This window comes from Hibiscus syriacus, unplaced genomic scaffold (assembly GCF_006381635.1).
Source record: "Hibiscus syriacus cultivar Baekdansim isolate YM2019G1 unplaced genomic scaffold, ASM638163v2 tig00111166_pilon, whole genome shotgun sequence".
Taxonomy (NCBI): domain Eukaryota; kingdom Viridiplantae; phylum Streptophyta; class Magnoliopsida; order Malvales; family Malvaceae; genus Hibiscus; species Hibiscus syriacus.
In genome coordinates this window covers 490,821-610,937 of record NW_024063008.1, presented here as the reverse complement: position 1 = coordinate 610,937, position 120,117 = coordinate 490,821, and the positions used below count along the sequence as shown (strand labels likewise).

Here is a 120,117-nt window from a genome sequence, read left to right as displayed (position 1 = left end):
TAAAAACACTCTTTACATATTAGTACTTATTTACTGATTCTCAAGAATGCTGCATCAGTTATTGAAAATCAAGTCACCTATAGCAGACTAAGAAAGAAAAAAAAATCATTCAAGAAACAATATGAATCTGGTCAAGTATAGTAGACTAAGAGCTCCCTCCCTGACTGAAACATGAAAGAAGAAAAAGGTATACGGCCTCAGTAGCTCGTTACCAATCCATTTATGGCGAGCGACCCACATTTACAGCTGCATGATGCCAGTGGGAAATGCTTGCAATTTGACTCTCATCAACCAAATCCAAGAGGAACATCAGGGTCATCATCATTGACATCACATGGCTGCTTCTGGTCGACTTCTTAAGAAAAGCCAGGTGACACTCCAACATCAACATCATCTTCTTCCTGCCCTACCTGTGAGTGACTGGATTGTGCCTCACAGTTTTCCACAGCTCCATCATAAGGCCTAGGGAGGTGCTGCTTTGCCTTGTGTTACTGTTGACGGTGGTTGCTGTGACAATTATTTGACAGAGAGAAACCTGGTGGTTCTTTTGGGTCACCATCAGATAATGTCTCATCAACTCTTATAGCTGTAGCCTTAAAGGTACCATTATTCTCAGATTCCTTTCCAACACGTACTATTTCATGTATGGATGATTCACCCTTCTCTTTCCTGTGAGGATTAGCTAATTTACTGTAAACAGACTGTATTGTTTCTGTAATTTGGCTTCTGATCGCGCCACCTTCTGATCTTTTTATTTCCCATTGGCCATCCGAAACATTAGAAGTATCAAATTAACAATGACGATTTTGCATAAATGATAAATGGTAATCAACTGACAAAAACTTATAAAAGCTGGTGAAGTATAATTGAATAGCAAAGAGAATTCTGAGTTAATATTCTTCCTGTGAGGATTAGCAGCTTCTTTTACACAAATTAAAATGTTAATGACGATTTTGTAAAGAAAAGAAAAAGAAAAATTATAATAATTAAAAAAGGGTAAATTACAAATATAGTAACTTAACTTTACACTCTCTCATATTTTACTCACTAAACTTCAAAAGATTGCAATTTAATAATTAAACTTTATATATTGATTTTTTAATCACTCTGCTGTTAAAATATTTTACTCACTAATTTTAAAAGTTTTCAATTCAATAATTAAACTTTATACATTAATTTTTTTAATCACTCCGCCCATTAACCTTTTAACAGTGGCTTAGCTTCACCATCCAAGCAAAAAAAAAATGTTTATTTCCGGCATCTTATGATCTCCCTCTTGTTAGCTCAACAACAAACTTACCTCTTTCGTTTCTGTCTCAACGCCATAGTTTTTCCACCAAACGCCACTTACGGAGCAAATCTCCGAGACTGAAGAAAAAGAAAATGATGGAAAAGCACGTTGTCGTTAGCTGGGGCCACCACCACCACTTACATACCACTGGCTTTTGGCTCTTCTCTCAGTGCTTTATGTTTCAACGATTTTTGCCTTCTCCATGAGAGCCACCTTCGACTCGTGTGATCGAAACATTTCTGTTGAGAAACGAACTCCGCAGATCGCTGCTGCGAAGCCGAGTCCGCTCAGTTTCATGAAGTCGAAAGTCGTTCTGCTGGTGTCGCATGAGCTCTCGCTTTCTGGTACTCTCCTTGTTTTTATTTCTGTTAATAGCTCTCAATCTTCCATTTTTTAGGCGAAGGGGGACATAAATGCCTTGATCCAAAGAATGATGCAAGGTCTTACTTATTAAATGGAATCAGCCTCAGACCAACCTGCCTCCTACGAAAGTGATCGGATCGAACTGCTTGTGTTGTTTGAATTCTTGGTGATTGACCAAGCACTTGGGAGGACGGACTTTGTATTTGGTTTGGTGTTGGCAACAGAAGTACACTGCTTTCTCCTAAAGCTATCCATCTTGCTTCTTTCTTTGATGAAAACTCGATCGGATCAACCGCGCAACCAAGAAAGATCAAATCGGAAAGGAACCTGAATCAAACACTATCACTATGAGAAAAGCTCTTCTAATAATAAACTACACCATCCTTTCTATAGGCAAATGTGCGGGTCCACTTATGATGCGCCTCTACTTCATCCATGATGGGAAACGAGTTTGGTTCTCAAGCCGGCTTGAGACTGGTGCTTGGCCCATCATCATTCTCCCAGTCGCTTATGCTGACTTTCACCGTTCTAGGACACAATTCAGTTCCCAAAACAAGCTTTTCTTCATGAAACCCTACCTGTTCCTTGCTGTCGCCATTATTAGAATAATGAAAACAAGCTTATAGACTTAACGACTATAAGACCTTACAACTTTATGTCTTATTGCATGGAGCAGGGATTGGCATCATAAATGAAATTTTATTACTTCTATTTTTTTGGCTACATCCCAATAGACATCCTAAAACACTTCTTAATTAACATATTTGGATAATGAAAACAAGATTGACATGCATGCGATGAAAATGTTGGAAAATTTAATGAGACTAATTAATTATAAGTCATGTCACTTGGTGAATAAACTTAATTTTTGGTTTAAGGTTGCATCCATTAAGTCATACCTACTCAACAATTCTCTTCATAAAAAAATTAAATCATTTTATAAAAAGGTTAAGCCATTTCAACAAAAGGAGAAGTCTTTTAATAAAAAGGTTAAGTCTTTTCATCGAAATGTCTTAACCTTTCAATCAATTTCCTTTCCCTATATACAGGCTAGTTGAGGCACAATGAGACACAAGTTACACAAGTTTAGAACTTCGGAATAGGAAAAACACTTAGAACATTCCTTACAAATTCGTTCTTTACGGCGATAGAGAAATGCAAGATTGTGTTCGAATGATCACTACGGTTGTGATCGTTTGTTGTTGTATCTTGGGAGACCGACGTCCAACGTTACTCAAAGCACATAGGAGATGACGAATCTGTCTGAAGGAAACTGTTCATACATGCCTCAACAAAAATCATTATTCGGTTTATCTTACTCTACTCATCTGATTACGTGTCTACACATGAGTAACAAGTTTCATTCTTATATTTTAATTCTTTATAATTATTTTGTTTCTTTCGATTATATAATAACAATATTATTATTATTTTTATCTCGGATTAACCATTTTGTCTAACAATCTTAAGACATACTTTGATAAAAAAAATTAATCCGAGACGAACGAGCAAATTATTTTTGAGTTTAAGATCAAACAGATTACAGATAGATACGAGACAATCAAATTATTAAGATGAGCGAAGTGGAATCAAGTTCACAATCACTATGGACGGTAGAATTTACGATTCATCTGAAATAGTTTGGAAACACAATTTCAGTAGAGGATTTTGTACGGTGATTCAGTCCTACTTACAGACATTCATGTAATGCTTGCCATGATATGATGCCTTGGTGTCTAAGACAAGAATGTGGTTCCACGGTGTTTGCTGCTTTAGAATCTTGAGAATTGACAATTCATTTCAAAGACATAATTCATTCAAATTGTTTTCTTTAGTCTACAAGGCAAATTACTGGAACAAGCATTAAGGTACCTAGAATATTATATTCTTTGGAAACTTTTAGTTTGTGTGGTTTGATAATTTGCAGGACCGTCACTTGTTTCTTATTTGGACCTTCACAAACGTAGTTTGGTTGTGGCAATTTGGTTATCAACGTGCCTTGGAAGTTACCAAGTGGGTATTGTTGTGATGCGGTTCGGTTCAAAGCATATTTACCCGAAAAGATTCTAGTCCAAGGAAATGGTCATGTCGATTCAAAAAAATTTACAGGCATGATTATAATTATGAAACATTTCTAATGTTTAGTGTAAGTGCCAACCTTCAATGTTAGGCATGAGCACACTGCACCTTAACCCTCAACTTGTTGGTTCAAGTTTGATTGACAACGAAGATAATAAGGGATCCAAGTATTCCAATGACGAGGAAGTTCCCCATAAATTTTAAAATCTATTTGCATATTAAACGTTCCAAAACCAATTTGCAGGTTTGAAGACAAGAAATTCAATAATTAAGGCATATGTGGTCATGCCCACTAACCTTTGTGAAGTGAAGAGACATTGGTTTGAGTTTGCAGGTTGCATGTCAAAGCAAATTCCAAAAGTAATTTGCAGGTTCAAAGCAATTTGCATTCAATGCAAATTTGTCTGTATTTACATGCAATCCTTGGCAAAGAGATTATGTTGTACTGTGATAAGGTACGTCTGCAAGAAAAAGAAAAAGTTTTCTTGTAACCAATAGTGATTCGATGAATCAAGAAATCAATTAAAATTTTAATGTTGAATCGATAGACCACTGCACCAATGCATTATTTCTCTTTGTAAAACTAGTGTGTTAGTTGTTTGCTATCGGTGATGAGATTATATGTATAAGGCTACTTGTTGGATTAAATCTCTTCAAATTCAAGTTATGCCTTATCCTTTGTGGTTGCGTTGACCCAAAGATCAATGAATAAAGTCTAGTTGACAGCGATGAAATTAATATAAAAAATTCAAGAAAAATGTTGATTTCTACTCAAGCTTTGCATAAAGTTCAACCGTGTCAGTGGTTGTGAGCCACAACGAGAAGCATGTAAAATTCATGGATAGAATTTCAAGACATAACGACATAAGATGTTATATTTAATCATGCTGAATATGGTCAAATATAGGATGATCCTCCTATTCATAGAGAGGATGAGATAGACATTGTTGTCATTAAAGCTTAAAAGCATTCTAAGTTTCTATGTCGGAATTATATCTTGAATGGATTGTCAGATACACCATATGAAGTGTATAATATCCATAAGATTGCCTAAGAATTATGAATGACATTTGGTCATGTCATGAGTTGTCACAGAACATGTGGATGAAGCTATTTTATTAGCAAATTACCTTTAAATAAGGTAACTTACAAGAAAATATGTGAAACACCATATGAGTTATGGAAATGTAGAAAATTTTCCTACAACTACATCAAAGTGTGGGGGGTGCCTTGTATAAGTATAATTGTAAGACGAGACACATAGGTCATCGATATAATATTATTAAACAATTGATCTCGACTAGAGTTATCTATACTGATTTTGTAAGATCAAAAGATAACATTGTGGATTCGCTAAACAACAAGTTGAATCGAGATCATGTTGATAAATGTCGAAAGGAATGTGACTAAAGCCCATAAATATCTAAGGTGCTATATGAAGGAAAACCCAACCTAGTTGATTGGAGATCCCATGATCTAGGTTCAATGGGACAACCTACTTGCATAGACCTTGTGAGGTCACTGTAGGGGTCCTTATCCCAAGTTCATTCCTATGATGAAAATTATGACTACAATGAGGAAAAGGTTAAGCAATGCTTTTAATGACCACTATGTGTTTCGGTGAGTCGAACAACATAAGTCACCTATGTGAGAGTGAAGTGGAGTCGCTTCAAAGAGACTATTGGGGCATAGGTCTCTAAACTCTTGCAGAACCAGGAGATGTCCACGGCTATATGGACATAACCATGAGAACAAAATTATTGTCAATGAGATATTTGTGTGAGGTATGTCATCACTTACACTAACGATAGGACAGTTCAAGGACATCACGTCTATTGGACAACCAGTAAGGTAAACATATTTTCACAAGGGAAAGTTCAAAGGGGGACGCCTACCTATCATATGCAAATATCGAACGTAAAATCTATCACCATATCGAGTCGGTGTTTGAATCATCAGGTTCATTCATGTGGGGGATTGTTGGAAAAAATGAATGAATTGATGCTATTTATAACTAATTAATTATAAGTCATTGTCACTTGGTGAATAAACTTAATTTTTGGTTTAAAGTTGCATCCATTCAATCATATCTATTCAACAATTCTCTTCATGAAAAGATTAAATCCTTTTATGAAAAGGTTAAGCCCTTTCATCAAAAGGAGAAGTCTTTTAATCAAAAGGTTAAGTCCTTTCATTGAAAGGTCTTAACCTTTCAATCAATTTCCTCTCCCTATATATAGGCTAGTTTAGGCACAATGAGACACAAGTTAAACAAGCTTAGAACTTTGGAATAGGAAAAAACTTAGAAAATTCATTCCAAATTCGTTATTTCCGGTGATAGAGAAAGACAAGATTGTGTTTGAATGATCACTACTGTTGTGCTTAATGTTGTGATAATTTGTTGTTATATATTGGGAGACCGACGTCCAATGCTGCTCAAATCACCTAAGAGAAGATGAATATGTCTTAAGGAAACTGTTCATACAAGCCTCAAGAAAAATCCTTCTTCGCTTTATCTTACTCCACTCATCTGATTCTGTGTCTACACATGAGTAACAAGTTTCATTCTTCTATTTTAATTCTTTATAATTATTTTGTTTCGTTCGATTATATAATAATATTATTATTATTATCTCGAATTAACCATTTTGTCTAATTAAAAAAAACCCATATCTTTTTATGTGAGAAGGAAAAACTTTTTCCTTTAAATTGTGTTTTTACGAGTGGTGACCATCCCATGAGGATTTGTCGAGGTAGTACATGCAAGGGAAGCATCCATAGAACGCAAAGAAAGAAAAGGTTCGGGCCTTGCAAAACTATTATGGGCGGTACGAACGGTTTCACTGTTATTTATAGCAATACACTTAGGGTGTGTTTGGTTTACGGAATGTAAGATTATCAGTGAGAATGTAAGATTACCAGGGAATACGATTACTGAGAATATTGTATTTTTTTGTTTGGTTGGTTTAGCAGGAATGTAAGATTACCGTGTTTGGTTAAAAGAATAAAATATTATTGAAATGTATATTTGATCAAATTGTCCTTATTATATATTTATTTTTTTAACAAGTTGAAAAATATTTATATATTTTCTTTAAAAAATTTAAATTCATAAAATTTATATATATATATATTTTACAAAATTAAAAATATAAAAAGGTTGAATGAAAGGGTAAAATTTTATTTTAACACATGAACTTCATATAAAATTTTAATTATAAACTTTTTTTTTGTAAATCTAAAATATTTTAAGGATAAATTTGTAATTTAACATTCGTAGAATTTTTATTATTCAATAACAGAATAATGATATTTTTGAAGAAGAAAAAATTTAAGGGCATTTTAGTCCAAAACGTCGGTAATCTAACAATACCTAAGGAAAGAGATGTAAATAACATTTCCGGTAATATACTCTAAAAAATTCACTATTAGTAATATAAGATTACCACTATTGGTAATGTAAAATTACCGAAAATAACATTTCCAGCCAACTAAACGAAAGAATGTGGATCTCATTCTTATGAGAATCTCACATTCTCCTAACTAAACACACCCTTAAATTCGGAATGGAAGCATCAAACTTTGTCTGTGGGGGACCTACGAAATTTTCAGTGTTAACTGTTCCATTCCCATAAGAAAAATGAGTAGGAAAAACAAGAGAGAGAAAGACAAGGTTGACTTATCAACCCAAAATTCTGAAGGTCTTAAAAGATGACTGATTTTAATATTAAAATAAGCCAGGTAATAAAGCCGTAACTCTGACTAAAAAAACTAATGTATTATTAAAACAATGTCGAGACTGGGCCATTTGACAGAATAGCAGCTCTGCACCATTTTAATCGAAGTCCAAACAATGATGATAAGAATTATGTGTGCCTCTGTTTTGTGATAAACAAACCTGGAATTATGGATTCTCAACAAAATCTCTCCAAAACTCTGCCTCTTCTTCTTGTCTTTCGCTCACCTTCTATGCCTCCTTTCTTCTTCAAATCCCAGTTACAAGCTCATTTCCATCTCCTCGACCCGCTCGACTCCTCCGAACCATATCATTCTTTCCTCACCCGGCATGCTCCTTCCGTGCTTGCCCTTCTCTGCGTGGGAAATACTCCAGTCTCCTCAGAAACCCTTTCCCTTCTTCCTTCTTTGAAGCTCGTTGTCGGTTCAAGTGCTGGACTTGACCACATCGACTTGCACGAATGCCGCCGCCGAGGCATTGCCGTCACAGACGCTGGTCAAGCATTTTCCGAGGATGTTGCAGACTTTGCTGTTGGGCTTCTAATCGATGTTTTCATACGAATGTCAGCCGGTGATCGGTATGTTCGGTCCGGGTCGTGGGTCACAAAGGGAACATACCGACTTGGTGGCAAGGTAATTATTACGTAAACTGCAATTTCAAACGACTGCGACATTATCGTATAATAGGGGCTTAATACAAAAATAATGCCTAAATTTTATTAAAAAAATAATTTGATATTTAAAGAAAATTTTATTAAAAATAAGTGTTTAACGGTTTTTTAATTACACTTTTAAGGTTTATTGTTATTTTTTTTAATATTTTAATAATAAAAAATTAATTTAAAATAAAAAATTAATTTATTTATAAAAAAATCTCAAAGTTTTAATGAAATTATATAAAAAAATTCTAGAAAACTAAAATATCTCTTTCAACCCCACTACCAACCGTCGTTGGCTATCTCTAGCCATCATTATTGTCGAACACTTGGGTTTTTGACCAAAATTGCATGGTGATTTGAATGTTGGTGGCGGTGTGACTTATGGACGTCGGGATCGATTTAAATTGATGAAAAACAGTGACAATGGCTTAAAATCTAACAAAGCTTTGAACGCTTCTCCACGACAAACGATGTCCATTTACGATGAAACGCCAACGGGAATTTAATCAGGGGTCGACGCCAATGCTGATTAAAGTGGTGGTGACGGTCACGGCTAACCGGCCGATGGAGGGGGAGGGGATGAACTTTTTGGGTTTTTTTAATAAAAAATATAATAAAGAAATATTTTTGTTTTTTAAGTTCTAAAATAAATTTTCAAAATTACCAGAACGTGACACATGTCATTTAACAATCAAATTTAACGGCCATTACGGTTCAGACACTTAAAAGTGTTTCGATGAAAATGTTAGGAACCTATTTTTAGAGAAAAATTCTTTAGGCACTTATTTTTTACGAAAAATTGTTTAGGCACTAAAACGTTTCGAGGAATAGTTTAGGCACTTATTTTGTATTAAGCCTATAATAGGGTAAATTGTCAAAATGATCTCATTTGTATCATTTTTGTTTACTTTTAGTCATTGATTTTAAAAAATTAATGTTTCGATCACTTACGTTATTAATTTACAATATTTTGGTAATTGGGGTGTTAAATGCCGTTTAGCTTGATGATATTACAAGGATTAATTTTTGAAATAACTCTTAAATTTTAGATAAAATACAAATTTAACCCTTAAACTTTAGATAGAAAATTAATCTAATCTTATCTTTTAACTTTAGTAATAAGGACAATAAAAATATAGACCCGTTTGTGATTACTATAACATAAATATAGATTTCTAGTATTTTTTTTCCAAAGAATATTAATGATGAATTTATTATTATGATTAAATTTGAATGAAGTCAAGGATTCTAAGTTAGATTTAAAGATTCCAATATATTTTTTTTGATGAATCAAGCATTTAACTCGTATTCATGAGGTCAAAAGTAGGGAATCAAATTTTTTTGTCCATCGATCGTTGACGATGACAGTTGATAGGACTGATGGCGGGGGACTTTGGTCGGATTAAAGGGTTAAATTGATATTTCACCAAAAGTTTAAAGGTAAAATTAATATTTTATCTAAATTTTAATGGTCAAATTAGTATTTTATTTAAAATTTAAAGAACAACTCAAAAATTAACCTCTTTTATTAATATATTACGTCATCAAACTAACCTCATTTAATGTCTCAAAAATCAAAATGTTATAAATCTATAACATAAATAATTAAAAAGTTATTTTTCAAGGCTTAATTAAAAAATAAGTGTCTAAACTATGTCTCGAAAAATATTTTAGTGCCTAAATTTTTTTCACTAAAACTAGGTGCCTAGCATTTTCATCAAAGCGCTTTTAGGTGTCTGGATCGTAACAACTGTTAATTTTGGTTGTTAAGTGACACGTGTCATATTCTGGTAATTTTGAAAATTTATTTAAAAAAATAAATAAATTTTTTTTATTATTACAAAAGAAACCAAACAACATATTGTGTCCCCCTCTCCTCCCCTTGCCTCTTCCCCTTCCATAGTCATCGGTAGGTCAGTTGCGACCGTCATTACCACCTTTAGCAGTACCGACGTCGACCCCAATTAGACCATCGATCAAACCTCCGTTGGATTTTTGTCGTAAACTGTCACCGTTTGCTGTGGAAAAATGTTCAAAGGTTCGTTGGATTTTAAGTCACCGTCTCTGTTTTCATTGATTTAAGCTGATCCCGATGTTTATAAGCCAGACCGCCACCACTATTTGAACCACCGTGTAATTCCGATCAAAACCCAAGTGTTCGGCGACGGTTGGTAATAGGGGTTGAAATGAGATATTTTATTTTTAGAGTTTTTAATAATTTCATTAAAATTTTGGGGTTTTTTTTATAAATAAGGTAAGTTTTTTTTTTAATTTTTTTAAAAAAATATTTTTATTATTAAAAAAATAAAAATATAATTGTAGACACCTAAAAGTGTAATTGAGAAAACGTTAGACAACTATTTTTAACAAAAATTTCTTTAGACACCAAATCATTTTTTTGGATAAAATTTAGACACTTACTTTTGTTTTAAGCCTTCTTTATAAAGCAATGGTTTGATAGTTTATCCCTAATATTATGAAAAGCATAAGGCCAACCATTGTATATTGTGGGTTTTACGAATTCAATTAATGATCGATAAGTCTTAAAGCTAGATATGTAATCTTTGATTCATAGTTGCAGTTGAGTGGAAAGCGAAATGGAATTGTGGGGCTTGGAAGAATCGGGTCCGAGGTTGCAAAAAGGCTGGTAGCATTTGGTTGCAGCATTGCCTACTGCTCTAGAAAGGAGAAGCCATTAGTCCCTTACGCTTACTATTCCACCGTCAATGACCTTGCAAAGAACAGCGATGGTCTCATTCTTTGTTTTTCTTTGACAAAAGAAACTCACCACATGATCGACAGTGGCGTCATGGAAGCGTTAGGGAAGGAAGGAGTGGTCATTAACATTGGAAGAGGGGCTTTGATCGATGAGAAGGAACTGGTGAAGTCTTTGGTGCAAGGGCGAATCGGTGGAGCCAGTCTCGATGTTTATGAAGACGAACCCTCTGTGCCGCAAGAGCTGTTTGCGATGGAGAATGTTGTGTTGGCCAGGGATTCAAATAGCGGAACGCAAACACTATTGCGGCCGCTATTTCGCGATAACGCCACCGTCCGAAATTGATATTAATGAATTTCGCGGTGGGTAGCGGATTCACGTTGATAGTGCTCTATCTGAAATCTAATGGGTAACGGTGGATATCGTTGATAATGGAACGCTATTAACGCTATTCCACCGTTACTGCCAAAATAATAAGAAAACCTAAATTTACACCTAAAAAATCAAGAGTGAAAGCATATTAATTATCAAGAATTCAAAATCAACTCACCAAAGAGGCAAAGATTAAAAAGGAGAGGGGACAAACAGGCAAAGACAGTTATTTTGGAAGAAAATCTTGCATCTGTTATGTTTTGCCGCCGATGAAGAAGAGGAGAAACAGAACGAGCTTCCATTGAAGGTAAAAAATTAAAAGCTTTAAAGATTTGTGAGTCAAAAAAGTTGAGAGAATTGGAATGAGATTCGAGAGAGTTGAGAGTTGAGAGAGCTGTGAGTAGAAAATAAAAGAATAAAGGTTTTGAAATTTTCCTCACTCCTGAAGCCTTAAAAGATTTTTTTGCCCGTTCTACTCTCACCCTCATATTTTTATTTTTAAATTAATTCTAAAATTTAATGATATGTTTATTTGCCATCACTTCCTCCAATCTTTTAAAATCTAAAATTTAGTCTTTAGTTTAGATTATAAACTTTAGATTTTATTTAATTTAGCCCTAATTTCAGTAATATAAATTTCTACAGTTTAAATTTTATACTTTTATTTTAATTCTATTTGATTTAGTAATCTTATCCTATCATCGGATTTTTAAAGTCTTTTATTTGATTAATATATATATATATATATATATGTCAATTTTGCTTAAAAAACATTTTAAAAATCTTTAAAATGATTCATTATAATTATAATTATTTTTTATTATGTTTTAAGATAAATTGTCCAAAATTTAAAAAATTCACGACCGCGACACCCGCAGTGAACGCGATGGCATCCGTTATGTTCGCAACCGCGATAAACGCGACGCGACCGAAAACGTGACCGCGAACGCTATTTAAAACCCTGGTGTTGGCTCCTCATGCTTCTGTTTACACTCCAGAATCATCTGCGGCATTGCAAGAGCTGGTTATAGGGAATTTGAAGGCATTTTTTTCTAATGAGCCTTTGCTTTCACTAGCTCCACTTGAATGAAGTTCTTATGTAGAAATGATGAATCATAGCCATCAATAATCCCATGTCTTTCTCTTCATCTTCTTCCACAAGGGTTCTATCCAATGGAGAGCAGCTTTGTTTTGGACGCAGATTGTTCTTACTTTCCATTAAGGCTAGTCTTTGTTCAACAATTATATTTAAGATTCAACAAGTCTGATTCATACATTAGATGACCAATTAACTCAAAAGCTTATGCTTAACTTGGTAGGAAAGGACTCAACCATTATATTTAAGATTCGACAAGTCTGATTCATAGTCATTTGATCATCATTCTTCTCATAGGTGTACAGTGACCTACCGTAGACTATTTGAAGATGTTTAAGTTCGAACTCTTTGTTCACTTCAATTGCGGAACCCCATTGGAGTATTATTCGAAAACTTGGTTGATTACAATGCTAGAGGGAAGTCAAGCTTGATTTGGAGGTATATACCATGTCCACCCTTGAATCCCTCCTTGGAAAGCTTAAAAATATCAGATAGTATACCTAAAAGGCTCACCTAAAATGAATAAGTTCACATAATTTCAAACAAACATATGATCTACAGTCTTCCCTGTCTGCTTAATTGCAAATTGAAATTCTTGTAAACTTTCTGTCCCCTGCCTGGCCGGTGCTTTCAAGTAACCTTCTGACAGAGAAATGACAGTAGTAGTTTACTTTGCAACTCTTTTAACGGACTATGTAATTCCCAGTTTTTAACCGGCTACGGATGCTGGACAATTTACTTCCAGGGATCCACATCAAGATAGCTACTAGCCTACTAACTCATTAAGTTGGAGTGAAGAGTATCATGCATGTTCTAAACATGTTGGGTCAAATTTGCAGCACAGGAGTAGGTTTCGATATGTGCTTCATTGCAGAATGTATATATGTTTATGTAATGTAATATACTTTATAATTATACCTACAACAGGCAATGTTGACAGAAAGTGAAGTGAACAAGCTGTAAGTCTCTGATCCAATATATATTATATTCCATGCCTAACACAAGGTATATTATAATCCATGGCCAGCTAATAGGAGATTTGAGAACCAGAGATTTGTTGAGGTGGGGAACATGTTGAAACCACAAAATTTGATTACTGACGACTGAGCCATAATGCTCCCAAAGGGGAAATATGCCCTCATTTCAACCCCTTGAGCAGCACGCCAGACTATGAAGGGTCATCATCAACCCACTCCCCAAATCATTTCTCCCATCCTTGCACCTCAAAGCTTCTTTACATGACATAAAGCAAAAGGCCTCATGTTTTTGGAAGCTTTTACCAAAATTTCAAGTGAATTTATTAATATATTAGATGGATTTTAGCTGAACTGTTATAACCATCTCAATGGATCAAGTATATTAATTCTACTTGGGACACCATATAATGAAAAGGACACTGAGAACTTTCATTTTTCCTCTCTTCAATCCCTCTTTGCAAAACTTGTTCTAGCCATTCCTCTCATGGAGTCATGGGGTCTCTTTTCTCTCTAACATTGATATTACTTTCATGGGTATCATTGCTCTCGACGGAAGCTGAAGCCGAGGGGATCAAATCAGCTTCTCTTCTAGATCTTCTCATTAGGGACTACATAGTGAAGTCCTTTGACAGGCATTTGAAAACATGCATTGAACAAACTATAAATCTACCTGCGAATTTCTCCGGCATCGAAATCGATACAACAAGGTTTAGATGTGGAAGCCTTCACAGATATGGTGCACAAGTTAAGGAATTTTATCTGGGGAGAGGCGTGAATGTGCATCCCTGTACAGAGAGAGTCGTGGTAGTTAGACAAAACTTGGGTTCTAATCGGTCATCCATCTACTATAACTATGATATTTCAGGTTACTAGCTTGTGTCACCAATATTAGGCCTCCTCGCTTATAATGCCGGCACAGATGCAAGTTCCGGCAGCCCTTTTTGTTGCGGAAGATGGCTATCGGATAGAGAAAAATCGTAACTGATAATTTGAGAAAATAAAAATGAAGATAAAAGAGACACAAAATTTACGTATAAAACTCCTAAAAAATATAGGGTAAAAACCACGGGCAACGGTAGAAAAATTTCACTATGAGAAAATAGGAATTACAACCTCTCTCGATCTACCAAGGAGAAAATAATGATAATTCTCTCTAGATAAAAAGGAGAAAACAACTCTCAAGAAACTCTCTAAAATCTCTCTAGTATTGGAAGAAAGCTAGAATGCTTTGGGATGGTTTTGAAGCTAAATGAGCTAGGGTATTTATAGTTGAAGCTTTAAGGACTAATTTATAAATACCCTAAATTACAATGACTAATTGCATAGTTTTACCATCCAAAATTTTCAACAATTTGGTGGCCAAATTTGACTAATTTTGCCACCCCATTAATGCCACCAAATTGTCACCCATAATGTTGACAATTGATGCAATTTGGTGTGCCAATTTTCAACAATCTCCCACTTGAAGATTTGATTGGAACAATCATATCTTCACACCATTCTTTCTACCTTGTACCTTTCATGTTGCTTACATTTCTGACAGGCCACAGGAGGATCGACACCAGGTAAATTTATCAGCATTGATTGCCTTCGTCATAAAATCTGCTATGTTGTCTTTGGTATGGATCTTCTGCATATCTACCGTTCTTTCTTCCACCTTTTCACGAATGAAATGTTACTGAACTCGTATGTGCTTAGTCCTTGAATGAAATGCTGCGCTTTGACTGTCACAAAATAGAGAGACATACTCTTGATTGTGCCCAAGCTCCTCCAATAGCATCTTCAACCAAATTGCTTCTTTACTGGCTTGTGTAGCTGCTACATATTATGCCTCTGTTGTGGACGTAGCCACAACTGACTGCAATTTTGAAACCCAGCTTACAACTCCACCAGTAACTTTGAACACATATCCTGTAGTAGATTTGCTTTTATCCAAATCCCCTGCATAGTCAGAATCTACATACCCATTGATTAGTAAGTTTGATCCTCCGTAACATAATGCAACATTTGAGGTCCCTTTGATGTATCTTAGGATCCTCTTTACAATATTCCAATTCTCTTTGCCTGGATTCGCTGTAACATCCGCAATACCGGGTTAGTGACCAAATTGTAAAGTTTCAGAATTTGGTGACTAAAGTAGAAGAATGAAGGAATTCAATGATTATTTGAATATATATTGAAGGTTATTTGGTAATTATTAAAGGAAATTAAGGGTATTATGGTCATTTGACCAGAAGGATTTTTATATTTTTTTTAAGGTAATATAAACGTGGGATATGTGAGAACCATCCAGAGTGCTCTTCTCCTTTCTTCTTCTCATACGTGGGAGAGCAAGGCAAAGGTAAGTTTAATTTCAGTTGGTTAATTCTTGAGTTTTAAGCTTAGTTTTGATTCTTTGGGTATTAAATAAGCTTAAGGAAAGCTTATATGAGATTTAAACAATAAGATAAAGGAATTATGAAGGAATTTGCCATATGAGTTTTAAGATGAAATTTTGATATGGTATGGTTGTTGAAGTTTTATGGATGAATTTGACTTGTCATCAATCTAATTAAGAAGTATGAAGTGTTAGAATGGGAATTAGAACACATTGAAAATTTGGTATGATTTTTGAATCTTATATGGATAATATGATTTTGATGTTTAAGATGAAACAAATGAATATAGATTGGTTTAAGTATGTGTACTAGAGTTAAGAATGAAAAGGGGATGATATATGAAGTGTTTGAGTGGAAATGAAGTAATTTTCGGGTTGAAAATATGATTTCTGGGCAAGGGGAATCGGTACCCATTCAAGGGGAACCGATACCCCTTCAAACGAACAACATTTCCAGAATGTCATGAGGGAATCGATACCCCCATAGTAGGGAACCGATTCCCCCTAAAGGAAAATGTGAATATTGGTTTAATAAGTTCGTTTAAATTGCTAGTATCCAATTACAAGGTGTAGGTATCTAATGATTGCCTCAAAATGTACATGTATGTAGATTCTATGCATAAAGCAACTCCGGAACGTTTGGCAAGTAAGATCGATCAAGGAAAGATAACAGATCGATATTGACTAGTGAGGCCAGGTGAGTGCGTACTATTAGAATATACGTATTGTGTATGGAAATTTGACTTGCGACAAGTCTGTTTCCAATATGTTGAATATGATTGTATGATTATGTTTATATTACATGAATATGTTTAGTTGTATTACATGTTAGGTGGTATGAATTTATATGATATGTGTTATATGACAATGATTTATATGATAATAAGAGAAAGGATATAAATTACATGAGTTAGATATATATATATATATATATATATAGGAATTGTATAATCAACTTATGAGATTAAATGAAAAGTGAGATAAGTTAAATAACATTGATTTATAGGGCAATATAAGAATGATATATAAATGAGGAGACATTGACAGAAGTGATTATATGAATATGTAAATAAGTTATATAGAGAGGATATATGAGCGGAAATGAACATATAATACATGAGTCATATGGTAAAGATTTATGAATCTATAGGAAAATGTTATGGGAACTATGTGATGATAAGTTATGAGAAAATATTTATATAGGTAACAAGCTATGTGATATACTTGGTGTATGAGAATCATACAAGAATAAGAGATGACAATGAGTTACATGCCAGATGAACACAAGAGAAGTGTTATAAGCTACGTGACAGATGATTATGAAATCATACGAAAAGTGAAATGTACATGTGAATACATGTTAGTGAAATAAGCTATGTGAACTAGTATAAATATATGTGATTACATAAGTTATGATATAAACATGTGATATAAGATATAAGCTAAAGAATTATAGGATATGAGATAAGACAGACATATGTGGTTATAAGAGACATGATATGAAAAATAGAGAAAAGGAAAATGTGATATGTGAAAGTGAACTATATATATGAATATGAGAAATGATATAAGCCATGTGACATGATCTATATGATTACATGAATATGCAATATGATACATGTGATATGATATGAAGTATATGGTTACACCTACATGTGGTATGTGACAGAAGAGAAAGAACAAGTGATATGAAATGTTTAAATGATAATGCCCATGTTATGTGATATGAGAGCTAGGGGTATAGTTGGCATGCCAAGAGTCGAGGGTTTACCTATGTTCTACGGAACATATGGACAGTTTTACCTATGTCTTTCGAGACATATGGACAGTATACCTATGTTCTAAGGAACATATGGACAGTTTACCGAGGATCTTTATGACCTCTGGACAGTTACCGAGGATCTTTATGACCTCTGGATAGTTACCGGGGTCTGTGTGACCTCTGGATAGGTCCTTCGGGACATTTATATGAGCTGTGGTGACAGCATATTGGTGCACAACCTCAATAGACTCACATATCTACAGTTCTCACAGGTGCACATGGCTAATAAGAGATAACATGGAATGTAATGTATAAGATATATGTAATGTATATACTTATGGTGATATGTCATGTGTTGCTTGAATTATAATGATGTTGATAAAGATAATATACATGGGCAATGCAATTGGAAGACAAATGAAAAGTGAAGTAATACAAGAAGATATGTTGCGTGTGTGTATGACATGATATATATTGTTATCATGCAATAGATACATGCATATTGAAATGTCATGATTCAATGGTATGAATGCACGTTCATGAATTTATTGTTATATGTTTAATTATTGCCTCACTAATTCAACGACTTAGCGTGTGATTGTTTCACACGTAGGTTTCGAGAAGAATAAAGAGTAATGCGGAGCAAGACAGGCCAGTTCTCCTTACCAAATGTCAGATCAGAAAATGTATGTACTGTTTACAGAGTGTAGTTGGCATGTAGTCTAAAGATATAAATGGTATGAACTCTGATATCTGTTGTAAACGTTTTGAATAATTTAAATGTTATCAAAGTTTTTAAATTACCCACTATTTTATACGAATAAATGTTTGAAAAGTCAATGTGACACTTCGGACTCGTATCCGGATCGGATACGGGTTGGGGGTGTTACATTTAATGGTATCAGAGCTAAGGTTTAGCCGATTCTCGGCATAAACCGAAGTCCAAAGTGTCATAAAAGGTGTACATGCCAACATAGATTGAAAAAAAAAATTCTGATCTGATTGTGTAAGGAGTATGTTGTCTTGCTAATAGAATAAGAATAGTTTAATACAGTAGAAATCCGATCGTGATAATTTCGAAGTAAGTGAAAGGTGATATTCCTGATTGTGATAGCTATTCACTTGCCCTGGCCAGGCAGGATGAAGAGCGGACACCTCAGGAAATGCCTAGTAAGATCAAAAGTTGATTTCAGAAAGCTGAAATCATATCTGAATATGATAGAAAGTTTTCATCGTTTGGAATCGGAAAAACGATATAGAGTTATTATGTGGATAAGATAGAATATGGTGAACCGGTGTCACCATAAGAATGTTAAAAAGATCTAAGGACGTGATGAGTACGTATAGAAGAACTCAAGGATAAGTGCATCAGTGACAAGTGTATAAGATGTATAAAGTCAGAGCTTATGAGTTTGAAACGAAGTGATAGTATTGCGCATAAACAAGAGTATGTTTATGATAAGGGTTTGCAGTTAAGATGAAAAGAGTTAGTATGGCTAACTAGAGTATGTGATAAAAATGTACTGGAATTATAAGATTATAAGATATTGTCAGGATATGATAACCAGATCTACAATGGATCTGGATACAGTTGCATATTTGGATCATAATAATGTGGTATAGTAAAGGAAAAGGAAGTAAGAATTTGTATATTTAAGTAAAGCTGAGGATTGATAAGAAGAGTTTGAGAATGTGTATATCGATGATCAGATTATAGGACACAGGAAGTCAGAATGTTGAGTTGAAGCAAAAGAAATTTCAGGATGTATGAGAATAGAGGTGAAATTGATAAGTTGAGTAAGCGAATGTTGAGATAATTTCTATTTGAAAGGATGTATGTGTTTGGTTGATTAGGGTTTGTACCCTAGATTAAACATATGTTATTGACTAGCTGTCAGAGTAAATGTGATAGAGTTATAAGATTGAAGGAAAAGATAAAGTGTAGTTAATTGATTATGATGTGAATTTGAATATGGTTGTATATTCTGAGCAGATAACTATGATGTAGAAACTGAGATAAGTATTTTCATGGAACCTTTAGGAAGAAAAATACAAGTATAAGAGTGATAAGAATGAAGTTATGTATAAGAATGGGTTATTAGAGTAATGAGGATGCGATGAAGATTGGTACATAAAGATGAGTATAAGTGATAAGACAAGAGTATGTGAACATGAAAGGAAATATATGATTTATGTATAAGGAATAAGGAATAAAGAAATGAAAGGTATTGATTTAAAGGATCAGATACGATAAATATGGAAGTACAGAGGACAATTTTGATATAGAAATAAGACAAGTGTGCAAGGTGATGTGAAAATATTGTTTGACTCCTTAAAGTATATGTTTACTCACATTGTAGAAGATTTAAAGTTGTGTTTTGGTTAAATGATGACGAAATACAAGTTTGGTATGGTTATAAGGTAATTAGGAAGTTATGAAGAAATAAATGGATTTATGATATAGAGATGGATGTTACTGTCAACATGATGAGTGACATTATATTGAATTTTAGAAAGGTCAAAGGAAAGATGCATAATCGAATGAGAGAAAAGACAACCATGGATTGGTATTACTGGTTATTGTTGATATGATAAGCAACAGAGGATGAATGTATAAACGAAAAAGATAGTCGGAAAACTAAAGGATTGAAAAGTAAGTTTCTGATGATGACAAGAAAGAATAAGTCAGGGAAGCAACATAAGAACATTAGAAGATATGTTCTTATTAAGATGTGCAGTGAAAATTCGAGGACGAATTTTCTTAAAAGGAGGGGAGATTTGTAACATCCGCAATACCGGGTTAGTGACCAAATTGTAAAGTTTCAGAATTTGGTGACTAAAGTAGAAGAATGAAGGAATTCAATGATTATTTGAATATATATTGAAGGTTATTTGGTAATTATTAAAGGAAATTAAGGGTATTATGGTCATTTGACCAGAAGGATTTTTATATATTTTTTAAGGTAATATAACGGGGATATGTGAGAACCATCCAGAGTGCTCTTCTCCTTTCTTCTTCTTCATACGTGGGAAAGCAAGGCAAAGGTAAGTTTAATTTCAGTTGGTTAATTCTTGAGTTTTAAGCTTAGTTTTGATTCTTTGGGTATTAAATAAGCTTAAGGAAAGCTTATATGAGATTTAAACAATAAGATAAAGGAATTATGAAGGAATTTGCCATATGAGTTTTAAGATGAAATTTTGATATGGTATGGTTGTTGAAGTTTTATGGATGAATTTGACTTGTCATCAATCTAATTAAGAAGTATGAAGTGTTAGAATGGGAATTAGAACACATTGAAAATTTGGTATGATTTTTGAATCTTATATGGATAATAGGATTTTGATGTTTAAGATGAAATAAATGAATATAGATTGGTTTAAGTATGTGTACTAGAGTTAAGAATGAAAAGAGGATGATATATGAAGTGTTTGAGTGGAAATGAAGTAATTTTCGGGTTGAAAATATGATTTCTGGGCAAGGGGAATCGGTACCCATTCAAGGGGAACCGATACCCCTTCAAACGAACAACATTTCCAGAATGTCATGAGGGAATCGATACCCCCATAGTAGGGAACCGATTCCCCCTAAAGGAAAATGTGAATATTGGTTTAATAAGTTCGTTTAAATTGCTAGTATCCAATTACAAGGTGTAGGTATCTAATGATTGCCTCAAAATGTACATGTATGTAGATTCTACGCATAAAGCAACTCCGGAACGTTTGGCAAGTAAGATCGATCAAGGAAAGATAACAGATCGATATTGACTAGTGAGGCCAGGTGAGTGCGTACTATTAGAATATACGTATTGTGTATGGAAATTTGACTTGCGACAAGTCTGTTTCCAATATGTTGAATATATGATTGTATGATTATGTTTATATTACATGAATATGTTTAGTTGTATTACATGTTAGGTGGTATGAATTTATATGATATGTGTTATATGGCAATGATTTATATGATAACAAGAGAAAGGATATAATTACATGAGTTAGATATATATATATATATATATATATAGGAATTGTATAATCACTTATGAGATTAAATGAAAGTGAGATAAGTTAAATAACATTGATTTATAGGGCAATATAAGAATGATATATAAATGAGGAGACATTGACAGAAGTGATTATGAATATGTAAATAAGTTATATAGAGAGGATATATGAGCGGAAATGAACATATAATACATGAGTCATATGGTAAAGATTTATGAATCTATAGGAAAATGTTATGGGAACTATGTGATGATAAGTTATGAAAATATTTATATAGGTAACAAGCTATGTGATATACTTGGTGTATGAGAATCATACGAGAATAAGAGATGACAATGAGTTACATGCCAGATGAACACAAGAGAAGTGTTATAAGCTACGTGACAGATGATTATGAAATCATACGAAAAGTGAAATGTACATGTGAATACATGTTAGTGAAATAAGCTATGTGAACTAGTATAAATAGTATATGTGATTACATAAGTTATATGATATAAACATGTGATATAAGATATAAGCTAAGAATTATAGGATATGAGATAAGACAGACATATGTGGTTATAAGAGACATGATATGAAAATAGGAGAAAAGGAAAATGTGATATGTGAAAGTGAACTATATATATGAATATGAGAAATGATATAAGCCATGTGACATGATCTATATGATTACATGAATATGAAATATGTGATACATGTGATATGATATGAAGTATGGTTACACCTACATGTGGTATGTGACAAAAGAGAAAGAACAAGTGATATGAAATGTTATAAATGATAATGCCCATGTTATGTGATATGAGAGCTAGGGGTATAGTTGGCATGCCAAGAGTCGAGGGTTTACCTATGTTCTACGGAACATATGGACAGTTTTACCTATGTCTTTCGAGACATATGGACAGTATACCTATGTTCTAAGGAACATATGGACAGTTTACCGAGGATCTTTATGACCTCTGGACAGTTACCGAGGATCTTTATGACCTCTGGATAGTTACCGGGGTCTGTGTGACCTCTGGATAGGTCATTCGGGACATTTATATGAGCTGTGGTGACAGCATAGTGGTGCACAACCTCAATAGACTCACATATCTACAGTTCTCACAGGTGCACATGGGCTAATAAGATAACATGGAATGTAATGTATAAGATATATGTGATGTATATACTTATGGTGATATGTCATGGTTGCTTGAATTATAATGATGTTGATAAAGATAATAATATACATGGGCAATGCAATTGGAAGACAAACGAAAAGTGAAAGTAATACAAGAAGATATGTTGCGTGTGTGTATGACATGATTATATATATTGTTATCATGCAATAGATACATGCATATTGAAATGTCATGATTCAATGGTATGAATGCACGTTCATGAATTTATTGTTATATGTTTAATTATTGCCTCACTAAGTCAACGACTTAGCGTGTGATTGTTTCACACGTAGGTTTCGAGAAGAATAAAGAGTAATGCGGAGCAAGACAGGTCAGTTCTCCTTACCAAATGTCAGATCAGAAAATGTATGTACTGTTTACAGAGTGTAGTTGGCATGTAGTCTAAAGATATAAATGGTATGAACTCTGATATCTGTTGTAAACGTTTTGAAATAATTTAAATGTTATCAAAGTTTTTAAATTACTCACTATTTTATACGAATAAATGTTTGAAAAGTCAATGTGACACTTCGGACTCGTATCCGAATCGGATATGGGTTGGGGGTGTTACATTCGCCATGTACCGACTAACCACTCCCACTGCTTGTGCAATGTCTGGTCTTGTGCATATCATAGCGAACATTAAACTTCCCATTACCGATGCATACGGTACTCGAGACATCTCCATCCTCTCTTCTTCACTGCTAGAACTCATACTGGAGGATAATTTGAAGTTAATAGGAAGAGGGGTAGAAATTGGCTTACAATCTTGCATGCTAAATCGTGACAAGATTTTCTTCAAGTAATTCTTTTGTGAAAGCCAAATCTTCCTATTACTTCCGTCTCGGTGAATTTGCATCCCTAGAATCTTGTTTGCTGATCCCAAGTCCTTCATTTCAAATTCCCTAGCCAGTTGTGCCTTCAATTCTTCAATATGATCTTTGTTGGGTCCTGCAACCAACATGTCATCCACATACAACAGCAATATAACAAAATCGTTATCACCAGACCTCTTGAAATAAGCACAAGGGTCTACATTAAGTCTATTATATCCAAGGCACATAATGAAGGAATCAAATCTCTTATACCAACACCTCGGTGCCTGCTTTAGACCGTACAGAGATTTGTTCAACCTGCAAACCAAGTTATTCTTTTCGTCTTCTTCAAAACCTTCAGGCTGGAGCATATAAATCTATTCTTCATGATTTTCATAAAGAAAAGCTGTTTTAACATTTAGCTGTTCCAAATGTAAATTCAATGTAGCACACATTGCCAAGACTACTCGAACTGTTGTTAGTCGAACCACAGGAGAAAAAATTTCATTGAAATCAATACCTTCTTTCTGAGCATATCCTTTGACCACCAGTCTTGCACGATACCTCTCCACTTGATCATCACCATTTCGTTTGATTTTGAAAACCCATTTGTTACCAATTGGCTTCCTTCCTTGTGGTAGTGGCACAAGGTCTCATGTATTATTTTTATGAAGGGCTTCGATTTCTTCTTGCATCGCCATCATCCACAGTGAAGCATCTGAGCTGTTTATTGCCTCCTGGTATGTTGATGGCTCACTGTCCTCTGTTAAAAGGCAGTATGCAATGTTACCTTCTATAACATAATCTGAGTTCTAATTGGGACGTCTTCTCACATGATCTGATTGACGAGTTGTTGGAGCTTCAGAACTCTCTGGTTCTTGTTCATCATGTGCTGGTTCTGCTTCAGAAGAATCTCCTTCTTCAAACTCTTTTTCCACATGTATCTGAGTAGTCTCTGACTTTTCAGCGATATCATCGTCTTCTTTTCTTTGTAGTTTATCTTCTACAAAGATAATATCCCTGCTAATGATCACTTTGCGAGCAGTGGGATCCCACAAGAGATACCTCTTTACTCCATCAGCATACCCCAAGAATTTGCATTTCCTGGATTTTGGATCCAGCTTTGAAATTTCTTGGGCGTTGTACATCACGTACATAATATTTCCAAATACATGGAGGTTTGAATAATCAACTGGTTTACCAGTCCACATCTCCATTGGTGTCTTCAGCTCTATTGCAATTGATGGAGCTCGATTCACCAAATAACAGGCGGTATTGACTGCTTCTGCCCAGAATGATTTTTCTAGGCCTGCGTCCCTCAACATTGCTCTTGTTCTTTCTAACAAGGTTCTGTTCATCCGCTCTGCCACTCCATTTTGTTGAGGAGTGTTCGCCACTGTGAAGTGTCTTTTGATGCCTTCTTTCTTGCAAAAGTCATCAAATTCTTCGCTTATGTATTCTCCTCCATTATCTGTTCTGAAACACTTGATCTTATTTCCAGAATCAAGTTCCACCCGCGCTTTGAAGTTTTTTAAAGTTGAAAACACGTCTGACTTCTTCTTAATAGGGTGCACCCAACATCTCCTGGAGTAGTCATCAATAAATGAGACAAAGTATTTTGCTCCACCTAGGGACGTTACTGGTGCTTGCCATACGTCAGAGTGAACCAATTCTAGAACACTTTTACCTCTAGAATTTGATGTGTTGAATTTCAACCGGTGCTGCTTACTTGTTATGCAATGCTCACACAAAGGAAGTGATACCTTTGTTAAGCCTGGAAGTAGCTTTTGCTCCACAAGGAATTTAATTCCTTGTTCTGACATGTGTCCAAGTTTCTAATGCCATAGCATTGCCGAATCTGAACTACATGAGGCAACAGAGGCTTCTGCTTCTACCAAAGTCTCTCCCTTCAGCATGTACAAGTTTGCAGCTATTTTTTCGCCTTTCAGTACCACAAGTGCTCCACGGAACACTTTCATGATTCCTTTCGTGTTTCAATCTTGCTTGCATTATTATCCAACAATCCGTAGATAATAAATTTTTCTTCAGGCCTTTCACGTGCCGCACATCTCGAACAACTTTAATTATTCTGTCATACATCTTCAATTTGATAGTTCCCACGCCAACGATCTCTAAGGCATGATCATTGCAACTATAAACAGATCCTCCTGAGACAGGTTCATAATGATGGAACCATTCTCTTCTTGAGGTCATGTGATATGTTGCTCCCGAATCAATGAGCCATATATCTGCAAATCGTTTTCTTCCTTCCACGGTGGTTGACGCTTCACAGCAAAGAGCATCTCCATCATCTGAAGTGTTTGCGGTATTGCCTTGTGGATTGGAGTTTTTATTTAGACTTCAACAATCCTTCTTCAAATGACCATTCTTTCCACAGTTGTAACACTTTAAATTCTTCTTGCTCCTCGACTTCGATCTACCATGTTTGTGACTGCTGCTTTGGCCACGTTCTGTTGATCTCCCTCTCATCGTTGTCATCGTTGTCAACGCTTCTGCTTGTTGCAGATTTACTTGTCTGTCTTCCTTGTTCTTGCGCTGATTTTCTTCTTGTAGAACAGCAGCTGCAACATCATCAAAGACTAGACTAGTGACATTAATGTTTGTCAAGTTGATGATGAGTTGATCATACGAATCCGGTAGACTTTGAAGTAGAAGTTCAACACGTTATTGTTCTCCTATTTTACAACTTAAGGATGTAAGTTGAGAAAATAAAGTATTCAGTGTATTTAAGTGCCCCGTCACTGAAGTAGATTCTGGCATACGGAGAGTGTACAATTTTCTCTTAAGGAAAATTTTATTGTGTAGCGATGTGGCCTCGTACAATTTGGTGAGATGGTCTTATATCTCCTTAGCTGTCTTATTCTCCTCGATGCTTGACAATACTTCATCTGCTAATGCTAGATGAAAGTTTGCCATAGCATTCCCGTCCATTTCGATCCATTTGTTGTTATCTGTGAAATCCACTGGCCTTTCACTGATACTTGCTAGACAACCGTATTTCCTCAGGATGACCTTCATCTTCAATTTCCACAATGAGAAATTTCTCCCATTGAATTTTTTCAATATCAAATTTCATTGTCATAGCTTCTATTATTGATAGCTCCCACTATTTCACTATCGTGAATAGTTCTTTAGAACCTCAAAGAATGGGTAATACCTTCTTATTTTCTTATGTTGGAGGATCCACCTTTTGGTGGCAACTACAAATACAATAAGCAGATATTACACACTCAAATCTGGCTCGGATACTAATTGTTGCGGAAGACGGCTATCGGATAGAGCAAAATCGCAACTGATAATTTGAGAAAATAAAAATGAAGATAAAAGAGACACAAAATTTACGTGGAAAACCCCTAAAAATATAAGGTAAAAACCACGGGCAACGGTAGAAGAATTTCACTATGAGAAAATAGGAATTACAACCTTTCTCGATCTACCAAGGAGAAAACAATGATAATTCTCTCTAGATAAAAAGGAGAAAACAACTCTCAAGAAACTCTCTAAAATCTCTCTAGTATTGGAAGAAAGCTAGAATGCTTTGGGATGGTTTTGAAGCTAAATGAGCTAGGGTATTTATAGTTGAAGCTTTAAGGACTAATTTGTAAATACCCTAAATTATAATGACTAATTGCATAGTTTTACCATCCAAAATTTTCAATAATTTGGTTGTCAAATTTGACCAATTTTGTCACCCTATTAATGCCACCAAATTGCCACCCATAATGTTGACAATTGATGCAATTTGGTGTGCCAATTTTCAACACTTTTGAGGTCAGAATTCTTGCAGGGGAAAATCCGATCAAAATTAACTTCAGCAACATTACAAAGGCATCAAACACGAGAGGAATCATGGCATTGTGTGCTAGTTTTGAAGGGGATGGTAAAGTGACATTGAGAAACCAAGTGTCACCCGATGTTTGTGTTGCGACAAGGCATGGGCATTTCGGTTTGGTCGTTGAGTTACCGCCACCTATGCCGGTGAGGCAGAAGAAGATTAGCAGATGGAAATTGGCTGTCGGAAGCTCGATCGGAGCTGCATTGGGTGCTTTCCTCTTGGGCTTGCTTTTGGTGACAATGCTTGTTAAGGTAAAGAAGAAAGCGAGAATGGATGAGTTGGAGAGGAGAGCGTATGAAGAAGAAGCTCTCCAGGTTTCCATGGTTGGACATACGAGAGCTCCAATAGCATCCGGTACTCGAACAACGCCTACAATCGAACATGACTACACACCTTTTGCTTCTTGAAATCTCATCATTATTCTTTCTGTAAGATTAGTTCTGTTTGTTTTTGACATAGAAAACAATTCCAACCAAAATATTCTTATGTTCTTTATCCATAAGTTTCCAGAAAACGACCTAGCTGGTTTGTTCAGACATATTCAAAGGGCTATTCGGTTTCTTTCTTTCTGGTTTTGCATCAGTCAAAAAGCCATGAGCGTGGGATTTGAATATTCTGAAAAAATGATTGCGAACAGAAAGAAAACCCAAGTGTCCATTGACCCTTCAACGTTGACCTTATTATGATTTTATTCTCTTTATTTTATAAAAATTTGTATTTAGTCACATTACTTTAATTTAGTCTCTTTTTTCTGGTATTCCGTCACATAGTGGGTCACATGTCAACCATGTTCAACTAAAAACACAACATCTTAACCGAATGCTTAAAGTTGTATTTACTTTATAGGCACCTAACCATTGGGAACAAAGAAGAGCGGGTAGTTTTAATACAAATTTATAAAAGTATAAGAGATATATTTATATAATTTTAAAGGAAAAACAAATTATCAATAAAATATTAAAAAATCTATATTATCTGAGATTTTAAAACTTTTAGAGGGCAATCAACTCCTCTCAATCTATCCTTGATCATGTTATTGTTTATTTGCAGGGGCAAAACTGTTTATCGGGTCTATTAATAACCTTACAAAAGTGGGGATAAAATGATCTGCCCTTGTGAACATATTTAAATATAATAGAGGGACTAAAACCATACATATACCCTGTAATCATATTACCCATCCCCACATAGATGACTTTAATCAGCCAAAGACCCTTGAAAGGAAGGAGTAAATTAAGAAATACAATGATTCAATAGAGAAACGGGCAATTATTACTTTATAGTAAGATATCGCAAGCGGTTTTAGTAATTAAAGTCAATATTGTTCTTCTCAAAAAATTTAAATTTGAGTAATTGCATCTGCGAAGTGTATATAAATTATCAATAACTAAGAAAAATTATAATGTATTGTATCTTTAATCACTTCAATCGACATTCTTCCTCTCATTAATTAAATCTGCCATGATCTTGTTGCACCACTCCTCTCAAGATGTGTTAAAGGGAGTGTTATTCTTTCTAAATATTTTAAATTCAAACAATTACATCTGTAAGATATACAAGAATTATAATAATTAAGAAAAATTATAATGTATTATGTCTTTAATCACTTCATTCAGCGTTCTTCCACTCGTTAACCAAATCTACCATGATATTCTTGCTGCACCACCCCTTCCAAGCTTTGAACCCAAGAGTTTTCTAGGATTTTAGGTCTAGCCATGGTCATATCATTATATCATCATTAGGAAGACTAATAAATCAAATTAATTTATTCTATTTATAATATTAGAAATCGAATATTGAATGTTGTTTAAGGATTTAACATTTATTTTATTTTGAATATTAATTTTTATTTTTAATTATTTTATAAACAGAATTAGACGTACTTTTTAGTTAAAATTTCCACATAAATGTGATTAGTTTTGAAATAATAAAACTTCAAATTTGAAGGTCCAGGCTGTTGGCAAAAGAAGAAGAGGGGGAGAAAGAGAATGAATAAAATGAGTTGGGCCACTTTCCAATCGGCTGGCCCAATTATTAGCAGGCAGCAGATTCGAGTGTAACGGTTCAGTTCTGCTTTCGGCCGCACTAAATCCTTTCCTTTCTTTCAGTACTGACTGTTACCAGTTACCAGTTACCGGGAAAGTGAAACGCATTAACCGAACGCTGTCGAAATTCTCACTTGAAAAGATGAATATATATATATATATATATATATATATATATATATATATATATAAATTATTATTTAAACGTATTATTAATAAAAATAATTAGCAAGGGGATCTTAAATATCTTTAAATAAATTAAAATATAAAATAACGAGATATATGATATATGAATATTATTTATGAAACATCATTCAATGATAATGTACCAAATAATAATTTATTAAATATTTTGTAAATTTAATAGTTACATTTATTTAATTTATTTTAGTTTAAGAATATTTTTTAAAATATTTATTTTCACTTAAGATTTGGAGGTATTTTTATCTAATAGTGAAATAATTAGGGACATATATGAATTGGATTGAGTTTTTAGTCGATTTGAATTTGGTCTAGGTATTATACTCTTCCTTCCATCATCTGGTCTCAAATTTAAGGATGTTTTACTCGACTTTTGATTCGATTTTATTTTTTGTGTAAAAAAATACACTTGATCTAACCTAATATGTATACATATAGTTCTTATTTTTATTAGGTAAAATAGAGATTTAATTGAAAATATAAAAAAAATATGATATTGCAATTATTCTTAATTATATATAAGAGTTAATTACGTTGTTTTTTCAAGTTAATAATTTTTTATCACAAACGAACTTACCTTTCTAAATCTCAATCAAACTCAAAAATAAATTTCAAAAAGAAAATCTTTCACCCTACGTTAAATACAAGTACCGTGTTCATTCCTAAAAATAATATTAGATTAAAATAGAATTGATTTGAAATATCATATTTATATGACAATTTATATGAATTAATATAATTTCTATAAATTAATTTGAAATATCATATTTATATGAATTTTGGTATTTGAACATGTCTACATGATATATTAACTTGCTAATAATTATTATTTTTTCCGTATCTTATAAATGGTAACTTATTAAAAAATTAAGATTAATAAACCGACTCAGGTTCATCATAGATAAATATGGATTGGTCCGTAGTAGATTCCTTCCTTTCGCGCAAAAAAATATAGGAACATCCAACGATTTTTCGTCGCCAGAAAAAAGAATCTAAACGACAAAGAAAAGCTGCCCCCAAGCAATAACTCGTCTTCAACCTCTCAATTATTCTCTTTTTAGGGTTTGTCCGATTGTAATCATCCCCTCAAAACACAATTATTTATCGATGGACGACCCGGCGTTGAGTAATCAACGTAACCAATCATCTCCGGCAACTCCCCATCTCAACCTCCCGTCGAGAATGTCCGACTCTTCCCTCCATCTCGAAAACGGTCCGTCTCGGTCTTCTCGGACAATGCACATCAACCGTCTGCTGAACTACAACTACAACAGCTCTCCGTCGCGCACAATTTATTCAGATAGGTTCATTCCCAGTAGATCGGGATCCAATTTTGCCCTTTTTGACATCTCAAATTCACCGACTTCAGCTGAAGGAAAAGAAGATGGCTCTGGTACTTATCACAGCCTTTTACGTTCTGCGCTTTTTGGGCCCGATACACCAGACAAGAAAGATCCATTGGGACCTCCGGCTTGCCGTAATATTTTCCGATTCAAAACAGAAACTAAACGGCCATTACATTCGCTTTCACCTTTCGGACTTGATGAATCGGTTCCCGGAATTAGCCATAGCCCAGTTAAGGCTTCCAGGAAAGTTCCCAGGTCACCTTACAAGGTTAACATTTTTTATGGTTTTCACGGTAAATTTGGTTGATTTCCGTTTTTTTAGGAGTTAATGTTTGTTCTTCTGTTTTTTAGGTTTTGGATGCACCTGCATTACAAGATGATTTCTATTTGAATTTGGTGGATTGGTCATCAAATAATGTGTTGGCTGTGGGGTTGGGGAACTGTGTTTATTTGTGGAATGCTTGTAGTAGTAAGGTTACCAAGTTGTGTGATTTGGGGATCGATGATAGTGTGTGTTCAGTTGGTTGGGCTCAACGTGGAACTCATCTTGCGGTTGGGACTAGCAACGGAAAAGTTCAGGTTTAACTTTATTAGTATTTTGATGATAAGAACCGTTATGTTTCCAACTTGTGTAGTTTATCTATGTGTGTATGCTTGCTTTCTGATTTTGCTGTGTTACTTTTAGGCTGTCATGGTTAGATAATTTAATTATGTGATCAGAACTCGAAAGCACTAGTTCTTAACAAGTGCAGTAATGTTTTCAAAGTTGTTTCACAAACAGGGGTGGCAGAATGCATGCAAAGTTTGAAAGCTTTGCCTTCCATAGAAAAGTATTGTTGATTTGTTAAAACAATCTGGAGCTATAAGAGTAATATTTATCATCATTCATTTGATTTAGCTGGAAATTCCTAATATTTATTTTTCTATGGAATTGTTCTTGAATTTGCTTATGCTATTATATGGTGTTTTCGGTTACGGGATTATCAAGCTATCGCATGATGTCCAAATTGCAAACCAAAAATAATAGCTGGACTTTATGATGTAGCTCAGAGAACTTTAAGATTGTAGTTAACTATCGGGAGAAATAAGTAGAGAAAAGGCCTCAAATTTGGTCGGAATCTTCTTCAAAGGTCAGATTAGGCATGATCCAAAAGTGAAAGCTTCTATCCATGGTTTATGGATTCAAGAGAGAAACTTAAAAACTGTTTAATGGTCTTGTCAGATGCAAGCATGGGTACCTTTTAAAGATATGTACAAATTTGCAGGATTTCTGTGTAGTGCGAGATGTCTTCTGATAATTTGGGACTGAAACTTTCATCTATTTTATTACCACATTGAAAGCTCATCTTAACTTCCTTATGCAAGGAAAATACATTCTTTAATTGCTTCAAAGTATTTTGTTACTTGAAAATTTGAAAATTTAGGTCTGGTGTTGTGAATCTTGCCTGTCATCGTCGGCTTCCTGTTCTGATTGAAACTCATATGGCAAGCGAAAAGTCAATTCAAGATTCTCTCCCCACTGGAGTTCCTTGGTCTGTTTTTGTTGATAATCTGAGTAAAACAATCAGTAGGAGAGTGTTGTGGGAACGGTTCAAGCTTCATGGCAAGGTTGTTAAGGTATTTATTTCCATTGTCAACAAGAGACCGAAGTACAGAGATTCAACTTTTGCATTTGTCCACTTTGAGAGTCAGGAGGATCTTTTGCAAGCAGTAGCAAAGGTCGATAATGCGATGATTGATGGGAAGAGAGTTTCGATCAGGGAGGCGAAGTATCAGAGGTTGGCAAGAGGGAAGAAGCTGATTAGTTCAGAAGCTGAAGGGGCTAAGCAGAGGATTGAAACTCAAACAAAGAGTCTTGAAGGTAAAGGTACGGTGTTTAAAAAGTTTCATGATGGGAGCTCTTATCGCGATAAACTGGTGGGAAAGAAGAGGTTACCAGTAGGGACTCGCAATAGTTTGACGAGTGGCGGAGTTGCTTTGAAGAATCCCTACTATGTCTTTATCCCTGTGGATGAGCGATGTTGGTTGAAGAGGTCGCTGACTGGCATTCATAAACAATCGTATGATATGGAACTAATTTAGAAAGCTCTGCACAGTGATGGTATAAATGCAAAAGTGGCAAGCTGGGGGTACGCTAGGAATTCTTGTTTAGTCACTTTCCTGTCGGAAGAAGTGAAAGTGAAAGCTTTGAAAGAAAAAGCTTTAGAGTTAAATTTATGGTTCGATTGGTTGAGGCCAGTTTCCTCGGATGAGGGTGTTCTTTTGGCGTTTTGTGAAGTGTCGTTAATTAAAGTACCTCTTAATTATTGGAATGAAGCCTTTTTCTCCAGTCTGGCTTCAAGGTGGGGGGGAGTTTGTGGAGATCAAGATGGAAACACTGCTAAAGTTGGACTGCAGAGTAGCCCAGAAGGTTGTTAAGGCTGCTAGTCCTTTTGATTTCCCGGAATCGATCTCCATCAACACTAACAGTAGGTTGTATGTGATAAAGATTAAAGTAGAGATATCGATTGATGGTTTTCCTGAGTTATCGAATGGAGAGAGTGATGGAGAGCTTTTAGATGAATGGGAGGCGGATCATCGGAGAACTAGTCCGATGATGGAGGGGTCTTGAGGGATCGGGAAATCCAAGAGGCAGGAATGGTGTCCCTAGAAAGAGTGGATACATGGCTTCAAGAGATTTCGACAGGTGCCATAGAGGCTCTCGTTCCTGGAGTTAATGCTGCAACTGATACGAGGCTAATTAATTCGGTGGGGATTGATGAAGAGAGGTAGGTTAATTGTGTAGTTCTTATGCAGCAGATTCTGTCGTGGATTAATGAAGTGGATTATGGGTTGGCAAGGGGAATTAATAGCGGGTCAGATAGGTTCAATTCTTGTAGGGAGAACGTGGAGAATATGCAGGCTGATCCAGGAACAAGCAAAGGTGGACATTTTCAACGTGAGTCTCATAGGAGATCCAGTTCTTTGGATTCTCTAAGTAGTAATGGTAATCATATAAGGGTTCAGGCGGTCCTCAAAATAATAATATTAGAGTGGGCGAAGATTCAATTTCTTCTTGTTCTTAGAGGAAGGATCTTTCTTCAAATTGTGGTCGCACCTTAAGAAGGAGTGTGTCAATGGGTAGAACTGGGTGCAAATCATTTATTAGAGTCTATAGCAGAAGCAGAGGAAGGGGATTTTCGAGAGAGGAAAAGCATGATCGTTCTAAGTCTCCAAGACAGTGTCCGGATGTGGATGAAGAAGTCTGGGCAAGTTGGGAAGTTAGCAATGTGATGGATGTAACCTTCCGAGGAGGTAAAAAAGCCTTTATGAAAAAGGCGAATTTTGTGATAGAGGAAATGAGGAAGGGGACTGAGAATTGATCTCCTGTGGTTGTCATGTTATTTTCTTATTTCCTATGTCAAGTTTAAGTATTTTATCTTGGAATGTGACGGGTTTGGGGAGAAGAGAAAAGGCAAGGGAAGGGGTATGAGGAATTTTATTATAGGGAAGAAACCAGTGTTGACGTTTATCCAAGAATCAAAGGGGGGAGGCTGTCAGTTATTCCTTACTAACGAGATTAGGAGGGAATTTGTTGAGAGGATATGTGGCGTCTCTTGCGGTTGAATCAACAGGGGGCTTGTTAACATTATGGGACGAAAGCAAGCTGGAGGTGGAAACCGAATGTGCTCAGGAGAGGTTTATTACATTTAAAGGTAACTTAAAAGAATTGTCTGTTAAATGTTGGTTTATTAATGTGTATAGGCTATCAGTGGATTCGGAGAAAGAATCATTCTTCGAGGCGTTGTTGTCTTTTGTGCTACAACTGGATTGTCCCATTTTTTTGGGAGGTGATTTTAATGCATACCTATCACAAGAGGAGAAAATAGAGAGAAAGCAGGACATATTCTAGATGAGAGTTTTTAACGAGTTCGTGCATAGGACAAATGATCTTCCTTTGTCGGGTGATAACTTCACTTGGTGTAACAACAGGTAAATTCCTACTTTTGTTAGATTGGGACATGTTTCTAGTAGATATGAATTTCTTATCAGTGTTTCCGATGCTAAATCAAAGTCTGCTCCTGAGATCTTTATCCGATCATAATGCAATTATTATGGAAAGTAAAGGGTTGGATTGGGGCCTGAAGCCATTTAGATTGTTTAATTATTTATTAGAGGAGGAAGGTTTTAAAGAGAAAATGGTAGAGGAATTTCAAAAAGCAAGGATGAGAAGCATGAGAAAAGGGATTTCCAGTGTTCTAAATTTCTCTAAAGCGGCAATCAAAAAGTGGTCTAATGCCAGTCTTATCAATATGAAAATGTCCATATTGGAGCTGGAAAAACATATTCATGACACGGAAATTGAAATGCAGCAGGGGTCCTCTTCTTTATCTATGGAGTCTTTGGGTATGGCTAGAAAAAAGCTTTGGGATCTGAATAAAAAGAGGAGCTGGTTTGGAAGCAAAAATCATGAGTGAGATGGTGTTTAGAGGGCGATCATAACACTAGATTTTTTCATACGTGTGCTGCAAACAGAGGAAGGGTGAATGCCATTAAAGCGTTGAAAGTGGGTGGTCAATTAACGATGGATCCTGAAGTTATTAAATCAAGCATTGCAAATTTTTTCAAAGAAGCTTACAATAGGAATCCTACATTTGAGGTAGAGGCATTGGATTTCAATTTCTCCAAGATTTCAATGGAGCAAAATTTGTTCTTGGAGAGACCATTTTCGGAGGAAGAAGTTTGAGATGCAATATCGTCCTCAGATAGTAACAAGGCTCCGGGGCCGGATGGATTGACAATGGGATTCTTCAAAAAGTTTTGGCCAAATTTAAAAGTGGAAATCTTGAGTTTTTTCAGTGACCTTTATATGGGAAAAAGATGGGATAAAGGAGTAAACCACTCTTTCATTACCCTTGTTCCGAAAAAGACAAGTTCGGAAAGTATTGAGGATTTTAGATTGATTAGCCTTGTCGGAGGGCTTTATAAGATTTTGTCGAAGGTATTATCTAGGAGATTACGAAAATGTATGGATTCGGTTGTTAGCCCTTCCCAATTCGCCTTCATTCCGGGGAGGCATATTATGGACTGTTCGTTTATTGCGAACAAGGGGATTGATTGTTGGAAAAGGAAAGGCCTCGAAGGAATAGCATTCAAGGTTGACTTCAAGAAAGCGTATGACTCAATTAATTGAAGTATATTGCTGAAAATCATGGATAGTATGGGGATTGGGCAAAGGTGGAGATCTTGGATGAAAATGTGTTTGCCCACGGCTTCAATTTCGGTTTTAGTGAATGGTTCTCCTTCGAATGAGTTTTGGATTGTGAGGGGTCTTCGACAGGGTTGCTCTCTTTCTCTTCTTTTTAATTTGGTTGATGTTGTCGAAGGATGTGTCTTTAGTCTTGTTTAGAGGATTTAAGATTTGAAGTTTGGGTAATTCCTTTAAGCTCACTCACCTCCAATTTGCAGACGATCTATTAATCTTTTGCAATGCTTCGATCGGGGAGTTGAAGAATGTGAGTAAGGTGTTTTTGATCTTTGAGATGATGTCTAGTTTGCAAATTAATTTATCCAAAAGCAGCGTGAATGAAGGGGTCCTTAGTGAGTGGGCTGCTATAATAGGGTGCATAGTGGGTTCCTTCCCAACAGATTATTTGGGGTTACCTCTTGGATGAAGAAAATTCACCATCATTATGGGACCCGGTTATTCAAAAATTTTACAAGAAATTGGTTGGGTGGAAGGCAGCTTCTTTGTTTATTGCTGATAGAGTTGTGTTGATAAAATCGGTTCTTTGTTCCCTGCCAACATATTTCATGTCAATTTTTAGAATGCCAAGTTGTGTATTGAAAATTATGGCAAAATTTCTTTGGGGGGATTTGGTTTCCAAAAGCAGAATTCATTGGGTTAACTAGTCTATCGTTTGTAACCCTAAGGCTTTGGGAGGGCTTGGGGTTTCAAATTTAGAACTTATGAACAGAGCGTTATTGGGAAAATGGACATGAAAATTTGCTAATGAGAAAACTTGGTGGAAAAGGATTATTTGTTGCAATAACAAAATTGATCCTAATTCAATGAGGTTGGAAAATTCGGCCTCTTACAAAGCATCTTGGATATGGAAGGGGTTGTTAAAAATTGTTGTTCGAATGGTGAATTTGGAGTTTGTTTGCGGAATAATTTTAAAATGAAGGTGGGCAATGGGGATTCAATTTTGTTTTGGCATGACGCTTGACTTGATGGAGTTCCATTGAAAGAGCGTTTTCCAAGGTTGTTCACTCTTTCGATTAACAAGGAGGGGAAGATTGCTGATTTCAGGAAATTAAACTCCTCAGGTTGTTTTTGGGACATTCCAATGAGAAGAAATCTTGCCGATTGGGAGATGTTGCAATGAGATAAACTTATTTCATTGTTGTATAATTTTAATCCTTCGCCTATGATTGATGACAACTTTGTGTGGTTAGGAGAAGGTGATGGTCGTTTCTTAGTTAAATCTTATCTTAGAATCCTTCTCGACAATTCGGATAACAGTTTTTTGTGGTCAAGACATGTGTGGTCTGGTGCGGCTCCTCCTCGGGTTGAATCTTTTGTCTGGCAGGTGGTGCATAAGAAGGTAACAGTCAAAGTGGATTTAATTAAATGTGGGGTGCAAGGGATTAAAGATCCATCTTGTCCGTTTTGCGGGTTGGCTCAAGAAACTATTTTTCATTTGTTCGTTTCGTGTAAAGTGTCTTGGGGTTTATGAGTGAGCTTCTTGCGGCTTTGGGAGATCTCTTTTGCTATTCATGAGTGTCTTGCAACACTGATTTCCGGTTGGTTTGATCTTGTGTCTCGATCAACCATTTGGGGTTCATACCAGGAGCAATTTTGTGGTCAATTTGGAAGATGAGGAATGAGATCGTATTTAACAAAGTAAAGTTGGATTTTGCATTGTTATCCTTTCTCTCGAGGTATAGAGTAGCAGCATGGTTTACCTCAAAATTTCCAAAAGTGCCGATTTCTTTTGATAGTCTAGTGGGGATCCTTCATTAGCTGATCGTGTTTTGAATCCTGATAAGATCCCTTCAAATTTGGTGAGTTGGTCTCTGCCTCCAATCGGTTTTGTTAAAGTGGACATGGATGGTGCTATGGATAGAATGTGGTTGAAAGGTGGCATCAGAGGGTTGCTTAGAGATGAGAAAGGTGTGGTGTTGGAATCGTTCTCTGAGAGAGTTGGTTTTAGCCCTCCTATTCTGACATAACTGTTGGTAATTAAGAGAGGGTTGTTGCTTTTCTTGGAATCGGGGATGTCGGTGAATCGTAGACTTATTTTAGAATCCGATAGCGCTGTGGCTGTGGAATGGATCAAGAACTCCGTTGTTCTTGTCTATAGTTAAAGATATCGCCTCGATTGTGGTTGATAAAAGTGTTATTGTTAGGCATGTGTTGAGAGCGACAAACTGGGAAGCGGATGAATTTGCTAAATTGGGGTATTTTTGTTGCATTGAGTGTGTTGTATTTGGGGAATTTTGGTCATTTTTTATAATTGTGTTTTGCTTGCGGTTGGTCGATTGTCTTTAGGATATAGTTTTTATGAGTTCGGCTTGGTAATTGCTTTGTTTTTGTAGTTTTTTTGTAGCTCATTGTTGAGGCGGTGGTCAAGGTTATTTGGTGGTATTGTATTTTTCTTGTACTTGGATTTATGCAATAAAATTTTGAGGCAGTCTTTTCCTCCTTCCAATGTCCGTTGAGCCACTCTTGTTGCTTGACGGTTATGAAGGGGGGTTTTAATGAGGCCTTCCTTTTTATCAAAAAACTTTAGGTCTGGTCTGCTTCTACCGTGGTCATGGAAGGCAACCAAAATTTCAGCCCTGCGTTGGGCTTGAGAGAGAATTTTTTTCTCTATTATTGCCTTTGCATGAATCTTATAGTTTCTGTCTATATCCGAATTCCTGCATTTTGCTTGTAGGATTATGTAGTTAGTTAATGGCTATCACTTTGTGTGTAGATCTGGGATGCAACTCGCTGCCGGAGGGTAAGAACAATGGAGGGGCATCGGTTACGTGTTGGGGCCTTGGCGTGGAGCTCTTCTCTGTTATCTTCTGGTAGTCGTGATAAGAGCATTCTTCAAAGAGATATACGTGCTCAGGATGATTTTGCTAGTAAACTCTCCGGTCACAAGTCAGAGGTTAGACTCTTATCCCCTTTCAGTTTGATTCAACTTGATCAACTATATAACTTTTTTGGCCAAACAATTATATTTATGTATTTTACATATAAATACATTTGGTTTTTTCCCCCTAGCACTATCTTTTCTTACATGTATGTCCTTTGATTTCGTAAATGCCTCTTTTTCATGTTTTATCAAGAATTCATTCTTACATGCTGGTCATCATTATTATTTATTTTTGGAAATTGCATGTTCTACCCATCATTATTGTTTTCATTTATGGCTCTTGCTATATGCTCATGTTCTGAATTCCGAGTCTGAATGACTATTGGGCATTGAGTAGGTTTGTGGACTGAAGTGGTCTTATGATAACCGGGAACTAGCATCAGGTGGAAATGACAACAAAGTATGTAAAAACATTTCTTTTGCCTGTCGGACTTATTCGAGGCTTAATATGCATTAACTTTGAAACTGATTGAATGACAAATCTCATCCATATGCAGCTTTTCGTTTGGAATCAACATTCCACTCAGCCTGTCCTGAAATACTGTGACCATACTGCTGCTGTAAAAGCAATTGCATGGTCTCCCCATCTACATGGCCTTCTTGCATCTGGGGGTGGTACAGCTGATCGATGTATTAGATTCTGGAATACAACCACTAACACACACTTGAGCTGCATGGACACTGGAAGTCAGGTGGTTTTTTTTTTATCAAATCATGCCCCTCAACTATGTCCTTAAATTTGCATCAAGTGGACTCTTAGGTGCATAAAGTTTCTTCCTTGACTGCATTGATATAGGTGATATTTCTCCAACTAGTTTGAATTTTGAAATGATGACTGCATGGGGGTCAAATTAATTCTCTTATCAATATGCAATGCAGTAACCTTGTTGATAATGAGAGATTAGGAAAATTTTATTCTACATATCTAATTTTAAGTTCTAGTATAAGTTCTTTGAACAGATCCATGTCAAAGCTTTATTATAGAAATTAACAGAAGACAGTTACAAGTTCCTTTTTGCCCTGGCTGTGCTCCTTAAGACTAGAGTTACAAATTCTTGATGCTTATAATGTCTGCTCGATGCATGGCAGGTATGCAATCTCGTTTGGTCTAAGAATGTTAATGAACTTGTCAGCACTCATGGATACTCTCAAAACCAGATAATTGTTTGGAGATACCCTATGATGTCAAAGGTAGAAGAAGTGTATATATGATTATTACCTCTAGTCTACTTTTTGTCTTCTAAAAGTTTATTCTACTAATGCAGTTGGCTACTCTTACGGGCCACACATACAGAGTCCTTTATCTAGCCATCTCACCTGATGGACAGGTTGGTCACCTTCCAAGCTTTATATACTTGTCCTTGGTTTCTACTTCCGTATTACAATAAAATATTAACATATATGAGAAGTTCTGCAATTTTATTTTCTCATTATTTGTACATCAATGTTCTACTTGTGTTTGAAATTACCTTTTTTCTTTTTACACTTTTTGCAGACAATAGTTACTGGAGCTGGAGATGAGACGCTAAGGTTTTGGATTGTGTTCCCTTCTCAGAAATCTCAGGTAATGGCATTTGGTGGAGTCCAGGCTATCTGAAAAATTTTAGTCTTCTTTCTTCTGATCATTTAATCTGGCTTTCGTTCGAATACCAGTCTCGTAAGTTTACTTTTGTTTGTGGGGATTGTATGTTTTACTTCATAGGGAGCAAATGGAATATAAAGTAGTTTTGATTTTGTACTGTTAAATGTCTGCTTTTAATTGAAAAGTAAATGCTGAATTATTCTGTGGCTTGCCTCGAATCACATAGTTCTTTCAAGTTTTCCTCTTTCTGCCATCAATGCAAACATCTGCTATGCAAATAATGCAATGGTCTATAGAAGCAACTCATACATTTGTGGCATGATCTCTAACGCAGAACACTGATAGCGAAATAGGAGCATCATCTTTGGGGAGAACCACGATTCGCTAAGTTGAAGAAACGATGCTGTAAGCTCGGGGTTTATCAGATATTCATACGCTTGTGAGCATTCTCATGCTCTGAATTTGCAGCAGGACAGGGGCAGCAACTATTTTATTGTTAGTTTATTGATTTTGGATCCCAGTTTTCATTTTGATTAATGTAAAAGAGGGAGTTGTTGCATCAATTGTCGGTAGCCGCTCCCTCCCTCCCTTTGTAAATTAAAAAGGTCGCAGAGTTTGTCACCGTAGCACGTTTCTTTGTGTTTGTAAATAAATTCATACTAAAGGGTTTTTGTAATGCGAGTAAATTTGAATTATTATTTATTTCATAGTCTTTTTATAATTTAACAAAATATATTTTTCAATATTCTTAAATGATGAAACGAATTTTAAATTCAACCTCATTTAGCTTTAGGTTGTCTTGTTTTGGGTCATTAAAAATATTTAATTGTCACTAAATGTTTGTTGTCACTTGGATGTAGAGGTGTTTATGAGTCAGGCTAGATTTATGTTTCAGAGTTAATACATTTTATTTTTGTCTAAATTTAATTTAGCTCGAAACATAGACTTTAAATTTTGTCCAAATCCATCCATATTTGTAAATGTTAATTCGAGTATGTTTTCGGTCTATTCATAATATTATTTTACTTTTTTTTAAAAAATATTTAATTTAATTTAATTTAATGTTCAATACTTTATATAATTTCTATTTTATAAAATTTAATTCTTTTATATATGGACAACTCAACATCTTATTTAATATTTATACTAAAATATTATATTATAAATTATTTTTTGTAATATAAATATATAAAAATAACATAATATATCATAAATTTATAAAACGGGTTGAATTGATTCGATCCAATTTAATTAGGCCTGTAAATGAACAAAATGAACACGAACAGGGTATGTTCATGTTCATTTGTTTAACTTTAACCGAACAAATGAACGAACACGAACATAAACGAACAAAAATTTCTTGTTCGAGTTTGTTCGTTAAGGAATGTATCTTGTTCGTGTTCGTTTATTTAAATGACGAACGGATGTAAAAAACCATAAATGAATACAATAAACGAATGTAAACGAACATAATAAATGAACATAAATGAACGTAATAAACTAACGTAATAAATGAATATAAATGAACATAAAACACAACAATAATAGTCATATAAAATTCATTAATATAAGTTGCAACTTCATAGTTAATTTTTATTTAATTGTTAAGGGTTTTTTATTTGTATTTATAATTAATTGAATTTTAAAATATTAATGGGCATCAGATTAAAATTTATTGGCTCTTAATATTTTAAATGGATCTAAATAGATTGGGGTAAACATAAATGAACAAACATAAACGAACGAAAGTAAACGAACAAACATAAACGAACATAAATGAACATATTATTGAATGTTCATGAACGTAAATGAACGAACGAGCCCTCTGTTTGTGTTCGTTCATTTAATTAAACGAACACAAAATATTGTTCATGTTCGTTAATTTAATAAATAAACGAACACAAACAAACTTCCTGTCGAATGGTTCACGAACAGTTCGCTGAATGTTCAGTTAGTTTACATGCCTAAATTTAATAGGGACTAATATTTTTATTTAAATATTATTAAATTTAATACGGGCTACCCGCCCGTTTAGCCCGCGGGTTTTGACGGTGCAGGCTTAAACGGAGCGGTTTAAAAAACTCGCAATCATAAACGATCTTGAATTCTAAGGCCCGTGGCCCGTCCATTTAACTCGCGGGCTAAACGGGCTTACCCGTTCACTGTTCACTATTTATGTGAAAAAAGAGAGAAGTTGGGGAGATAGAGAGAAACGGCGGAGAAGGGAAACAAAAAAAAATGAGGCTATGATTCCTAAAATTTTATAACGACGTATATATAATATAAGTCACACAAAACAACGTATTTTAGGGATTTAGGGCAACCATGACAAGTTTTAATGTGCTAATCGTGTAAGGGCTCCACCCACTTTTGAATTAATGCAATATAATCCTTAAATATAGTTTTTCTTATGATTAATTTAATTATTATATTTATACATGGTTTAATACTTTGATTTGTTTTTTTTTCTATTTTTTAACGTACATGTATATAGTTTTTCTTATGATTAATTATTGTAGTATAATAAACGTTTTATGGCTTATTTATATATATATTGATGGTATTAATTATAAATGGTAGTTTTTCTTATGATTAATTATTGTAGTATAATAAACGTTTTATGGCTTATTTATATATATATTGATGGTATTAATTATAAATGGTAAATACATATATAAAAAGATGGAAACATTTTTGCTTATGTTATCATATTACGTTACCATAGGTATAATTAATACGTTTGAACTTCAAAATTGGATATCATCAAATTAAAACGTGAATTGGGCTTCAGATTTCAGTGCACATAAAACGTGAATTAGGCTATGGCTAAAATGCACATAAAACGTGAATTGGGCTAAACGTGAATTGTCTTCCGTAAAACATAAAATAAATTGAAAAAAATAATTAAATTAAGCGGGCTACCGACAGATATACCCATTAAATCCACGAATTTAACAGTCCGGACTAATAAGCCCGCAATTTAAACGAGCTTTATTTTTTAGGCCCGAAGCCCGCACGAGCCGCGGGTTATATGGGTAACCCGCGAACCTTAGCCCATATACCCAGCTCTAATGAGTCTTTAAATCATTAACAATAATATGATGTATCATTTTATTATTGACGTATATTTATTTGAAAATTAAGTTTTTATTTTTATTTGTTACATAACATAAATTATAGTCTAAATTTTACACAATATGTTTTCAAATATTTATCAAATAAAACAGATTTATTTCATGAGATATTTTTATTTATTTGAACTAATAATATCATATAATTTTATTAAATGAGGAAATCCAATGAAGTTGTAAGAATTTATAAATATTAAAATAAACTAATCATTTTAATTGATCATTTCACTTAAAACCATTAAAATACATAAATTAAAGAGTCGATATCAAATTTAATCTTAAAAAAAGAGAAAGTTTATTAATCAAATGATATAATTTTTTTAATATGCATAATCAAAGAATTAAAAAATTGAAAAAGAGAGAAAGAAAAAGGAGATAATTAGAAAAAAGAACACAATAAAGATCATAATAAAATATAGGTACCGTTGTTTCGTCAAAGATCGACGGAATCATTCTCTTAAACAAATAAATAAAAAATATTTAAAAAAAATATAAAAACAAAAGATAGAATTAAAAATAGAAAAAAAACATTATATTTTAAAAAACAAAAGAGGGAAATAGAAAAAAAAAACTTAGACAAATTCATTTTTCTTTATCTATAAAAACAAAAGATAGAGTTATATTTATGATCATATAAAACAAAATCAAAAACAAATCTTAAAAAAAATTAAAAATTTTAACAATTTCATTTCATTAAACAGTATATTCCACACCTTAAAATTCTAATATCAAACAATTAAAAATGATAAATTATTTAATTTATTTCTATCACATTTTCATATGTCTAATGATAGTATATTCTAATGATAGTTTATTTAATTTAATTCTGTCACATTTTCATGAGTCTCTTACATTCAAATTCAAATAATATGTGAACTCTCTGGTAACATGAAGGTAGATGTTGAAGCTTCATTTAAATTGAATAATCACCAATATATATTTTAAAACTAGGGCTTTTGGATATTTCTTCTCTTCGGTAGTCCTATACACAATTCCGTCGCTACCTCCGTGTTCTGAGTTTGGAGCTCATCTGACAGGCTTGTTGACGATGATTCTCGTGGTCGCAGCCCACACTATTCATTAGAATGTAATAATATGTTCCATAATGTCGTTAAAATATTAATGAAAAAATATATATAGATAAGGGATGAAATTTTAAAGTTTCTTCTTTTATAATTGTTAATTTTAGTCATTCATTTGTACTCGTCTAATAATTTAAAAAATACTTAAAATTTAAAAATTATGCATTATGTAACTGGATATATATATATATGATAAGTGGTTCAAACAAAATCATATTATCATAGAGGACGATTAGAGATCAAATACCTGTTCACGCAGATTAGCATTTTCTTCCCCAAGGCGTCTCTCCTGAATTAATGTTTAGCTTAATTAATTATTAATCCAAAATAGCATCCTTGAAATTTATGCTGTTAAGAATCATATAATATGTTAATTAGAAAGCATGCAAAATGGTTCACCTCTTCCTTTAACTTCTCAATCTGCTCCAAGAATACCTGATTCTGCAACACATTAAAATAAATGTTTTAAGATTTTATAACATTATATACATACATGCATGAAAATAGAGATTCGAAACTATATATAGATATATAGTTTATGGATTTGGATGTACCTTTCTTGCCCTAATTCTGCATAAGCTTCGTTCCAACTGGTTTTCTAACTGTTGCAGATCATCAGCAGAACATGGTTCTAGTCCATGTCCCAGCATTTTTCTGTTATGAAACATATAGAGGTTTACACATGAAGATGAAGAAAAGGGATTCCAAATATGAAGTTGAACTCAACATTAAGAACAAGTTTGAAGCTCAAGGGTTTGTTTAACCTTTTAGAATCTTCCAGGAATTCAATCTTCCTTGCCATGCTTTGAGCGTCTTCCTTTACATTCTTCACGTCCATGCAAATTCAATCATTAGATATTGACCGACAAGACTCGATGCATGTATGATCGGCCTAGTGCAGTGTATGTGTGTGCATGTAAATATATATTTATTTCTGACTTGCTAAATATGTAAATAAGACACCAAGAAGATAATATATATTAGGGTGGGGCTATACCTGCATATTTTCGTCTACTGCTTTGCTGCTGATTCCATAAGCATCCTTCTCTCTCTTTTGATATCGATCTATGGTTTTGTTCATACTGAAAGCATCTCAAAACACACACAATAAGCACTGCACTGTCCAATTTAACTCGAGACATCCTAGGCAGCTAGGCTTACAAAATAAACATGATACTACTAGTCGAGGTGCGGGATAGACACGGGCATAAAATTTTATATTGAAGTGCGTAAAAAAGTTATCAATAAAAAATATCTAAAACATATAGAAATTTGAAATTTTTATTAGGACAACTGCCCCCTTCAGCCCATCAATGGTGCGGGTGACGCAGCCCACGCTTTACGAAATTTCTCTGCTATATGATAAAGCATTGTAGCTCATCTAAATCTTAGCTAGTTTGAAACCAATTCAGATATAGAAACATGTATTTAATTTAGTTACCTTCAATCACAATTTAATATTTCAAGTTAGAATTATTCGGATTTAGGTAAGTGTTAGATACCTGTATGTATTACGAACAACACAATTTCAAGTAAGGGTGAGTATTACTGTACTGCTTGGTTCCAATTAAATGAATATATAAAAAAAAGATTTATAATTATATTTAATAGATCAAATATCATCTAAAATGATATAAAATATTATTTTTTAAAAATAGATTTTGAGGACAAAAAATTGATGAGGGTACTAGGGAGTCAATGAATTGAAAGGATGAAAGAATTTGAAAAGAGTTATAGTTGGAGGACCAAATTAAATAAAATACAAAGATGATATATTAAATTACAAAAAGAGGAGATTTATGGTTGAAAAGAGAAATTCGAGTTACATATATATTCTAAAGTGAAAGAGAAGAATATGTGTCAAATTTGATCAAAGTAGACTTAAAAGTTAAAACAAGGAAGAGATTGAAGAAATAGGAAAATTATAGACCAAATCACAAAACAATTAAATTATTTAACAAAAATCATAAAATAACGTAGTTTTTATATTAAATTCTTTGGTTATTCGAACTTTTAGAATTTATGATAGTTATGTAACAAGGTTTTCTTTAAAAGGATTCAGGCCGATAAAGATTATAAAGTAATATTTGTTCTAAGTACTCTCAATCATTTGATATGAAGATCAAATTTTTAACATTGTTACGACGAGGGTTAGTTGGTGATGTAATGGTAAATGGTTGGACTTTTTTAAATCTGTTAATGACATTGTAATATTTGTGATTAGTATTCACTAATTGCAGTTCAATCAAATGCTCCGTTATCCATTTTGGGGGATTCGAATTAGTAATCGAGTTAGATTAATTGTAATGAAGAGTGTTCTAAGGAAAGTGTGAGAAATGAGGCGTGAAGCGGTATTGGATCTAAAATGATTGCTTTTTGTTTTTTTTTTAAGTAGTAAATTCGTACTTTTTTTTAATCATTTGTATTGAACACACATCAACACAGCTGCTTAAACTCAAGAATTTAATGAAGAACAACACACTCCCTTAACCACTGAGATCACTCAATGAGTTCACCTAAAAAGATAGTTGAGGGTAGGAGTGAGCAAAACTTTACTTGACTCAAAAAATCGATATTTTTGACTCGACTCGACTCAAATTGACTTTGAGTTGTAATTTCATAAACTCAACTCGACTTGAAAAAGTTTTAAATTTGAGTCGAGTTATAAAATACAACTCGAATATTTCAAAATTTTTAGTAATTAGTGGATTGGTTTTTAAGTTTGAGTCTAGTCAATCTACTCTGTATCATTCATGTATATCACATGAAAAAAAATATGAAGAAATATATATGAAGTTATAGAAAACTATCTAAATTGGAATCAAATAGTATCATAATATTATAAATATTTACAATTAAATTTAAAATGAAACTAGAACAATTTGACTCGACTCAAATTTTATAAATTCGACTTGACTTAAAAAAAATTCAAATCAAGTTTGAATAATAAAATAGGACTCAAATAACTTGAATTTTTACTTAACTTGACTCGATCGAGCACTCACCCCTAGTTGAGGGTTAAGTTAGTGGAAGAAAATGTGTACTATAGTTATATATTTATATTGTATAAACATGATGACATATTTTAATAGAATTATATTTTTCAAAGCAAATATATATACATCAAAGTGTGTCAAAACCCACTAGAAAGAACTATCTACACCCCATAGAAAGACATTCCCTTCCCTACCATTCTTGTCATTTTCATTTTCTTGTTTGGTTTTCACCATTGATGAGTGCTTGAAACATCAAGAAAGAAAAGTTTAAATTAGCATTATTTGAAAGGCAAATTCTTAATTTGAAAGCTCATGTTGGTTACCCATGAACTTGGCCATCTTTATGTGTCGTTAGATTAGTAAATAATTGTCTAGGAATCTTTGGTTCATGAACTCCAACTCCTCATCCTTGGTTCATGCAAGAATTCAAATATGAAAATTTAGATTAATTTTCAGTATATCTTGTTTTCAATGTGTATATGGCATGTGTTGAGAAACTCAAGTTAATTATAGAGGGGATTTTTAAGAAAGAAATGAGAAATTAATCACTAAAAAGCTAAAGTGGTGTTGGTCATAAATTTCAAATTTTTCGAGTTACTATTCAAGTTGTATTTTACAACTCAATTTGAACTTGAAATTTTTTCGAGTCGAGTCGAGTTTATGAAATTACAACTCGAAGTTAATTCGAGTCGTGTCAAATCGAAAAATTTAATTTTTCAAGTCGTGTTTTGCTCACCCCTAGTAGTTTGACATGTTATGTGTAGTTCATTAAACTCTATTATGGCATCATGATACACCTTGTAAAACCATACCATGCTTTAATAATACGTGCTATGCTATGATGTATTTGTGTAAATTGTTAATTGACTTCTTTATTAAACTTCTTAAAGCTTAATTTGTCTGTTCCATTGTTTTTACAGGAATTAGATAGTTCGAATAGATGAGATTGTACTATCAGCAAATCATAAGTCATCATCTCTTGTATCGTATATATCTCTTTTGAATACTATTAGAGTCGGTGACATGTATATAATAATTATCGATATTAAGGTCTAACTATAATGATCGCTTTGCAAGTCTTTCATGTTTAGAGATGTGTATATGTTTACTTGATTCAAGTTGTGTTTTGATATATGCACAACACTTGTTATACTTGCGTGTAAATTATTATGAGTGAATTATCGAATAAATATTATAAAAGCATGCACATGAGATGATTGATAATAGCATGATATGGTACAATAAATAAGCTTGGCACATATGCATCAAATGATAAGTTTGATACTTTAGGATAAGCAATAGATTGATGGTTGTTGAATTATTTTGAGGTACAAGTATGTTTGAATAGTGTGGACGATTGAACAACACATGCTAGTATTAGCTAATTTGAGTGTTATATGATAAATGATGGTTGAGACTAGTCTAAAATTTTATAAAATAATTTTAGTATGTCTAGTAGGTTGAAGTGTATGTTTGGTGTGAGATCGAAATCTAAAAATTAAAAATTTGTATTTTAATTTTAAAATTTCGAAATTGTGTGATGTGTGTATCGATATTCTTAAAAGAAGTTTTGATACTTTCATTACATTGTATTTAAGAGTTTTGATACCCTATATCTAGTTTCAAAACTACCTTGTCTTTATTGGCAAGTTTTTTTTTTATTAACCGGGAATAAATATAAAGGGTTGTGTCTGTTTAAAATTAATTCTCAACCATACCCCTGACATTCATAGTACTTGAACTCGTGACCTCAAAGAATAATAATAAAAAAATTAGTTCGTTTTGTTAGACCTTACGATTGTTATTAATTGTATTATTTGTCTCGTGATTAATCTATTTTATAGTTTAATCTTCTCATTGCGTAAAGTCTTTGTTTTAATTTTCTATCAAATCTGATTTTACTTCAATTACCTGCCGTAGCATCTTTGATTTGATTTACGACTGAATTGGATTTGATTTGAGATGTTAAAATTTTATGCTTAAAGATCGTAACATTAAAGATTGTTGGGTGTCTTCTTCATTAAAATCCTTAGAGTCCAATGTTGACGGTTCATTTCATGGTAGGTTTGGTAAAACTAACATTGGAGGTGTTAAGAGATCATTGTGGTAGGTTTCTTGTCCGATTCTCTATGGGTACTTGACTCTAAGAGTTATCGGCCTATCAAAGATAGTGGGGTTTACCTTGAAAAAAAGGCAAATTACTTCTCCACTGTAACCTAATCCATATATGATAAAGAAGAAATCCCCAAGTACAATAACACAGAGCCCCCAACAGTAAACAGCTTCCACTTCCAATTTACTAATTTCCTTCTTTCTTTCTTTTTTAGTTAAAAAAATGGAACTCTTTTGACCTTTCTATCACTTGTGTAGTTTATGTATAGGAGATTTTAACATAAACCAAGATCTTATAGATAGAAAGAAACAAGAAATTTTCTCATAAAATCATTGCATGTAGCATACATTATATATATATATATTGCAGCTCCATGCTTATTTTTCATTAATCTTTAAAACCCTTGTAATGGTTGTTAAGTCAAGGTAAGGCTAAATGACTCAACTCCCAAGCCGTGGCGACTAATAATCTCACTATATCCTTACCCAAGACATTAAACCCTAATTAAGGACTCTCTTTCTTTTGCCTGTCTCGGGACTTATGCTAGTTGAAGAATGACAGAAATCTGCAACACATAAACAAGGAAACCCAACAGATTACGAAATCAACTCCTAAGATTTGATTCTAAAGAGATCAGAAATCAGACCCCCTTATAATAAAGCTTGCGATCATCAATGACTCCTAGTACTTACCTGCAGCTATATACAGTACATGGTAGGACAGCGGGAGGACTGTCTAGTTAAAATCCAAGTTCAATTACCGAAACTTATATCTTCCAAGATTTAATTAGCAAAAACAAAGAAATTATCAGAAACTTGCAGGAAAATTACGCACCCGGAGCTAGAAAACTCATATAACTTCCCTCTGGGAGAGAAGATGATGAGTGCAACTTCGGCATCGCAGAGAACGGATAACTCATAGGCCTTTTTAAGCAGTCCATTTCTTCTCTTTGAGAAGGTTACTTGCCTGCTTGCTGCATTTTCTATTCTCTTCATCTGGGTTTTCTGTCTCCCCATTTTCTCCTACATACACAAACCCAGAAAAATAATTTGTCTCAACTCAAAGTGATTTTTTATCAGGGAAAAAGAGATTTCTAAAAATAGTACTATGACAGAAAAATCTGCAAAAGTTGAGTTGATGTGAAGGGAAAAAGAAAAAAAATAAGAAAATTTCTCTTTGAAAACGAAAAATCTAACAGAAACCCTAGATTTTGCAGATGAGAAATGACTTGACCAATCACTCACTCAAGCTTCTCTAACCCTATATTTTAGTAGTAAATAAATATGAAAAAACAGAAGGATATCATAATAGGCAAAGTCTATGGAAGTGAAGAACCTAATCTCTTTCTTCTTTTGGTAAAATGGAAGACGACCTCCCAAAAAAAGAAAAACAGAGAATAAATGACAAAACGTGTGATTCCACAACGACGAGCAAGACGGATGCACGGAAAATGTGTGCCCACCGCCTGAACAAATGACACCTGTTGGGTTTTACCGACAACCTCCGCTTCCGGTATCCACCGAAAGGAGCAACAACCAGCCTGTGAGGTGATAGTAAAATACACGCGACAGTTCTGTCGGTTGCATGAAAATGTTGGACACTCCCCCGGACACCATTCAAAACTTCTTTCTCTCTCTCTCTACCTTGTGTCCGTACAAGGTTGAAACACGTCTGCATCCGTCCGTACTATTAAATAGGAAAATCACCAATGGGAGTTGGCCACGTTGTTCATCGGAGTGACCATTATCTGACTGGGTTTCACATGGCCAATCCATGTTTGGTTGTGGGTTTTTGGGTCTTTTTTGCCTTTTCGGAGTATTTGTTTATTATCTTCGTTTATTTATTTGTTTGGTAAAGTACATCACATGTGATGAATAAAGTATAAATGATTTTTTATATTTTTATATTTATTTTTTGATTAATTTATGATAAGTATAAGAAAATATTTGTTTAAAGGTAATCTCAACCATTTGGTTTTGAATTCTTATATTCATGATTTTTTTCATTTTTAAACTTTTAAATTTATAAAATATTATTATATTTATGAGATTGTTATAAAATTATTCTTGCAACTATATATTATTATAAGTATAATAAATTTTGAAAAATTTAATAATAATCTTATAATAATTGGATGAGATTAATCATTGTTTTATAGTAATTCGCTATATTTAATATTTATTTAATAAATTTAACGATTATTTTGTAATAATTTAATAAATTTAATGACCATTTTCTAATCATTTTGAAAGTCAAAGGATCATTTTATAATAGTTTAATAAGTTTAATAATCATTTTGTAACAATTTCATAAATTTAATTATCATTTTTATAACTATTTGAGAAATTTAATGATCATTTTGTGATACTTCGATAAATTAAATGACCATTTTGTAATCACTTGAGAAGTTTAATGACTATTTTCTAATAGCTTAATAACTTTAATAATCATTTTATAATAGTTCAATAAATTTAATGGTAATTTTATAATTACTTTAAAATTTGATAACTATTTTAAAATAATTTTATAAATTTAATGATTATTTTATAACATTTGAAAGCTTTCTGACTAAAATATTATTTGATATAGTTCAAAGATCCTTTAGTGTTTTTACCCTTATTTTTGACTTGTGAAATGAGCAAGTGGTGGCGCACTATTGGATCCTCGATTTTTTCAAAAAATAAAAGTATGTTTTTTTTAATAATGTTTTTGTTGGTCTTAACTCTCACTAACTCAGGGGACCACATTAGGGACACGTGCCCTTCTGCTTTTGAGGGTATGACGTGGACAACTAATTTAGTGATGAGAATCTACGTTTTGAGATAAAAATTTGGCATTACTTTACAATTATTTCTCCGTTAATAAATTAGTTGTTGTACTTCAAGGGGGTGTGTTTGATAATAACATGCCAGAGTCTATGATTTTGATAGAGCTTAAACAAACATGTAGAAAGCAAATCATATAATAAATTTAAGTGTGGAATTTAAACTTATAAACTTGATTAATTCAAAAATTTTCATTGAATTTGATTTAATTCGATGGAATATTTTTCTTTAATTTAGGGGTTGTTTGTTTGACTCTTAATGGAATCATTTAGCGCTGAATGTTGAATCGTTCAACATTCAACGTTTCTTTCGCATTCTAATGATTCAGTGCTGACCGATTCAGTAAAACAATATTGAATGATTCAACACAGAAGTACATTTGAATGATTCAGAGTATTATAAAACAGTATGTCACATTCAGAGCTAATTCATATAGAACCTCTAAATCATTCAATATTTGAATCATTCAGCGCTTAATCATTATGAATTGCTAGGGCTTTGATTGAGGTTGTTTAGAGGTGGCCTCTGTCTCATCTTTACTATTTCAGGAGTCCATTCTCTAAGTTTTAGATTTATAAGTGTAGAGCTCGTTGGTCCGTACGGTAATGAATCGAACTCTGCATGTTTATGGGACACCCTTCCATGTGGGAAAAGGACACATGGCATCCAGTCGTACACCAATGAACAGTGCTTCCTAGGCCCCTACGGATTAAATCTTATCAGCTTGTGGTCCATTCCTTGTAGGCAGGCCCTTTCTTAATTGACCTACTTATCCCATTTGGTCAGTTACGTCGCTTCGAAGATTTGTGTACGACTAGTAATTGCTTAATTGGTAATGGGGTACAAAAAAGTTATAATAGCAACAGTAACTTTCTCAACATTGTTAAAGTCAGGTTCAGCCTATAAATATGAAGCACCATTTTTATTTGAAATACACACTTGGCACATATCTCGAATTCGAACACACAAATGAATTCCATCTCTTTTACTTGAGAAAGATTTGTGTTGATCTCAATAAACGAAATGTACTTTGAATTACAGAAATCACGATTAAATTATTTATAAGATAATGATTCCACCACAGCACAAGTTTAATAACTTATTTATTAACATGTACTTTCCTTCGTTATTATTAAGATCATGGTTCTACCCGACATGAAAATGGAGAAGTTACAAAATTTGTGTCGTGGTAAAAGTATCGTCTTATAAACAATTTCGCCTTGATTAATATAATCTCAAATGGGGAAATCAGACAATGCTAGAATCAATGGCTAATGCATCTGTATACTCTCCATTAAAATCGAATAGTAGCAAAACAACTCAACATGACGATTATTTTTAGAAAGGTTTTCAACTGCCTGGAGAAGGGGGCTAAAAAGAGATTTTGGGAGGGAAAAAAAGGGGGACTATCATGTTCATTATCGCAGCAGCAGCATCATTCCATGATTCCATGACCTGCATTTTCAACATCAACTTCACCCATGCCTGTGTCTTCCTCTTCTTCACTATCTTCGTCGCCACTTACCTCTTCATTATCATTTCGCAACTTAGCCATGTGCTCAGCAAGCAATTTATCATCTCGTTCACTCACCTAAAATCAATCCAACATGTGAGGCACTTCGGAGAAAGACTGAAGATTTCAAATCATGAGACAAAGACTAATAGCACTAATGATTCCGTGCTAAGAATCTCCGTAGCAAGAAGATTAACACTGAATTAAAGAACAAATATGAGAGAATATGGATACTCACTGCTCTAGGTTGTTCCTTGACAACAAGTTTTCCCTTGTGATACTCTACTGCTTCGGTGCAAGCTGTAATTGCTTTAGTAAGAATGGCTATGCCTTGCTCCTGAACAGCACACAATAAAGAACTACATAATTTAGAAAGGAAAGGAAAATGTTAGACAGACATGCATGCAAATGGCAATATCAGCAGATGAATCTGGCATGGAGAAGCAAAAATGGCAACTCCAACGGCGGAAACAATGTCGGATGTGAATCAACAGGGTTAACAGAAGATAATTCACTGAAAATGCTTTCAGGTTTCAGAACTAAAAGATGTGGATTGGAATTTCAAAGACAGGTAAAATAATTCACTGCAGATGAATGAAAAGGGACATTAGGCTAACCTTGTCAACGGTTTGAGTGGTAAGAACATAAAGTGGAGGAGTAACAAGCTTGATTTTAACAGGGCAATCATCATTCCCAGCAACCTCAGCTTTACGCATGGCCTCCTGCGAATTCAAAAAAAATAAAATATGTTACCAACAAACAAAGCAGAGAGAGCATGAGAGATTCTGTGAATGATACCTTAATGTGAAGAACGCCATCAAACTGGAAACATTTCATTTCAATGTCAGCCCGAATCTTGAGAGGTCGTGGAGCCATTCTTCCCCTAATGTTTTTTATCAAAGCATCTTTGACTTCCTCAGTTACAGCTGGAATCACCTCAGTCACCTAAAGAAAGAAATGGTTAGAGACTCAAACCAACTGAAGAAATAACGACCGATGAATCTTGCAAATAAAAAGTTTACCTCCTGTCCGTCTGGCCAGGTTTTTTTACTTCGTACGTAAGGGTGTTCAAGACTGAGTCAGGGTCAGTCACAACGATTTTGAATACCTGCAAACATAAATATTAAGGCCATGATAACAGTCTGTAAAATATAGAACATTTCAAAAATGGCAGACTCCTACCTCAAAAGCATGGCCATATTTCCCGTACAGAGGCCAACCAATTTTAATGTACAACTCCTGTCACAAATAATTAGCATCAGTCAATTGTATCAGTGTATGCTGATCAGCTGATGACATAAATTACTTCCAATACTGGCAATATTTATAAATTATTGTGATAAATTGTCCATGTTTCTTAAAGAAACTGGGTAAAATGTAATCCAAAAGTGAGCAAAAATTACGACATTTTGACTAAAAGTAAAACTTTTTACAAGGACATCAGCCAATTTGCATTTTGATTATCATATTTCGGTAACAAAAACAATCATTCTCCGCGTAAGCATTAAATCATAAAACAATAGGAAAGTACCCTTATTCTCATTTAGCATCAAATCAACCCAACCAAATTTTCAAAGCAAAAAACCCATAAAACAGTGATCAAATTCCCCCAATCAATCAAGAAAACCCCAAATTTACTTCCATTTCACTATCCATAAAGCACGGCAAAAAGTATTCATCTTATCCAAATTTAGAAAACCATAAGTTTCATAAACCACCTAGAGCAAGCAAAACAGCCCTCAATTTTAAAAATGAAAAATGAAAATAGACAAATTACCTCCAAATCAATGTCCAGAGTCTCGGCCACATGTCGCATAATAGAGTGAACAAGCTTACTCTTATTATACCTTTCTTCACAAGCTTGAATATCATCTTCGCCAACTCTCCTTTTACTTAAATCAATGTAACCCTTTTCCTTATCAACACGTAGGACCATAACGGGTTCGGTTCTGTCCACCTTGATTAGACTGCTAACGCTACGAATCCGGCGGCGGGAGAGCTCCGAGAACAAGATCATGCCTTCTATGTTGTTGTACTCCAGGAGCGAAACATAGGCACCCATGTCGGCGATATTTTTCACTTGTATCATCACCGCCATATCCACCTGAGGGTACTTCGCTCGTACATGCGACATTCAAGGTTCGGCATATTCGTTCAAGTTTTAACTTCCTTTCCTTTGGGTTTGTTTATCTATTTGATTTATTTTGAGGGATTTTTTTCGTTTGGTTAGGAAGAAAGTTGGCTGAACCAGAGATACTTGAGAAAGTGGCGACAAACAAAATAAAAATGTTTTAGTAAAAACGACGTCCGCATAAAAAACAAAGAAAAAAGATTTAGACGCGCTCGAACTCACGATCATAAAGTTAAAAACTTACGTTATACCAATTGAGTTAGACAGAGATTGTTGATTAACAAGTTGGAAAAATAATAGATATAACATTGTATTATTAACAAATATGAGGAACATCAAATAGAAAAAGATATGTAACACGAACGCCTATCGTAGGGCTTGAACTACGACCACAAGGTTAAAAACCTTGTATTCTATCCAACTGAGGTAGACGGTTCTTGTTGATAAAATTTAAAATATAAAAATACCTTTTATTAATTATTTTTGTCGAAACATCGATCTACATTTTTGTCGATGACTGAATTCTGAAGAGACTGATTGCGTACATAAAACAACGAGCAGGAGTTAAAGGTTGGAGGCAAATTTTAGTATTATGCCTTTTGAGGAGTTAAAGGTTGCAAGCGATGGTAGTATTAATATGCAACATCATGCAGCGCTTAGGTGGTCTCCCATGCGAGGGCATGTTTAAAGTTAATTTTGGCGCCTCATTTCATAGTCAAACTAGAACTTCAGTTACAAGAGTATTGGCAAGAAATGATGCATAGCTTATTGTGAGAGCATGCATGAACCCGGAAAATTATGTTTTTGATCTAGGGGTGCAGAGACTTAGCATGTTTGAAGGCGATCAAGTTTTCTGCAGATTTGGGTCTCCGACAGATCATAATGGAGGGTGATTCGATGATGGTGACAAAGAAGTTACAATTTTCTGTCGGAACACAATTCATTAATTAGTGCTTCGGTGATGGAAATCAGAGTGAGAAGTAAACATTTTGAAATGGTTTCATTCCAATTCGTGCAACGCCATACGAATAATGCAACTCATGTTTTGGCTAGAGAGGGATGGGAGTACTTATCTGATATGTATTGGATTGAGGAAGCCCCATCGAATGTGGAAGTCGAAGTAGAGAAGGAGTGTTGATTGGGTCGGATTAAGCTGAGAGTAAAAGTTGAATTTTTAATTAAATCAAGATCAAGATTATATTTTGTTGTTATAATATCGGATCTGATACAAATGGTGATTAACTGATGATTAGAGTCTCAAGATTTCAACTGTTTTCTGATTAATAATTTTGTATCTCCGTGTCTCTTTCTCCAAAAAATCAGTATCCAGTAACCTGGAAACAAATGCCCAAACCTTATAAACTTCTTCAAATTTCGTCAAGAACCCAACCGCAGCAGGGACGATAGATACCCCACAATCAAGCTCATCTCTTTTCTTGCTCCGCACTGTCTCCGATGCCTTCACCTTCTCTTCTTCATGCCTATCCGAGAATCAAATGTGCTGCAAAATCCCAACGCTTAAATACCGGTGACAGATCCAAAAATTTAAGAATAGAGATCTAAAATTTTAAATTTTTTTCTTAAAAATAATGAGTATTAAAAATTATATTTTTTTTTTCTTTTTTCCTTAACACATTACGTTGAATTTAACTATTTTTCTAAAATAATGGGATGCACTTGGCCCCTATGGGGGCTTAGTGCATCCGACACAGTAAAAAATCTCGGAAAAATTAAAATTTTTATTAAAACATGTAAAATCATGAAATCAATTAATAAATACAAAAGTAAAATTTATCATTATTCAGAAATAAAACAATTTTGTAGACTTGTACATATAACAAAATACAACCTACATGCCTCCTAGCCACATGTATCGTACTCAGCAAGCAACGCCGGAGGAACTCCCTTACTGATGTCGACATCCGCATAGGTTTTATACTTTTAACCTGAAATAGTAAGTCAAAGAGTGAGCTTCGGGAAGCTTAGTAATATAATACTACCAGTTGATGCTACATGACATGCAGATAAATTGAAAGCCATAAAATTTCCTTAATGACTTAGACTTATACAGGTTTTCAGAATAATCTGCAATACTACTGATATTTCTTTGAGTAATAGGCATGAAGATTTTAGTTCATAGGAAACATTCATAATATCAAGTTTTTAAGAGATCAAATAGGATGTCTAGTGTATTCCAACCAAAACCAGTGAAAATATATAAATCTTTTAAAACAGTAATTGTTTACAACATATTTTCAAAACCATAGTGGAACCCTCCAACCAAACTCCGTTGAAACTGCATCTATAAGGGCTTACAATGGAGCCAACCTAAGGGAATACCTTGGGGCCCGAGAGTCTACCCAAGGTTCACCTTAGGTCCGCAAGGATTTACCAGCTGGATCATGATTGAACCTCCATACTCTAGAATTCTACCCATATAAATTCCAGTAAAAATCAGTTTTAATCGTAAATCATAATATCTGGATCGTGATCTAGTAAAATCTCGGAACGTAACAATGAAATAAACCATATAACTGATTTTCACCTATACACCATATGTAGTCTCATTATTAACCCAAGAGAGTGCCTTGGGGCTTAGAGCCTACCCAAATGTCACCTTAGGTCCGTAAGGATTTACCAGCTTGACCAGAGCTGAACCTTCAGTCTACACATATAATGTCCTAATAAAACAATTCAAGTATACCCAGTGAAAATAGAAAACCATAGTTCATAAACCAGTAAATTCCATGATTCCATAAATCAAGAACAATCATATTTTCAGTGAAAACCATAATCAGAAAACACATATCATGTAGCCATGGTTCATAAGTCAGTAAATCAATAATATCAATGAAACATTTTTCAAAACATATAAGCCATTCATGTAGTACGTGGGGAACACACTAGAGGACCCAAGTATTTTTTCAGAGGCACTTGGTAGTTATCAGTAATAGAAAACATGAAACTGATATAATTTAATCGGATTCCAGGAACGAGGTCCTATTAAAAGGGATCAATTACTAATGGATCTAATCAAACATTTAGAGTTGATATTTTAGAATCCTGCTATGATCTAGGTGCATTAGGAAGGTGTTCAAGAACCCATTTGGTTCAATTGGAGTGTTCATGAACCTTTTTTCGAACTTTTTGAGTCTTATATAATGTTGTCTTTATTTCAATTTACGTCTGAATCCAATGATAGTTAAATACATTTAATGGGCCATTCATTCCAATCAAGCATTTACCATCTATCCATGAGTTTCGAAAATCATACAAAATGTAGTAGAGTATTATCTCGATTTTCGTGCTATACCGATCGATCATTTAAACTCCATTCGATCGCCCTCAAACTTGAATTCAACATCCAATAATTCCTTAGATACAAAACAATTGAATTTAATTCAGAATCTGAACTTAAATGATAAACCAACTTGAATTCGAAGATAAAACATTGACAAACGGCTTATTGAGTGCGAATTTGGCAAAACATACTTCAGATTCGGACTCAGGATGTCGAAAAACATAAAATAGGGCTTTTCGGAAAATTTGACTTTTTGGTCAAAGTTAACGGTCAAAGTCAATGGGTTGACTCGGACAGATTGACTCAGACCGAGTTAACTCGGACGAGTTAACTCGGCCCGAGTTGACTCTGTGACTGAACCAGACCAGGCGGGTTGGGTTGGGTCGACCCGGTTCTGGAAAATTCTCTAGACCCAAAACAAGTCCCACGAGCGGGTGTCGGCGCGTGCGGCAGCGACAGAGGTAGGGATGGTCGGCCGAGTACTCCCTGATCAACCATTCAACAATTACAAGAATTTAACCAAAAATCGACCTGAAATCGCGTCAAAATACCAAAATTCAATTGAAACTTACCCAACGCCAGTGACGAAGAAAATGACGACGTTAGTCGGTGAACCTGGTCGGGTTTTGATCACACGAAGCTAGGGATTCTGGTTCTCGAGGAGGTGAGGCGAGCTGACGCTCGAGGTGGCCGGAATCGATGAAAATCGAGGCGATAATGGGGGTTTTCGATGAACATTCTATCGTTCGATCCCGGTGAATGGCGGCTCATCAGGAGATTTCGACGCCTGGGGTTTGGTCGGGGTAGGACATCGGCTCAATGGGACGGTCAGAATACCGCAACGGCGGTCGAAGCGAGGTGAAACGGTCGAGGAGAGCGACAACTAGGGTTGTGGTAGGGAAAATTGTGTTTTAATTTTGGGAATATTTCCCTAATCAGGGAAAGTTATTTTTCAGTTTAACAAAAAATTAGATAATTTCAGTCTGGGTCCCCGAATTTCCTGCAAATTTCTAAAACTGACTATAAGTTTCAAAAACCTATAATTTAACCCATAAATTGGGGTGTGACAGAAATGCTGTTTCTATCAGGCAGCTTTTGTACCAATGTTGGATCGATCTTCTCTCCTTTCCAATCAACACGTTAAATGCGACAGCGAGTCCTTGGTAAAAGTCAACTTTGGGGCCATAGAATCTCACAGCAACAACTCCATTTTTTGAATGTGGATAATGAAGGCTCATCAGTGCATTCACCAACCGGTTGATCAGGCTCCTTGTCCTGATCTTGATTTTTATCATGCCTAATGAGTCTACAATCCAAGCTTCTGCATTTAGGTTTTCGGTTTTTCCTGTGAAGGGTATTGCTCATGCTACCAGTTTCAAAGGATGCATCTATCACTTCTTCAATTTCAGAAAACGATATTGTCTTTTTCTTTGCCTTGGTTCCTTCAGGGTTCTGCACTTCACCACTGGTTTTAGATAAGGGGCCTGAGAATGAAGCTTGAACTGGAAATTCATCCACCTTTTTGGTTTCGGTACTGGAAATTATAGCTGGCTTTTCGAGGATTTGAGTTGGCCATGATACCGGGACCAGATTCACCATCCCCACATTTGTGCCGGTAGATGAATCCTTCAGAACCGAAGCAATGGATTTCTTGACAAAGAAGCAACAGAATCCAAAAGGGTGAGGAAATTAGAAAGTCGGGATTAAAGAGAGAAAGCCCCAAGGTGTCCATGTCGTTGGCTCCCAATGCAGTTGCATCAAGCAACACATGCCACCTATTCTCCCGAGCCAGGCTCATCCATAAATATGAATATATAGACCCTGTAACCCTTGATTGAAGCGGGAAAACGAAAAGTCCTTTCTTCTTGCGCTTGTTTTTACTAACCATCTTCTTTCTCAAAATTTCTGTGTATTTGTAGATTAGGACACGAGAAACTAGCGGACATGACATTGGTTCCTCTCTTTTTCAAGCTCTCGATCATCACCTCCATGGCCTCACTTTGATGGTCGTAAACTGTTTAAAGATTTCGACTGGATCGAAATGGATAAAACTCTGCTATTAGCTTGAAAGCAGCTGATTGATTTGCAGTGAAAACCATGTTGTAATCAGCTTCTGAGATATTCATGAATGCCATGATCCTTTTCCTGATATGGGATTGAAATTCTGACTCTTCACCACCATATTTTAGCTAAGAATTTAAGTTTACAGACATTACAAAACACAGATTCTAAGGGAAGTGAGTGCAATGGAGGCGATGAAGAAGTAACAGGAGACCCTGGACATTGATTTTCAAGCTGATAATAAGAGAAAAGGCAATGGCCAATGTAGTCAAGGAAAACATAGTTGGAGATGGGAAGATGATAGAATTCTAGAGCTCGGATTTTGTCAGCCTGATCCGTTTGGGAATATAGAGGATACACTTTGTTGAAATAAGAAAACGATTCCTCGAACGAAGGAAGTGATTCGTGATTCATGAACTTGAAATGTGGGTACAGAGAAGAAACTATGCTAACCTCGAACTCGTACCATAATGTCGCTGCTGCGGTGCTCAGAATCCCTGAAGTTGCAGCCTCAGATTTGGGAAAGCCCGGAAAACAATTCGGACAACAACCGGGACAGCAGGCTTTTGTGGCCTCTCTTATCCAAGGTGATTGCATGGTCTTCCATTATGAGGATCGGAAAGTTTTTTCACAATGGAAACTCCTATCAGCATTCAGCAAGAAGCCTACTCAATTCATCTTCTTCACTAATTAACAGACTATTGTTCTTTTATTACAACCATTTTCTTGTAGAGCTCAGATATGAAGAAGTGTTATAAGTTCAAACCGACAAAATTGGTGGATTCTTAACGTGAACTAAACTTGTTCCTTACATTTAGCTGATCAAATTGTAAAACTTAAGGAAACGGTTCCTTCTCATAGAAATTTCTTTTATGTACACACATCAAATGACCAAGAAAAGTTCCAAAACGAAACACATAATGTCATTCTTACACTGTTGAACTGAAGAACAAAACACTGAAAGCGTTATAGACAAGCCACAGCTTTCAAATCAGAAAGTGAATTTGACCATTTCCACCTTCTTTGAGAAGGTTCAGATTGAAGTTCAAATAATGTGCTTAAATTATTTTAACTCATCAGAATTCAAATATCCACACTCCATTTTTCCAACATAGAAACCAAAGAGTTCATATATAACAACAACCTCATCAATTATTTCAGGCCCCACGTCTCCTCTAACACTTCCAGTGGCATTGAGGAGTTGTAATGTTTAGGCTACAAATTTACAGGGGGAAAATCGGTCATATTAAGACATTCTTGCCAAGACTCTGATTCAATGATTTTCACTATGGTTTCAATCCCTTGAACACATCTCTGCAGGTGTAGAGGATCCAAGAAATAATTGAAGGTAACAGATGAGTTAATAATCGGATTACGGGTTGGAGCTCCAAATGGGCTGTTGAAACCGGACCCATAGTTTTTCCAAGATGGATCCACCTTGTAAAGCTGTTTGGTCAAGACTATTCATGTATTCAACAGCTTTGGCAATGGCTTCTGTGGTCCTTTGTTTAGGTGGCACCGTAGATAACTGACCAATCTGCATGGAATAATGTTATATGGTGCAAACTTGGTACCGGACATATTCGGAGCCAGTTAAGATGAGTTAAACTACTTTTTTCCACCCGGTAAAAGAGAAAGGATAGGGCATAGGACACTCAATGAAGTCCAGGTTGGCTGATTTTCCAATCCATTCTAATTTGTACATACATTTATATGGACACAAGAATTGTACGGACAAATAAGTACGGAAAGAAAGTAGGGCATGGTTTAATGCACCTTATGGAAAAAACTACTAGCTATAAATATTCATAAATTTATTAAACTAATGCATGTGCACAATTTAATTTAAAAAGTTCAATACATTCGCTCTGTATACATATCCATGTTCTACATTCACCTACTAAACCTGGATAATAAAGATAATGATGATGGAAATTAATTTGAATAGGTAAAATCTGTGAAGGATTATCATTGAATTTTGCGAGGGAGATACTGATTTCTTTTTCTTCTTATTCTTTATGGAGTTGATCAAAATAAAGAATTATAGGTACAGCATGTAGCAACGATAGAGGCAACGCATATCAGTAGTGAAGGAAGTAGAGTGATGTTCAAAAGTTGACTCTGACCAAAGAAGCCAGCTATTGTTATTGTGGCATCTGCAATCACTCGAGCAATAGTCCCGGCTTCCGTCGAGAGCAGTCCTCCATTGTAGGTTCCGCGTGACAGCCTAGACGACATTACGCGAGATAGCAGTGACAAGTTGACACCTACGGAGGTCAAGAAAATTTTGAACAACAAAGGCCCAATCAATAAACCACAGACTCGGCTGTACTCCGGTGTAATATGAACAAAATCTTCAATTCTTAGAAGCGAAAGTCCTATTTACGAAAAATCAAGTTCCCTTTGCAGGTATAAACCAAATTATATAATCTTTACCTTCGAGAACTTCAGCAGAAACAAACATGACGAGCCCTGAGCATACATACTGGGGTACGGAGTATGGTATTATTATATGGAAGCTCAGCAGTATACCTATACAAACTACAATTTCAGATACCAACAAAATTTGCCTGCAACGAACCAACGAAAATGGATGCATTAGATACACAATTCCCAAGCGAAGATCAACAACAATATGAATACCGATTTATGTTAAAAAGGTACAGGCCTTTCAAAATACCTGTCTTCAAACATGTTGCTAATGTAGCTCCCAACAACAATGTTTACAGGAAGAACTGTTAAGCCAAGACATGCAAGAAAGATGGCAACTGTGCCTGTTGACCAGTTGAAGTAGTATGAGGTGATGACACTAGACTCCGAAAGTAGAACTTCCATTGCATACTTGAGCATGAAATATATCAACAATTGAACCTGATGATATCATTAGAACTCGGGTTAGAGAACATCCAAATATATCAACAACTAAGATCATTTTCTTTGGTTAGAGCTATACACAAGTACAAACAAGTTGATGAAGATAAACATCTTGCTTGTCCACTTTTTCCCATTTAAGTATTCTAACGACTTCAATATTGCAAATACCTTCAGATGGACACTCAACTAAGCTATATAACTTTTGAAACTGAAGTCAGTAATTGTTTAACATATACCTTGACTGAGGGTGTAAGTAATCTATAGGCTGAAACCATTGATGTAGCAGGACGACGAGATTCCTCGGGATCTTCTTCACTTCCATCAGCTTCTGGGTCTTCATCATCTTCTTTCTTCTCTTCCGAAGTAATCAGCAATGGTTGTTTAAGACCCTTCTCAAGTTTACTTTTTTCTGCCTTTTCTGTATTTACATGGGAGAACATGCGCGTATCAATATTTTTAATGCATTAATAGGGATGGGTATGGGTCGGTTTCGGTCAACCCGACCCAATTTTTTGAGATAAAATCCGAAAGCCGATCCGACATGACCCGAAATAATAAAAATATTGTTTTTATTCAATAAAAATAGTGATTTAATTGAAAAAATAATATATAGAGAGGTATTATTGTAATTATTCTTAAATATATAAATAAAATTATATTTTTTCGGGTAAGGTCGAGTCGGTATTTTTCATCCTAAACCCAATCCGACCCGACCCAAACTCGAATTTTTAAAAAATACCCGACTCGATCGGGTCGGGTTGAACCGTTCCTGTAACTAAATAAAACAAAGAAGAAAATTAAAAAAGGAAGAGCTCCAAACTATCAAGCCAAACTGAGAAGAAAACATACCACCATTTGTTGCACGAGGAGAATTATTCTCTTCCATATAACGAGCTGGTTCCTTAAATGAGAACCACAACCATATCAGATATACGAGCCAAGCAACAGCCATAACCCATCCTGGCAAAGTGACTGCATTAAATGTTAACTTGTAAATTTTGAAATCTGTCTGAAGTATGCCAGCAAGAGCAGGACCACATGCCATTCCCAAAGCACTGGCACTAACAAATCCAGCAGATGCCTGCATTCGGATTTTTAGTGGTACACAATCACTGATATACCGGCGGTTAACAGCTCTTGCAGAACCGAATCTGTAATGACAAGATTAATTTTATCAAGCTACATGGAAAAGTAAAAATGATACGTACCTCCTAGTCTCTCAAATTAATAATATTCATAGGTGAGTTCAATTTGGGTCCTAAAGCCATATTTAATCTCTGATCCTATTCCTACTTATATTTCCAATAAGACTCAGGTTTGCCAAACATATGATAAAAATAACAACTATTCCAATAAGATAGAATTTGGAATAGTTAGATTAGAGTCTTTATACACTAAGAACTCCTGTGTACCAAAAAAAATACACTAAGAACTCCTACCATACTGTAATCTATATTGAAACTGCGAGCACCCCAAAAAACCCCAATGACCATGCCACCTCAATCACTATAGGTACTGTGAACTCCGATGAGAAGAAAAGAAGATAAATAGGACAAAGACGTACCCACAAAAAAGTCGACCTAGTAGAAGAACTGTTAATGAGTTCAGATCATAAGCCAACGCATACAGGGCATTTCCCATAAAAAGGACTATACTGCTAAATATGAGAGGTCTGAAGTACGATCTGTTAGACCACGCACTAAAGTACACTGAAGAAAACACCTGTGCAACAGCCATTGCCCCAATAACAATACCACAAACTGTTGCAGCAGCTCCAAGGCTTATGGAGTAGTTATCTGCTGTAGGGACAATAATATATGTATTGACCATATAAAGGAACGTGTTTGCTAAGTTCAGGAGGAGTGACATAAAATGGTATTTCTCTTCGTCAATGCGTTGGTCCACGGGAGCAGGTAGCTCTTCTTGCATAATCAGAGCATGTTGTGCCATAAAGTTTAGGAAGTTTGTTGAGTGAGTTAACCTATCAACAGCCGCTTTCATTGAATCAACCACAGGATCCTGCAGATGATCCGAGTAAGTAAAATTGCATAGCCATATCTTTATTACCATATAACAATTTTGCTGAGAAAATAAAATGAAAAATTTATAAAAAGTATATATAACAGAAACCTGGAGAGGAAGGGAGGGCGAATCATAAATTGATAAGTAGCTTCCCTGACGGTCTTGAAGTTCATGAAGATTACGAGATACTGCCCCAACAACAGCACCTAATCCCTGCAAATTATACATTTAGAAAATGATCTTATGGATACAGTTTAAACCACTTCTACATGCCAACCTGTTATATTTTCACAATCTCATCTAGAAAAGAGCTGGATGTTAAAGATAGAAATAGGATTGATTGAAAGAAAGGCAAAGTTTGCTGAGTGTGGCGCATTACCACATGTTTGAACACTTGCTGCAGCTGAGAGTAAGGATGATTAGCGCGTGTTTTAACATAGTAATCAGTGAATCTATAGCGAAAGCGTTTATCAAACTTTTTCAATATCTTTCGCAGACCAATGGCATTCATTTCAACAAAATAGAGAAGCTTCAAAAGATTGTGTCCCACTCCTCTGTAAGCTTCTCTTAGTTCAGTTATTTTGGATATTTGTGGATGCTCCTCAAGAGCGTCATTCTGTTCTCTAAGCTTTGTTAACTTGCTTGCGTATAGACCTTGTTGCTCCAATAGAAAAAGGACAATCTTCTCAATCTGAAATTTTAGTTACAACAAAGCAAGAAATACATCAGATTCAGCCTTGTAAAAGACATTTTTCATAAAGCACATAAGGTTATGGAAACTAACATTACTTCTATGATTGTTAAAAGAGGCTTTAAGATGTGATACAACAAACAGGCAGAACAAGACAGAAAAAGGTAAAGGATAAATTACAGAATTTCCCATTAATAAACTGATATCCTACCCTCTATATTTAACATACTATTTTCTCCTTAACAATCCATAAATATTAAAAAAAATGGGAAAAGGGATGACACTAAAGAAAATCTAAATGTAGTAAAAGGAGAGTATATATATTGCAAAAGGAACAAAGCATAATATCAGTATGTTCATAAAAGAGTCCCTTCTATTCAAGCTTTTGGTCTCAGTTTTCCAAGAATAACCACATGCAGATACTAGGTTCAGTTTTAGACATACTTGATTATCCAACATTCTTGAAAAATCTTTGAGAACTTGTGGACGATCTAGTGTCCCGACTTCAATTTGATGAGCGTACAGTTTGACTTTCTTCTTCATTAACTTGTAGTTTATGTAATATCTGCAAGAGAAATGAAATACGAACACATCACATGATCTTTGCCTCGCTGCTAATACCATTCAAGTTTGTTAACATGCACAACAAACTGTCTCTCTCCTCCTGTCTCACACACATATCTATGGATTGTTCTGTATTAGGAAAGATAATTTTTGAGATTATTCTTGACTAAAGACAATAAAAAAGTTGCTAAATTATATACAAAGAAACATGTAAACTCTTCATCACATAAGATAGATAGTAGCAACTAGCAAATCAAGCACCATATAATATTAAAGAAGGCGATGATAGTTAGATTAAACTGCAACTAGCAGCATGTTGCACAAGCAAAAAGCATAGTATTGGTGCAGTAGAAAAGTATATAACAAATGATAAATGGAAAATGGTTTAAGAGCAATGCACACAAAATGAGAATATATCAAACATACTCTTGCCATTCCTGAATTTGTCTTTCCTTCAAACTCTTCCCAAAGGCAACCATATCTCACTGCAAATAAATGAAATAAATATTAAAAGAATGCTGCAAGAAAAATTATAAAAATATGCAACCTTTGCATTAAAAAGTAGAGAGCAAGAGAAAAAGGTTTGAAACCAGACACTAGACAGATAAAAATTGCGTTTACGTATCATAGAACAGAATATAATTGAACTATCAATGCATCAAACTCGAGTGGAAAAGTCACGCTAATCGAATTGGCCAGTGAAATCATGTGTTTCTGGTTCTTACTTATTGCTGAATTAATTACCTGAAGGAAACTTTATAATCACTTAGTTAAAACACGAGTTTTCTAGTTGGAACAGCTATGTATAAATGCAACAATTAACAAAAGAACTCTTCCATTGATATTCTGTAATTAGAATAAAAAATGAAATCAAATGCGACGTTGAAATGATTCAGTGAAATTATAACGATTGCGAATTCTAGAGATTCATAATGATTCCTGTTTTATAACTGAGAATCCTCAAAAAAAAAAAAAGGAAAACTTATATAAACTCGAAATCGCATTGTAACGAAATGCAGGGATGCGAAACTGAAAGAAATGGAAGAATAAATCCAGCTTTGTCTTCAGTTGTTTCTTCATCTTTGTTGTTATCTTAGCAAACAAACAGAGGTAGGAGCAAACAAAAAGAAGAAGAAATAATAAACAATAAGAAAGAAAAAGCATTACCTGATAAAATAAATCAGAACCACTCTACCACGAACGAAAAAAACTATAAAAATAAATAAAACGGAAGAGGAAAAGCGCATTTCAAGAAAAAGAGAAAGTGTGGATCAAATTCAATATATGAAAGAATGTAATAGAAATATAGGTAGATCAACAGAGGTGACGAGGAGAGGCCTATAACAAATAGAGAGATATTTTCCTTTTTTAAATTTCGAAAACCCGATGTTTTATTTATCAAATAATGTGGATTTTGACGGTTTAATTTTAGTAATTAAAAGAAAAAAAATTAATGTGATTTAAAAGAAAAGGCCGAACATAATGTAGTTTTGTACTGTGTTCTCTGTATTTTTAGTGAATTTTTGCTAACCTGCTTTCGTTCCTTTTATAGAGCCAAAATTGAAGAAATGTTATATAGAGAAGTATAATGGTAAAAAATGTTATATATAATGTTAATATTTCTTTATTTTAATAAAATGGGTGATTATTATTAATTTTAAAAATAGATTTATATGTACTTCATTTCGAATGTCATTTTTATATAAATAGATTCATATATACATCACTTTAAATGTCAAATTCAAGGTAGAATTGTCCTTTTCTCAAATCTTTACAATATGAGATGATAATGGTGACAAGTTTCCAGTTCTCCTTTCTCATCTTTCCACTTGTCTTTTCTTCTTAACCTCTCCCCTTTCTCATTTGTTAAATTCTTTTAGTAGTATTTTTAAAATTTTGATTATAATTATTTCAAGTAATTAAATTTTATAAAATACATTTAACAAGTACTTGGCTTTACAGTCGAGATGGCACGGTAATAGTTAGTGATCCGATTGCCAATTTTGATTTGCTGTCAATTGAGAACATATACAACAAATGTTCATAATGTTTACTTTTTCATTTCGTCCTTTTATGGTTGGTCCATTTGTACATACCATAACGAACATGGATATTAATGTCATGTGCCAATTATTCATTTGACCAACCTAACCATTCCAACAACTTTATCTCTCCTCCATATCTTAATTTAATATTTTTAATTGTTTTCTTTTTCCAAAAAACAAATGCTCGTTCCAATTGTCAATTCTATTATTTACTTGGTATAATTTGATACAGCGAACTTAGTTTTACCAAGTTATATGAGATTGTACAGTGAAAATACTATTCTCTAGATTATATTCTAGTCCCTTTGTTAAAAATAACAAATCTGATTAATGTGTATGCATATATATAATTCACAAAACACAAAAATGTTAGATCGATAAAAGAAAATATAATCAATTGCAAGTAGAAATATGGGAACCTATCGCTTCCAATCAAGAAAATGGTTGAGTTTTTATGTGGTCGACTTCGTGACCCATCTCGCCTTGTGCAAATTAAAAGCTTGCAATTTGTAGGTGGTGGCACTCCGGTCTGTGGCTGGCCAGACAAGATAATTAATATTTGAATCCTTTAATTTCCTTTAAAAAATTAATATAATTTTTGAATTGTTTTTCATTCAATTAAATATCGCTCTCAATTTTAAAAAAATAATATAATTCTTTAACCAACAGTTTATGTTATTTACTATTATAATGATGACATAACAATTCATGTTATTAATGTAGCGGTCATAATATTAACATGACAATCTATCATTCAAATATCCAAATCACTATGAAAATTTTGAAATATTTTTATAACAAAAAACTAAATAAACTTTAAAATTTAATGCAAATAATTTTAATAAACTTTAACATTTTCGACAAATATCCAAATCACTTTCACGTGCTTAATTAAAACTATTTTTATTTAATTTAATTACACTATTTTATTTATAAACCGATAAATTGTTTTCCAAATTTAACCAATAATTATACCCAAAAAAATTGATGAGACGACTACCATGACTTCTGTATATTTATTGTTATGAAATACTGACTTATGTACAGAAATATTCTATCATAAAATTTATTCATTAAAGTTAGATGTGCGGTATGGATTAATTTAAATTAATTAAAATAAAATCTTAGAACCGAGAGGAGAATAAAAAAAACAAAAAAAACTGATTTGTCTAGAGATTTTTCCCTTTACTTGTCGAAAGTGTCATTAATTCAGACTTTAATTTAATGTTTATTTACTGAACGTTTTAACTGAATCCGCATGGCTACGCTTACCCACTGTCGTTACAAGTTAACCAATCATGTGCTATTTTTATTATAGTAAGTTTATTTAAAACAATATATTCTAAATTTCACATAAATGTAAATATAGTAGATCTAAATTTTTTATATTTCAATTAGGATGCTTTTATCTAATAAAAGTTTACAAACAAAAAGTAGTAATTTACCTTGGTAATTATGTTAGAAGTGAACAAAACTCGATTTGAAAATTTTAAATTTTTTATTTGACTCATTGTTAAAAAATTAGATTTGACTTGACTCAATTAATAATTTTATAAACTTAATTCAACTCGAAAAAATTCAAATAAAGTTTGAATTATAAAATAGAACTTAAATAGTTTAAATTTTTAATAATTAATAAATTAATTTTTAAATCTGAGTCAAATTACTCGAAAACTCAAAAAAATTTACTCGACTCGTTCAATTTTCACCTTCAATTCTCTCCCCCCATTAGCTCTAAGAGTTGGACTGTTGTGTACCAAATCTGTTGTTGGTCATTGTTGGGCTATAAAGAAAACCTGTTGGCGGTACTAGCCCAAGCAGAAAAAAATCAGAGGGCCTACATCTCTTTAGTTTTACTTTTCTAAATTCCCAATTTCTCTTTTGTTCTACTCCCTAAGAATGGGAGGTGGGATGCACGTGGTTGGGATTTTGGAAGAAAAGAAAGGTACGATTATAATTTTAGTCCATTAGCTATGTCGAAATTTGAGATCTAATCTATTTACTTTAATTTGGTATAATTTAAACATTTAATTTTATGAAGTTATTAGTCATTATGGACACTAACTAACCCTAACATGTCAATCCATCAAATGCAGCCCATTTAAACCTTTATAAATAGTTTAAAAGTGTCAATTATATTTTCTAACCTAATTCCCAAACAAATCGATTAAAAAATATTAAATGAAGACCCAAAGTGTACAGATCAAACCTAACCAACGTTGGTCCACAAAATGAACTCCATTTAAGCTTTTATATATAGTTTTAGAGAATTATACAATAAAGTGCCAATTCTCTTCTCTAACCTAATTCTCAAACTACTCAAATAAAAACACTAACAACTAACATCGCTTATCATAAAATATAGTCGTCATGTATTGTTAGAATTGGAGTGCTATTTAAAAGGTTAAGATCGTGATTAATTATTTTTAAGTTTGACATTGATAAAATTTTATATTCACTTATTGAAGATTATTTAAAAAAAATAAATTTACCAGGGATCTTTAAGAGAAATCTAAACTTGGATTATACTATATATATATATATTCTAAAGAATTTTTTAATTTTTTAATTTTTCTAGAAGTATGGCCACAGTCTCACCAATCCCTTTACAGTTGTCATTGAACTTTGACAATGTTATGAACTTGTAATCGGATACAGACAGTTTTAGTGAACCAGAGTCATAATTAAACCCATGAATCTTAATTTACATTGCTGAAAAAGATGTATCATGTAACCCACATTATTAAAAAGTCAAAGCAATTAAATTTTAATGTACAGAATAGAATCCGATTATGACAAAAAATAAAAAATGAGTGAAATTAAAGGGAAAAGAGATCAATTAACAAGTCATCCAGCAGCGAAGTGAAAAGCTCAAGTTGTAGAGCTGATCCAACCTCTTCCTTTTCTACATTAAACTTAATCCAATTTACATTCTCCTCCATTTCTTTAACATAAGCTTCTTTCCATTCTTGCGGATTCTCATTCTTCAATATGTTGACCCCAAACTCTTCCATCAGCAGTCTCTCCCTTACAAACAAATCTGGGATTTTGGGTTTCGATAGCTCAACTAGTTTCTGATGGTTTGATTCAGGTTTATCTTCTTCATCTTCATCTTCAAGCTCTGCCTCTGCCGTTGCTATCCGTTTTTCCAATTCCAGTGGCTCCAGCTGAGCCAGCCTCTCAAACCTTGTGATCTTTTGCATGAGCCTTTCTTTGGTTCCTGTTGGTCAAACCACAAATGTTAATCGCGGTTGTTAACTACTGGAGCTTGGTATTTAAGAAAGAGACGGACCTTCCACTCGGGCCAACTGATCTTCGAAAACAGAGCCGTCTTCTTCTTCTTCTCTATCGAGAGGCAATCTAGAACCGATACCGGACTCAACTGTTGCTTTGTTTCGTTGTTTGTCCAATCCTGTTCCAATTCATTCGATTATCATTTTTATTTTCTAACTATTTCAACAAAAAAAAACTAATCATTACAATTAAAAACGAAGATATTCTATTACGTTATAAGATAAACTTATAAAATTTTAAGATAAAAAATAAACAATTAATAAAAAATTTAAAAAAATTATTTAAAATATAATAACTTAAATTTTTAGAAAGACAATTAACCTCTAATCACCTTTAGATTATCTCTGATTACTATTCGAATTATCCTTTCTAACCTACTCCCAAGCTACTCACCTAAAAGCGCCAATGACCAACATTTTTAATCAAAACAATTATTATTCTTAGCGGCCCATATATAATTACAATATATAAAATTCAGAAAGCATAAGTAAACTTAAACTTATATAATAATTAATGTCAAACAAATCGATTAAAATAATTAAATGAAGACCCAAAGTGTACAGATTAAACCTAACCAACATCAGTCCACGTAATGGAATCCATTCAAGCTTATATATATATATATATATATATATATATATATAGTTTTATAGTAATGTATAATAAAGTGCCAATTCTCCTGTCTAACCTAATTCCCAAACTACTCAACTAACTCCTTTAATTTTTTTTAAAGATTCTAAACAAGGAAATTTGATGGTCTGCAGAGTTCTCTCCACTTTGGATCCCGGAAGATCACAAACAAAAACCTTGATCCGGGATGTACCTAATCCACCAAATCACTGTGTTACGACAATTATTGATATTTTTGAAATGTCAAAATTGTGATCACATGTAGATGATTTTAATAAAATTGTGAACAATTGTAGACGATTTTGGTGTCTCTTGATAGTAAAAATGAAAAGGTAAGGATTAAAATTGTGATTTAACCCATAATTCTTAATTGATATTGTACAAAAAAAAGTATTTCACACGATACTTGCATAGACATATAATAAAACAGGTAAAAACATATATAATGCAATATACATTACATATGAGGGTCATGACTCTAATTAATAAGAATATTATATTTTATATATTTTTAAAAATCAATATTCAAACAATGTGAGAATATTATAAAAAATAGTATATCCCACGTTGTTTAAATATTAATATTTTTAAATATTTAAACATATTTAAACTTTTTTTAAATGATTTGAGTCAATATCCTTACGTGTGCTTCCCATGTACAGTGTGTATTTTTTTTTATCACTGATAAATAATCACAAATTTAGCATTTCAAAAGAAAAACTATTAATTATCACAAGACACGATAATTTTATCCAAATTCAATATCAGATAACGATCATAATATTACTTTCAATATAATTTTTAACCTATTTACTTAAATAATTCTTTTACATCCCTATTTTCTTATTTTATTTTTTCGTTATTTGCCTAAATAAGCTCTTCGCCGATCCCACGCTCAACAAACTTCATAATCCCCTCACCAAATTTTATAATTTATCCCCTCTAAATACGGATAATAAGGCGACAGCCAATCAGAAAAGCCATCAACAGACAAACGGACAAAAAATTAATATTGGGAAACAAATATTGAATGAATCACCTTAGTGCAGTTGATGGAATCCTCACCACCTGTTACGCCTACCATATTGCTGACATTTTTCTTCTCCCGTAAATTTATTTTACTCGAAACAGTGTCGTCACCACCCAAGCTCTCGGAGTTACTGCTCGGAGACCGTAAAACTTTCGCTGTAAATTCACTTTCTTCCATCTGTTACTGCTTCTGCTCGTGGAGACCTTACTGGTAGTGACAACAGTGGAGGAGGTGTCGGTGGTGGTGTAACTGTTAATATTAATCTCAAGAGACTGTTGGTTTTTCTCTTCAAGAAATTTACGAAACAATTTCCAGCGTTTGATCTCACCACGGCCATGATTATCTTCCTTGTCAGCTTTTCTCCAGGATCTTCTTTTGAAGAGCTTCCTTGCAAAGCTCCTGGGTAAATCGGCTTTCCCTTTCCTCCTTCTACTGCTTTGCGTCGACGACGATGACTTGATGGATGGAAAAGGCAGTATCTTGACGGCGTTAAGTACAGCCTCCGAAGCTCTTTGCAGAGCAGAAATGGTGGTGGAAGTTGAACTTGCCTTCGATCGACTTCTTTTTAAAAGCCGTTTAGTAGAAGTTGAGTAATTACCATTAGATCTCTTCAAGTCGGTCTCGAGAAGAAACCGAACGGTGGTGCAACAGTGGCGGCGTGGAAACGATTTGAAACCACTAGAAGAGCAAGAACTCAGATCGTCTCTAAGGTAATCTTTGAGCATCAAGGGCTTTCTATCAATTGAAAGCGTTTTCCTAACCTGGATACGACCAGTGGGAATATTGATCAAAGTCATTTTTTACCAAGAAGCTCAGAAAACAAAACTGGGTCAAAAGAATTCAGGGAGTTAATGAAAGAAGAGTGTGTAGACTGTGGAGTTAGTTGTTACAGCTGTGGTAATGATAATGGTGAGTATGGAAACCTGAAGGAGATAAGAGAGCATTTAAAATAAGACTCTGAATCATCAGTAGATAAATGTTTTAGCTGAAAGAGTAGCAGCTTTTTGCACAACAAGGAAACACATGAAGAAGAGAAAAATAAAACCGAGGTTTATAGGGGAAAGAAAGTGTTAAGGTAGTGATGAAGATTTCCAGGAGTTAGGGAAGCTTGGATGCTTCTTCTTCTTCTTATAATTATTGTTGATATTTGGTTTTTGAATCTTAGCTCTGAATATTTTAGTGGGTGAATTGAATGCATGTAAAAGTTTCTGGATAAATTACACTATAAGTCACTAACTTATGCTCAAATGAACATTTGGATTAACAAATTTTCAAAGGTAATAAAATAATAATTAAATTTATCGAACCATTTCAAAATGATCAATGTTATGTTATAATAAATGTAAAATTTTGATCAATTTAATTATTATTTTATAATAGTTTGACAAAATTTAATGATTACTTTATAAAAGTTTGATAAATTTAATGATGGTTTAATAACTTTTGAAAGTTTTGTAACCAAACCTATATTTGAGAATAGATGACCTCTAATGTATTTTACCCAACCTTTTTATTTATAATTACTATACAGTAAATGATGGAGATAGATAGATTATAGAGGGAAGAGATGGTGTGAGAGACCAGTGGTTGACCTTAGACAAATCTGGGACTCCATGCAAGCAGGGGAGAGCGATAAGGGAGAACCCTGCCCAGGCCTTCCATCACGCGCTTAGCCACGTTTGCCTGTCGCTTTACAATTTCATTGCAAACGAATCTTATAATAATAATAGTATTAAACATTTTTGGTCAAAAGAAATTGTAGGATTAACTATTAAGCATGTAATTGGATTCTCTTTCTTTAATTACAAATTAGTTGCCGTCAAGATTGAGTTTGAAAAAATATATGAAAAAGTTTGAAAATCAAGATAATAAACTAAATATTAACATCTCATAATATAGTAGCAGTAATAATAACACTATACCATTTTCAAAATGATAATAATAATAATAATAGTATCGATACTCTACAAGAATGTAAAATAATTCAATAACAAACACGTTAATGCTAATCTATAACACATTATGTTGCAATAAGTCTACAATTAGTGTCTTTGATGCTGATTATTGGTTTGATTAGAAGCTTAACTAGCAGAAGAGGTAGGTATGGTTGGTGTAATTATTTGTGTCTGGGGCGCATGCCAGAATCAATTAATTTCATGCCCTGATCCAGGCTTTTTCAGTGTTCAAACAGTGAGTGATGAATCCCAACTTGCAAACTAAAGAGGAAACAATTTAAAAGTAGCTAAGGCTACAGATTTTGAAGTCACCAAAAAGAAAGCTTACAGAAATGTAGAAAAAGGTTTAATTCAACAAAGAATGTACCCCTGCGGTGTCATTGGGTCTCGGACCACGCCCTGATTCGAGCCTTGCACCCACTACCAACATATGAGTCTCCCCTGCGAACTGCAAAAAGGACCAGAGTCCAAAAACACAATTTCTCTTATTTTATTTAACTCGGGGCATTATCTGAAAGAGTTACTGGCCTTGCTACTGATGAGTAAAGCCTTTAATTTATCATTTCCACCACCTCACACTAATACTATAAAAAAATTAATGTACGTTTATGAATATTGGTGTGGGATGTGGAATTTAACATGGTCAACGTCCGACCACCATTTCCTTTTCAGGTTTGCGCGTTGCTGGCTTCATTTCATTATCTAATGCACCTGGACTGTCTTATGTGGTTAACTGCCTTTGATTTATGTACAGATTTTCTTCAATCTTATTTAGTTACAGTTAACAAATAACGGAATCAACATGGGTCTAAGTGGTAAAATGGAAAATTATTTTCCTTACAAGTTTTGAGTTGGAGCAATTATTTTATAGGATGACATGCATTATTAGTAACGGAAGAAAATTCTAAATACATATTACCTTATAATCATTATAAATTAAAAAAATAATTAACAAAAGGCGAGGACATATAAGATTTTGAAATGACGTTTAAAAAAAACACAATGGGCCTATCGTCGCACTCTGTTATATGAAAGGAGAATGTCAATTGGGCCTCATCTTTGTCAGGCATGGACCTGAAGGGGATTGCATGTACTAAATGCAGACACGTGGCTTCCCATACATTTGCTCGGTGCCCACTTCCTTGATATAGCAGCCGACATGTTAATTAACTTGCGGCCCTTTACTATTTCAATAATACCAGTCACCGTCACCATGAAAAAATAACATCAAAAATTGATGTTGGGGGCTTATGTTTTTGTGGGCGGCAAAATTAATGCAAGAAACCTAAACAGTTTGAGTTATTGTTTCCAAGCTTATGTACTTTAAGTACGCGTTAACGTACAATTATCTTGGAAACAAGTCCATATTTAGATATAGTGTTATTGTTCATTGCCGGAAACGACATGCTACTAATGGGTCATTTGTAGCGTTAAGGTAGAGTTGAGATTGTGTCCGAAAAGTGCTGGAAGCTGACTTTTGGAGTATCCTTGAAGATTTCAAAATCACGTGACAATATAGTTTTGAACAAGTTATTATTTAGACCGACAGTTGCGAGGCTGTTTCATCTACTCTTCCCTCCGTCTATGGATAGTCCTTTTGCACTAATGAGAGCAGTCGCAAATCTGTACAGCAAAACATGGTTCATAGGTTTCAAGAATATCTATCGAGAAGCAAACGTAGCGACTGATTTCATCACTATGATAGACACTCTATCAAATAATTCTCCTGTTATTTTTTACTTAATCCAATTATTAGATATTCTTCATTGAGATATTTACGATCCTATTTATAATCATATAAAGAATTGATAAAATGAATTTACCTTGATTTCTATCAAAAAAATAAAAAGGAAAAAAGAGATTGTACTGAAACAAAGTTAATCTTTATGAATCAATAATTTTCTTGTAAAAGAACATGTTGACTTTTACTCATTTAATTGATTTTAATTAGGGATTTATTTAATTACCACTAGAAAAAAATCATTTTTTGAATTAATTTATATTCTTATTTTATTTACTTTTATACATAAGAATGAGAAATGGTTACCTCTCTTCCTTTATTTCTGCTTAGTTTTTTTTAATAGAGGGAAGACAAAGCCTTTACATCATATTGTATGGTTCCTCAAATAAGGAGGACCAAGAAGATCTCTAGCAAGAGTCGTGGTAAGAGAAGGGTAAGCTTCAACAAAAGTTTGGACCTGACCGTCAGGTGTGAAAGGAAGTTTAACAAGGGAGTCTGCTGCAAAATTTGTCTCACGACATATATGGATGAAGTTAACTTGCCAAGGTAGCTGGCAGAGGCGAGTGATAGCCTGAGTGAGAGAGAGAGAACTGGCGGTGGAAGCAGAGGAGGTAACTGAATCAAAAGCGCCTGTGCTATCAATTTGAACCTTGATACAATTGATTTCAAGGACCAAACAAGCTTAAGACATTCATAAATTCCCTAAAGCTAAGTTTCAAGAATAGAAGAAGGTCTCAGATATTTGTTGAAACCAATGATCCAAGTTCCATCATGGTTGCGAGTGAGCCCGCCAGTTGAGCCAAGAGAAGTGTTGGGGTCGAAAACTCCATCAGTGTTGAGAAAAGTTTTTTTTCTTATAAAACATGTTCAAATTTCTTTTTTTCACTCTCATTGGGCAATTTCATTGTTTTTTCAATCAACCAAGTAAAGTCTTAGATTATTATAAAATAATTTTAAAAATTTCATATTATATATTCTTTGAAATGATTAATCTATTTATATTGTTGGGAATCACGGTCTTTCCCGCTTCGTGAAGTTAAGATAGACACTTAGAGATTAAGATAGTAAAGAGAGCACAAGAGTATAATTATCTAATTTGGAGATTCTTCCACTATACAAAAGAATAGTAAGATTACAAGGATGTGTTTACAAAATTTGACTCAAACTTGGTGGCTCACTCAAGCTTGAGGATAAAGACTTCCCAAGCCATCTATCTTATCTCTCAAAGAGGCTCTCCAACTCTCTAGTTTCTCACTCTAAGAAGTGGACTCTCTTAGTATTTTTTGGATTTTTGGATAGTTCGGAATGAAGTCTCTCATCCCTATTTATACTACTCCACCTCCACAATGAATGGTGGAGATTACTTACATCCAAGGGTGGAGATTAATTATCTAGAATACTCTACACACTCTAAGAAGCTCTACACTCTTCCACTCCCTTCCGTATTCTTCCATACTCTTCCATAAGGTTCCACACATCTCCAGAGGATTCCACACTCTTCCAAAAGCTTTTAGAGAGTTCTACACTTCTTTAGAGTTCTCCAGAATGTTCTAGAAAATTCTACACTTCTTCAGAAAGCTCTAGAATTTTCTATAACATCTCCAATTAAGGAGAGATCCAACATATCTCCCCCTCTCGACTTAATTGAGAGGTAGTAGAAAGCCGACACCTTAACAACAATCTTCAAACTTCTTTATCGGTATTACCTTGGTCATCATGTCTGACTAGTTATAATATGTGTGAACCTTGTCAAGATGTATTTGCTTTTTTTTTTTCGAGAACTTCTCAGATCCAATGATATTTAATGTCTATGTGCTTTGTGCGGGAATGAAATGTTGAATTCTTTGCTAGATAAATTGCACTTTAATTGTCGCACTTTAAGACATATCTTTCTTGATCTATTCCCAGCTCCAACAACATATTCTTTATCCACAACATCTTTTTACAAGCTTCAGTAGATGCGATGTACTTTGCCTTAGTAGTGGACAATGCAACACACTTTTGCAGCTTTGATTGCCATAAGACAACCCCCTGCAAAAGTAGTTAGGTATCCCGATGTTGATTTTCTTTAATCAATATCACTGGCCAAGTCTGCATCTGTGTATCTGTAACACCCCCAACCCGTATCCCAACCCGGATACGAGTCAGAGATATTACATTGACTTTTAAAACATAACTCATTACAAATAATAGTAAAATACAATAATAGACATATGGTAATATAAGTTTACCAAAATATTCAGAGCATACACAACTTAACTCTTTAATTACATGCCAACATCTATTTTCATAACAAAATGACCTACTGATTAAGTTGCTTCTGATATGATAGTTGCAGGAGTAATGTTGTCCAGTTGCTTAACCTCGATCGTCTACTTTATCGGATCCTACGTGTGAAACACTCACACGCTAAGTCATCGACTTAGTGAGGTAATAATATAATAATAATATTAATAGATATAAAGTAATTGCCAAAATAAGGGGGTTGTAGTAATAAGATGTATGTAAACAATGCAATAACCAAAACCATGTTTCTTACACATATAATTATCAAATTCACATTCATAAATTTGCCTTAGTAAGTTCATTAGCCTATGGTACCATACAGAGAACGTAAGGTATGTGAGTATTGTGAGGTTGTGCACTATGCTGTCACCACAGCTCATATAATTGCACCTAAGTGCCACGTAGAATTGCACCGGAGTGCCGTGTAGAATTGCACCGTAGTGCCATATAATAATGTCCATAAGGACCATATATCATTCCTTAAGAATCATATACATATGCCAAGGATCAAGTATGTGTCTCACCAGACTTCACACATGTTCCAAAGAATACATATATGTCCCGAAGGACCACATATCATTCCTTAAGAATCATATACATATACCAAGGATCAAGTATGTGTCTCACCAGACCTCACACATGTTCCAAAGAATACATATATGTCCCGAAGGACCACATATCATTCCTTAAGAATCATATACATATGCCAAGGATCAAGTATGTGTCTCACCAGACTTCACACATGTTCCAAAGAATACATATATATCCCGAAGGACCACATAGACCCTCTACTCTTGGCATGCCAACTATACCTATAGTTCTCATTTACATAACATGGGATTTCACAATTTATCTAATTCATATCACGTAGACATATTATTTCCATACCTTTATCATATAACTCATATAACTTTTCTTTCATATTCATGTCCCATAATGCATATGGTATGGATTCATGTCATATATCATCATATGAACTACGATCATGTATCAAAATATTGAATCTAGACTTATCACAAGTCTAGAACTGAATAAAATACATATTCATGCTATTCATATGTACTCACCTAGATTTCTTTGTTTTTCCCTCGATTGATCCTAATTGTCGATGGTTCCGGAACTGGATTAGGCTCAATATCTACATAAGCAAAATTTTCAAGATGATTATCAGATGCCTAAGTCTTGAAATTAACCTCTAATAGCCTACCAATTTAAGACATTGATAGTTTAGTCTTCTTTCTTTTTTCTTTTTTTTTATTATAGGGGAATCGGTTCCCCCCTGGGGGTATCGATTCCCCTCTAGCGTTCTGGAAATTCATATTCGTTTGAGAGGGTATCGATTCCCCTAGCCCAGAAATCCTATTTTGAGCTCGAAAATCACTTCATTTCAGCTTAAACCTTCATATTTTACTTCCTTTAATATTCCTAACTTCCATATACATATTTAAACTCATTTCTATTCCATAATCACTTCTTTAAACCCAAAATTCCATCATTTACATGGCATTCAAGAATCACACTAAATTTTCAAGGTATTCTAATTCCAATTCTAACACTTCATATCCCTTAATTAACTTGATGACAAGTCAAATCTCACTTCCAATTCTTATTATGAACTCTAATCTAAGATTTCACTTTTCTACTTCCTTTCTTTAATTCTTCATATACTTTTCCTCTTGAGGTTTTAAAACAATTTAAACTTCCTTTAAGCTTAACTATTGCCTAATGGTCATGAATCAACCATAAATTCATCAAGAAATTCACTAACAAGAAAATCTTACCTTAGCTTGGGTCTCACGTATGAAGAAGAAGAAAGAAGAAGATGATTATGGAAGCTTGTTTTAATTTCCTACTCTTCCATGTGCTTAATATAATACTAACCCCAAAATTATATTGCTATAAAAAGACCATTTTGTCATTCTAATCTTCCTTCTTTATAATTCAATCCTACACAAAATAACTCAAATAAGTCATTGAACTCTTCCATCATTCTACTTAAATCACCAAATACTAAAACTTTACAAATTGATCACTAACCCGGCATGGTGGATGTTACAAATCTCCCTCCCTTAAGAAAATTCGTCCTCGAATTTTTCAATAAGAAAAGAGATGGGGATATTGATTCCTCATATCCTCCTCACGCTCCCATGTTGCTTCCTCTACTTTGTGATTCTTCCATAAAACTTTAACCAATGTAATAGTCTTGTTCCTCAATTGCTTAACCTCATGAGCTAAAATTTGAATCGGTTCTTCCTCATAAGTCAAATCCAGTTGTACCTCGATCTCTTCTGGGTTTACGATATGGGAGGGATCCGATCGATATCTCCGAAGCATTGAGACATGGAATACATTGTGAATCTTTTCCATTTCTAGTGGTAAATTCAATTGGTATGCTACGGGTCCCACTCTTTTTACAATCTTATATGGTCCAATAAACCGAGGACTTAACTTTCCTTTCCGACCGAACCTCAACACATTCTTCCATGGAGATACCTTTAAAAACACTTTATCCATAACTTTAAATTCAATCTCCTTTCTTTTAAGATCAGAATAGGAGTTTTGCCGATCAGAGGCCACTTTGAGGTTATGCTGAATTTCTCGAACTTTCTGTTCTACATCTTGAATTAAATCCGGACCAAGAACACTTCGATCTTTGAGTTCATACCAATTTAATGGAGTACGACATTTTCTTCCATATAATTCTTCATATGGGGCCATCTTTATACTAGACTGATAACTATTGTTGTAAAAGAACTCTGCCAGCGGTAAATACTTTTCCCATGATCCTTTGAATTCCATTACGCATGCTCTCAACATATCTTCCAATATATGAATAGTTCTCTCTGATTTCCCATCAGTCTGAGGATGAAAAACCGTACTAAAGTTTAAACGAGTCCCCAACGCTACATGCAAAGATTTCCAGAATCTAGAAGTGAATCGAGGGTCTCGATCAGAGACTATGGAAACAGGCACTCCATGCAATCTAATAACATCTCTAATATACAGCTCTGCATACTTTTCCATAGAGAAATCCGTTCTAACCGGAAGGAAATGTGCTGACTTAGTTAATCAATCAATAATTACCCAGATTGATTCTCTTTTGTTCAGAGTCAAGGGTAACCCCGAAATAAAATCCATTGTAACATTTTCCCATTTCCATTGAGGAATGAAAAGAGGTTGCAATAATCCTGACGGAACTTGATGCTCGACTTTGACTTGTTGACATATCAAACACTTAGACACAAATTCGGTGATGCTTCGTTTCATCCCTGACCACCAAAATCGATCCTTCAAATACATATACATCTTGGTTCCACCCGGGTGCATCGTTAACGGACTGCAATGAGCCTCTGTTAATATTTCTTTCTTCAAGTCATCATTGTCGGGTATTACAATTCTTCATTTACAATATAGATTTCTATCTGACTTAATCTCAAAGTCTTTAATCTCTTTGTTCTTTACTTGCTCAATTCTTTTCAAACACATTTTTATCTTTACTTTGCAATTCTCCTATTCGTTCCAACCATGCTGGTTTAAGGGTTAATTCTGCACAAAGACCACCGCCTCCCGTTAAAGATAATCTTGCATCCATAGCTCGTAAAGCTGCAAACGTCTTTTTACTCAAAGCATCTGCTACCACGTTAGCTTTTTTGGGATGATAGTCAATTATCACATCATAATCTTTTAAGAACTCTACCCATCTATGTTGCCTCAAATTCAACTCTTTTTGAGTCATCAGGTACTTCAGGCTCTTATGATCCGTATATAAGTAACAACGCTCCCCATAAAGACAATGATGCCAAATCCTGAGAGCGAATACTACAACAGCCATTTCTAAATCATGAGTGGGGTAATTCTTTTCATGTGGTTTCAACTGTCTCGATGCATACGCTACCACCTTCCCTTCTTGCATTAATACACACCCCAACCCGTTATGGGATGCGTCACTGTATACTACAAAATTCTTGCCAGATTCCGGTTGAACCAATATCGGAGTTTCCGTCAGAATTATCTTTAAAGCTTCAAAACTTTCTTGACATTCAGAAGTCCAAACAAATGATACATTCTTTCTCACCATCTTTGTTAAAGGCAACACTATCATCAAAAAATTCTTAACGAATCTTCGATAATAACCGGCAAGTCCAAGGAAACTCCGAACTTCAGATACATTCTTTAGAACTTCCCAGTCCATTATAGCTTTAACCTTCTGAGGGTCTACTCTAATCCCAACTGTCGAGATTACATGCCCCAAGAAAATTACTTCGTTTAGCCAAAATTCACATTTGGACAATTTCGCATAGAGATTTTTATCCCTGAGAATTTGCAAAACTAGCCTCAGATGTGCGCTGTGCTCTTTAATGGACTTCGAGTAAACCAGTATGTCATCAATAAAGACAACAACAAACTGGTCCAAATAGGGCTGAAAAATCCTGTTCATGAGATCCATGAAAGCAGATGGTGCATTCGTTACTCCGAATGGCATTACGATGAATTCATAATGACCATATCTCTTTCTGAAAGTCGTCTTCGGAATATCTTTCTCCTGAATCTTCAATTGATGATAACCCGAACGTAGATCGATCTTCGAAAATACCGAAGCTCCTTTTAGTTGATCAAACAAGTCATCAATGCGCGGAAGGGGATACTTTTTCTTGATGGTCACCTTATTAAGTTGTCGATAATCAATACAGAGACACATTGATCCATCATTCTTCTTAACAAATAACACCGGAGCTCCCCAAGGTGACACACTTGGTCGAATAAATCCTTTTCCTAACAACTCTTGCAATTGTTTCTTTAACTCTTGCAATTCTTTCGGAGCCATCCGATAAGGTGCCATTGCAATTGGAGCAGTTTCGCATTATCTCAATTTGAAATTCTACCTCTCTATCTGGAGGTAATCCTGGCAACTCAGCCGGGAAAACTTCAGGGAATTCTTGAACTATTGGAATCTCCTCTAGCCCTTTCTCTATAGCTCTTAAATCTATCACATTTGCAAGAAATCCTTGACATCCCTGTAGCAATAGCTTCTTAGCTGACATTACTGACATTACATTTGCTAATGGATTAAACTTTTCACTGCTCACACTTATCTCTGTTTCTCCTGGACTTTTCAGGGTTACCTTTTTCAATCTGCAATTAACATCTCCATAGTAACGGAACAACCAATCCATTCCCATAATCACTTCAAACTCGTCAAAGGGTAATTCCATCAGATTAGCAAGGAATTCAATTCCCTGAACCTTTATGGGACACCCCTTACAGACTTTATTCACCCGAGTACTATGACCTAACGGAGTTGTTACTATAATCTCATTACTAGTAGCTTCTAAGGGAATCTTCAATTCCTTTACTAACTTACTTGTAATATAAGAATAATTAGAACCCGGATCAATCAGTACCAATACTAATTTATCATACAACTGAAAAGTACCTGCTATAATATCAGGGTCATCACGGTCTTCACTTTTCTTTAGATTGTACACCCGTGTGGTTGATCGAACTTCAGGTTGAGCATAGAATTCAGACGGGTTCCTTCCTCTTCCTCTTCCTCGTCCTCTTTGTGAGGAAGAACCAACTCTTTCAGATGGTGCAGGCTCACCAAAAATCAATGAACAATCCCGGATAAAATGTCCGGCATCTCCGCATCGAAAACAAGTCCCAACAGCCATCCGATAAGCCCCATAATGGTTTTTCCCACAGTGCTGACACTGTCTCGCTTGACTCGGAGTAGATCTCCCAACACCAGATCCCACTGACTGCGTCTGTCTAGGTCTTGCCTGACTTGCTCCCCTAGCAGACGATGCAACTGATTCTGATCTAGCTTGTGATCGAAATCCCGAGTCTCTTCCCCTTTTTGATGGTGCGGAGCTAGAAGAAGCACCCGTTCTCTTTGATGTGTGAACTCTAAAATCCCCGAATCTCTCATTCTGAGCTCTTTCAAGAGCCTTGCCACGATTGATCACCTCTTGGAACGAGGACAAATTCAATACTATCAGCATCTCTTTTAATCTAGGGCGTAAACCCTCCACAAACCCTCCACAAGCCTCTTTTTCAGTAGGGACAAGCTCGGATGCAAACCTACTCAACTTGTTGAACTCACACTCATACTCATATACAGAGTGGTTCATCTGTTTCAAATTCAAAAACTCCTGCTTCATCTGTCGAATAAATTGATCTCCAATGTACTTGTTTTTAAATTCATCTAAGAATAAAGACCAAGTCAATTGGTCACTAGGCATCCTCATGGTGACGTTCGTCCACCATATTCTCGCCTGACCCCTCAACAACGAGACAGCTCCATCTAACTTCTCCACTTCAGAACAGTGGAGACCATCCAACATGATTTTTAAATGATTTAACCAAAGCTCTGCCGCAACCGGACCTTATTCGGTTTCTCCCTTAAATTCGGGAGCTCCTAAACCTCTCAACTCTTTTGCTACATTCATCCTTTGAGTTGGTGGAGCAGGAGGTTGAAGACGCGTTAGAATAGCGTCTAACGTTCTGAAGAACATATCTTGATCTTGCACAGGCACTCCTTGAGATGCCTGTTCTTCACCTTTCCTGGCCAGGGCAGGTGAATTACTGCTTTCAGCATGCCTCTTTTCTCCCGCTTCACTTCGGGAGCTATTATCTCCGGACATCTAATAAGAATAAACACATTGTTCTATTAGCAAAATAACGTACTCATACTATACCAGATCATAAGTTCTCACTATTTGTTGGCATATATTCCATTTAAAGACTCTATAGACTCTGGTTTATGCCTAGAATCGGCTAAACCATAGCTCTGATACCATTAAATGTAACACCCCCAACCCGTATCCCAACCCGGATACGAGTCAGAGATATTACATTGACTTTTAAAACACAACTCATTACAAATAATAGTAAAATACAATAATATACATGTGGTAATATAAGTTTACCAAAATATTCAGAGCATACACAACTTAACTCTTTAATTACATGCCAACATCCATTTTCATAACAAAATGACCTACTAATTAAGTTGCTTCTGATCTGATAGTTGCAGGAGTAATGTTGTCCAGCTGCTTAACCTCGATCGTCTACTTTATCGGATCCTACATGTGAACCACTCACACGCTAAGTCATCGACTTAGTGAGGCAATAATATAATAATAATATCAATAAATATAAAGTAATTGCCAAAATAAGAGGGGTTGCAGTAATAAGATGTATGTAAACAATGCAATAACCAAAACCATGTTTCTTACACATATACTTATCAAATTCACATTCATAAATTCGCCTTAGTAAGTTCATTAGCCCATGGTACCATACAGAGAACCTAAGGTATGTGAGTATTGTGAGGTTGTGCACTATGCTGTCACCACAGCTCATATAATTGCACCTAAGTGCCACGTAGAATTGCACCGGAGTGCCGCGTAGAATTACACCGTAGTGCCATATAATAATGTCCATAAGGACCATATATCATTCCTTAAGAATCATATACATATGACAATGATCAAGTATGTTTCTCACCAGACTTCACACATGTTCCAAAGAATACATATATGTCCCGAATGACCACATATCATTCCTTAAGAATCATATACATATACCAATGATCAAGTATGTGTCTCACCAGACCTCACACATGTTCCAAAGAATACATATATGTCCCGAAGGACCACATATCATTTCTTAAGAATCATATACATATGCCAAGGATCAAGTATGTGTCTCACCAGACTTCACACATGTTCCAAAGAATACATATATGTCCCGAAGGACCACATAGACCCTCTACCATTGGCATGCCAACTATACCTATAGTTCTCATTTACATAACATGGGCTTTCACAATTTATCTAATTCATATCACGTAGACATATTATTTCCATACCTTTATCATATAACTCATATAACTTTTCTTTCATATTCATTTCCCATAATGCATATGGTATGGATTTATGTCATATATCATCATATGAACTACGATCATGTATCAAAATATTGAATCTGGACTTATCACAAGTCTAGAACTGAATAAAATACATATTCATGCTATGCATATGTACTCACCTAGATTTCTTTGTTTTTCCCTCGATTGATCCTAATTATCGATGGTTCCAGAACTCGATTAGGCTCAATATCTACATAAGCAAAATTTTCAAGATGATTATCAGATGCCTAAGTCTTGAAATTAACCTCTAATAGCCTACCAATTTAAGACATTGATAGTTTAGTCTCTCTTCTTTCTTTTCTTTTTTTTTTATTATGGGGGAATCGGTCCCCCCTGGGGGTATCGATTCCCCTCTAGCGTTCTGGAAATTCATATTCGTTTGAGGGGGTATCGATTCCCCTTGAATGGGTATCGATTCCCCTAGCCCAGAAATCCTATTTTGAGCTCGAAAATCACTTCATTTCAGCTTAAACCTTCATATTTTACTTCCTTTAATATTCCTAACTTTCATATACATATTTAAACGCATTTCTATTCCATAATCACTTCTTTAAACCCAAAATTCCATCATTTACATGGCATTCAAGAATCACACTAAATTTTCAAGGTGTTCTAATTCCAATTCTAACACTTAATATCCCTTAATTAACTTGATGACAAGTCAAATCTCACTTCCAATTCTTATTATGAACTCTAATCTAAGATTTCACTTTTCTACTTCCTTTCTTTAATTCTTCATATACTTCTCCTCTTGAGGTTTTAAAACAATTTAAACTTCCTTTAAGCTTAACTATTGCCTAATGGTCATTAATCAACCATACATTCGTCAAGAAATTCACTAACAAGAAAATCTTACCTTAGCTTGGGTCTCACGTATGAAGAAGAAGAAAGAAGAAGATGACTCTGGAAGTTTGTTTTAATTTCATACTCTTCCACGTGCTTAATATAATACTAAACCCAAAATTATATTGCTATAAAAAGACCATTTTGTCATTCTAATCTTCATTCTTTATAATTTAATCCTACACAAAATAACTCAAATAAGTCATTGAACTCTTCCATCATTCTACTTAAATCACCAAATGCTGAAACTTTACAAATTGATCACTAACCCGGCATGGAGGATGTTACAGTATCATTCTAACACAAGTTTTCATTTTCCAAAACATAAACACCTTTTGAAAGTTCCATGTAGATATCAGAGGATCCATTTGGCTACAGCCCAATGTTCATTCATTGGGTTGACCAAGAAGCGATTCACGACCCCAACTGCATAGGCGATACCTGGTCTTGTGTTTATTATTGCATACATGAGACTGCCTACTATAAATGAGTATGAAATTTTCTTCATTTCCTCAATTTTGTTATCACTTGTGGGACTCTACTTCGAACTCAACTTGAAGTATCCAACAAGTGGTGTGTTAACCGACTTTGATTTGTGCATGTTGAATCTTACCAACACATTCTCAATGTATATCTCTTGGGATAGCCATAACAGTCTATTTGATCTATCACGAGTTATTCACATCCCAAGGATTTGTTTAGCCGATCCCAAATCTTTCACGACGAAACTCTTGCTTAGTTCTTTCTTTAAAGCAGTTACCTTATTGCGGTCTTGTCCAATAATTAACATACCGTCAACATATAGCAGAAATATGAGAAAGTCGCCACTTACATACTTTTTTGTGAAGACATAATGATCACTTTCCGTCTTTTTGAAATCATGTTTTACCATAAAAGAGTTTTGTACCATTACATTGGTGCTTGCTTAAGCTCGTATATACTCTTAGTCAGACGACACACTATATTTTCTTTGCCTGGAACTTTGAATCCCTCAGGCTGCTCCATGTAGATTTCTTCCTCTAAATCGCCATGTAAGAACGTTGTCTTGACATCAAGCTATTCAACCTCCAAATCTTATACATCGAGCTATTGAATCTCCAAATCTTATACATCGAGCTATTCAATCTCTAAATCTTGTACGTCTGCTAAGCTAATGACCATTTGGATGGATGCCATCTTTACCACGAGAGAGAATATTTCTTCAAAATATATACATTTTTCTTGTTAATCATTTGACGACCAACCGAGCTTTCTAGCGAGGCTTTAAGCTACTATCTTCGGTATTGATCCGATATATCCACTTATTATTCAAGGCTCCTCTCCCTTTTGGTAGCTCCACAAGTTCATAAGTATGATTCTCATGCAAAAATTGTATCTCTTCTTACATGGCTCTTCTCCACTCTTCTTTATGAATATCACTAATTGTTTCTTTATTGCTTTGAGGTTCCCCCTCATCAGTGAGCATAACGTACTCATTTGTATTATACCGAGTGGATGGTCTTCTATCTCTCGAGTATCGTCTCGGCTTTGGTGCTACTGGAGAGCTAGATTGAGGCTCTTCTTAAGCTGGTTCATTATGAGTCTCCTGGTTGCTTTGCTCTAACATAGGTTCATGATCTTCAACATCATTGTTTCTTGTGTATTATTATCCTCAATTCGAATTGAAGTAGGTTCGGTGTTCTTGTCGCTTCTCAATCTCGGCGTCTCTGAATTTTTGATATCTTCGATTGTTTAGTATTCGAAGAATACAACGTCTCTGCTGCGAAAAAACTTCTTATTGACTGGATCCCAAAGTCGATAACCAAATTCATCCTTAGGTGAACAAAGGTAGATGTATTCATTCGTCTTTGCGTCAAGCTTGGCTCTCTAATCTTTAGGTATGTGAACAATTATCTTACACCCGAATACCTTGAAATGATTGTATGAATCCCTTTTGCTAGTCCAAACTTTTTCTGGGATGCCCCCATTAAAGGGAACTGATGGTATGAGGTTGACAATGTCAACCACTGCCATTATAGCTTCTCCCCAAAATGATTTGGGTAACTTAGCATGAGAGAGCACACATCGAACTCTTTCTTCAATAATTATATTCATTCTCTCAGCTAGTCTATTCAATTGTGGTGTCTTGCATGGAGTTCTCTCTAGTTTAATGCCATATTTCTTGCAATATGCTTCAAAATGACCTTTATACTCACCTCCATTGTCAGATTGTACATACTTGATATTTTTTCCGGTCCCACGCTCTACTAGGGCATGAAATTCTTTGAATGCGTCAAATACTTGATCATTTGATTTTAACAGGTGCACCCACACCTTTCTTGAATGGTCATCAATGAAGGTGAAAAGTACAATGCACCACCAATTGATATCTCGGACATCGAACACACGTTAGTGTGTACGAGGTCTATGATGTTTTTTTTCCTTGTGGGCAGAGAAGATCTTTGGAAAGCAAGTATGTGTTGTTTTCCATCTAAACAGTGAGCACAAAGATCAAATGGTTTACCTTTCATGTCAGGAATGAGTTGTTTCTGAGCGAGTATGTGAAGACCCTTCTCACTGATGTGCCCAAGTCGTTTATACCATATTTCCACATCTTCAGTGGTGATATTTACATATCCTTTGCAGAGCTTAGCTTGCATCATGTACAATGGCCCTTTCCTTCTTTCCTCGAGCCATTATTAGGCTTCCTTTGGTGAGTTTTCACTTTCCTTCACCAAAGTAATTTATCATACCAGCATCATCTAGCTTTCCAGCAGAGATAAGATTGAGGCGCATGGACGGAACATGCCTCACATCTTTTAAGATAAGCTTGCATCCAATGCTTGTCGTCAGGATGTTGTCCCCTATCCCGAAGATCTTGCTTCTGTCTTGATTTCCCATTTGCACCTAACCAAAGTCACCGCTTCGGTAGGAAGAGAATAAACTTCCATGTGGAGTAACATGGAATGAAGCACCGGAATCGACAATCCAAGAACTATCATCATAAGCAATGTTTAGGATATTACCTTCATCAACGAGATATAACAAATCTTCTTTTGATACTACGACAGTAGTACTATTATCTTCTTGCTTCTTTGTTGGGCTGATTTGGTCTGGCTTAACATTACCGACCTTCTGGTCTCTCTTAAAGGATAGACATTATATTTTCTTATGGCCCATCTTTCCATAATAATAGCATGTAATCTTCGAGCATGACTTAGATCTACATTGGATCTACCTCAGGATTGATGTAGATCTCGGCTTTTGTTACATCCACGAGTTTCATTCCTACCCTGATTCTCAATAATATTAGTTTCGGGATGAATAGACTCACTTCGTTCTCCTTGCTTCTTCACCGAGGAGGCTATCACTAGCGGTATCCATGGTGAGCTTTCCTTCCAAAGCTGAATTACTAAGTGTAACAACGAGTGTATTCCAACTTTCCGGTAAGGAACTAAGGAGTAAAGGGCTTGCAACTCATAATCAATTTTCATCTTGGTTTTTGTTAATTGATTTACGAGCCCCTTGAAATTATTTAAGTGCTCAATCATACTTTGACCATCCTTATACTCCAATTTCACCAACCGTTGAATTAAATTGGCTTTGTTATGAGGGAATTCTACACTTCTCAGAAAGCTCTAGAATTTTTTAGAACCTCTCCAATTAAGGAGAGATCCTACATATATTATATGTAAAATACTATATTGAATTTAAATTACGAGTAAATTTAACATCAATTTAAATATAAAAATGATTAATTATCTATTTCTTAAATAATAATAGATATATTTTTTTGTAAACGACGAAGAAACTACTATATCAATACTACACTCTCCTCATCGCCACTTCCCTAGCATCGCTTCTAAGTAAATGAATTAAACTCGTCGGTGGTTCCTACAAAATAGCTAACATCTCGTCTTGTTCGTATGCTAGATTTGCGAGATGGTTTGCATATTTGTTGCATTCACGAAAAATGTGTCTTATTTCTATAATGTTATACTTTTTTCATAAATCAAAGTTTCAATTCAAATTATATTGATTTGATATGAAATTTTTCTTTATCTCTTAATCATCTTAAATGTAAAAAATACTTTGGCGAACTAAAAGCTATATGAACTTTAAAGATTTTTTTTCCAAAAAAAAGAAGAGAAAAATAGATTTTTCTTATAAATTTGCAAATAATAAATAATATTGAATATTTAACAGTAAAATGACCAAAATTAATAAAATTTATTTTGAAAAAAATTGAGTAAAAAAAAGTATTTACCCTTAAAAGCTAAAATTTCTATTTGCATGAAAGATCTTCATTGACTTGATAAGAATAAGCGGATACAAGCATGGAGTCATTAGTGATGTGACACCATTTACGTTGCCACGCGCTTCATATATCAAATCGGATAAATCTATGATTAAGCAAAAAAGGGGGCCAGGAGACCGGTTCCGTGTGGTTTTACTCCATATTGATTTGATTCCATCCAATATTTGCAAAGTTCAAACATGTTGGTTGCTCTTCGGAATCAACTTTTGGATTCATAATGAAATACCAACAATAATAAAATTATTCTCTTGATGACTTTGTTGAAAACAGAGGGAAAACTAGTACAAGTCGTACATCTTACATGCCCTTGACTACTTCAAATTCAACGTCAATACCATATCTAAAAACTTAAGAAAACAATATATTACACAAACACTTGCACTACTTTGTACATTTAGTCCCGACAAGGTGATCAGACTGAATAACTCCATAAAGACATATCGAAATCACTGTCGGCTTCATCGTGATTCCTCGGCGGAGAGAGTAGAAGCCCTTCAGCCATGCTATCCAGCAGCTTCGGCATGTAGAACATTTCTTCCTCATCCACGAAGTCAACTTTCTCCGTCGAAAACTCGCTTTCAACTGCCCATTTTTTCTTGTTAACGTCGCTGCTGGAAACTTCACTATCGGAAGCCTTGAGACTTCCCTGCCTGGCGTAGCTACCCGAGAGTTCTTGAGGCCTAAATGCTTCGGCCGCCTCAGCTGCTGCTCTCCGGATATCGGCGGCATCGTTTGAAGCCGGAATAGGCAATCTCCAAACAGAGTCGGCGAAATTCAGGCAGGCAGCTTTTCCTCTGAATGCTAATGCAGCTACATCATGTGCCCGAGCAGCCATTTCTGGGGTGGGATAGGTTCCGAGCCAAATACGAGTCTTTTTATTAGGCTCCCGCAATTCACATACCCACTTATCATTGTTCCTTCTTCGAACGCCTCTAAAAACCGGGTGGCGCGTCTCCTTGAATACTCTCCTCCCTGCACGTTTCTTAGGCCTGTTGGTTGCTAGTAAAAGAACTTCCTCATCGGAGTGAACAGCCCGGCGTCCAATGCCCCCTTCAGACGATGAAGATGGCTCCACCCTTTCAGCTCGCATGGAATAAGACTTGCAGGTTTCAGAGATTTTGCTTGAAATATCCATGGGTAACAAAAGTTGTGGGTTTATTGTGCTGGTCAAATTTTTTAAGATCAACTGTTTGGGATTATGGAATCTGGGTTCAGTTTGGATTTGGTGGTTGAATCTTTTTTCCTAGAAAGCTTGTGGATTTTGGGTTTGGAATTTTTGAAGCAGCAAAGAGAGTGAGAGGAAGATATAAATAGTTTTGCGAGGAAAGGGCGTGGGGCAAATGAGTGCGATTTAGACACGGACACGCATATGATAGAGTGCCAGCTCTGAAGTTCCAAAGGTCCCACATTGGAGCCGAAAAACAAAGGTCTAATCTCCAATTCGAGTTCCAGGTGTTCGATTTTGTTTGTTTTTACAGCTAAGACAATATAGGTACTCACTAAGCTAAGGTGTTTAGCACGTGGGAATTGCACATTCACACGTTTATCTTTTTCTTGGTGTGGGATTTGGAGGAAATGAGTTACAGCCGGGGAGGTAATTTAGAGCAAATTAAATTTTAATTATTGGATTTTAAATTTATAACTCCATCTTAACATGTTTATTAAATTATTAATTTTTTTAAAATTTTAATATTATAAAAATCAATCTTAACTTAATATTAGTGAAACAAATATTCTAGTTTGGTTGTTTAAAATGTATACCTTTGACTTACTAAATTTGAAATTAACAAGTGTACATATTGAGAAGTTATATATATGTGTATAATATTTATAATAATTTTTCAGTTTCATGTTTTAACGAAAATTATGACCAGCAATACTAACATGATTAAGGCACAACAAATTAGGAATAATAAAATAGGGTTGGTCAGAATCAATTTAAGATTATTTTTTTTCTATTGAAAGTAAAGGGTAATTTTGCTCCCATGGAACTTTGGGAAAAAATGGCTGAAACGGGAGAACAAAAAAATTATTTCTTGAAATGGGGTGAAAGCTACAGTGAACGTTGGAGGCCGAAGCACATGGTGTCTTCTGGAAGACGGCCGGAGCACCTAGCATTTCCTGAAGAAAGGGAGGGAGGGAGGAAGAGAAGGAAGCTAACCATGGTGGGTTGGCCTGAGCTTGAAGAAGCCATGTACTTCGGTCATCTTTCCAAAGACGCTAGTTGTTCCCGGGATCTTCCGACCCGAAAAATATATACATTCCATCGGACTTGAACCAGACTCAATTTTTGAGATAAAATTCAAACTCAATCCGACCCGAACATAAATAATAATAAAATATTATTTTTATTCAATGAAAATAGTGATTTAATTGAAAAAAATTAACATATATGAGGTATATTGTAATTATTCTTAAATATATAAGGTAAAATTATATTTTTTTCATCGGGTATTTTTTACCATAAATTCGAATACAACCCGACCGAACATCACCTTTAAAAAAATCCGACTCGAACCCATTTTTTTTATAAACTTGACCCAATCGGGTTCGGTCTCATGCCCATCTCTAGGGCCATGTACATCCCTTGTAGTTAGTTCAATGATGTTTGAAGTTATAGAATCGAGTAAAGTAATACTCATTTGATTTGAGAACACCATTTTAGTCAAACTGTCTGCAACTGTATTAGCTTCGCGTGAAATCCATTCGATGTGTTTTGCACATGCTCTCGTCTCTGTAGTCGTCGAATTGCCCAAATCAAAGAGCAATGAGAATCAGAGACGTTATCATCATTAATTAACCTCACAACAACGGAGCAATCAAATTGAAGAATAGTTTTTTCGTATCCCTGATCCCAAGCAATGGTTAAACCAGTGAGGATTTCCCATAGCTCAGATTGGAGCGGAGAGCAGAAGCCATTGAAACACATAAATCCGAGCATCCAGTTTCCTTCACAGTCACAGAGGAAACCCCTTGCAGCACTTCGCATCGAATTACTTGCAACATCGCCATCAGTGTTGACACACATACATCCGGGCATCGGTTTCTCCTAGGATAATAATATAATTTTTTTTATATATATTTAGAAATAATTAATATAATAACACTCTCTATTTTTTCCAATTACCTCTATAATTTTACGCAACAAAAGTAATAGTTACTATATTCTTCTTCTTTTTATATATATATTTATTATTCTTATTATGCAAATAAAAACAATTTTTTTAACTCTAAAATTTATATAATTTTTTTATAATTCGAGTCAAATGAAGAATTATCAAATGTCCAGTTAAGTCAAATCTAAATAAAAAATTTAAATTTCTAGGTTTAGTTTAAATTAATTAAAATCTCCATCCCATATATAAGTAGACCAAATCTAATTAGGAAATGGCCTTGTAAATGCAGCTTAAAATATTTATGTTGCATATTATTAGCGAAAATATTAATTTTCAACGTTATCTTGGTGATGCAAAAATGAAAAATATATTAGTCCTTTAATATTTGAATAGTTATTTATAAACTTTTCTTCCTTTATGTTCCACGTTGATCACGTGAACCTTAGCTTATAACCTCATTTATTGGGCCTTTTGGCACTTAGCCCATATTTCCCAACATAATTTGTTCAGCAAAATGTACGACATTCGAAAATATCACATAACGGAAAAAGAATATTGAACCGACGGTTTTACCCGTTCGGTTATGAGGATGGGTTTTTTAAAGTCAACTTTTGAATTATTTTTTTTTAATTTTAGACTGGATCGATTTCAAAATTATAAATATTCGTCTAATATCAATTTTCCAATTTTCTAATAATTTTTTTGTATTTTAATTTTAATTTTTCAGTTTTATAAATATTTATAATATACATTTTAATTATATATATTTATTATAAATTTCATAATTTCATTAAAAAATGACAAATACATTTGATTTAAAGAAAAATATTTCAAATATGAAAAATAAAAATTCTATTTTTTGCTTAGTCAACTTAAATATAAATTCTCATTAAAATTTATTAATATTATTAATTATAGTAATTTTGCAAGAGATATCTTTTTAAAAAATTATGGGGATAATTAAACCATATAATTATTAATCGATGATATTTTTTTGTTTTATTTATAACCTTAATTCCTATGATACGATATGTATGATTTGTCTTGTTTCCTTTTTCAACATTTTATCAAATTGTATTTTAATTTTATTTTTTATCATTATAATTGAAAATAATCAATTTAAATAATTAGTTTAGTTAAGATGATAAATATATTTGTGATTATAATATTGATAATCAAGTTTGGCATAGTGATTATATGTTCCTTCACATAGTTATCTTAGATTCGATACCCTTAAAATATATTTTACATTTTAAAATTTTTCATCTAATGAAGATGATCAACGAAATAATGATTCTCCTAGCCATATAAGGTTGTTTAAATTTATTGAATTAAAATTAAAATTAATTAATTAATTTTAAATTTAAATATTTATTGAATTATTTTAAATTAAGACGAATTTAACAGAACTTATAAGTTTTGAGATTAAATTATTATTTTCTATATAATGTCACCTTCTTTATTAATTTAATGATAATATTCAAAATAAAATAAATAATGTTAGGTATGATTTTATTAAAAAATATAAATAATTAAAATAAAAATATTAAAATAAATTATGTATTAAATAGTAAATTTAGCAAAAAAATAAAATGTGAATCCAGTCGGCTCCATTATGAATGGGTGTTGGGTTGAGCGGTGAAAGGGCGTGGGTTCATGTTAATTATTGTTAATTGGTAATGCTCAATCTTACATGGAGTTGGAAATACTGTTGAGAATGAGCATTTAAGGGTGGTCTTAGTGAGAAAGACTTTATGAATTTACCGACTTTGGCTGAATATCTATTCTTAATAAGTTCATAACTCAGAGTGAGTGGGTAGTTCTAAATGAGAAGGACAAAATTAACTTACCGACAGAAAGGTTGAGTTTGTTAAACTCTTAGTAAATTCAACTCCAAGAGTTCAGATGGTCCTAGTGAGAAGGACTTATTGAATTTATCGATTAATGAGGTTGAATATTTATTCTTAATAGATTCTTATCCCAGAGTTTGGGTGGTTCATTAGTAATGAACTTGAAGAAAATCACCATACACTTTGTGAGGTTGAGCCATTATTAAAGCTCTTTATTATTTCATAGCCCTGTTAAGGGTGATTTATGTCGAGATAAACCAGATAAAATAATATATGTAAGTGAGAATGGTTAATCGCATTCGATGAAAAACATTGGGCCTCTTTTCTAGCACACTTACTAGAATCCTGAGGTAAGATGGCCAAATATATACTTTTGTATATATATCTTACACATCAAGGCCTCAAGTGGATAAAGGGGTTAGTTGTGTGTTATGAGTTTACCCCTATGTACTATGTACTAGTTTCACTTATCCAAAAGAATGATTGTTCATCATCACTATACTAGTTCAAGATACGTTCACTAGGGCTTAAGCAACTAACCTCACCATTGCTCTTCTGAAAGGATTGTTTTCAAGTTTCAGAAGAATTCTTTCACATTAGTGGGGGATTATTGGTAATGTTTAATCCCATATAGAGTTAAAAATACTAGTGAGAATGAGTATTTAAAGTTTGCATACTCTACTCCATTGTTGAGTGATAGATAACAAATGAGACTCTCAATCACCGCCGTCACCGTCCGTCCGTTTAATCTCGGTAATACGTGTCTTCAACACATCCTTGCGAATACTATCTTTTTAGAAAAAATTCGTGTGAAATATCTCTTTGAAAGAACAAATGAAAATGTGAAAGATTTCATCTGATGTTTATAGGCTGCTGAGGACTGTTTAAATTAAAATATTTTAGATGATAACATCTGACTAATTAGTTGTTTGAAATTAAATAAATTTAATAATTATTTTTCTAAATTAATCAGAACGTTAAAATGTATATGGACTGATTTACAACTTTGTTCAAGGGAGAGACAAATTGTTAATATCAAGAGTTACAAGAGTTATAACAATTTAATATTGATGCAATGAACCTGGACTATTTTTGAGTCAGATTCATCAATATGTTTCAGCAGTTATAATAGGGTTTAATTCCATAATTAAAATCATATATTAATATGATTTTTTATTGGACGATTATACAACTATTTTTAGCCTATAAATAGAGAGTTGAATTCAACTTCTCAACTCACTCCACAACTCACTATTCACTCTCTTAGTGTTTCTAAAGATGTTCTCTCTATACTTTTCGATCAGAAGTGTAATAGTGTCAGCAGTCTACTCCAGTTTCAGGTATATGAAATTTAGAGAGAACGTGTTAAACTTGGGGTACAATCCGCCTATTGGAGCAATTACACACATCAGAGTGAATTCGTTTCTAAGACAATAATTTTTACCACGATACGGTTTACAATTTCAATTTTTAAATTATTATTTATTTTTTCAATCAATGATAACAATATGATTTTGGAGTCCATATTTCCAACACTATAGACCACGTATAATGTGTAAATAGTGAAACGATGGGAGCAAAACTCCAAAGCACATACGCCTCTGTTTTCAATGAAGTAATCGCAAGCAGTCTAGTCCCATTAGTCCAAATCAATGAACACAGCCTAACTGATTAGTCATCTGTGCTGGTGCGAGTGCGACACAACCATACCACCAACCATTACAAAAGAAGACGTGATGTAATGAACAAGGACACAGGGTGACGTCAATCTCATGACGTTATAAATGATGTCGTAAGACGATTTTTAACTTTAATTGTTTTTTTTCTCTTTTAGGAATGATAATTGTGATTTGTGAGCCCCAACCAATGCTATTAAGAAGTGCAGTCCATTTTACAAAGCTCAAAGTCGTTGATGGACTGAATTTTACTCTTCTCAAGCATTGGAACTGGGCTCAACTACTCCACTCCATATCCTCATTGTTTTACGTACAGGAAATACAGTCTGTCTTTGCTTAGCCAGTCTTTTAATTATTATTATTATTATTATTTAGCCAGGAGCCTCATTTCCAATTCCAAAGGCCAATGTGATCCACCCTAATCCTTTGAATCACTAACAAATTCATGATGCAAATCACTAAATCATGCAGACATGAACCATATTTGAACATATTATCCATGTCCCAGACAACACAGTTTACTGTAACAATCAATGGATTAAAGCCAAGAATGGACTTCAAAAACAATGATTACAGATGACTAACAAAATCAAAAGGACATAATGATGGAGGACCATCTGGGAGACTTAACTTTTCTGGGCCACTAAACGTGAGTTTTAGTCCATCCTCTTGCATTTCAGGGGGTGCCGTCAGGAGGCATTTCTTTTTAATGTAAAACAGTAAAAAAAGATTGGTTTTCTTTATATAAAGAAGAATAAAAACACTAAGTTAACTTAAAAGCTACTGGAAAAAATATATTTTGTCAGCCACATTGGATGCTTGTTCCCCCTTCATAGATACATGTGTTTTTGAGTGCAAAAAAAAAAAATCTATGTTAAATCCACCTTTTGCACACTGTAATTGATTCCTGCATCATATTTTAAATAATTGTGCAACCATGCTGTCGACCGTCGTTTCCAATTTTTTTAACTTATCTTATTATACATTCAGAATCATATTGTCGCTGGACTTTTATATAATAATATGAAGTGAGACGTGGAAGTGAAATCAAACACACACATATATAATTTAAATTCATCATCAATTTTCTTATTGTTGGTAGTGAAGTTACCTTTGCCACCTTTAAACTTGCTTAAAACGGAATATATATATATATAGCTTTTGTTGATAAAGTGGAAACTATTTGTTAATGAGAGAATAATTTATTTTAAAATCATAGTTACAGAAAGAAGTCAAGATATGCAGCTCTGTGTGCAAAATTAAAGGGTTTTGAAGCATCTTTGTTTCCATTGAAGTAGTATCTAATGGTAATAGATATTGCATGAAAGTGATGACTAATTGGGATAATGCGAAGAATCTAGAAATCTGAAGTTGTTGCAGTTAAATATACATATATACAGTATTTAGTATATTGTTCAACAGAGAGATAGTGATAGAGAGAAAGACACGTTACCAAGCAGAGAGAAAATGAAGGAGGGGAAAAGGCAAACAAAGGTGGCTATGTCGGCCATTTATGGTCAAACTCTTTCGCTTCATTCAACAGGAAAGTGCCAGAAAAAGAAACAAAATGAAACCGAAAGATACATTTCGGCTTCAAGATATCATTTCCTTGATTTTATGGTTCGATTTAAAGATTACCAACAAATATCTGCTCTTCAAGTCTTTTTCTATACTGAAAGACGGTAAAAGAAATTATTTTACAAACGAGATTAACGCAAGGGGGCAGCAACTATTAGCAAGAGACGGGTAATGTTAGGTTAACGCATAGCCCTATGGATGGTTTGAGAGATCAGCATAGTAGATGAATGAGACAGTTGGAACTGCAAATCATGGGAAATAAATATCTATTATCGTATGTGTATACTTTTTAATAGGGATATAAAATCAGGTAATAGTTCATGTTTCAGTCGGATCTTGCCAGGTCGTGTAAAATCGATACCTATCAAGTCAGATCAATTTGATGCTTCGACTCGGATTAGGTTCAGGTCAAATCAGATCGGGTCATTTTCAGGTTGATTTGACACCAGGTTCAGTTCAACTCAGGTTACTTTCAGTTCGAATCGATATCAGTTCAGGTCAAAACAGTTCAGGTCTGGAGCAATTAAAGACCATGTTAATTCAGGTTCGGATGGACTTCAGGCGGATCTCGTTTAGATCGGGTCACATCATTGACAGATAAAATTTAGGTGAGATCTTTATCAAATACATATTGAATTCATATTTTGTTAATTTTTATTTTGGATGAATTATTTTTCATCTTTCGCAAACATTGAATTGCAATTTGTAATTGTATATGATTTAGAGTAAATTACTAAGAATATAAATAATCATGGATCAATTTTATGAAAAATATAAATTTAAGAACTAAATTGAACAAATATGAAATTACAAATAAAAATAATAATAAACAACACGCATTGATGAGGGACCAAATCAAAATAATTTTAAAATGTGAGGTCGAAATTAATATAGAAAATGGCTAAATTATACCCATTTAAAAAATTATGGGCTAATTACAAAAATATAAATAAGAAATAAGAATGAGTCAAATTCAGATGCAACTATAAATTTAATGACTAAATTAAATAAATATGAAAATGAACGAATTAACATTTAAATAAAATAAAGAACACAAAATGATGAAATCAAAATAATTGTAAAATGTAAAGCAAATATAAGAATAGAGTGAATTACATTCATTTCAAAAGTTAAGAAAAAAATTTAAAATTTAAAAATTATAATATATATATATATATATATATATATATATATATATACTATATAGTTTATATTTATAATTTTATATATTGTATATAAACTATGTAGTGTATATATGAACTATATATAAACTATATTATATACTATATATTTATTAATATAAACTATAAAGTATATAATTTATATAATTATATTTATAAACTATAAAGTATATAGTTTCTATATTTATATAATTTTATTTATAAACTATAAAGTATATAGTTTTTATTCTTTATATAATTATATTAATAAACTAGTTCATTAGTATATATAAACTATATAGTTCACTATTATATATAAACTATATAGTATATTGTTCATTAGTATATATAAATTATATATTATATAGTTCATTAGTGTATATAAACTATATATAAACTATATAGTATATTGTTCATTAGTATATATAAATTATATATTATATAGTTCATTAGTGTATATGAATTATATATAAACTATATAGTTCATTAGTATATATAAACTATATAGTTTATATAAACTATATAGTATATAGTTCATTAGTATATATAAACTATATATTAATTTATTAATATAAACATATATATTAATTGAAAGAATTGAAAAATATATAAGGATCAAATTGAACAAATTTAAAATATGAAGCTTAAATTAATAAATTGTATCATTAAATTTGGACTAAATTGAGCAAATTTAAATCTAGGTACAACACTACAATGCCAAATGAAGTTCAAAAACACGCGAGCCATAACCCAAACCTAAATTTGGATTGGACTCGTATATAAGCCAATTTTTTCCCAATTTCAGCAATTTTCCTTTTTGTTCTCATTTTGTGATTTTGCTTTCTCTCTCTTTCTCTCTAACTCTCTGATTCTCTCAAAATTCTTTGACTTCTATCTAGAAATTCATCCGTGTTCATCCTTTGTTCATCCGTGTTCATCATTTGTTCATCCGTATTCATCCCGAAAACCCTCATTTGATATTCACAAACACCAAAACCCAAACCATTTCCTTTTTTCCGATCAAACACCCAAAATTTAAACTGTTGTCCCAAAAACCCCCATTTGATCTTCACAAACACCAAAAACCAAACTCATTCTTGTTTTTTTCGATTAAACACCCAAAAATTCAACCCTTGTTCATCTATGTTCTTCCTCAAACCATTCTTTGATCCATACATCCAACCTATTTTTTGATCAAACCCCAAACCAAAACACCAATTTATCTATATTCATCCCAAAGCCCTTATTTGATCCTTACAAACACCAAAAACCAAAACCTAAACTATTTTTTAGATCAAACCCACAACTATTCATCTTCTCAAACCCAAACCCTAATCAGGTCTCTTCACTTTCTGTCTATATTCATCTTTTCTAATCCCAAACACTAACCTAACCTCTTCACCTTTTGTTTATATTTATCTTCTTTAACCCCAAACTAAACCTATTAATCTTCTATCTCTGTTTATCATCTCTAACCCCAAACCTAAACTGAGCCTCTTCATCTTCTATATCTTTTCATCTTCTCTAACCTTAACCTTTACTGTTCATCATCATCATCATCATCTTTTTCTGTACATCTTCTCTAACCTTAACCGATATTGTTCATCATCTTCTTCCTCTGTCTCTGTTCATCTTCTGTAACCCATCTAACCAAGACTATTACAAACTATTCAAAACAATTATTTTTATATGGTTTTATGGATAGTTTGTCTTACGAGTTCAATTATCCAAGTATTTGTCATTCTTTTTTTTTATTTTAATATTCAAATTAATATATTCTTCATTTGTTTTGTAGGAGAAACCCCAATAGATCAAAATGAATAACATTATTAAAGAGGTAAACTGCCCATTCATCTTTTTGTATATGCTTTATATATGTTTAAATTTTTTAATTTTGTATACTAACCCTAGTTTTTTTTTTGCAAGATGATGTAAATGATCTACTGTCCGAAGCAGTTGATGTCAATAAATCCTCTAAGAGGAAGGCTACATGTTCAACCGAGTTCGGGAGAAGAACTTCTCCTGTTTGGGAGCATTGCACCTTCATCAAATATGCTGATGGTTCTGTTTATGCCGAGTGTAAGTATTGCAAAATTAAAATATATAAAAATGTTTCTTATATTTGTACATCTAACCCTAGAATACATACTGAGAAATGCCAATCTTATAAGGAATATCTTGCTGAAAATCCTGCTTTGGTAAGTTCTTTTGATCAAAACATATATTGTGAATTATTTGCTGAGCCTACTATGTGTCATGGTTATGCATATATTATTGTTGAGCATGAAAAACTTAGGGATTTACATCATTACCTGTTAAGGATATATTTAACACCCCTAACCCATATCTGCCCGAATATGAGTCCGAGGTGTCACATTGACTTTTCAAACTTTGCCACTTAAAGAAAAATAGGGAAATTTTAAACTTTCATTAAAACAAAATATGTTAATTTACATAAAAAAGATCACGAAATACAAAATCAACCAGAGCATTCGTAATTAACAACTTATTACATGCCAACACTCTATACACAACCCAAAATACCTACTTTGCCAATTACTTCTGATATGATCTTTTAGTAGTGATGCTATTCTTGCCACTTCTAGTACTGCTCTTCTTGTTTCTTGGTACCTACGTGTAAATCACTTACAGGCTAAGTCATAGACTTAGTGAGGCAATAAATAAACATGTAGCTATAGATTCATGAATATGTATTCTTACCATTTGATCATGACATTTCAATATGTATGTATATATTTCACTATAACTGATATAATAATGTCATGTACATATGAAACTTATCTTCTTATATCACTTTCACCTTAATTTATCTTTCAATTGCCCATGTACATTATTGAGAACAGAGGTATTTGAGTACATTGAGGTTGTGCACTAATGCTGTCACCACAGCTCAATAATTTCCCTCATGGGGCACCGAACATTTGTTCAGTATTTGTCCCGAAGGACCACTGGATACGTCCCAAAGGACCACTGGATACGTACCGAATGACCACTGGATACGTCCCGAAGGACTAATATACCCTCGACTCTTGGCATGCCAACTATACCTATAGCTCTCGTATCGTATAACATGAGCTTTAATATGGATACATTTCTCATTTCATATCTCTTTCATCACTTTTCATATAAACACATAATCTTTTCCATTATTTCACATACCTGGATTATATTCTCTGGCAATGATATTCGTTCATTCAATGTCATATGAACATATAATGAATTATGCATGCAATCACTATTACAATAGTATATGTATGCATATACATGGGTATGGAATCATTAATTCAACTATCAAAGATAGACTTATCACAAGTCTTGTATCTATACACTTTAACTATAAAATGCACTCACCTTAGCCTTGCTTTGATTCGATTCTAATCCTTCGATTGTTCTGGAATAAGATTACGCTCTAAATCTACATAGTAATACATTGATACTTATCAGCATACGAATTGATATATTCTAAACTATTAATCCTTAGGCTAAAAGAAAGCTATTTTCATCTCTTACTGAAGGTATGCTTCGATGCACTACACCATGTATCGATACATCCCTTGACGGGTACATCGATGCACTACTCATGCATTGGTGCATAAATCCTATTCGATGTTTGTATTTTAAGGAGATGCATCGATGCACTCCTTATGCATCAATGCACTAATGACATTCGATGTTCATTTATTTTAAATGAGTGCATTGATACACTCCATGTGCATCGATGCACCTTCAACAAATTCTGGGATTTTCTCTTGATGCATCGGTACACGTTGAATGTGCACCGATGCACTCTGCCCAGAATTCATTTCTTGAACCCGAAAACTTATCCATTTCAGCTTAAATCTTTCATGTTTCATCCCCTTTTATATTCTTAACTCAATTACACATACTTAAACCAATATATACTCATTTATTTCATCTTAAACCTCAGAATCTTATCCTTCTTGTGAAATCCAAGAATTATACCAACTTTGCAACATGATTTAATTCCAATTCTAACTCTTAATATGTCTTAACTAGATTGATGACAAGTCAAATTTAACTTCCATTTCTAGATATGAACTCTATTCCAAGATTTCATTCAAGAACCTCTAATCTTTAATCTCTTATAACTCCATCATCCTTTGCTTTTAAGATAACCTAAGCTTTCCTTAAGCTTAGTTATCATCTAATAATCAAAACCCAATCTTAAATTAAACAAGAAACTCAATAATTAGAAAACTCACCTTTGTTTTGCTTTACACGTACAAGGAAGAAAGAAGAAGAAAAGAACTCTGGAAGCCTTTGTGTTCTCCCCTCTTCAACCCACGTGGATACATATATAACCATTCTTTTCTTATTCCCTTAGAAACAACCTCTTTGCCCTTATATTCCTTCTTCCTTTCAATTCAATTCCATACAATAATTTACAAATAAATCTTTATACTATTCAATCATTCTATTTTAAATCACCAAATTATGAGACTTTACAATTTAGTCACTAACCTGGTATTGAGGATGTTATAAATCTCCCCCTTAAGAAAATTCGTCCTCGAATTTTCATTATGCAAAGAGACAGGGGTACTTAATCCTCATGTCCTCTTCACGCTCCCATGTTGCTTCATCTTCTTTGTGATTCCTCCACAAGACTTTAACTAATGGAATTGTCTTGTTTCTTAGTTGTTTAACCTCATGAGCTAGTATTTGAATAGGTTTCTCTTCATAAGTCAAATTTTGTTGAACCTCGATCTCTTCAGTATTCACGATATGGGATGGATCAGATCGATACTTCTGAAGCATTGAGACATGAAAGACATTGTGTATCTTTTCAATTTCAGATGGCAAAACTAATTGATATGCTACTGGTCATACTCTATTAATAATCTCGTAGGGTCCAATGAACCGAGGACTCAATTTTCCTTTACGTCCAAATCTCAGAACCTTCTTCTAAGGAGAAACTTTGAGAAACACTTTGTCTCCAACTTGATATTCTATTTCCTTTCTCTTTAAATCTGCATACGATTTCTGTCTATCAGCTGCTGCTTTGATGTTACTTTGAATCACTTGAACTTTTTCTTTCATTTCCTGAATCAACTCGGGACCAATAATTTCTTTATAATTAAGCTCAAACCAATTCAAGGGCGTACGGTATATTTTTCCATAAAGAGCTTCATAGGGAGCCATTTTGATGTTTGACTGATAACTATTGTTATATGCAAATTCAGCAAGTGGCAAATACCTTTCCCACGATCCTTTGAATTCGATTACGCAAGCTCTAAGCATATCCTCCAAAATTTGGATAGTTCGCTCGGATTGTTAATCGGTCTGAGGATGAAATGTTGTACTAAAGTTCAACCGAGTTCCCAACGCTCTATGTAATGATTTCCAAAATCACAATGTGAATCTAGGATCCCGATCAGAAATTATGGAAATAGGTATACCATGTAAACGTATAATTTCTCTAACATATAGTTCGACATATTTATCCATGGAGAAATTAGTTCGCACCGGGATAAAACGGGCTGACTTAGTCAATCTATATACAATCACCCATATTGAATCCCTTTTGCTCGGAGTTAAAGGTAACCCCGTCACAAAATCCATTGTTACATTCTCCCATTTCCACTGAGGAATTGATACTGATTGTAATAGTCCGGATAGAACCTGATGCTCAGCTTTGACTTGTTGACAAGTCATACACTTTGATACAAATTCTGTAATGTCTTTCTTCATTCCAGACCACCAATATCGACTCTTGAGATCCATATACATTTTGTTTCCTTCTGGGTGCAGCGTTAATGGACTACAATGAGCTTTTATTAATAGATCAGTCTTTAATTCATTATCATCTGGAATCACTAGTCTCCCTTGATAATATAGGTTTCCATCTATATTCATCTCATAATCTGTACACTCTTCATTCCTTATTTGATGTAGCATCTTTGAACACTTTTCATCTCTAGCTTGCAATACTCTAATTCGATCTAGCCATGATGGCTTGAGAGCCAATTCTGCACATATGGCACCGTCTCCTCTTAACAATAGTCTAGCATCCAAAGCTTGTAATGCTGCAAACGTCTTTCGACTTAAGACGTCCGCTACCACATTCGCTTCCCTGGATGAAAATCGATCACTACGTCATAATCCTTAAGAAATTCCACCCATCTTCTCTGTCTTAAATTCAACTCTTTCTGAGTCATCAAATACTTTAAACTTATGATCCGTATACAAGTAGCACTTTTCACCATACAAGTAGTGACGCCAGATTTTAAGAGCAAACACTACTGCCGCCATCTCCAGATCGTGTGTAGGATAATTCTTTTCGTGTGGTTTTAGTTGCCTCGAAGCATAGGCCACTACTTTGCCTTCTTGCATTAACACGCATCCCAAATCGCTATGAGACACATCACTGTACACTACAAAGTTCTTGCCAGACTCGAGTTGAATCAACACTGGAGCTTCTGTCAAAATCTTCTTTAACCTTTCAAAACTCTCTTGACATTCGTGGGTCCACGAAAATTTTATCTCCTTTCTCAACAACTTAGTTAGGGGTAATGCTATTATGGAAAAGTTTTTAACGAACCTTCGATAATAACCAGCTAATCCCAGAAAACTTCTAACTTCCGATACATTCTTTGGAACTTTCCACTCCATAATAGCTTTAATCTTTTGAGGATCCACTCGAACTCCTTCTGCAGAAATTACATGTCCAAGAAATGTCACTTCACTCAACCAGAATTTACATTTAGAAAGTTTAGCATAAAACTTCTTATCTCGTTAAATCTGTAAGACAATTTTCAAATGCGAACTATGCTCTTCCTCTGACTTTGAATATATTAAAATATCATCAATGAAAACCACCACGAACTAATTCATATAGGGTTGGAATATTCTGTTCATTAAATCCATGAAAGTAGCTGGTGCATTCGTAACTCCAAACGGTATCACAATAAACTCACAATGACCGTACCTTGATCTAAACGTCATCTTTGGAACATCTTTTTTTTTAATCTTCAATTGGTGATAACCCGAACGTAAATCAATTTTCGAGAATACTGAAACTCCCTTTAATTGATCAAATAAGTCTTCGATTCGAGGAAGTGAATATTTATTCTTAATAGTCACTTTATTGAGTTGCCTGTAGTCAATGTAGAGATGCATTGAACCATCTTTCTTCTTAACAAACAAAACAGGAGCTCCCTAAGGCGATACACTGGTCTAATAAAACCCTTATCTAGCAATTCTTGTAATTGAATCTTTAATTCTTGCAACTCTTTTGGAGCCATTCTTTATGGTGCCATTGTAATAGGTGAAGTTCTAGACATTATTTCAATCTGGAATTCCACTTCTCTATCTGGAGGCAAACCCAATAACTCTGCAGGAAAAACGTCAGAAAACTCTCTGACTATAGGAATTTTGTCAATCTATTTCTCCTCACTTTCTCCTTGGTTCTAACATCCAATACATTAGCAATGAACCCTTGACATCCCTGTAACATTAACTTCTTCGTCGACATTACTGAAATTGCATTTGCTAATGGATTCCATCCTTCACTAAATACCACCACATCTACCCCTTCTGGACTTCTCAGCGTTACTCTTTTCATTCTACAGCCAACATTAGCATAATAACGATATAACCAGTCCATTCCCAGTATCACCTCGAATTCGTCAAAAGGTAATTCCATCAGATTAGCAGGAAATTCAATTCTCTGAATCCGTATGGGACATCCTCGACTCACCATATTTACACGAGCACTGTGCCCTAATGGATTCGTCACTATCACTTCATTGCTAGTAGTTTCTAACTAAATGTTCAATTCTCTCACTAACTTACTAGTAATGTATGAATATGTAGACCCCGTATCAATCAATACCATAACATGTTTATCAAACAATAGAAAGGTACCTATTACAATCTCTGGGTCATCCCGATCCTCATTGGTCTTGAGATTATACACTCAAGTCGTGGAGTGTATCTCTTGTTGAGCAGAGGACTCTGACTGATTTCTTCCTCTGCCTCTACCTCTTCCCCTTTGGCTTGTAGAAATAGACCTCTCTAGTTGTGCAAAATCATCAGATACCCTGGGACAATCCCGAACAAAATGTTCGGTCTCCCCACATCTAAAACAAACTCCAGAAATTATCCTATATATCCTTGAATTATTCTTTCCACAATGTGGGCATTGTCTGACTTGACTCTGATTAGCTCTCCCAGCTCCAGATCCCACTGACTGAATTTGTCTACCTCTCATCGGATTCGATCCTCTAGCGAAGGATGCCACTGACTCTGGTCTCCCTTGGGGTCGAGAACCAGCATCTTTGCCCCTTTTTGATGGTGCAGAACTTGAAGAATCACCCGTTCTTTTGGCTGTCTGAGCTCTTGAATTTTCAAATCTCTCATTCTGAGCTCTTTCCAAAGCTTTGGCATGATTGAATACTTCTTGAAACGAGGATAGATTCAATACAATCAACATTTCCTTCAACCGAGGACGTAACCCTTCTACGAATCATTCACAAGCATCCTTCTCTGTAGGAACAAACTCGGCATCAAAGCAGTTCAACTTATTGAATTCACACTCGTACTCATATACAGTGTGATTCCATTGCTTCAAATTCATGAACTCTTGTTTCATCTGTCGAACAAATTGATCTCCGATGTACTTATGCTTGAATTCTTCTAAAAATAATGACCAAGTTACTTGATTACTAGACATCCTCAATGTAACATTGGTCCACTAAATCCTTGCTTGCCCTCTTAACAAGGAAAGTACTCCATCTAGCTTCTCAGTATCAGAACAATAAAGTCCCTCAAGCATGACTTTTATGTCATTAAGCCAAAGTTCCGCAGTAACAGGACCTTCCTCAACTTCCCCTCTAAACTCTGGAGATCCTAAACCCTTCAACTCTTTCGCAACATTCATTTTTGGAGTTGAAGTAGTAGGAGGTTACAAACGCGTCAATACCGCGTCTAACGTTCTAAAGAATACATCTTGGTCATTCACAGGCACTCCAAAGGGTGTATGTTATTCACTCTGCCTGGCCAGGGTAGGTGAATTGATACTTTCAGCGGTCTATCATATCCTGCTTCATTTCTAGAACTACCATGTCCGGACATCTATTAAGACACAATAATATCATTTTATTAGCAAAACAACATACTTACTATTCTATCAGATCAAAAGTTTTTACTAATTTGTTGGCATGTATACATTATAAGACTCTCTAGACTTCGGTTTATGCCGAGAATTGACTAAACCGTAGCTCTAATACCATTAAATGTAACACTCCTAACCCGTATCCGACCCGAATATGAGTCCGAGGTGTCACATTGACTTTTCAAACTTTGCTACTTAAAGAAAAACATGGAAATTTTAAACTTTCATTAAAACAAAATACGTTAATTTACATAAAAGAGATCACGAAATACAAAATCAACCAGAGCATTCGTAATTAACAACTTATTACATGCCAACACTCTATACACAACCCAAAATACATACTTTTCCAATTACTTCTGATATGATCTTTTAGTAGTGATGCTATTCTTGCCACTTCTAGTATTGCTCTTCTTGTTTCCTGATACCTACGTGTAAATCACTTACAAGCTAAGTCATAGACTTAGTGAGGCAATAAATAAACATGCAGCTATAGATTCATGAATATGCATTCTTACCATTTGATCATGACATTTCAATATGCATGTATATATTTCACTATAACCGAAATAATCATGTCATGTACATATGAAACTTATCTTCTTATATCACTTTCACCTTAATTTATCTTTCAATTACCCATGTACATTATTGAGAACAGAGGTATTTGAGTACATTGAGGTTGTGCACTAATGCTGTCACCACAACTCAATAATTTCCCTCATGGGGCACCGAACATTTGTTCAGTATTTGTCCCGAAGGACCACTATCTCCTGAAGAACCACTGGATACGTCCCGAAAAACCACTGGATACATCCCGAAGGACTAATATACCCTCGACTCTTGGCATGCCAACTATACCTATAGCTCTCGTATCATATAACATGGGCAATATGCATACATTTCTCATTTCATATCTCTTTCATCACTTTTCATATAAACACATAATCTTTTCCATTATTTCACATACCTGGATTATATTCTCTGGCAATGATATTCGTTAATTCAATGTCATATGAACATATAATGAATTATGCATGCAATCACTATTACAATAGTATATGTATGCATATACATGAGTATGGAATCATCAATTCAACTATCAGAGATAGACTTATCACAAGTCTTGTCTCTATACACTTGAACTATAAAATGCACTCACCTTAGCCTTGCTTTGATTCAATTCTAATCCTTCGATTGTCCTGGAATAAGATTACGCTCTAAATCTACATAGTAATACATTGATACTTATCAACATAAGAATTGATATATTCGAAACTATTAATCCTTAGGCTAAAAGAAAGCTATTTTCATCTCTTACTGAAGGTATGCATCGATTTCACTACACCATGTATCGATGCATCCCTTGACGGGTGCATCGATGCACTACCCATGTATCGGTGCATAAATCCTATTCGATGTTTGTATTTTAAGCAGGTGCATCGATGCACTAATGGCATTCGATGTTCATTTATTTTAAATGAGTGCATCGATACACTCCATGTGCATCGATGCTCCTTCAACAAATTCTGGGATTTTTTCTTGATGCATCGGTACACATTGAATGTGCACCGATGCACTCTGCCCAGAATTCATTTCTTGAACCCGAAAACTTATCCATTTCATCTTAAATCTTTCATGTTTCATCCCCTTTTATATTCTTAACTCCATTATACATACTTAAACCAATCTATACTTATTTATTTCATCTTATACCTCAGAATCCTATCCTCCTTGTGAAATCCAAGAATTATACCAAATTTGCAACATGATTTAATTCCACTTCTAACCCTTAATATATCTTAACTAGATTGATGACAAGTCAAATTTAACTTCCAATTCTAGATATAAACTCTATTCCAAGATTTCATTCAAGAACCTCTAATCTTTAATCTATTTTAACTCCATCATCCTTTGATTTTAAGATAACCTAAGCTTTCCTTAAGCTTAGTTATCATCTAATAATCAAAACCCAATCTTAAATTTAACAAGAAACTCAATAATCAGAAAACTCACATTTGTTTTGCTTTACACGTACAAGGAAGAAAAAAAAAAAGAACTCTGGAAGCCTTTGTGTTCTCCCCTCTTCAACCCACGTGGATACATATATAACCCTTTTTTTTCTTATTCCCTTAGAAATAACATCTTTGCCCTTCTATTCCTTCTTTCTTTCAATTCAATTCCATACAATAATTTACAAATAAATCTTTATATTATTCAATCATTCTATTTTAAATCACCAAATTATGAGACTTTACAATTTAGTCACTAACCCGGTATTGAAGATGTTACAATATATCTAGGTATACTGTCACTAAGTATTGCATGTTGGAGCAAGAAAAACATAAAAAATTGCTATTTCATTCGATGCATTATGTTTCAAGTCGTGTTTGTTTTACATGTGATGGTTGGTCTGCCTACACTTCACATTCTTATTTTGCTCTTATTGCTCATTATGTTGATAATAACTGGAAACTTTAGTTTAAAATACCTAAGTTTCATTGTTTTCCTCCTCATGATAGTGAGTCAATCTTTAAGTTTGTTAAAAAGATGATATGTGAGTGGGAAAGCATTTGCCATTATACTTGATAATGCTTCTGCAAATGATAAAATGGTTAAGAGACTAAAAGATAATTTGAATGTCATTTCTTCTCTTCCCTACAATGGTAAGTACTTCCATATAAGGTGTGCTGCCCACATTTTGAACTTGATAGTTTAAAAAGGTTTAAAGGTAATTGATTCTTCTGTTATTAAATTGTGTGAGATTGTTAAGTTTATTGATTCTTCTGATTCTCGACTTTGTGCCTTTGAATTAGCTGTTAAAGATTATTATTCTTCTTTCTCTGGTAAGTTAGTATTGGATGTTCCTACTCGATGAAATTCTACTTACTTGATGATTCATAAGGCACTTGAGGCTAGATTAGATATTGACTTGTTTGTTAATAGGGAAAATGAGTTGGATATCATTACTGATCATGAGTGGGAAATTATTCAAATAATCTGTTATTTTCTTGAGCCATTTTATGAAATTACTACTCTATTCTCTGGTTCTAAGTATTCCACTTCTAACTTGTATTTGGATAACGTTGTTACAATTGAAAAATTGTTGTGTGATACTCATAATGATCCTTGTGAAGGTATTTCTGCAATGACATGATCCATGCTTGAACTCTATGAGAAATATTGGTATGATCACGCAATGACATCAATATAAATTACAACTTCTAGAGAAGTTGTACAATGTTCTTTATGTTGAGGATGAGGTTCGACGGAGGGTAAGTCTCATTTATAATGAGTTTATTGAGTTATATGTATTTTATTCAAAAAATGAACCTTGGGGTTCTTCCTCTTTTTCTTCTGTCTAAAGTAACACATCTTTAGACATGAGTGACTCAAGTTTCAAGCGGCCTCGAACATTTAGAAAATCAGATCTATTTCAGGTTAGTTATTATAATTTCGAGTTGATTTTTATCTTATTTATTTCCTGTTTTCATCTAATATTTTTTGTTTTTTATTTTTTAGAAATTTGATGTCAATTTAGCTGTTTCAAAGAGAGGATGATTCGATGTTGACTCTTACATCAGTTTGCCCCTTGTCCCTCGTACTAGAGATTTGATATTTTGGAGTATTGGAAAAATCAAAGTATTTCATATCCGGTACTTTCTCGCATGACAAGAGATATATTGGCTATTCCAATTACTTCAGTTGTATCTGAATCGTCCTTTAGTGAGGGGATCGAATTTAGAACAAATTAAGAGCTAAACTCTTACCTAAAAATGTTGAGATTTTTGTAACTACTCGTAATTGGTTGTATGGTTTTGAGTCACAGGATAATGATGAAGAATACATTACTATGGTTAATGAGTCTTCTATGTAATGCTATGCCGAATTGTTTTATTTTTTTATGTTAATTTCATTAATATTTCAAATTAATTATTAATTATTTTAATTTTTAGGGTGTTTAACAGTCTGTGAAACCATTGGAATTGGAGATTATGTCTTTTTTCTTCCCTTTGCATGTAACTTCTATTTACTATTGACTTATTATATTTATTATGTTTAAGAGTAATTGAAACCATTGTTTACTAATGTTTTTTTTATTGTAGGGTACCTTGCAAGTTACAACAAGCAACATTCTAAATGCTTCTTGCTGTTTTTTTCCTGATTCTGCTTGCTATTGTTTGTGATATTATAAACTATGTTGAATGCTTGATTCTGTAAGGGTTTGGTAAAGTCGAAAATGTTTGGCATTGTTGACCATCGTATTCCCTTTGGCTTTACCACCGACTGCATGCTTGTTTAATGCATAAATGTTTGCTGTTGCTGACTGTTGGTTGTTGTTGTTTTCTTCCTATTGCTGCCTTGTAATTTATTTTATCTGACTTAAATAAATTGTTGTAATTTGTCATTTTTTTTCTCTATTGTTACTATTGTTAAATTATGTTGGTGGTTTTAAAGCTGAAAATTGCCCGTAATTTAACAATGTTGGCAACATGTAGATATTTTGATGCAAAAACTCAATGAAAAAATTTCTAGTATCAAAGTTAGGCATTTAGCCTTTTTTGTTACAAGATCCGAGAGCTTAAAAAACACTTTGTTTTTGTTCATTTTTTTGTGATTTTATTGTATTCAACTGTAATAAATCAAATGTCATTATTCAAATTTTAGATCAAATGTTATTTACATTATCAATATCAATTAAATTCATCTTTTAAATTATGTTTTATATATGTTATAATTATTAGATAAATTTTCTTTACATAAATTAAACTATATAATTTACATTTAAAATAATTTTATTAATCATGTTCAATGCCAATAAATTATTCTAACTTGCAATCATTATAATTAATTTAATTAATAATATTCAGTACATAAATTACTTAATAAAATAAAATTAATGATTATATTGAAGATTTATAACATAAAAATCATAACATAAGAATCATAATTAATATAATAAGTCTATTTATTAATTTAATTATCATAATTAATATTTTATTATAACATTTGAAAATTAATCATATTAATTAATATGATTTATTATAAACTCAAAATCTCAAAATTTTATTAAAATCTTATAATTTCATTAATGATAATATATAAGTCCGGTAAATGTCAAGTCAAGTAAATACCAGATCAAGTTAATAACAAGTCAAATCATTTACAGGCCATGTTGAAAACATGTCAGGTTAAAAATAGGTCGGGTGCAAGTTGGGTTCAGATTCGCGATTTCCAGATCCAATTCGAGTTCATGTCAACACCAATTCTAACTCGAGTCAGTTTCAAATCACCATAACGCAGGTCAAAAATAATTTTGACTCAAGTCAATTTCAGTTAAGTTTACAGGTCGGTCATCTTTTTACACCCGTACTTTTTAATTGATATTTACAAAGTTCAAGATGTCCCATCCCCTTCGTTTTGACTTTGTAATTTCTCCGATTGCAAAAGGTCACAAAATTTATGATGCGATTAAAATATATAATTATGAGTATATATTTATTATTATTATAAAATATGACATAAAATTAAGTGATTAATTATATTATGCAAATCATAAAGTATTAGAAATGTCATGAAAATAAAAGTATAGATACTATTAAAGTAATATTTATAATTTGGTAAGAGACAGTTTTTTTTTGCTCGACAAGATGAATTTTATTAATTAAACAAACCTATATTAAGAGTCTATTTAAAAACTTCCCTAAACTTAGTTAGAGGAAAATAATACTCTTAACAAGGTACAAAGTACATGTTCACTGACGCAAACAAAACGAAAACATCAAAACGGGCACTGGCCCTCCACAACAATCCCAATAACTAAATTCACAGCATTTCCGAACAAAGAACATCCTTATCTCAAAACTGGCCAGCCCTCTCGGATAGAAATAACAGAGCATCATATAGAATTTGACTGCTTACTATAAATAGCCGAAAACTCATCCCCAATTTACAACCAGATCATTCTGGATATTTGGCACCCTACATCATTCTCTATTTTCAACAAATCCCAAAGCTTTTTCATTTCTTTTACTAGATCCTCACGCTCTAGACATTTCAACTAACATTACTTCCTTACACTTGAAGCTCAATTAACCATGACTCCACCTGCACTTCAATAACTATAATCCTATCGGCCTCTTTGTACCACATTTACAGTGCTCCTAAAACTCTTCGTCGCTTTACAGCAAAAAACGAGTCCAATCGAATCAACATCCACAAACGTCTCTTAAAATATCTCTAAACTTCTCACTTGGATTAACTAAATATTAATAAACCTAAACGGACTATAACCCAGACCACCTTCTATCAGAATAAGGTCCAAATCGATCTTAGTATCCTCATAAAGTAACATCAACGTTTTCTTGAATCTACTCTTCCTCCGCAAACAACCTATTTAGTCGACTCCTCCTGTAACCCATATCATACCATGTAAATTTCCACTATATATCCCATTAGTCCAAATCAATGAACACAACCAAACTGATTAGTCATCCGTGCTTGTGCGAGTGCGACACAACCATACCACTAACCATTACAAAAAAAGGCGTGATGTAATGAACAAGGACACAGGGTGACGTCAATCTCTTGGCGTTATAAATGATGTCGTAAGACGATTTTTCATTTTAATTGTTTTTTTTTCTCTTTTAGGAATGATAATTGTGATTTGTGAGCCCCAACCAATGCTATTAAGAAGTGCAGTCCATTTTACAAAGCCCAAAGTCGTTGATGGACTGAATTTTACTCTTCTCAAGCATTGGAACTGGGCTCAACTACTCCACTCCATATCCTCATTTTTTTACGTACAGAAAATACAGTCTGTCTTTGCTTAGCCAGTCTTTTAATTATTATTATTATTATTATTTACTAATAATTTAAATTAAATTAAAACATTAAAATGTTACCGTATCAGCAAAATGTAGAGATATATGATTTCCATCCGAGCGAAGTAGACTGTCTTCCATTATATATCTGCAAAAGAATTATATTAGTAAAATATTAAATAAAGTAAAATACTTAAATAAATTAAATACATAATAGTAAAAATATTATAAAATATACCTTAAAAAGAGAGAATATTTAAGAGAAATTTAGAGAATTTGAGAGAATTTGGTGTGATAAAAGTGATTGAGGATGGGTATTTATAGGGAGGATTGGGATGTGGAGGGCGGGTATTTAGGGGTATAGCGCGCCCCTTGCACCACGCTATACCCCACGTGTCAGACACCCAGGTATAGCGCGGATCAGGGGGCGCGCTATACCCACGTGGCGCCAAATCACCGTATATCACGGGGCAGGGGGCGCGCTATACCCACGTGGCGTCAAATCAGCGTATAACGCGGTTCAGGGAGCGCGCTTTACTGCTACGGGTATTAGATCGAGAAATATAATCTGACCAGTATTAGATCGGTAAATATAGCTATCACCGGTGATTTATTGGGCAAAACGTCTCTTTGAATCACTAACAAATTCATGATGCAAATCACTTTATCATGCAGACATGAACCATATTTGAACATATTATCCATGTCCCAGACAACACAGTTTACTGTAACAATCTATGGATTAAAGCCAAGAATGGACTTCAAAAACAATGATCACAGATGACCAACAAAATCAAAAGGACATAATGATGGAGGGTCATCTGGGAGACTT

General features: G+C 34.1%; 8 protein-coding genes and 2 pseudogenes across 11 annotated transcripts; 4 read left to right on the top strand and 6 right to left on the bottom strand.

Annotated features, from left to right (window-relative positions):
• The first annotated feature begins 7,628 nt into the window (after positions 1 to 7,628).
• LOC120155180 (glyoxylate/hydroxypyruvate reductase HPR3-like) lies at positions 7,629 to 12,306 on the top strand. Its single transcript, XM_039166764.1, has 3 exons — positions 7,629 to 8,101; positions 10,709 to 11,107; positions 12,180 to 12,306. Exons 1-3 carry the CDS (start codon positions 7,640 to 7,642, stop codon positions 12,303 to 12,305), a joined length of 987 nt encoding a protein of 328 aa, XP_039022695.1. The 5' UTR covers positions 7,629 to 7,639; the 3' UTR covers position 12,306.
• A 1,474-nt stretch (positions 12,307 to 13,780) lies between these two features.
• On the top strand, positions 13,781 to 14,161 carry LOC120155279. Its single transcript, XM_039166850.1, has one exon. The coding sequence runs from the start codon at positions 13,781 to 13,783 to the stop codon at positions 14,159 to 14,161; it is 381 nt and encodes a 126-aa protein (XP_039022781.1).
• Positions 14,162 to 27,280: 13,119 nt separating this feature from the next.
• LOC120155278 lies at positions 27,281 to 27,673 on the top strand. The gene has a single exon (XM_039166849.1). The coding sequence runs from the start codon at positions 27,281 to 27,283 to the stop codon at positions 27,671 to 27,673; it is 393 nt and encodes a 130-aa protein (XP_039022780.1).
• Positions 27,674 to 30,509: 2,836 nt separating this feature from the next.
• Positions 30,510 to 65,448, top strand: LOC120155225 (protein FIZZY-RELATED 2-like). Of its 3 annotated transcripts, none has more exons than XR_005518953.1 (11): positions 30,510 to 31,126; positions 31,210 to 31,437; positions 38,820 to 38,999; positions 39,325 to 39,387; positions 39,485 to 39,679; positions 40,077 to 40,178; positions 40,253 to 40,315; positions 40,483 to 40,551; positions 40,904 to 41,186; positions 49,081 to 49,087; positions 65,437 to 65,448. XR_005518953.1 is itself a non-coding variant. In XM_039166801.1 (9 exons), the coding sequence occupies exons 1-9, from the start codon at positions 30,620 to 30,622 to the stop codon at positions 40,955 to 40,957; spliced, it is 1,461 nt and encodes a 486-aa protein (XP_039022732.1). In that variant the 5' UTR covers positions 30,510 to 30,619; the 3' UTR covers positions 40,958 to 41,274. The 3 variants fall into 3 exon arrangements, 1 of the variants encoding a protein (XP_039022732.1); XR_005518952.1 differs by lacking the exons at positions 49,081 to 49,087; positions 65,437 to 65,448 and adding exons at positions 41,363 to 41,365; positions 46,493 to 46,504; XM_039166801.1 differs by lacking the exons at positions 49,081 to 49,087; positions 65,437 to 65,448 and having other exon boundaries at positions 40,904 to 41,274.
• Positions 44,607 to 51,316, bottom strand: LOC120155226 (MADS-box protein SOC1-like). 2 transcript variants are annotated; one of them, XM_039166802.1, is made up of 8 exons: positions 51,227 to 51,315; positions 50,726 to 50,913; positions 45,780 to 45,864; positions 45,547 to 45,608; positions 45,337 to 45,436; positions 45,182 to 45,223; positions 45,030 to 45,071; positions 44,607 to 44,773 (listed from the first exon to the last, which is right to left on the bottom strand). In XM_039166802.1, the coding sequence occupies exons 2-8, from the start codon at positions 50,905 to 50,907 to the stop codon at positions 44,648 to 44,650; spliced, it is 639 nt and encodes a 212-aa protein (XP_039022733.1). In that variant the 5' UTR covers positions 50,908 to 50,913; positions 51,227 to 51,315; the 3' UTR covers positions 44,607 to 44,647. The 2 variants fall into 2 exon arrangements, 1 of the variants encoding a protein (XP_039022733.1); XR_005518954.1 differs by having other exon boundaries at positions 44,715 to 44,815; positions 44,951 to 45,071; positions 51,227 to 51,316.
• LOC120155227 lies at positions 53,978 to 56,377 on the bottom strand (annotated as a pseudogene).
• LOC120155277 lies at positions 60,832 to 62,319 on the bottom strand (annotated as a pseudogene).
• On the bottom strand, positions 63,727 to 68,478 carry LOC120155224 (SPX domain-containing membrane protein At4g22990-like). Its single transcript, XM_039166800.1, has 10 exons — positions 68,300 to 68,478; positions 67,754 to 67,874; positions 66,998 to 67,309; positions 66,727 to 66,831; positions 66,161 to 66,615; positions 65,446 to 65,747; positions 64,833 to 65,014; positions 64,403 to 64,593; positions 64,159 to 64,292; positions 63,727 to 63,989 (listed from the first exon to the last, which is right to left on the bottom strand). The coding sequence occupies exons 1-10, from the start codon at positions 68,350 to 68,352 to the stop codon at positions 63,751 to 63,753; spliced, it is 2,094 nt and encodes a 697-aa protein (XP_039022731.1). The 5' UTR covers positions 68,353 to 68,478; the 3' UTR covers positions 63,727 to 63,750.
• A 4,258-nt stretch (positions 68,479 to 72,736) lies between these two features.
• LOC120155183 lies at positions 72,737 to 75,953 on the bottom strand. Its single transcript, XM_039166766.1, has 3 exons — positions 74,882 to 75,953; positions 73,211 to 73,330; positions 72,737 to 73,138 (listed from the first exon to the last, which is right to left on the bottom strand). The coding sequence occupies exons 1-3, from the start codon at positions 75,047 to 75,049 to the stop codon at positions 73,055 to 73,057; spliced, it is 372 nt and encodes a 123-aa protein (XP_039022697.1). The 5' UTR covers positions 75,050 to 75,953; the 3' UTR covers positions 72,737 to 73,054.
• Positions 75,954 to 94,277: 18,324 nt separating this feature from the next.
• Positions 94,278 to 95,086, bottom strand: LOC120155209 (dehydration-responsive element-binding protein 1B-like). The gene has a single exon (XM_039166791.1). It carries the CDS (start codon positions 95,060 to 95,062, stop codon positions 94,340 to 94,342), a length of 723 nt encoding a protein of 240 aa, XP_039022722.1. The 5' UTR covers positions 95,063 to 95,086; the 3' UTR covers positions 94,278 to 94,339.
• Positions 95,087 to 120,117: the final 25,031 nt, after the last annotated feature.

Coding starts and splice junctions, on each gene's coding strand:
- LOC120155180 (XM_039166764.1), top strand. CDS start 7,640: ATGGATTCTCAACAAAATCTCTCCAAAACTCTGCCTCTTCTTCTTGTC. Junction 8,102..10,708: donor CATACCGACTTGGTGGCAAG/GTAATTATTACG, acceptor TCATAGTTGCAG/TTGAGTGGAAAGCGAAATGG. Junction 11,108..12,179: donor TGTTTGCGATGGAGAATGTT/GTGTTGGCCAGG, acceptor TTTAAAACCCTG/GTGTTGGCTCCTCATGCTTC.
- LOC120155279 (XM_039166850.1), top strand. CDS start 13,781: ATGGGGTCTCTTTTCTCTCTAACATTGATATTACTTTCATGGGTATCA.
- LOC120155278 (XM_039166849.1), top strand. CDS start 27,281: ATGGCATTGTGTGCTAGTTTTGAAGGGGATGGTAAAGTGACATTGAGA.
- LOC120155225 (XM_039166801.1), top strand. CDS start 30,620: ATGGACGACCCGGCGTTGAGTAATCAACGTAACCAATCATCTCCGGCA. Junction 31,127..31,209: donor TTCCCAGGTCACCTTACAAG/GTTAACATTTTT, acceptor TCTGTTTTTTAG/GTTTTGGATGCACCTGCATT. Junction 31,438..38,819: donor CTAGCAACGGAAAAGTTCAG/GTTTAACTTTAT, acceptor CTTTGTGTGTAG/ATCTGGGATGCAACTCGCTG.
- LOC120155226 (XM_039166802.1), bottom strand. CDS start 50,907: ATGGGGAGACAGAAAACCCAGATGAAGAGAATAGAAAATGCAGCAAGC. Junction 45,865..50,725: donor TATGAGTTTTCTAGCTCCGG/GTGCGTAATTTT, acceptor AGATGCTTTCAG/TATGAACAAAACCATAGATC. Junction 45,072..45,181: donor TTGAGAAGTTAAAGGAAGAG/GTGAACCATTTT, acceptor ACATTAATTCAG/GAGAGACGCCTTGGGGAAGA.
- LOC120155224 (XM_039166800.1), bottom strand. CDS start 68,352: ATGGTTGCCTTTGGGAAGAGTTTGAAGGAAAGACAAATTCAGGAATGG. Junction 67,875..68,299: donor CAAATTCAGGAATGGCAAGA/GTATGTTTGATA, acceptor TTTCTCTTGCAG/ATATTACATAAACTACAAGT. Junction 66,616..66,726: donor CGCCCTCCCTTCCTCTCCAG/GTTTCTGTTATA, acceptor GATCATCTGCAG/GATCCTGTGGTTGATTCAAT.
- LOC120155183 (XM_039166766.1), bottom strand. CDS start 75,049: ATGGAAGAAAGTGAATTTACAGCGAAAGTTTTACGGTCTCCGAGCAGT. Junction 73,331..74,881: donor ATTCCATCAACTGCACTAAG/GTGATTCATTCA, acceptor GAATTGGAACAG/GATTGGACAAACAACGAAAC. Junction 73,139..73,210: donor TCAGTTGGCCCGAGTGGAAG/GTCCGTCTCTTT, acceptor TTTGACCAACAG/GAACCAAAGAAAGGCTCATG.
- LOC120155209 (XM_039166791.1), bottom strand. CDS start 95,062: ATGGATATTTCAAGCAAAATCTCTGAAACCTGCAAGTCTTATTCCATG.